This window comes from Cajanus cajan, chromosome 1, assembly GCF_000230855.2.
Source record: "Cajanus cajan strain Asha chromosome 1, NIPB_CcT2T_4, whole genome shotgun sequence".
Taxonomy (NCBI): domain Eukaryota; kingdom Viridiplantae; phylum Streptophyta; class Magnoliopsida; order Fabales; family Fabaceae; genus Cajanus; species Cajanus cajan.
The window spans coordinates 75,220,661-75,364,839 of record NC_138517.1 but is presented as its reverse complement, the minus strand read 5'-3'; the positions used below and the strand labels follow the sequence as shown (position 1 = coordinate 75,364,839).

The following is a 144,179-nucleotide window of genomic DNA, read 5'->3' as shown; positions in this document are numbered from 1 at the left end:
TAGGAATCTAGCTACAGTGGTGGCTTCCTCTTCCCTAATACAAGCCCTCATCATTAAAAGCTCCATTTGTTGCCTGTACTGTTCTACAGACAAATCCCTTTGTTGGATCCTTTGGAGCTTATTCATAAGCTCCCTTCCATAATAGGTGGGAATGTGCCTCCTCCTCATTGCACTTTTAAGATCATTCCAATATTGAAATGGAGGATCATTGTGGAGGCGTCTCTCTCTTTCTAGGGCTGTCCACCAATACATGGCATGCCCTTGGAAGCTAAGGGTAGCCAGAGGGACTTTTCTCTCTTCACTCACCCTATGGCAAGCAAAGAGTTGCTCAACCTTCATTTCCCAATCTAGGTATAACTCCACATCATCTTTGCCAAAAAATTAGGGAAGGTCAACTTTGACTTCCCTTGGCCTTGTGGTCCTCCTAGGAGTATGTTGGTAGTGATCCCCTTGATTCATGCTTTCATTAGGGGATGTGTATTGGGAATGTGAGCTCCTACTCTTTTTCCTATGTTTCTTCATATCTTCTTTCAATTTTTCTTCCTCTTGCCTTAAAATTCTCAATTCTTCCTCTAAATAAGCAAGTTGTCCTTATCTTTCAATTCTTTCCTTCTCTCTTTGAATGGACTCTTGCTTTTTCCATAGTTTAAGTGATTTGAGCTCTTTAGTGATGTAAGAAAGACTTTTTGGAGAGCCATCACTTTCACTATTGGAGGAATTTTGAGACATTTTAATTCAAGAGATTTTTCCACACAAAAATAGTTTTTATGAAAATAAGATTTTTTTGAAGTGCTTAGACTTGGCACTTGGAGGTCTAAGAGTACAAATTGAACTTTGGAGGGAGGTGAGCTACTAAAGAGCCACTTAATAACCAAGCCTCTTCAAGTAAAAATCTCTAAACCCCCTTGTACTTGTGTCTTGCACAAAACAATTTTCACAAAGAACTTTTCTTAAAGAAAAATAACAAACAAGTGCCTATGTGTACAGTTTATAAGATGCTTGAAAACATAAAGAGCAAGAAAAACATAAATTGCTTGAAAACTTAAATGACTGAAAACATAAATTGCTTAAAACATAAATTGCTTGAAAACTTAAATGACTGAAAATATAAACTAGGCGTGGTAAGCAATTTAAACCTAAGTGAGAGCTTGAGAGGTACCAAAGACCTTCAAGGACCCTCTCACAAGTGCTAAACGAAATTTACTATGAGAACTCTTAAGGAGAGATGGAGATACACCAAAGGCACTCCAAGACACTCCTTAATAAAGGCCTTGTACAAAAATTTGGAAATCAAAAATTACAAGAAAATGAAATTCAAATTTTCTTCAAATGAAATGCAAATTCACACTCCAAATGAAATGTAAATTCACAATCAAATGAATTTAGTGGCTGCACTTAATTTCAAAGAAATCAAATTAGCCACTAATTTAGAAACAAATTTAGAGACGGATTTTGTAAGGAAAAACTAGTTTTAGAAACCAAAATTTCCGTCACTAAATTTAGTTCTAAATTTTCACAAAAATTTTCACAAATAGCTTTACTCCTTCTTGCTCCAATTCAGCCACCAACTGCAGCCTCACAAGGTGTTTCACTCCTCTCTTTAGAAGCAACTTTGATGTTAGTCACTTCTAGGTGTTTTCAAGAGCCTAGCCACCAAGAGAGAACAAACTCCCTAAGCAACCACCAAAGCCTTCAAGTGGATGTCCTTTGCCTTGGCCTCCTACACCTTTTAAGAAGCACTCAACCACCTTCAAGACTAGAATATTAGTGCTAAAACTGAAAAAGAACAATTTAGAATAGCTACACCAAATGGTAGAAAAGAATGTGACAAACTAGAAAGAGTTCCACAAAAATGACAAGCAACAATTAAAGGAAATTTTGAAAGCTAGCACACAAAGATTATCCTAGGAAAGGCACTAGAATGGATTACAAAATTAAAAGCTAAGATTAGAAATAAAAATAAGACTCAATTAATGTGGCTGGTCACAAAATTTTAATGCCAAAACAATACCAAAACCGAGAGCAATACAAACAAGTTTTCACTCCTATTTGGCTTTTTCTTTTGCTTTTTCTTTCTTTTCTTTTTAGAAAAATATTTTTCACTTATTTTTCTTTTGATGTTCAGGAGTTTTAATGCCTTTTGAACACTTAGGAGTCTCGTTTTCAAGGTAGAAAAACTGCAGCAAAAATTTTACACAAAATAAGAGGTGTCAACAAGCATGTTTTTACTAGTGCTTCACTATTTTGTAGGATTTTTAGGTCAAATTTTTAAGCACTATTTTTCTTTATTTTTGTCATGCAATTAGGACACATACACCTCTGTTTTGCCTCTGTTTTATAGTTCAAAGAATTTCAATAAGGTTCAGCCACACAACAAAACACAAAGGAACCTAATAGGAAAGTGTTTATGAACTTATCTTGACAAAACTTTTAATATGACATAATAGAAACCTAACTCTAGGAAATTTGCTAGAACTAATAGCAAATTAAGAACTCAAACATGTAAATCAAAAGCACATATGGTAAGGTACAGATTTAATAAGCAAAAGACACAACAAATTCGGACACAATCAACACAAAACAAAAATTAGGTTAAAACAAGCTAGTCTAGGATTCAATGACATTCAAAGGACTACACATGACTCTAGACAAAACATATGATTCAAAAACAAAGACATACACTAAGTATTGTCAATGTCCAATCACGGACTCATGCTTATAGGAATAGAGAGACTCAAGCAAAAATAAAAGCACAAGCACATGAACCTAAAGCACAAACCGAATTGATTCAAGGAATTATGAACAAGCAAAAATCATGAATCAATTACTTCACATGTGACATAAGGATCCATAAAAAATTTTAGAAAACATAGATCCACACAGCAAACTCAATTTCAAGACAAAATAAGGAAGGAAAAAACGGATTCAATGAAGAAAAAATTAGAACAAAACCTCAAGAGCACTAGGCTCTGATACCAAAAATGATGGAACTAGTTGAAGTAGATTGATGTTTCTTCAAGAGTTCCATGCTAAGGACCGAAATGCCTTGAGGTTTACTCCTTAAGATCTCTGAAATCTCCTTTGAAGAAGCTTCAATGGAGGTGAAGTCTATGAAGGAGGTTCGGCCACTCCTTAAGCTTGTGAAGGAAGCTTTAGGAACCAAGCCAAAAGTAGAAACACTATGAGAGAATCCTTAGAGTGAGGGTTCTCTTCGGTTTTTGTGACTCTTGAGTGGGAGAGAAATTCAGATTATATTTCTCAAATTTGTCAAAAGTGAGTACAAGAGTAGGAAAATCAAATATATAGGGGAAGGTAGCTTGTAGGAGAAGCTAACCTTAACCATGGTTCACTAGGAACCATGGTAGGGTTAACTTAAACTCCCACGGTTTAGCTAGCTTGTAGGAGAAGCTAACCTTGACCATGGTTCACTTAAGAACCATGGTAAGGTAGGCTTAACCTCCCTTGGTTTAAAAGCTTGCAAGGCAAGCTTCAAAAACCAAGAGGAGAAGCTTGAGAAATTCGGCCAAGAAGAACACTTGGAGCTAGGCGGCCTTGGTCTCAAATGACTCCATGATTTATTTTGAAAATCCTTGATTTGGTTTAGTTAGGTTCATCATATGATGATGAGACCTAGCTAAATCAAATCTATGAAAAATTAGAGCAAAAAGAGTCAAATATGTAAAATTTTGCCTAGGCCCAACTCAGGCCCAATTTCTAAGCACACCCTCAAGCATTGCTAAATGTCACCCCTTTTTTCCCACTGAAAAAATACAAAATGAAAGTATCAACTAGGGAGGTTAAATGGAGCTAAACTCTTCAAGTATCCTACCTTAAAAACAATATACAATCACTAGGAAAAAGCAAGTAAAGTGCCTCACAAATACAAAGGCAAAAATAACCTATACAAGAGACTATTTACAAAATATATGAAAAAGGTCTTTAATATCATCCCATTCCTCTTGGTTCTTTCAGTATATCACCTCTTGGATTCCTTGGTCTTGGCCATAGTCTATCATTTAAAAAAGTGACTTAAAGAAAATTAAAATATTTTGATATGACCCATTTAGTCCGATGGACTAAATAGACTTAAGCCGAGTTAACCTATAGGCTTTAATTAGGTTGACCTAATAAAAAATTTTAAAAAATAAATTTAATAGTTAGTAATATGTACATAAGTAATAAATGTTAAATGAGATTGTGTGAAATTTGTTATTTGAAGATGAGTTGATAAAAAATATGACAACAAAGATGAATGTCAAATTTGACAAGTATTTGAGTGAATATTATATCAATATTGCATTTGGATTGACCCTGAGACAAAGTTAAATTTCATAAGCTTTTGTTATAAAAAAACTTTGATTACCGAGTGAATAAGCTGGAAGAGGGTTATAATCTATTTGGTGAATGTGTAAAGCAAGTAAATACATCAAGTTCATATTTACATAGTACTTCATCAAGAGACACTCAATTTCACCCAATGCCAAGGAAATCAAGAGATACTAAATAGTTATTAATAGTGCAGGTCAATTTAGTTTTAAACAACTTCTTTGTTTTCAATTTACAATAAATCACTTTTAATTTTTTTTGAATATAATTTTTTTTTTAAAATTTTTTATTTAGGACCAATTTAATGTGATGGCCTAGCATAATGTGATGGCCTAGCATAATCCCAACTTGAAAGAAGACAATTTCTAATGTGTTTGTTTCGGTATGACAATCAAAAAAAATTATATGGATAGACATTTTTCTTTGTTGAATTGTATCTTCAATCACTGATGTTTAGTCTCGGACAATTGTTTGTCGTTATTTCAAGATTAAAAAAATAAAAATAAAAAAAAGCTTAGAATGCTTATTAAAATTGGACGGTGAATTTTATTGGCTCATGATCTCTTTTTCTTATTTAAATTTTTCTTAAAATACTCTTCTAAGTAATTTTCTGTTTTAAATAACTTTAATTTAAAAATATTTTTTTATTCACTCTTCCTTCTTAAATTTTATTTTTCACTTTTAATTTTCTCGTTCTTTAAATCTTAACATTTCACTCTATCTTTGTTGTTTACAAAGAATACAAAATATAAATTAATGTCTTAAATTATACATTCTATTTATAATTTTTTGTAATTTATTTCATATAATTTATACACAATGGGTAATTTGACACTTAAAGAAGAAATAATTTAATGGATTTTTTTGCAAGGTACATAGTGAATCTCAAATTTTTAAGGTATTTTTTTGATTTTTGTTAGATTTCATATTTTTTTATTATACTTTTGGAAAATGTTTTTTGTGAGACCCATAGCTGATATACATTTTTTTCCCCCTAACTCTCACTCAAACCCTCCCTTTCACTCTCTTTTTCCCTCTCCATTCTCATTTGGCTGAATTCACTCTTGTTGCTTGGATTCAAGGTGTAAAGTAGGTGTTTAGGAGCTTGCGGATGCACAGAATTCTTCTTCCTTCTTCATTCACCATCTCTTTCAAGCTTCTTCTTCCTTGTGCCTCCCGGAGCTCAGAAATTTTGAAACTGAGGTAAGGGAAGCTAGTTTTCTTCGCTGTTTTTGGATGCCATTGAGTTCAAGTAACTTAATAGTTGTTGAAGAGGTTGATTCTTGGCTGTGATTGAAGGAAATTTTCATTTTCGGGTTTCCGGGATTTGGGTGCAAATCTTGGGGATTTCACTTGTTTGATGGTTGCATGTTGGAAATGAAGTATTTTTCTTAATGCTTGATGAAAATGCTGGTTTTTGCTTGGTTTGCATGCTGGTTTTCTGATTGTTTTGCAGGGTTGGGTGAAATTTTTGAACTTGCTGGTGTTGCTGCTGAGCTTCGAACTGAGCGCAGTTCTTCGCGCCAGGCGCGTGGCCATTAGGGACTCCATTTAGGCAAGCCCGCCGGGCGCAATGATGGGTGCGCCGGGCGCACTTGCGAATGTGGGTCTCTGGCTGGTCCGCGCTGGGCGTGACTTGGACCGTGCTGGGCGCGATACCAGTTGTAACATATTTTGGGATTCTTGGTTCGGCACTGAGCGTGACCCTTGTCACACTGGGCATGAGACTCATTGAGAGTCTCTGCCTTGTGGGCGCTGATAGAAAAGAATGGCACAATCCAAGAGGGGGGTGAATTGGATTTAATGACCCTTTAAAAATTTATCAGAGTTTTTGGATCTTAATTTCAATCAAAACTTTTCTATGACAGAATTTTCAAATAAAGCCCTCCTAAAGACTTGTTATGATGATATGAATGCAATGTGCTCACTTGATTCAACACAGTAAGGTTCAACAATAATATTCAATTACAGATTCAAACCATCAAGATTCACATGCACTTATTAATCAAGTTTTATCTTCTTTAAAGTTCCACCAATGAATTACACAATATAAGAGATAGGGTAGAAGAAGATTGCACAAGTCTTTTATACTGGTTCAGTCACTCCACATGTGACCTACATCCAGTCCTTAATCACCACCTGATTAAGATTTTTTCACTATCTTTAAGCAAGAAGGTTTACAAGCAAACACACATGCATATACTTCACTACTAAAAGATAACCACTTTCTTGACCCCAAGAAAGCAACCCTTGTAGATCCCACTACAAGAAACTTCACCACTTGAGAACCCCTTCTCATGATTTTCCACAAAGATTCACAAAGAATTAAAATGGAACGAATTTGTGACACCCTCTACCCCATTATTAATATACAACAAATGTAACAATAAAATATTTCTTTTATTCTTTTTGGGTAAATAAAATCTTTCATAGTTGACAAATATTTCAAATATCACAAGGTAGAAGATTCACATTCGTAACTCATAAATCATAACTACAGTGTAAAAGAATTATAAAAGAAAAGAAGTTAAGATTTTCAATACAATTTAGTGAAAAACAAGAAATCATATATATACAAATAATAATAAAGGAAATATAAATTAACTCCAGTAAAGGTGGCAGTGCCTCCTGGTTAGGAATCAATTTATATTTTTCAAATCATGTAATAAAATATAAATAAAGATATTCATTCTGGTCTTTTATCAAGAACGTTCAAATTACAATTCTTAACATACATTTTCCTTGAATTATAAACTTTAACTACGTTATCTCTTCGTTAGAAATTACAAAGAAGAGAAACTAAAGTTATTAAAACAATAACATATTAAACTAAAATAACTATGCCCCGATGTCACATCCTATCAGAGCATGCCCAATTGAAGCTTTTAAGCCTCATCACCAACATCCTCATGATGCTGATCATCTGCAACACAATTTAAAACATATACAAAAACAACAAGGGAGTGAGAAACATCTCACTCAGTTTCAGGTGCAGAAATAACTGCTAGATAGCACACACACACACAACATATATAAGTCACATGTAAACAATACATAAATAGTCAATATCATATATATATACTCATTTATCATGCTTATGATGTCATGGACTCAACTCATAAATGCATGCATGTGGCGCCATACGGAAGATTCACAATTCATCGTTGGTGACCCTAAGGTACACCTGGTTACATCACTGGTGACCCTAAGGTACACCTTGTTAGCATGTTACATCGTGGGTGACCATAAAGTACACCTTGTTAGTCGTGGGTATGCGGCCTCAGCGGCACACCTGGAGTAATATATGCATATGATGCATGTCATACATTCATAATCTCATGGACTCAACATTTAACTTATTACATAATTTCATTTAGTACATCATATCATTATTTGTCATAGTATCATAATCATAGTTTGTCTCAATAGTCCATTCTTAGGTCTCATGTCATTTGTCCATATTTCACATGGTCATGTCATCAATACTCCTCATAAGGTCCGCATAGGTATTCACAGAGAGCATTTTTGTTCATATTAAAACTCATTTATTATTAACATTAATTTCATACTCATTTATTACTTTCAACAAAGAACAAAATATAATAAATAGAAAATCGGACAGAACAACGGCAGCTTTAACAAAAACAGAGTAGAGTAAATAGAAAATCAAACAGAACAACGGCACCTTCAACAAACAACAAAGTAAAGTAAATAGAAAATCAAACAGAACAACGGCATCCTCAACAAGGAACAAAATAGAGTAAATAGAAAATCAGACAGAACAACGGCAAGGGATTGGGGGCCAATCCGACAAACAACTACCCAACAATTATCCCCACACCCCTGAGCGAGGTTCTCACTCCCCCCCTTACCTGGATAGGCGGAGTTGGAACTTGGGCAGGACCTCCTCCTCTGGATCCCCTCTTTCTTTTCCTTTTCTCTCTCTTTCTCTCTCTCTCTCTTCTCTTTCTCTCTGTAGGATTTCACTTCTTCTCTGTATAAAAATTTTCACCCCCCCTGCCCTATTTATAGGCAAACTGGTGTACCCGGAACGACCCGTATTGAATTCGGAACGGCCCGTTCCGGATCCTTCGAATTTGTGCAAATTTCTCAACTGGAACGGCCCGTTCCAAAATCGGAACGGCCCGTTCCCAAAAAGCAGAACGGCCCGTTCTAAAACCAGAACGGCCCGTTCTTAATCTCAGCAGAACGGCTCGTTCTCCATCCGGAACGGCCCGTTCTCCATACCAGAACGGCCCGTTCCAGGCCCGTTCTGGGACTACAAAAACCTCACATTTTCAACATTTGGAACGGCCCGTTCCACTTTTGGAACGGCCCGTTCCGAAACCCAAAATATCCCTATAACTTTATTAAAATTACGAAAATGCCATTAACAAAAATAATAATAATAAAAATTTGGGTGTTACAATTCTCCCCTCCTTTTAGAAATTTCGTCCCCGAAATTTACCTGAAAACAGAAATGGATGAGCTTCTCGCATCTTGCTTTCTAATTCCCATGTAGCACTTTCTTCAATATTTCCTCCCCAAACGACCTTAACCAAAGGGATTTCCTTTCCTCTTAGTTGTTTCACTCTCGTGTCATCAATCCTTAGAGGAACCGTTTCATAAGTAAGATTATCCTTCAACTGAATGTTGTCAGACTCAATGATATGGGAAGGATCATGGACATACTTTCTGAGTTGGGAAACATGAAAGACACTATGGAGATTTGAAAGAGATGGAGGCAAAGCAATTTGATAGGCCACTTCACCGATTCTTTTAAGAATTTGATAAGGACCAATGAAACGTGGAGTAAGCTTACGGGATTTCAGTGCTCTGCCTACTCCTGTCCAAGGAGTGACTTTAAGGAATACATGATCACCTTCTTTAAACTTAAGGCCTTTTCTCCTCTTGTCATTATAACTCTTTTGCCTACTCTGAGTTGCTCTCATCTTCTCTTGGATCATCTTAACCTGTTCAGTAGTTTGTTGAACTATCTCAGGTCCTAACATGACATTCTCTCCAGGTTCTACCCAACATAAAGGTGTTCTACATCTCCTACCATACAGAGCCTCATATGGTGCCATCCCAATACTAGAATGGTAGCTATTATTGTAGGTAAATTCTATCAAAGGTAGGAAACTATCCCAACTACCCCCACGTTCTAAGATGCAAGCCCTCAACAAGTCTTCCAAAGATTGTATGGTTCTCTCAGTTTGGCCATCTGTTTGGGGATGGTAAGCTGAACTCAATCTAAGCTTAGTGCCTAAAGCCTTATGCAAACTCTCCCAAAATCTAGAGGTGAACCTAGGATCTCTATCAGACACAATACTAGTAGGAACTCCATGCAACCTCACGATCTCACTGATGTACAACTTGGTTAACCTCTCCAAAGAGTACCTAATATTAATGGGAATAAAATGGGCAGACTTAGTCAATCTATCCACAATGACCCATATAGCATCCAAGTTCTTCACAGTCTTAGGTAACCCAACTACAAAATCCATAGAGATGCTATCCCACTTCCACACAGGCACATCTAAAGGTTGCATCAAACCTGAAGGTTTTTGGTGTTCTACCTTAGCTTTCTGACATACTAAGCAAGCATACACAAATTCCTCCACTTCCCTCTTCATCTTAGGCCACCAAAACATCTTCTTAAGGTCTTGGTACATCTTAGTGGCTCCTGGATGGATACTAAGGATACTCTTATGACCTTCTTCCAGGATTGCTCTCTTAAGTTCTGGCACACTAGGAATGCACAACCTATCCTTAAATCTTAAAACTCCATCCACTCCAATTCTAAACTCACTTTTCACACCTTGATTCAACTTCTCTACCCGACTCAATAAGAAAGGATCCATCTTCTGACCTTCTCTAATCTCATCTATCAAGCTATTAGTCACTCTTAAAGCTCCCAACTTAATACTCTTAGAGGTCAACTCACACCCTAAGCTCATATCCCTAAACTCCTCAATCATTTGCATTTCCCTAATCATCAAGGAAGACATTCTCAAAGATTTTCTACTCAAAGCATCAGCTACAACATTAGCCTTGCCAGGGTGATAATTTAATTGAAAGTCATAATCCTTAAGAAACTCTAACCATCTCCTCTGCCTCATATTCAATTCCTTTTGGTCAAACAAGTACTTAAGGCTTTTATGATCACTAAAAACCTCAAATCTAGACCCAAACAAGTAATGTCTCCACAACTTGAGCACAAAAACTATTGCAGCTAACTCAAGGTCATGGGTAGGATAGTTTTGCTCATGAATTTTAAGTTGTCTTGAAGCATAGGCTACTACCTTACCCTCTTGCATAAGCACTCCTCCTAAACCCAATTTAGAAGCATCACAAAATACCTCAAAAGTCTTACTAGGATCAGGTAATACTAACACAGGAGCACTAGTTAATCTCCTCTTAAGCTCTTGAAAACTCTCCTGACACCTAGAATCCCACACAAAAGGTTGGTCTTTCTTCGTCAGCTTAGTCAAAGGAAGAGCTAGCCTAGAGAAATTCTCTATGAACCTTCTGTAATAACCAGCTAGTCCTAGGAAACTCCTAATCTCAAATACTGATTTAGGTGTTCTCCACTCTAACACAGCTTCTACCTTAGCAGGATCTACAGCTATTCCACCCTTGGATATCACATGTCCTAGAAAGTTCACACTATCCAACCAAAATTCACATTTTGACAATTTAGCATACAACTGTTTCTCCTTAAGGGTTTGAAGAACGATCCTAAGGTGCTCAACATGCTCTTCCCTAGTCTTGGAATACACTAGGATATCATCTATGAAGACCACTACAAATCTATCCAAGTAAGGGTGAAAGATCCTATTCATGTAGTCCATAAAAACACCAGGTGCATTAGTCACACCAAAAGGCATAACTAAATACTCATAGTGCCCATAGCGGGTTCTAAAGGCAGTCTTAGGAACATCCTCAGCTCTCACTCTAATCTGATGGTATCCTGACCTTAAATCTATCTTACTGAACACACAAGCTCCAACTAGTTGATCCATAAGGTCATCTATCCTAGGCAAAGGATACTTATTCTTAATGGTCACTTTATTCAGTTGCCTATAGTCTACGCACAACCTCATGCTCCCATCTTTCTTCTTAACCAACAAAATAGGCGCTCCCCAAGGCGAAACACTAGGCCTAATGAATTGTTTTCCTTGTAATTCCTCTATTTGTTTCTTAAGCTCAACTAACTCTGTTGGGGACATCCTATAGGGTGCTATAGATATAGGTGGGGTACCTGGTACTAAGTCTATGCTAAACTCAATCTCTCTCTCAGGTGGTAAACTGGACACATCCTTAGGAAATACTTCTGGAAATTCTCTTACTAAGGGAATCTCATCTAGCTTACTATCAGTCTCAAGTGTTAAAGAAGCTAAGATCATGTACACTCTTTCATTGTCTTTTAAACAAGTTTTAATGTCAGCAGCACTAAGAAATTTCGTACTCTTACATTCACCAAAGGAAATAGATTTCTCAAAGCAGTTTAAAAGGACATGGTGAGAAGATAGCCAATCCATACCAAGAATTACATCTAATTGACTAAGAGGCAAACAAATTAAGTCAACTAGAAACTGCTTATCAGAAACTGTCAAAGGACATTTCAAACACACTAGGGATGTAGTCACAGGACCATTAGTAGGGGTTTCAACAACTAGATCAAAATCTAACAAAGACACAGGCAAATTCAATTTTTGGACACAAGAGACAGAAATAAAGGAATGAGTTGCACCAGAATCAAATAGTACAACAAAAGGAGTCTCAGCTATGAAACAAGTACCTTGTATCAAATTTTCTGACCGAGAAGCTTCAGCACCACTAAGAGCAAATACTCTCCCTACAGTCTTTGGACGCTCAATTTGCGAACCCGATCCAATAACACGTGTTCTTCGTGGTTCAGGACATTGGGTGCTGATGTGACCCTTGCCACTGCAATTGAAGCAGGTAATCTCCTTGTCAAGACACTCAGACTGATTATGACCAACACGTCCACACTTCCCACATCTTCCTGAAGGAGTGGACACAGACCCTCCAACACTTCCAGTAGCTCTAACAGTGGATCCTCTAGTAAACAACTTACTTTTATTAGCAGCAGCTTTACTCCCTTGAAATCTATTAGAAGCGAAGTAAGGCTTACTCCTTCCCGAAGTACTAGAACTCACAGCACGGATAGGACCTCCAACTCCTTTATAAAAAGCAGCACGAGCACGGTTGTCATGATCATAAATGCTGCACTTATTGACCAGAGTGGGAAAGTGATATATCTCCTGATAGTTAATTGCAGTTTTCACTTCAGGACGCAGACCATTTACAAATTTTATGCATTTAGCTCTTTCACCACCCTCACCATGGTAGTGTGTGCAATAACGAACCAAAGCATCAAATTTGGCAGCATACACAGCCACTGTGTCGTTCCCTTGATTCAGCTCAAGGAATTCCATTTCTTTCCGACTTCTCACATCATCCGGGAAATACTTCTCAAGAAAGACCTTCTTGAAGTTGTCCCAATTCAAGTGCACCCCTCCATCAATCATCCTCCGAAGTGCTCCTTCCCACCAAAAGTGAGCATCAGCAGTCAACATGAATGTGGCCAACTTCACCTTCTGAGCGATGGGACAATCCATAACATTGAAAATTTTCTCTATTTCTGTTAGCCAATTCATAGCAGCATCTGGGTCATATCCTTCTTTAAAGGTAGGTGGGTGATTTCGTTGAAATTGCTCCAACCAGTTAGGAGTAACTTCAGTCCTATTGTTATTATTCATAGCTTGTGCTAATGCTTGAAGAGCATCGGCAATCGCACGATCATTTCTACCAGCCATAGTCTAAGAAAATAATACAATCAATAAACATAATCAATCATCATACTAGCATACCAACAAGTTTAACAATCAGTTTAGTCCATCATTCATGTACCAAATAAACATAATAAATCAAGTAAGCATAGTAAACTCATAACACACGGTCGATTAGATCGACCTGCTCTGATACCACTAAATGTGACACCCTCTACCCCATTATTAATATACAACAAATGTAACAATAAAATATTTCTTTTATTCTTTTTGGGTAAATAAAATCTTTCATAGTTGACAAATATTTCAAATATCACAAGGTAGAAGATTCACATTCGTAACTCATAAATCATAACTACAGTGTAAAAGAATTATAAAAGAAAAGAAGTTAAGATTTTCAATACAATTTAGTGAAAAACAAGAAATCATATATATACAAATAATAATAAAGGAAATATAAATTAACTCCAGTAAAGGTGGCAGTGCCTCCTGGTTAGGAATCAATTTATATTTTTCAAATCATGTAATAAAATATAAATAAAGATATTCATTCTGGTCTTTTATCAAGAACGTTCAAATTACAATTCTTAACATACATTTTCCTTGAATTATAAACTTTATCTACGTTATCTCTTCGTTAGAAATTACAAAGAAGAGAAACTAAAGTTATTAAAACAATAACATATTAAACTAAAATAACTATGCCCCGATGTCACATCCTATCAGAGCATGCCCAATTGAAGCTTTTAAGCCTCATCACCAACATCCTCATGATGCTGATCATCTGCAACACAATTTAAAACATATACAAAAACAACAAGGGAGTGAGAAACATCTCACTCAGTTTCAGGTGCAGAAATAACTGCTAGATAGCACACACACACACAACATATATAAGTCACATGTAAACAATACATAAATAGTCAATATCATATATATATACTCATTTATCATGCTTATGATGTCATGGACTCAACTCATAAATGCATGCATGTGGCGCCATACGGAAGATTCACAATTCATCGTTGGTGACCCTAAGGTACACCTGGTTACATCACTGGTGACCCTAAGGTACACCTTGTTAGCATGTTACATCGTGGGTGACCATAAAGTACACCTTGTTAGTCGTGGGTATGCGGCCTCAGCGGCACACCTGGAGTAATATATGCATATGATGCATGTCATACATTCATAATCTCATGGACTCAACATTTAACTTATTACATAATTTCATTTAGTACATCATATCATTATTTGTCATAGTATCATAATCATAGTTTGTCTCAATAGTCCATTCTTAGGTCTCATGTCATTTGTCCATATTTCACATGGTCATGTCATCAATACTCCTCATAAGGTCCGCATAGGTATTCACAGAGAGCATTTTTGTTCATATTAAAACTCATTTATTATTAACATTAATTTCATACTCATTTATTACTTTCAACAAAGAACAAAATATAATAAATAGAAAATCGGACAGAACAACGGCAGCTTTAACAAAAACAGAGTAGAGTAAATAGAAAATCAAACAGAACAACGGCACCTTCAACAAACAACAAAGTAAAGTAAATAGAAAATCAAACAGAACAACGGCATCCTCAACAAGGAACAAAATAGAGTAAATAGAAAATCAGACAGAACAACGGCAAGGGATTGGGGGCCAATCCGACAAACAACTACCCAACAATTATCCCCACACCCCTGAGCGAGGTTCTCACTCCCCCCTTACCTGGATAGGCGGAGTTGGAACTTGGGCAGGACCTCCTCCTCTGGATCCCCTCTTTCTTTTCCTTTTCTCTCTCTTTCTCTCTCTCTCTCTTCTCTTTCTCTCTCTAGGATTTCACTTCTTCTCTGTATAAAAATTTTCACCCCCCCTGCCCTATTTATAGGCAAACTGGTGTACCCGGAACGGCCCGTATTGAATTCGGAACGGCCCGTTCCGGATCCTTCGAATTTGAGCAAATTTCTCAACTGGAACGGCCCGTTCCCAAAAAGCAGAACGGCCCGTTCTAAAACCAGAACGGCCCGTTCTAAAACCAGAACGGCCCGTTCTTAATCTCAGCAGAACGGCTCGTTCTCCATCCGGAACGGCCCGTTCTCCATACCAGAACGGCCCGTTCCAGGCCCGTTCTGGGACTACAAAAACCTCACATTTTCAACATTTGGAACGGCCCGTTCCACTTTTGGAACGGCCCGTTCCGAAACCCAAAATATCCCTATAACTTTATTAAAATTACGAAAATGCCATTAACAAAAATAATAATAATAAAAATTTGGGTGTTACAGAATTCACCTGGAATTCTTGAACAAATCTTTGTCTTCCTCTTTCAAGAGTATGATGATGATGATGATTTCCTCACAAGTTTTTCACAAACGTTCTTCTCTTGGATTTCACAAAGAAAACTCTCCAAGATGTCACACAGACTCTCTAAAACGTTTTCACAAGTTGATTATCAGTTCTTACTCAATTGTCTTAAGTTTCAAAAGAGTTCAAGTCTATTTATAAAAGTTCAAACTCAGATAATCGATTATTTTAAAGAATAATCGATTATTTTATTCTTCAGATTTCTGGAAATCAACCAAGAACAATTTAATCGATTATTTAGCTGGATAATCGATTATTCCAGAGAGTTGTTTCTAAAATAATCGATTATTTTGGCAAATAATCGATTATTACAGCAAGGCATGCCACTTAGCCCATTTGCTGAAATAATCGATTATATTTAACAATAATCGATTATTTTGAGTTAGTTCTTAAAATTTCATTTTAAGCCTCAAAATAACTCTCCAATGTTTTTAACTCATCATCATCTACTCCCTACTTAATCCTAGACAAGATTTGCTCAATGCACAAAGCACACACAATTACAAAAATTCATTTCCTAAGTTCTATTACATAGTTCCAGTTCATAGCATTCTCTTTGACTCTTCTTTAACTTTGTTTTTGTGCTTTATTTTTGTGCTCTCCAAGTTGTTGCATGTTGTGATCATCAAAACTCTTTAAGCTTCAAGCTCTCCTAAGCTCAACAGGCGCTGGGCGCAATTTGAATTGCGCTGGGCGCGAGACCTTGGGGAGGTCTCTACGTTCCCCGCGCTGGGCGTGGTTTGGGCAAGCCGGGCGCGTGAGACTCCTGGGAGTCTCTGCCTGGCATGTGTTGGGCACAATTGGTTATTGCGCTAAGCACGTGAGAGCCTTGGGCTCTCTGGTTGAGTCCCGCTGGGCGCGGGCATGCTTGCGCCGGGCGCGCTGGCCCCCTGGTGCTCTCTGGTTGTACTGCGCTGGGCGCAACCACGAGTGCGCCATGCGCATAAATGATAATTCACTATATGCTGTACAATGTTGTTTTGTGCTGAGATAAGTTGAAGTTGATGATTATGATGTGATGACTAGTAGATAATGTTGTTTGATGATGTTGAGTTGTATCAGATGAATATTGTTGTAAGATGTGCTGTAAGATGATATGTTGTGTTGTAAAGTTGTGCTGTGTTGTATGATGATATGAGTTGTTGTAGGCCATAATGGTTAAGTTGTTGTAGGCCATAATGGCTGAGTTGTTGTAGGCCATAATGGTTGAGTTGTTGTAGGAGATCTCCGAGATGATATGCATGACGACGCATTATTTTCCATTTGCTGGTTTGTTGTACAATCGATGAGATGTAGGCTGACGATGTGTTGATAGTTGTAGTTGTTAATATTACTTAAATCTTGCTATACGTTGTTCTTTTTATACTAGCTTACCCTTTGTGTTTCCATGTTTAGGGTTTAGGGTTTAGGGTTTAGGGTTTAGGGTTTAGGGTTTAGGTGGGTGGCTAGTGGTGAGTCTGCAGCTGGCAGGCGGAGCTGATCCTAGTAGATGTTTTGTTGTTTTTAGCTACTTGGTGTAGTAGCTTGGATGTATTTTTGTACATTTTGAATCTAGTCAGACTTGGACCATGTATATATGTATATTCTAGACACTATCTGTATGCACTTGTTCCTTTCTGTCCGATTTTCAGGTGTACTGTGTAGTGTGTAGTAACCAGTCGGGTCGTTACACTTTAGTGGTATCAGAGCAGTTCAAGTCTAGTGGACACTCTTTGGGGGTGTTTCCTTTAGGCTTTTGTTGTGATGAACTCTGTGTGTGCTGTTTTGTTGTGTTGATTGTTGTGGTGTTTTTTTGTGGTATTGATTGTTGTTTGGTTTAGATATTGTATACTAAAGATGTTGTGTAGACAATGTCTAGAGCCAACGAACAGATAGCCTGGGCCATGGAGATGATGGCCATGGCTATGCAACAGCAAAATGCCTATTTTGCTCGGATGGATGCTGAGAGGGCTGCAGCTGGTGCAGCAAGGCCCACTGGGTCACAGGAGAGCCGGGACCTGACTGAATTCCAGAAATGCCATCCTCCGCAATTCAAGGGAGACGCAGATCCAGAGGTGGCTGACCATTGGATTTGTGAGCTTGAGAAGATCTTCATCGTGCTTTGATGTTCTCAAGAGAGGAGGTTAGCATACGCGGTGTACATGCTGGTTGGGGAAGCGGAGCATTGGTGGAGGGGTACCCATCACATGCTGACCGCTAGAGGAGTGGTTGTTGACTGGGAATGCTTCCGGAGGATGTTCTTGGAAAAGTATTTTCCTGAGAGTATGAGGCATGCCAAGGAAGCCGAGTTCATGCAATTACACCAAGGAAGGATGACCGTTTCAGAGTATGCGATGAAATTCGAACATCTAGCTCGTTTTTATTCTCATGGGGTAGCTGAGGCCTGGAAATGCCGGAAGTTTGCCGAGGGTCTAAAATATGAGTTGAAGAGGGTGGTGGTGCCTATGGCCATCACTGAATTTCCAGCCTTAGTGGAGAAGGCGAAGGTTGTTGAACGGTTAAAAGGTGGTAACCGTGGAGTAAAGTTTTCTGAAGGACCAGCTGGGTCCAAGAAAGGAGGGAACCAAAGGAAGCCGCATGATAGGCCCCAAACCCAACAAGGGGGTCCTGTCATCAGGTAACCTTCTGGTGCTGCTGGTGGAGGAGGACAGGGTAGAGGTGCTGCCCTTAGATGTTACAGGTGTGGTGGGCCCCATTTGATTAGGGATTGTCCCCACACAGAGAGCCGGTGGTTTAGGTGCCAGCAGATGGGCCATGTGTCTTTCAACTGCCCCACCAGGAACAGACTGGAAAGGAGTACTCAGAGGGGTGATGCGCAGAGAGGATATGCCCAGAGGGGTGACGGACCCACAACAACTGGTAGGGTTTTTGCTTTGACAGATGTTGAGGCTTCGACTTCTTCTGATCTTGTGAAGGGGAAGGGCAGAGTTGTTGGTAAGGATGTGGTATTTTTGTTTGATTCTAGAGCTTCTCACTCATTTATCTCTTATGCATGTGCTGCTATGCTGGGTGTGCCTGTGTGTGATTTGGGGTTGAGACTGCTAGTGTCGACGCTCGCTTCTACTTCGGTAGTTGCTTAGGAGCTGTGTGCTGGTTGCCCTATTGTTGTGAATGGGAAGAAGTATAAGGTAAACTTGATTTGTTTGCCTTTGGTTGATATTGACATAATCATAGGAATGGATTGGTTATTTGCTAATCGTATCCTTATAGATTGTGCCAATAGGCGGTTGATCTTTCCTCAGGAGGAGGATGAATTGTTTATTTCAGCTGGCCAAGCTGAATCATTGCTGAGGGACGGAGTAGAGTGTTGTCTTCTGCTTGCTGCTATGAGTGTGGAGATTGAGAGGGTTATTACGGAGATCGATGTGGTGCGGGATTTTGCTGAGGTGTTCCTGGATGAAGTGCCTTGGTTGTCTCCTACTAGGGAGATGGAGTTTAGCATTGACTTGGTTCCAGGTGTGGGGCTAGTGTCAGTGGCTCCCTATAGGATGGCTCCTACTGAGTTAGTTGAGCTAAAGGGTCAGTTGGAGGACCTATTGGAGAAGCAGTTGGTGCGGCCGAGTGTTTCGCCGTGGGGTGCTCTTGTGTTGTTGGTGAAGAAGAAGGATGGAGGTAGTCGGCTTTGTGTGGATTACCGGCAGTTGAATAAGTTGACCATTAAGAACAAATATCCACTGCCCCAGATAGATGACTTAATGGATCAGCTTAGGGGAGCATCCGTTTTCTCGAAGATTGACTTGAGGTCAGGCTATCACCAGATTAGGGTGAAGGAGGGTGACATACAGAAGACTGCTTTCAAGGCTAGGTATGGTCACTATGAGTATGTCGTGATGCTATTTGGTGTGACCAACACCCCTGCAGTGTTCATGGATTACATGAACAGGATCTTCCGGCCGTTCTTGGATAAATTCGTGGTGGTATTCATTGATGATATCTTGATTTATTCAAGGACCCGGGAAGAGCATCGAGAGCACTTGAGGTTGGTGTTGGAAATTTTGAAGGCGAAGCAGCTGTATGCTAAACTTTCAAAATGTGAGTTTTGGTTGGGTGAAGTGAAGTTCTTGGGCCATGTGATTTCAGCTAAGGGGATTGCTGTTGATCCGGCTAAGGTGGAGTCGGTGTTACAGTGGGAGCGTCTGAGGACTGTCACTGACATTCAGAGCTTTTTGGGTTTGGCGGGTTACTATCGACGGTTCATTGAGGGATTCTCCAAGATAGTAGCGCCTCTAACCCAGCTGACGAGGAAGGAGCAGCCGTTCATTTGGACAGAAGCCTGTGAACGGAGTTTTGAGGAGTTGAAGAGAAGGTTGACTACTTCTCCTGTGTTGGTGTTGCCGGATTCTGGTGAACCCTTTGATTTGTGTTGTGATTCTTCTCACCAAGGTCTTGGGTGTGTGCTGATGCAAAACAGGAAGGTGGTGGCATATGCTTCAAGGCAACTGAAGAACCATGAGAGGAATTATCCCACTCATGACTTGGAGTTGGCAGCTGTTGTTTTTGCCTTGAAGATATGGCGACATTATTTGTATGGTGCTCAGTTCAACGTCTTCAGTGATCACAAGAGTTTGAAGTATCTGTTTGACCAGAAGGAGCTGAACATGAGGCAGAGACGGTGGATGGAGTTTCTGAAGGATTATGATTTCCAGTTGATGTATCATCCTGGTAAGGCCAATGTTGTGGCTGATGCGCTGAGTAGGAAATCCATCCACATGTTTGGTATGATGGTGAAGGAGTTAGAGTTGGTGGAGGAGTTCAGAGATTTAAATCTCTGTGTGGAGTTAGCTCAGGATCACATCAGTTGTGGGGAAATTACCATAACTAATGAGTTCTTGAGACAGGTTGGACTCAAGAAGTTGCAAGATGTTGAGCTGGTTAAGCTTCTTGGTTTGCTGGGTACCAAGAAGGCCGTGGGTTTTGAGCTGGGCGGAGATGGAATCTTGAGGTTTAAGGGCAGAATTTGCCTACCTCAAGATGCTGAGCTGAAGAGAGTTGTGTTGGAGGAAGGCCACAAGAGTAGACTTAGCATACATCCGGGTATGACTAAGATGTACCAAGACCTCAAGAAGACTTTCTGGTGGTCTGGTATGAAGAGGGAGATAGCTGAATATGTGGCGGCCTGTCTGACCTGTCAGAAGGCGAAGGTGGAGCATCAGAAGCCGAGTGGGTTGATGCAGCAGATTGAGATTCTAGAGTGGAAGTGGGATAGCATTACTATGGATTTCATTGTGGGGTTGCCTAGGTCAGCTAGGAATAGTGATGCTATCTGGGTGGTTGTTGATCGGTTGACCAAGTGTGCGCATTTCTTGCCTGTCAACATTAAGTGGTCCTTGGAGAAGCTGACGCAGTTGTATGTGAGGGAAATAGTACGGTTGCACGGGGTGCCTTCTAGTATTATTTCATATAGAGATCCAAGGTTCACTTCCAGATTTTGGTAGAGTCTACACCAAGCCTTAGGCACGAAGTTGAAGTTGAGTTTTGCCTATCATCCGCAAACAGATGGTCAGTCAGAAAGGACAATCCAGTCCTTGGAAGATTTGTTGAGGGCTTGTGTGTTGGACCACTTGGGTAGTTGGGAGGAGGTCCTACCGCTGGTGGAGTTTACGTACAATAATAGCTTTCATGCCAGTATTGGGATGGTGCCGTTTGAAGCCTTGTATGACAGGAGATGTAGAACTCCTCTGTGCTGGTATCAGGATGGTGAGTCAGTGGTTGTGGGACCAGAGCTAATCCTACATACTACTGAGAAGGTGAAGATGATTCAAGAGAGAATGAAGACTACTCAGAATAGGCAGAAGTCGTATGCTGACAAGAGGTGGAAGCCTTTGGAGTTTCCTAAAGGGGAGCATGTGTTTCTGAAGGTGACTCCGACTTCTGGTGTGGGTAGAGCACTGAGAGCAAGGAAGTTGACATCGAGGTTTGTGGGTCCCCATCAGATCATACAACGTGTGGGTCCAGTTGCTTATCGGTTGGCTTTGCCACCGTCTCTTTCCAACCTACACGATGTGTTTCATGTCTCCTAGCTGAGAAAGTACGTCCATGACCCGAGTCATGTGGTGGAGCTAGATGATGTGTAGGTGAAGGAGAACCTGACTTTTGAGAAGTTGCTGGTAGTTGTAGTTGATCGTAAATTGAAGGAGCTGAGGGGCAAGTCTATTGCTCTGGTAAAAGTATTGTGGGATGTGTAACGCCTAATTCTAATACCCAAATTATACATATAAAATTATAAAATTTTATAATATTTTATAATTATATCATTAACAATATCTATATATTTATTTAATAAAAATAAAAGTAAAGAAAAGAATATCTTGTGAATTTAATACATAACATATCGTTCTAAAATATTTAGAATAACGTATTATTTTACACATTATTCATTTTCCTTACTCTATTAATACAATATATATATTCATAACGGAAAGAAAATTACAATTAAAATAATATGATTGACAAGTAAAGTTATAACAAATCCATCAAATAGCCTCCGTATTCCAATTTCCTTCCATGTAGGACAGTAGTAACAATAACAGCAAAATGATCTGGAATCTCAAGTTGATCCATCTATTTATAATATATTTAATTAAAAAAAACAAAGAAAAGAAAGGAGTAAGAACAATATCCAATAAATACAATAATTCGAACGAATAAACATAATTATTTATGTATAAAATTTTAACATATATATATATATATAAATATATATTTATACAGATTAAATATTAGATTTTCTTGATACAATAAAATTTGAATTATACTTGTAGTGACTAGTCAGGATAAATGAGCATCATTATAACACCAACCAAAAATTATTCCACCTCCATTTCTTACTCATTTAAATCCCCAAGGTTAAACCTCCAGCTACAAATAATTCAAACTTTATCGTCTATGGCCATAGAGTATTAATTATCTTTAAAATGAGTAAAAGACATTTTAACAAATTATATTAATCATAAAAAAAATTACTCAAAATAGATTTAAGAATAATCATAGAATAAGTAATAGTAATTAAAGGTTAAACAAATATATGAGGTTAGAAACACCCCACTAAATAATAACGTAAATAAATAAACATAATAATTAAAAGTTAAATAGTTAGATGAGGTTAGGAACACCTCACTGAATAAATATAACAATAACATAGTAATTAAAAGTTAAGTAGTTAGATGAGGTTAGGAACACCTCACTGAATAAATATAACAATAACATAGTAATTAAAAGTTAAGTAGTTAGATGAGGTTAGGAACACCTCACTGAATAAATATAATAATAACATAAATAAACATTGTAATTAAAAGTTAAGTAGTTAAATGAGGTTAAGAACACCTCACTGAATAAATATAACAATAATGAGGTTAGGGGCACCCCACTAAATAAATATAATCAAGTAAATGACATAAATAAATATACATAATAGTATATAAAATTTTAAAAAGATAAGGTTCTCCTCCCCCTTACCTAAATAAACAAGAACTACAACTTGAGCAGAACCTCCTCTTTTGAATTCCCTCTCTTTCCCTCTTACTTTCTCTCTCTCTATTTTTTTTTTCTTCTAAATTTCTACTTCGGCCGTATGATTCTTCAAAACCTCCTGCTTCCTATTTATAACAATTGAAAAGTACTATTTATATAATATTATATTAGGATTACTATTCATAAAATAATATTATATTAGGATTACTATTCATTAAAAAATAATATAATAATTTGAAACAAACGTAAGTGCTTACGTTCTTGTTTTTGGAAATTACTATTCATTAAAATAATAATATATTTACTATTTATAAATACGTAAATACGTATATGTGAATAGTAAAATACGTATATATAAATAGTAAAATACGTATATAAAAATATGATAAACTAAATATTTAAAATCAAAATAACCTGTTTTATTTAATAAAATTTGGGATATTACAATTCTCCCCTACTAACAGAAATTTCGTCCTCGAAATTTTTATTGCTTAAAATAGATAAGGATAATTTTTTCTAACTTCTTCTTCGAGTTCCCAAGTAGCATCTCCAGTGTCTTTATTCCAAATGACTTTTACCAATGCAATCTGTTTGCCTCTTAACTGCTTGATCCTCCTGTCTACGATCTGTACAGGCATTGTTTCAAATGTAAGGTTATCCTTTAATTGTACTGTATCAGGCATTATTATATGAGAAGGGTCAGAAATATATTTTCTTAACTGAGACACATGGAAAACATTATGGAGATTAGAAAGAAAAGGTGGTAGAGAAATTTGGTAAGCAACAGGACCTATTTTTCTAAGGATTTGATAAGGACCAATAAATCGAGGAGTGAGTTTCTTTGATTTCATTACCCTACCAATACCAGCTGTTGGTGTAACTTTCAAAAATACATGATCACCTTCCTGGAATTCAAGAGGTCGTCTTCTTTTATCAGCATAACTTTTTTGTCTGCTTTGAGTCATTCTCAATTTTTCTTGAATCATTTTGATCTTTTCCGTGGTTTGTTGCACCAATTCAGGACCCAAGATTAAATTCTCTCCTGTCTCAAACCAGCACAAAGGAGTTCTACACCTTCTTCCATATAAAGCTTCATAGGGTGCCATACCTATGCTAGAATGGAAACTGTTGTTATAAGTGAATTCAATCAGAGGCAAGTATTTGTCCCAACTACCAGAATTCTCTAGCACACAAGCTCTCAATAAATCTTCTAGGGATTGTATGGTTCTTTCTGATTGTCCATCTGTTTGAGGATAATATGCAGAGCTAAGACGAAGCTTAGTTCCTAATGCTTGATGTAAACTTCCCCAAAATCTAGAAGTGAATCTAGGATCCCTATCAGATATTATGCTAGATGGTACCCCATGCAACCTTACAATCTCTCTTATATACAGTTCAGTCAATTTTTCTAGAGAATACCTAATGTTGATGGGTAAGAAATGAGCAGATTTTGTTAGTCTATCCACAATAACCCATATGGAATCAAACTTATGAATTGTTCGTGGTAAACCAACTACAAAATCCATTGCTATACTGTCCCATTTCCATTCAGGTATATCTAAGGGTTGTAACATTCCTGCTGGCTTTCGGTGTTCTATCTTAGCTTTTTGACAAATCAAACATGTAGCCACATATTGTGCTATTTCCTTTTTCATTTTGGGCCACCAAAACATTCTTTTGAGATCTTGATACATCTTTGTTGCCCCAGGGTGTATGCTCAACTTGCTCTTATGTGCCTCACCTAAAATTATTTTCTTAATTTCTGAATCATTTGGTACACATATCCTATTATTAAATCTCAAAACTCCTCTTTGATCTAAATCGAACTTTTCACCATCCTTTTGACCTATCAACCTCTTTTTCTTCTGAATGAATTTATCAACTACCTGAGCCTCACCAATTTGTTCATGTAAGTCACTAGTAATTTGAACCGCATGCAATTGTATTTTATCTTGACTTACCGTAGTTGATAAACTCATGTCTCTAAATTTTTCTATCAAATTCATCTCTTGAATCATTAATGAGGAGACATGTAAGGATTTTCTACTCAGTGCATCAGCCACAACATTGGCTTTCCCTGGATGGTAATGTAATTCAAAATCATAATCTTTCAAAAATTCCATCCACCTTCTTTGTCTCATATTCAGTTCCTTTTGATCAAACAAATATTTCAAACTCTTATGATCACTAAAAACATCAAACTTACCACCATACACATAATGTCTCCATATTTTGAGTGCAAAAACAATGGCAGCTAGTTCTAGATCATGGGTTGGGTAATTCCTTTCATGAGCTCTCAATTGTCTAGAAGCATATGCTACTACCCTTCTATCTTGCATAAGAACACACCCTAATCCCATTTTTGAGGCATCACAAAATATGACAAATTGTCCATTAGGATTGGGTAAGGCTAAGACTGGTGCAGTAGTTAATCTTTTCTTAAGCTCCTGAAAACTATTCTCACATTTTTCGGTCCACTCAAAGGGTTGTCCTTTCTTGGTGAGTTGAGTTAAAGGCATAGCTATTTTAGAAAATCCCTCAATGAATCTCCTGTAATATCCTGCCAAACCCAAAAAACTACGGATTTCTGTTACCGTCTTTGGAGGTTCCCATAGTAGAACTGCTTCTACCTTAGATGGATCCACAGACACTCCATCTTTGGAAATCACATGTCCTAAAAACTTAACCTCCTCTAACCAAAATTCACACTTAGAAAGTTTGGCATACAGTTGTTTGTCTTTCAGGATTTGGAGAACAGTTTGAAGGTGTTCTTCATGCTCTTCATGAGTTCGAGAATATATGAGGATATCATCTATAAAGACCACCACAAAATGGTCTAAATACGGACGAAAAATCCTATTCATATAATCCATGAACACTGCAGGTGCATTGGTTACTCCAAAAGGCATTACTTGATATTCATAATGACCATACCTTGTTCTAAATGCAGTTTTCTGTATGTCTTCAGCTTTCACTTTGATTTGATGGTATCCTGATCTTAGATCTATCTTAGAAAATACAGTGGCTCCTTTTAATTGATCCATCAAATCATCTATCCTAGGAAGAGGGTATTTATTCTTTATGGTAAACTTATTTAATTGCCGATAGTCCACACTGATAAGTGCTCAAATTGCATATTTTTATGCTTAATTTGGCACTTATTTTGGATGAGATATAAGTAATTTTGGTTATGTTTGACCCTCCAAATAGATGAACTAAGATTAATCTAAGGAGTTACAAGAGTGTAGTTTCTTTGGCTAAAAATATTTCCTTTTTGTGTAGGTTTTGATGAAATTGGAAATCCAAGGCTATAGCCCCAAAACCAGAGCTGCAGCCATGAAGCATGAACCAAAAAGAAGTGTTCCAGAGAGTTGGAGCTGCAGCCCCCATTCCAGAGCTGCAGCCTTGGAGCTTTGTGCGTATGGAAACCAATTCCAGAGAGTTGGAGCTGCAGCCCCCATTCCAGAGCTGCAGCCTTGAAGCCTTGTGCGTATGGAAACCAATTCCAGAGAGTTGGAGCTGCAACCCCCATTCCAGAGCTGCAGCCTTGAAGCCTTGTGCGTATGGAAACCAATTCCAGAGAGTTGGAGCTGCAGCCCCCATTCCAGAGCTGCAGCCTTGAAGCCTTGTGCGTATGGAAACCAATTCCAGAGAGTTGGAGCTGCAGCCCCCATTCCAGAGCTGCAGCCTTGAAGCCTTGTGCGTATGGAAACCAATTCCAGAGAGTTGGAGCTGCAGCCCCCATTCCAGAGCTGCAGCCTTGAAGCCTTGTGCGTATGGAAACCAATTCCAGAGAGTTGGAGCTGCAGCCCCCATTCCAGAGCTGCAGCCTTGAAGCCTTGTGCGTATGGAAACCAATTCCAGAGAGTTGGAGCTGCAGCCCCCATTCCAGAGCTGCAGCCTTGAAGCCTTGTGCGTATGGAAACACTTCCAGAGCTGCAGCCCCCATTCCAGAGCTGCAGCCTTGGGTTAAAAATCCCAACTTTTCCTTGGACAGAACATATGTGGGGCCCAAAATTAAGGAGAAAAATAGTGGGGGACAAAAATTAAGGAAAGAAACAAGAAGCACATGAGCACTAAATTAAAAAGAAAGACAAGGGGCCTTAAATTAAGGAGAAACAAACAAGGAAAAAGGGAAAAATAATTAGTGGTTTTCCACTAATTGAACCACTAATGGAGGCTACAGCTGGACATCCACTAGGCTACAGCTAGAGACCAATTGGAGGGGGCAAGTGTTCTTTTTAGTAACACACAGATTGGGGGGCTATAGCATACACACGTAGGAGGAGCTCCCAAAAACCTCTGTTTTTCACTTGGAACTTTGTACTCTCTTATGGAATTTGCTGCAGAATTTGTAATGGCCATGAGTGGCTAATTTCATTGAGGATTGGTTGGATGTAACTACTAACTCTTCTCCTTCTTAAATATATGCATTTTAATCTCATTATTTGTGTATGATTCTTTACTTAATGCTTATATCGGCTTGATCACCCGTTGTATGAATTTTTGGTTTTTGAATCCAGTTGGAAAACGTTTTTGAAAACCCGAACTGAATCTTGCACCTAATCAATTCTTGTTCTAGGGATAGACTTGATTTGGTTAGTCACATTGTTCAAGTTCTTGTTCTTAATGCGAAGTGTTGAACTCAAAACATAGAGGAATCATGTTTTGAGCTTAATGACTTTAGGATTCAACCTTGAGGAATCTTGTTGGATTACTTAATGAACGTGGAAATAATGGAATTAGAATAGCATTTATTTTAAGAAGATCTATGAGTTAGCAAGTGCTTCCGAACCAATCCTTGTTTCTTAATCATCATCCTTACTACGTTTGTTTTATTTTGTTGTTTTAATCTATTTTCACTCATCTGCAATTTGAACATCAATTTCGTATAAATCATTAGAGCAAGAATTACTAAACACTCAAATCCCTGAGGACGATCTTTAAATACTACTTCGAAACTTGGTTCACTTGCCAAGTGATAGGTTTGCGAAAATCCTCATCAAGTTTCTGGCATGATAATACTCTTAATCAAAGAAAATTTGCACTCTATCATTTATGCATAATCTTAGAATTCATGAGCATCTCTTTAACTTGACATGAAAGGTCAGTGGTTGGATTTATTGAGCCAAGCCAGTGAGTGAGAACACCCAATACATACACTTATATGTTTGAGAGTCACCATCATAGCATATGTGTATGCATTGTTTGATTCTTGAAATTGTTGCTCTTGTAAGAAATGTTGGAAAAGATCAAGGCATTATGTTGTTCATATTGAAGATCTGTTAAACCTAGAACCAAACAGCTAACCTTCATTTGAGAAAAATATTTGTTTGAAACCCATTTGAGCATTACCCTTTATTCAACCCTTAAGCCTATACCAATCATAAATTCCTCACCCTAACCAAACCTTAGAGAGCATGATGAAAATGATTGTGGGTTAAGTTGGGGGGAGTGAAAATTGTCAAAGGTTGAAGAAAAAGAAAAGAAATACCATGTTGTGAAGTGTTAAAGTGAGAATTACATCTCTAATGTTATCATTGTACTGTACAACTCCATTCAAAATAGCTTCATAAAAAGTTTAAAAAAAAAAAAAAGTTTAAAAAAAAAAAAAAAAAAAAAAAAAAAAAAAGAAGTGCTCAAATTGCATATTTTTATGCTTAATTTGGCACTTATTTTGGATGAGATATAAGTAATTTTGGTTATGTTTGACCCTCCAAATAGATGAACTAAGATTAATCTAAGGAGTTACAAGAGTGTAGTTTCTTTGGCTAAAAATATTTCCTTTTTGTGTAGGTTTTGATGAAATTGGAAATCCAAGGCTATAGCCCCAAAACCAGAGCTGCAGCCATGAAGCATGAACCAAAAAGAAGTGTTCCAGAGAGTTGGAGCTGCAGCCCCCATTCCAGAGCTGCAGCCTTGAATCCTTGTGCGTATGGAAACCAATTCCAGAGAGTTGGAGCTGCAGCCCCCATTCCAGAGCTGCAGCCTTGAAGCCTTGTGCGTATGGAAACCAATTCCAGAGAGTTGGAGCTGCAGCCCCCATTCCAGAGCTGCAGCCTTGAAGCCTTGTGCGTATGGAAACCAATTCCAGAGAGTTGGAGCTGCAGCCCCCATTCCAGAGCTGCAGCCTTGAAGCCTTGTGCGTATGGAAACCAATTCCAGAGAGTTGGAGCTGCAGCCCCCATTCCAGAGCTGCAGCCTTGGGTTAAAAATCCCAACTTTTCCTTGGACAGAACATATGTGGGGCCCAAAATTAAGGAGAAAAATAGTGGGGGACAAAAATTAAGGAAAGAAACAAGAAGCACATGAGCACTAAATTAAAAAGAAAGACAAGGGGCCTTAAATTAAGGAGAAACAAACAAGGAAAAAGGGAAAAATAATTAGTGGTTTTCCACTAATTGAACCACTAATGGAGGCTACAGCTGGACATCCACTAGGCTACAGCTAGAGACCAATTGGAGGGGGCAAGTGTTCTTTTTAGTAACACACAGATTGGGGGGCTATGGATACACACGTAGGAGGAGCTCCCAAAACCTCTGTTTTTCATCTGCAACTTTGTACTCTCTTATGGAATTTGCTGCAGAATTTGTAATGGCCATGAGTGGCTAATTTCATTGAGGATTGGTTGGATGTAACTACTAACTCTTCTCCTTCTTAAATATATGCATTTTAATCTCATTATTTGTGTATGATTCTTTACTTAATGCTTATATCGGCTTGATCACCCGTTGTATGAATTTTTGGTTTTTGAATCCAGTTGGAAAACGTTTTTGAAAACCCGAACTGAATCTTGCACCTAATCAATTCTTGTTCTAGGGATAGACTTGATTTGGTTAGTCACATTGTTCAAGTTCTTGTTCTTAATGCGAAGTGTTGAACTCAAAACATAGAGGAATCATGTTTTGAGCTTAATGACTTTAGGATTCAACCTTGAGGAATCTTGTTGGATTACTTAATGAACGTGGAAATAATGGAATTAGAATAGCATTTATTTTAAGAAGATCTATGAGTTAGCAAGTGCTTCCGAACCAATCCTTGTTTCTTATTCATTGACCTTACTACGTTTGTTTTATTTTGTTGTTTTAATCTATTTTCACTCATCTACAATTTGAACATCAATTTCGTATAAATCATTAGAGCAAGAATTACTAAACACCCAAATCCCTGAGGACGATCTTTAAATACTACTTCGAAACTTGGTTCACTTGCCAAGTGATAGGTTGCGAAAAAAACCCCATCAGAAACTTGATGGGGTTTTTCGCAAACCTATCACTTGGCAAGTGAACCAAGTTTCGAAGTAGTATTTAAAGATCGTCCTCAGGGATTTGGGTGTTTAGTAATTCTTGCTCTAATGATTTATACGAAATTGATGTTCAAATTGTAGATGAGTGAAAATAGATTAAAACAACAAAATAAAACAAACGTAGTAAGGATGATGATTAAGAAACAAGGATTGGTTCGGAAGCACTTGCTAACTCATAGATCTTCTTAAAATAAATGCTATTCTAATTCCATTATTTCCACGTTCATTAAGTAATCCAACAAGATTCCTCAAGGTTGAATCCTAAAGTCATTAAGCTCAAAACATGATTCCTCTATGTTTTGAGTTCAACACTTCGCATTAAGAACAAGAACTTGAACAATGTGACTAACCAAATCAAGTCTATCCCTAGAACAAGAATTGATTAGGTGCAAGATTCAGTTCGGGTTTTCAAAAACGTTTTCCAACTGGATTCAAAAACCAAAAATTCATACAACGGGTGATCAAGCCGATATAAGCATTAAGTAAAGAATCATACACAAATAATGAGATTAAAATGCATATATTTAAGAAGGAGAAGAGTTAGTAGTTACATCCAACCAATCCTCAATGAAATTAGCCACTCATGGCCATTACAAATTCTGCAGCAAATTCCATAAGAGAGTACAAAGTTCCAAGTGAAAAACAGAGGTTTTTGGGAGCTCCTCCTACGTGTGTATGCTGCAGCCCCCCAATCTGTGTGTTACTAAAAAGAACACTTGCCCCCTCCAATTGGTCTCTAGCTGTAGCCTAGTGGATGTCCAGCTGTAGCCTCCATTAGTGGTTCAATTAGTGGAAAACCACTAATTATTTTTCCCTTTTTCCTTGTTTGTTTCTCCTTAATTTAAGGCCCCTTGTCTTTCTTTTTAATTTAGTGCTCATGTGCTTCTTGTTTCTTTCCTTAATTTTTGTCCCCCACTATTTTTCTCCTTAATTTTGGGCCCCACATATGTTCTGTCCAAGGAAAAGTTGGGATTTTTAACCCAAGGCTGCAGCTCTGGAATGGGGGCTGCAGCTCTGGAAGTGTTTCCATACGCACAAGGCTTCAAGGCTGCAGCTCTGGAATGGGGGCTGCAGCTCAAACTCTCTGGAATTGGTCTATATACTTACAAAGCTCCAAGGCTGCAGCTCTGGAATGGGGGGCTGCAGCTCCAACTCTCTGGAATTGGTCCATATACGCACAAAGCTTCAAGGCTGCAGCTCTGGAATGGGGGCTGCAGCTCCAACTCTCTGGAATTGGTCTATATACGCACAAAGCTCCAAGGCTGCAGCTCTGGAATGGGGGCTATAGCCTTGGATTTCCAATTTCATCAAAACCTACAAAAAAAGGAAATATTTTTAGCCAAAGAAACTACACTCTTGTAACTCCTTAGATTAATCTTAGTTCATCTATTTGGAGGGTCAAACATAACCAAAATTACTTATATCTCATCCAAAATAAGTGCCAAATTAAGCATAAAAATATGCAATTTGAGCACTTATCAACTCCCCCCAACTTACTCATTTGTTTGTCCCCAAACAAAGGTTCCACTATGACTACAAATGGACAACACTTTCTAATTCACAAATTGCTTTTATATCAACAAGAGAATAAGTCATCAATTAATTCACCTTCATTAAATTAATTCCTACTCACTTGAGGTGCCCACATTTTCAAGCATACTTAATCAAAGAATTCACAAAACAAATCACAAACTTGAGCACTATGAATCAGTGATTGAATAAATACTCCTCACTGGTGTATCTCTCCTTGGGTGAGTGTTTCTCTCAACTACACTCATCATTTCTATGAACATAAGCATTGATATCATCTCTCCATTACCACTCTTGAAAAGAAGATGAAGGATCTCAAGGTCTTTTGATGGTTGTAATGGGGCTTGGTTAACAAAGAAATATGATTTTTCTGGTTAAACAAGGTTCAAAGTTCAAACTCTAGAGAGCACAATAAACATAAGCAACAAGACTCAAAATTTATTCACTCTTCAATTTTCAACTCCAACCATATCTCTCGGCCCAATTTCTACCTTCACTTTTCCCATATTTACCCTCACAATCTATTGACTCAATTGCAAGAATCCCACCTCTTTTGAGACTTTTTGTACATTAACTTAGTTTTTTTTTTTTTTTTTTTTTTTTTTTTAACTTTTTATGAAGCTATTTTGAATGGAGTTGTACAGTACAATGATAACATTAGAGATGTAATTCTCACTTTAACACTTCACAACATGGTATTTCTTTTCTTTTTCTTCAACCTTTGACAATTTTCACTCCCCCCAACTTAACCCACAATCATTTTCATCATGCTCTCTAAGGTTTGGTTAGGGTGAGGAATTTATGATTGGTATAGGCTTAAGGGTTGAATAAAGGGTAATGCTCAAATGGGTTTCAAACAAAGATTTTTCTCAAATGAAGGTTAGCTGTTTGGTTCTAGGTTTAACAGATCTTCAATATGAACAACATAATGCCTTGATCTTTTCCATCACTTCTTACAAGAGCAACAATTTCAAGAATCAAACAATGCAAACACATATGCTATGATGGTGACTCTCAAACATATAAGTGTTTGTATTGGGTGTTCTCACTCACTGGCTTGGCTCAATAAATCCAACCACTGACCTTTCATGTCAAGTTAAAGAGATGCTCATGAATTCTAAGATTATGCATAAATGATAGAGTGCAACCAAAAGATGAGTATTAACAACACTTTTTTTTTTTCGGTGAATTTAAAGATGAAAGTTTTCTTCTTGCTGATTTGAAACAACTTGACTTGTCTTTCAAAAAGAACTGAGTGTTTCAATAGTCAGTGATTATTCACAAACTAGTGACTTTCCACAAAAACCCCAAACGTTTATTAGTACTTGACCTAAGCACCACAAGCCAAAACAACACATGCATAATTATAACATCCAACACATAAAACCATAACTAACACAAAACAAACAGATAGTTTAAACTGAACAAGCTAGCAATAAACCACCATAATATTTAAATACTAAAATTTAAAATTGCAAAAAAAATTAAAATGAACTTTTCTCCACAGTCTGTCTCAAAAATCCTCTGACTCGGATTCCTCTTCTTCTCCTTCCTCTTCTTCCTCTGCTTCTTCATCTCTCTCAACTTCCTCTTCCTGTCCATGCTCAGCAGCAAGTTGTGCACTATGAACTCCTGACTGTTGCACTCCACCCCCTCCTAAGTATATAGGACTGTCCCCAGGCCATAAAATTTGGTCAACAAGGGTTTCTAAAGTAGGCCATGGATAGAGACTTCTTGTTTCAGTTTATTTCAAGCACAATTAACCATGTGGATGATATGCACGTCAAAAAGCAAAGATTAATGTGCCAAAAATTAACATGAAGTTGAATTTCACATGGTGTTCTTGCAAACATTTCCACAAACACTTTGCATGCACCTTAAATAAGCATTTTTTTTAAGCAAACAAAGTGTTTCATTCACTTCAACAATTCAAGAGTTCTTTTGAGAAATTACAATTTAAAAATCACATTGTGCTTCAAGAGGAAGAAGAAATTTGAAAGAATCGCATGTAACTAGAGGAGAAAAATCTATGAAAAAATTTACGTTTTTAGTGTGATTTGAAGGAGAAGAGAACTATGAAATATTTCATTAATCTCCTACCAACAAGAGAGACTCATGAGAAGAGAGTGGGAGTATAAGAGAGTGTGGAAGGGTTTAGAGGTTGAGAACATGAAAAGAGAGTGAAGAGAAGTGTATTCGTAGCTTGGAAGTGGAAAATGGGTCTTAAAATCACTTAAAAATTTTGGGCATTTGAACCTGGGGCTGCAGCCATGATTCTAGAGCTGCAGCTGCAATGATGGCAGAGATATTGAGCTTGGGCTTGAAAATCGGAGCTGCAGCTGCGTTTTTTTTTTTTTTTTTTTTTTTTTTTTTTTTTTTTTTTTTTTTTTTTTTTTTTTTTTTTTTGCTCTCATGTGGAGCTTGGCAGAGAGTTACCGCTGCAGCCGTGAATGAGGGCTGCAGCTCTGGACCCCTAGACGTGAAACAGAAAATTAAGGCTTGAGCCTTGGATCCGGGGCTTGAGCCCTCATATCAGAAAAATTTTTTTTTCAAGTTTTTCTGCTAAATCCGCTGCAGCCGTGGATGAGGGCTGCAGCCCTGAGACTTAAAACTTCATATTTTTACTTCCTTTTTCACTCTTTCATGACTCTCAAACTATTTAAAACTTATTCCTTCACCATCCAAATCTTTGACAACTATAATTAACTCCTAACTATCAAAACAATCACACAATTAACAAGTACAACTAACATGACACTATATAACATAAAACATGCAATGAAACATGGACATCACATATTCAAACATACATTAATAATATCATACCATTTACTCATAAAACTAAAATACACAACAAGTAATAACTAAAATATGAAATTAACACAACACATACATGCAAAAACTAAATCTATAACTAATTATGCAAACATCACAAAGCTTTTTACTATTACTCTACACTAGACATCAAGTTTAACATGTACTTATCTATCATCAACAACAATATAAACTCAGCCACAATCCACCACAATCATCATGGAACCAAATCTCTCTATGGACAAAGAAGTGTTGCTGTTGTAGTATAGTGGTGAGTATTCTGGCGCCGTTGCCGGGGCTTTGGTGCTAATTAGTAATTTTTAATCTTGTGATTTTGCAATTGTGTAGATAATCCATTTTGTGAATACTTTGAATAGAGATATTTGTCTTGCTGTATTTTTTTTTTGGACTCACCTTGCTGTGCAGACTTCTTGGAATTGTATGCGAGGGAAAACTCCAGCTGAAGAATTACATTTTGATCCTGAAATTGAAAGAACAGCAAGGAGGAATAATAGCAGAACAAGAAGGCTGAGACAGTTAGAGAGAATCCTAGAACAACAGCAAGATTTTCCAAGTTCTTCTACTTCATCAAATCAACCAATGGCTGAAGACGGAACAGGAAATAATAATGGTGGAAATGGACCAACTAGGCCTCCCAGAAGGACCCTAGGTGATTATGCACAACAACAAGGTCCTAGACATTTCTCTAGCATTGCAGCTCCAAACACTTCTAGAGCCATGGAGATGAAACCTGCCTTCCTTACCTTGGTTAGCTCACAACAATTTGCTGGCCTTGATCATGAAGACCCATACTCACACCTATCAAATTTCTATGAGTTATGTGGAACTATGGGAATTCCTAAGGCTGATGAGGAAGCTGTATATTTGAGGTTGTTTCCATTTTCTTTGACAGGAAAAGCTAAAGTTTGGTTACAATCTCACCCAAATCAAAGTTTAACAAGCTGGGGTGATGTGGAAAATAAGTTTGTGAACCGATTCTATCCTTCATCCAAGTATATTAAGGCCAAGTCAGAAATCACTACTTTCAGGCAAGGTGCAGATGAACCATTCTGTGAAGCCTGGGAGAGATTTAAGTCATTGCTCAGAAAATGTCCTAACCATGGGTTTGAAGATATAGCTCAACTTAATTTCTTTGTCAATGGAATCAAACCTGAGGTGAAGATGTTATTGGATGCAGCAGCTGGTGGCACCATGATGACCGTGAGTCCAGAAGAAGCCACTCAAATTATAGAGTCTTTGGCATCTTCTGATCACCAAGCAGAGCATGGAAGACATCAATCTCATAGAAGAGGAGTTCTTGATCTTAACACTAATGATGCAATCCTTGCTCAGAACAAACTGCTATCTCAACAGATCGAAGCATTGACTAAACAGATGGCCAAGATTCCACAACAGCTTCATGTTATTGCTTCTTCTTCAACCCAACAAAATCCTTCCTTAAAATGTGATTTTTGTGGAGGAGATCATCCCAATGGTCACTGTTCAGAAATTCCAAATGAAGAAGAGGTCAACTATGTGGGGAACCAACAACAAGGAGGTAATTTTAATTCCCGTAATTATAACACTAACAATTATATGCAGGGAAATCAAGGTTGGAGAAGCAACAATAACAACCAAGGTTATGGATGGAGGAATGAAGTTGGACCATCCAATAGGCCACCACCACAACAACAACAACAACACCAGCCTGCTTATCCTTCTATGCATGAAAGAACCAGCAAGTTGGAGGATACTCTGAACCAGTTCATGCAGGTATCTATGAACAACCAGAAGAATACAGAGGCATCCATCAAGAACTTGGAGGTGCAGGTGGGTCAGCTAGCTAAACAATTAGCTGACATGTCTAAAGGCCCATTTTCAGCCAACACCAAGACCAACCCCAAGGAGTATTGCCAAGCCATAACAACAAGAAGTGGAAAGGTGGTAGGTGGTGATGTTGGGGTAAGTGAGAAAAATGAAAAGAAAGAAAATGTTGAATTGAGGGGGGTTGAGGAAGAGATTGAGAAGAATGAGGGAGAAAGCAATAAAAATGAGGGTGTAGATAGTGAGAAAATAAAAGAGAAGAATGAAGTTGAGAAGGAGAAAAATAAAAAGAAGGGCAAGGAAGTCATTTCCACTGTTCCTATTAAAGACTTACCTTACCCTCATGCCCCATCTAAGAAAGAGAAGGAAAGACAATTTGCAAGGTTTCTGGACATCATCAAGAAGCTCCAGATAAATATTCCCTTCACTGAAGCCATGGAACAAATGCCTACTTATGCTCGGTTCATGAAGGATCTCTTGACTAAGAAGAGAAGAATTCTTGAAGAAAAAACTGTGGAGCTTGAGGCTGGGTGTAGTGCCATCATACAAAAATCTTTGCCTCAAAAATCCAGAGATCCGGGTAGTTTCACTCTCCCTGTATCAATTGGTAATCTTTCAGTGGGTAAGGCACTATTAGATCTTGGAGCCAGTATCAATTTAATGCCATTATCTATGCTGAAGAAGATTGGAGATGTAGAGGTACGACCCACAAGGATGACCTTGCAATTGGCAGATAGATCCATCAAGCTTCCATATGGTATAGTGGAAGATATGATCGTGAAGGTTGATAAGTTCATGTTCCCAGTTGATTTTGTAGTGATGGACATGGAAGAAGATGTGGAGGTTCCATTGATTCTGGGCAGACCCTTCATGAAGACAGCTAGAGTTATCATAGACATGGATGATGGAAAGCTGAAGGTGAGAGTTCAAGATGAAGAGGTGAATTTCAATGTTTTTGAAGCAATGAAGTTTCCTAAAGGCAATAAGGATTGTTTCAGAATTGATGTGTTAGATAATGTGTACTTGGAAACTCAAAGCAATTTCAAGAATTCATCAACATTGGAAAAAGCTTTGTCTATGTTTGATGATGATTTGGATAAAGTTATAGATAAGGAAGTCCAGGATGTGATTGATGCATTGAACAAAGGTGAAAGCTCATCAACCAATGTTCAATCAAAGGAAGAGTTAAGAAAGGAGGTGAAAGATCAAATAGTGAAGCTGGAATTGAAACAATTGCCACCACAGTTAAAGTATGTTTTCTTAGAAGAGAATGGTGGGAAACCAATCATAATCAGCAGCCAACTTTCAAAAGAGCAAGAGGAGAGTTTGATTCAAGTGATAAAAGCCAATGAAGGTGCTATTGGTTGGACCCTATCTGATTTGAAAGGAATCAGTCCTGCCTATTGTATGCACAAGATTCATATGGAACAGGATTACAAGCCAGTAGCACAACCTCAAAGACGCTTGAATCCAACTATGAAAGAGGTGGTGAGAAAGGAAGTTACCAAGTTACTTGAAGCTGGTATGATATATCCAATTTCTGACAGTGCTTGGGTTAGTCCTGTGCAAGTTGTGCCTAAGAAAGGAGGTATGACTGTGATTTATAATGAGAAGAATGAATTGATTCCCACTCGTACTGTGACTGGGTGGAGGATGTGCATAGACTACAGGAAGTTGAACCAAGCCACAAGAAAAGACCATTACCCATTGCCTTTCATGGATCAAATGCTTGAAAGGTTAGCAGGGCAAGCTTATTATTGTTTTCTGGATGGTTATTCAGGATACAATCAGATTGTTGTGGATCCGGAAGACCAAGAGAAGACAGCTTTTACTTGTCCCTTTGGTGTATTCGCATACAGGAAGATGCCATTTGGGTTATGTAATGCACCAGCTACCTTTCAACGTTCTATGTTTGCAATCTTCTCTGATTTGGTGGAACAATGCATAGAAATTTTCATGGATGATTTTTCTGTGTTTGGCCCATCTTTTGAAGTTTGTCTTAACAATCTCAGCACTGTACTCAAGCGGTGTGTAGAGACTAACTTGGTGCTAAACTGGGAGAAATGTCATTTCATGGTCAGAGAAGGCATTGTTCTTGGCCACAAAGTCTCTCATAAGGGTATAGAGGTAGATCCAGCAAAGGTTGATATCATCTCAAAGTTGCCACCTCCAATCAATGTGAAGGGGATTAGAAGTTTCTTGGGACATGCAGGATTTTACAGAAGATTTATCAAAGATTTCTCCAAGATAGCTAAGCCTCTTAGTAACCTTCTTATTAAAAATAACAAGTTTGATTTTGATCATGATTGTTTACATGCCTTTGAATTGTTAAAAACCAAGCTTGTTTCAGCTCCTATAATCACTGCTCCAGATTGGAAACTTAATTTTGAATTAATGTGTGATGCAAGTGATTATGCTATAGGAGCTGCTTTGGGCCAAAGGAAGGACAAAATTTTTCATGTTATTCACTATGCAAGTAAGGTGCTGAATGAAAATCAAATCAACTATGTAACAACTGAAAAAGAGTTACTTGCCATAGTGTATGCACTAGAAAAATTTCGTTCTTACCTTGTGGGTTCAAAGATCATTGTTTATACTGACCATGCTGCTATCAAGTATTTGTTGACAAAGGCAGATTCAAAGCCAAGATTGATTCGGTGGATTCTTCTACTACAAGAATTTGATTTAGAAATCAAGGACAAAAAGGGGTGTGAGAACCACGTTGCTGATCACCTATCCAGACTTGTCAATGAGGAGGTGACCAATCAAGAAAAAGAAATATTAGAAGAATTTCCAGATGAGAAGTTGTTTGCCGTAAGTGAAAGACCCTGGTTTGCAGATATGGCAAATTACAAAGCAGCAGGGGTTATTCCAGAAGAATACAACTGGCAACAAAAGAAGAAGTTCTTCAGAGATTCTCATCACTATGTCTGGGATGATCCGTATTTGTTCAAGATAGGTGCTGATGGTTTGCTAAGAAGATGTGTATTTGGGGCTGAGATTAGAGATATTCTCTGGCATTGTCATAACTCGCCCTATGGTGGACATTACAATGGGGAAAGAACAGCAGCAAAGATCCTCCAATCTGGATTTTATTGGCCAACTTTGTTCAGAGATGCCTATGAACATTGCAAGAGCTGTGATAAGTGTCAAAGAACAGGGACAGTTTCCAAGAGACATGAGTTACCCCTGCAAAACATCTTAGAAGTGGAAATCTTTGATTGTTGGGGAATTGATTTCATTGGGCCTTTGCCATCATCTTTTGGGAATGAGTATATCCTTGTGGCAGTGGATTACGTTTCAAAATGGGTGGAGGCTAGTGCTGCGCAAAAAGCTGATGCCAGAACTGTCATAAAATTTTTGAAGAAAAATATTTTTTGCAGGTTTGGATCACCAAGGGTACTCATTAGTGATGGTGGATCTCATTTTTGTAATGCTCAATTGCAAAAAGTTCTGGAACACTACAAGGTCAGGCACAAGGTCGCCACACCGTATCATCCTCAAACCAATGGGCAGGCGGAGGTATCCAATAGAGAATTGAAGAGGATTCTGGAGAAGACAGTGGCCAGCTCTAGGAAGGATTGGGCCTTAAAGCTAGATGACACACTATGGGCCTATAGGACTGCATTCAAGTCTCCTATTGGGTTTTCACCATTTCAACTTGTCTATGGTAAAGCTTGTCATCTGCCAGTGGAATTGGAACATAAAGCATTTTGGGCTTTGAAGGCTTTAAATTATGATTTGAAGGCAGCAGGGGAGAAAAGAAAACTTCAATTGCATGAATTGGAAGAAATGAGGTTGCAAGCCTATGAGTCTTCTAAGTCTTACAAGCACAAAGCCAAGATGTATCATGATAAGAAGATTCTAAATAGGAACTTCCAACCTGGCCAGCAGGTATTACTGTTCAATTCCAGGTTGAAACTCTTCCCTGGGAAGCTCAAATCTAAGTGGTCAGGTCCTTTCTCAATTAAGTCTATCAAATCCTATGGAGCCATTGAACTTGAAGATCCTGTTTCTGGAAGGACTTGGTTAGTTAATGGTCAGAGGCTCAAACATTATTTGGGCGGTGAAGTTGAGAGATTCACTGCCAGCACACATTTGAAGGAGCCATAAACAAACAGGATTGTCAAGCTAAAGACATTAAATTAGCATGTTCTTGTTTTAATTTGTGTTTATGTGTTGTGTGTTAAAATGTAGGATGTTAGTCTGTTGTTTTGGAGTGATGATGCATTATTTTGGGTGTTGGGTCTGTGATTATTTTGATAATGTGGAGTGTGGAGTAAAATATCTTTGTCCATAGAGAGATTTGGTTCCATGATGATTGTGGTGGATTGTGGCTGAATTTATATTGTTGTTGATGATAGATAAGTACATGTTAAACTTGATGTCTAGTGTAGAGTAATAGTAAAAAGCTTTGTGATGTTTGCATAATTAGTTATAGATTTAGTTTTTGCATGTATGTGTTGTGTTAATTTCATATTTTAGTTATTACTTGTTGTGTATTTTAGTTTTATGAGTAAATGGTATGATATTATTAATGTATGTTTGAATATGTGATGTCCATGTTTCATTGCATGTTTTATGTTATATAGTGTCATGTTAGTTGTACTTGTTAATTGTGTGATTGTTTTGATAGTTAGGAGTTAATTATAGTTGTCAAAGATTTGGATGGTGAAGGAACAAGTTTTAGAGAGGTTGAGAGCTATGAAAGAGTGAAAAAGGAAGTAAAAATATGAAGTTTTAAGTCTCAGGGCTGCAGCCCTCATCCAAAGCTGCAGCGGATTTAGCAGAAAAACTGAAATTTTTTTTTTCTGATATGAGGGCTCAAGCCCCGGATCCAAGGCTCAAGCCTTAATTTTCTGTTTCACGTCCAGAGCTGCAGCCCTCATTCACGGCTGCAGCGGTAACTCTCTGCCAAGCTCCACATGAGAGCAAAAAAAAAAAAAAAAAAAAAAAAAAAAAAAAAAAAAAAAAAAAAAACGTCCAGGGGTCCAGAGCTGCAGCCCTCATTCACGGCTGCAGCGGTAACTCTCTGCCAAGCTCCACATGAGAGCAAAAAAAAAAAAAAAAAAAAAAAAAAAAAAAAAAAAAAAAAACGTCCAGGGGTCCAGAGCTGCAGCCCTCATTCACGGCTGCAGCGGTAACTCTCTGCCAAGCTCCACGTGAGAGCAAAAAAAAAAAAAAAAAAAAAAAAAAAAAAAAAAAAAAAAAAAAAAACGCAGCTGCAGCTCCGATTTTCAAGCCCAAGCTCAATATCTCTGCCATCATTGCAGCTGCAGCTCTAGAATCATGGCTGCAGCCCCAGGTTCAAATGCCCAAAATTTTTAAGTGATTTTAAGACCCATTTTCCACTTCCAAGCTACGAATACACTTCTCTTCACTCTCTTTTCATGTTCTCAACCTCTAAACCCTTCCACACTCTCTTATACTCCCACTCTCTTCTCATGAGTCTCTCTTGTTGGTAGGAGATTAATGAAATATTTCATAGTTCTCTTCTCCTTCAAATCACACTAAAAAGGTAAATTTTTTCATAGATTTTTCTCCTCTAGTTACATGCGATTCTTTCAAATTTCTTCTTCCTCTTGAAGCACAATGTGATTTTTAAATTGTAATTTCTCAAAAGAACTCTTGAATTGTTGAAGTGAATGAAACACTTTGTTTGCTTAAAAAAAAAATGCTTATTTAAGGTGCATGCAAAGTGTTTGTGGAAATGTTTGCAAGAACACCATGTGAAATTCAACTCCATGTTAATTTTTGGCACATTAATCTTTGCTTTTTGACGTGCATATCATCCACATGGTTAATTGTGCTTGAAATAAACTGAAATAAGAAGTCTCTATCCATGGCCTACTTTAGAAACCCTTGTTGACCAAATTTTATGGCCTAGGGACAGTCCTATATACTTAGGAGGGGGTGGAGTGCAACAGTCAGGAATTCATAGTGCACAACCTGCTGCTGAGCATGGACAGGAAGAGGAAGTTGAGAGAGATGAAGAAGCAGAGGAAGAAGAGGAAGGAGAAGAAGAGGAATCCGAGTCAGAGGATTTTTGAGACAGACTGTGGAGAAAAGTTCATTTTAATTTTTTTGCAATTTTAAATTTTAGTATTTAAATATTATGGTGGTTTATTGCTAGCTTGTTCAGTTTAAACTATCTATTTGTTTTGTGTTAGTTATGGTTTTATGTGTTGGATGTTATAATTATGCATGTGTTGTTTTGGCTTGTGGTGCTTAGGTCAAGTACTAATAAACGTTTGGGGTTTTTGTGGAAAGTCACTAGTTTGTGAATAATCACTGACTATTGAAACACTCAGTTCTTTTTGAAAGACAAGTCAAGTTGTTTCAAATCAGCAAGAAGAAAACTTTCATCTTTAAATTCACCAAAAAAAAAAAAAAAGTGTTGTTAATACTCATCTTTTGGTTGCACTCTATCATTCATGCATAATCTTAGAATTCATGAGCATCTCTTTAACTTGACATGAAAGGTCAGTGGTTGGATTTATTGAGCCAAGCCAGTGAGTGAGAACACCCAATACATACACTTATATGTTTGAGAGTCACCATCATAGCATATGTGTTTGCATTGTTTGATTCTTGAAATTGTTGCTCTTGTGAGAAATGTTGGAAAAGATCAAGGCATTATGTTGTTCATATTGAAGATCTGTTAAACCTAGAACCAAACAGCTAACCTTCATTTGAGAAAAATCTTTGTTTGAAACCCATTTGAGCATTACCCTTTATCCAACCTTTAAGCCTATACCAATCATAAATTCCTCACCCTAACCAAACCTTAGAGAGCATGATGAAAATGATTGTGGGTTAAGTTGGGGGGAGTGAAAATTGTCAAAGGTTGAAGAAAAAGAAAAGAAATACCATGTTGTGAAGTGTTAAAGTGAGAATTACCTCTTTAATGTTATCATTGTAATGTACAATTTCATTCAAAATAGCTCAAAAAAAAAAAAAAAAAAAAAAAAAAAAAAAAGCTAGGTTATTGTACAAAAAGTCTCAAAAGAGGTGGTATTCTTACAATTGAGTCAATAAATTATGAGGGTAAATATGGGAAAAGTGAAGGTAGAAATTGGGCTGAGATATATGGTTGGAGTTGAAAATTCAAGAGTGAACAAATTTTGAGTCTTGTTGCTTATGTTTATTGTGCTCTCTAGAGTTTGAACTTTGAACCTTGTTTACAAAAAAAAAAAAAAAAAAAAAAAAAAATCATGTTTCTTTGTTAACCAAGCCCCATTACAACTATCAAAAGACCTTGTGATCCTTCATCTTCTTTTCAAGAATGGTAATGGAGAGATGATATCAATGCTTATGTTCATAGAAATGATGTGTGTAGTTGAGAGAAACACTCACCCAAGGAGAGATACACACGTAGGAGGAGCTCCCAAAAACCTCTGTTTTTCACTTGGAACTTTGTACTCTCTTATGGAATTTGCTGCAGAATTTGTAATGGCCATGAGTGGCTAATTTCATTGAGGATTGGTTGGATGTAACTACTAACTCTTTTCCTTCTTAAATATATGCATTTTAATCTCATTATTTGTGTATGATTCTTTACTTAATGCTTATATCGGCTTGATCACCCGTTGTATGAATTTTTGGTTTTTGAATCCAGTTGGAAAACGTTTTTGAAAACCCGAACTGAATCTTGCACCTAATCAATTCTTGTTCTAGGGATAGACTTGATTTGGTTAGTCACATTGTTCAAGTTCTTGTTCTTAATGCGAAGTGTTGAACTCAAAACATAGAGGAATCATGTTTTGAGCTTAATGACTTTAGGATTCAACCTTGAGGAATCTTGTTGGATTACTTAATGAACGTGGAAATAATGGAATTAGAATAGCATTTATTTTAAGAAGATCTATGAGTTAGCAAGTGCTTCCGAACCAATCCTTGTTTCTTAATCATTGTCCTTATTACAATTGTTTTATTGTGTTGTTTTAATCTATTTTCACTCATATGCAATTTAAACATCATTTTCTTAGAAATCATTAGAGTAAGAATTACTAATCACTCAAATCCCTGAGGACGATCTTTAAATACTACTTCGAAACTTGGTTCACTTGCCAAGTGATAGGTTGCGATAAAAAACACCATCAAGTTTCTGCAAAACCAGAGCTGCAGCCATGAAGCATGAACCAAAAAGAAGTGTTCCAGAGAGTTGGAGCTGCAGCCCCCATTCCAGAGCTGCAGCCTTGGAGCTTTGTGCGTATATGGACCAATTCCAGAGAGTTGGAGCTGCAGCCCCCATTCCAGAGCTGCAGCCTTGGAGCTTTGTGCGTATATAGACCAATTCCAGAGAGTTGGAGCTGCAGCCCCCATTCCAGAGCTACAGCCTTGAAGCCTTGTGCGTATGGAAACACTTCCAGAGCTGCAGCCCCCATTCCAGAGCTGCAGCCTTGGGTTAAAAATCCCAACTTTTCCTTGGACAGAACATATGTGGGGCCTAAAATTAAGGAGAAAAATAGTGGGGGACAAAAATTAAGGAAAGAAACAAGAAGCACATGAGCACTAAATTAAAAAGAAAGACAAGGGGCCTTAAATTAAGGAGAAACAAACAAGGAAAAAGGGAAAAATAATTAGTGGTTTTCCACTAATTGAACCACTAATGGAGGCTACAGCTGGACATCCACTAGGCTACAGCTAGAGACCAATTGGAGGGGGCAAGTGTTCTTTTTAGTAACACACAGATTGGGGGGCTATAGCATACACACGAAGGAGGGAACCCAAATTCTCTGGTTTTTCACTTCCAACTTTGTAATCTCTTATGGAAATTCTCTGGTTTTTCACTTCTAACTTTGTAATCTCTTATGGAAATTGCTGGAGAAATTGTAATGGCCATGAGTGGCTAATTTCATTGAGGATTGGTTGGATGTAACTACTAACTCTTCTCCTTCTTAAATATATGCATTTTAATCTCATTATTTGTGTATGATTCTTTACTTAATGCTTATATCGGCTTGATCACCCGTTGTATGAATTTTTGGTTTTTGAATCCAGTTGGAAAACGTTTTTGAAAACCCGAACTGAATCTTGCACCTAATCAATTCTTGTTCTAGGGATAGACTTGATTTGGTTAGTCACATTGTTCAAGTTCTTGTTCTTAATGCGAAGTGTTGAACTCAAAACATAGAGGAATCATGTTTTGAGCTTAATGACTTTAGGATTCAACCTTGAGGAATCTTGTTGGATTACTTAATGAACGTGGAAATAATGGAATTAGAATAGCATTTATTTTAAGAAGATCTATGAGTTAGCAAGTGCTTCCGAACCAATCCTTGTTTCTTAATCATCATCCTTACTACGTTTGTTTTATTTTGTTGTTTTAATCTATTTTCACTCATCTACAATTTGAACATCAATTTCGTATAAATCATTAGAGCAAGAATTACTAAACACCCAAATCCCTGAGGACGATCTTTAAATACTACTTCGAAACTTGGTTCACTTGCCAAGTGATAGGTTTGCGAAAAACCCCATCAAGTTTCTGGCGCCGTTGCCGGGGATTTGGTGCTAATTAGTAATTTTTAATCTTGTGATTTTGCAATTGTGTAGATAATCCATTTTGTGAATAGCTACAATATAGAGATATTTGTCTTGTTGTGTTTTGTGGATTCACCTTCCTGTGCAGATTTCTTAAAATTGTATGAGAGGAAAAACTCCAGCTGAAGAATTGCATTTTGACCCTGAAATTGAAAGAACAGCAAGGAGGAATAATAGCAGAACAAGAAGGCTGAGACAGTTAGAGAGAATCCTAGAACAACAGCAGGATTTTCCAAGTTCTTCTACTTCATCAAATCAACCAATGGCTGAAGACGGAACAGGAAATAATAATGGTGGAAATGGACCAACTAGGCCTCCCAGAAGGACCCTGGGTGATTATGCACAACAACAGGGTCCTAGACATTTCTCTAGCATTGCAGCTCCAAACACTTCTAGAGCCATGGAGATGAAACCTGCCTTCCTTACTTTGGTTAGCTCACAACAATTTGCTGGCCTTGATCATGAAGACCCATACTCACACCTATCAAATTTCTATGAGTTATGTGGAACTATGGGAATTCCTAAGGCTGATGAGGAAGCTGTATATTTGAGGTTGTTTCCATTTTCTTTGACAGGAAAAGCTAAAGTTTGGTTACAATCTCACCCAAATCAAAGTTTGACAAGCTGGGGTGATGTGGAAAATAAGTTTGTGAACCGATTCTATCCTTCATCCAAGTATATTAAGGCCAAGTCAGAAATCACTACTTTCAGGCAAGGTGCAGATGAACCATTCTGTGAAGCCTGGGAGAGATTTAAGTCATTGCTCAGAAAATGTCCTAACCATGGGTTTGAAGATATAGCTCAACTTAATTTCTTTGTCAATGGAATCAAACCTGAGGTGAAGATGTTATTGGATGCAGCAGCTGGTGGCACCATGATGACTGTGAGTCCAGAAGAGGCCACTCAAATTATAGAGTCTTTGGCATCTTCTGATCAACAAGCAGAGCATGGAAGACATCAATCTCATAGAAGAGGAGTTCTTGATCTTAACACTAATGATGCAATCCTTGCTCAGAATAAGCTGCTATCTCAACAAATTGAAGCATTGACTAAGCAGATGGCCAAGATTCCACAACAGCTTCATGCTATTGCTTCTTCTTCAACCCAACAAAATCCTTCCTTAAAATGTGATTTTTGTGGAGGAGATCATCCCAATGGTCACTGTTCAGAAATTCCAAATGAAGAAGAGGTCAACTATGTGGGGAACCAACAACAAGGAGGTAATTTTAATTCCCGTAATTATAACACTAACAATTATATGCAGGGAAATCAAGGTTGGAGAAGCAACAATAACAACCAAGGTTATGGATGGAGGAATGAAGCTGGACCATCCAATAGGCCACCACCACAACAACAACAGCAACACCAGCCAGCTTATCCTTCTATGCATGAAAGAACCAGCAAATTGGAGGATACTCTGAACCAGTTCATGCAGGTGTCTATGAATAACCAGAAAAATACTGAAGCTTCCATCAAGAATTTGGAGGTACAGGTGGGTCAGCTAGCTAAACAATTAGCTGACATGTCTGGAGGACCATTTTCAGCCAATACCATGACCAACCCCAAGGAGTATTGCCAAGCTATAACAACAAGAAGTGGGAAGGTAGTTGGTGAAGATGTTGGAGTGAGTGAGAACAATGAGGATGCTGAGAATGAGGGAGAAAATAATGAATTGAAGGAGGTTGAGGAAGAGATTGAGAAGAATGAGGAAGAAAACAATAAGAGTGAGATTATAAATAGTGAAAAACAAAAAGAGAAAAATGGAGTTGAGAAGGAGAAAAAGAAAAAGAAGGGAAAGGAGGTAATTTCCACTGTTCCTATTCAAAACTTACCTTACTCTCATGCTCCTTCCAAGAAAGAAAAAGAAAGACAGTTCTTGAGATTTCTGGATATCATAAAAAAGCTCCAGATTAATATTCCTTTCACTGAAGCCATGGAGCAAATGCCCACATATGCTAGGTTCATGAAGGAATTGTTAACTAAGACAAGGAGAATGCTTGAAGAAGAGACTGTGGAGCTTGAAGCAGGATGCAGTGCCATTATACAGAAGTCTCTACCTCAAAAGTCCAGAGATCCAGGCAGTTTCACTCTCCCTGTATCAATTGGTAATCTGTCAGTGGGTAAGGCACTCTTAGATCTTGGAGCTAGTATTAATTTGATGCCTTTATCCATGTTGAAAAAGATAGGAGAAGTGGAAGTGAGACCTACAAGAATGACCTTGCAGTTGGCAGACAGATCCATCAAGATTCCACATGGTATAGTGGAAGATATGATTGTAAAGGTTGACAAGTTCATGTTCCCAGTTGATTTTGTAGTGATGGACATGGAAGAAGATGTGGAGGTTCCATTGATTCTGGGCAGACCCTTTATGAAGACAGCTCGAGTTCTCATTGACATGGATGAAGGAAAGCTGAAAGTGAGGGTCCAAGATGAGGAAGTGAGTTTCAATGTATTTGAAACAACAAAGTTTCCAAAAGGTCACAAAGATTGCTTCAGAATTGATGCATTAAATGATATGTACTTAGAAACTCAAAATGATTTCAAGAGCTCATTGCCACTAGAGAAGGCTTTGCTTATCTCTAATGAAGAATTGGAAAAAGTCATTGGTAAAGCTTGTCATCTACAATTGGAATTGGAACATAAAGCATTTTGGGCTTTGAAGGCCTTGAATTATGATTTGAAGGCAGCAAGAGAGAAAAGAAAGCTTCAATTGCATGAATGGGAAGAAAGAAGATTGAAAGCTTATGAGTCTTTTAAGTCTTACAAGCACAAAGCCAAGATATACCATGCCAAGAAGATTCTGAACAGGAACTTCCAACCTGGCCAACAAGTATTATTGTTCAATTTCAGGTTGAAACTTTTCCATGGGAAGCTCAACTCTAAGTGGTCAGGTCTTTTCTCAAATAAATCTGTCAAATCATGTAGAGCCATTGAACTTGAAGATCCTGGCTCTAGAAGGACTTGGCTAGTTAATGGTCAGAGGCTCAAGCATTATTTGGGTGGTGAGGTGGAGAGATTCACTACCAGCACACATTTGAAGGAGCCATGAACAAACAGGATTGTCAAGCTAAAGACATTAAATTAGCACGTTCTTATTTTCATTTCTATTTTTAGATTCCCAATTTAGTTTGAATAGTAAGTAATTAAGAGTTTTTGTTCATAGAATTGCTTGATATCAGTATGAATGTTGCTTGATGATTTGCATGTTTGTGTTTTGCTAATTTCATATCTTGGTTACTACTTGTTGTGTTATTTAAGCTTCATGAGTAAATGATATGGTAGTATCAATGCATGTTTGAATGTATGATATTCATGTGTCATTGCATATCTTATATTTTGTGTGTCATGTTAGTTGCACTTGGTTAATTGTGTGATTGTTTGTGTTAATTAGGAGTTCATTATAGCTGTTAAAAATGTGGGAGTGTAGGAACAAGTTTTAGAGAGGTTGAGAGCTATGAAAGAGTGAAAAAGGAAGTAAAAATATGAAGTTTTAAGTCTCAGGGCTGCAGCCCTCATCCAAAGCTGCAGCGGATTTAGCAGAAAAGCTGAAATTTTTTTTTTTCTGATATGAGGGCTCAAGCCCCGGATCCAAGGCTCAAGCCTTAATTTTCTGTTTCACATCCAGGGGTCCAGAGCTGCAGCCCTCATTCACGGCTGCAGCGGTAACTCTCTGCCAAGCTCCACATGAGAGCAAAAAAAAAAAAAAAAAAAAAAAAAAAAAAAAAAAAAAAAAAACGTCCAGGGGTCCAGAGCTGCAGCCCTCATTCACGGCTGCAGCGGTAACTCTCTGCCAAGCTCCACGTGAGAGCAAAAAAAAAAAAAAAAAAAAAAAAAAAAAAAAAAAAAAAAAAAAAAAACGCAGCTGCAGCTCCGATTTTCAAGCCCAAGCTCAATATCTCTGCCATCATTGCAGCTGCAGCTCTAGAATCATGGCTGCAGCCCCAGGTTCAAATGCCCAAAATTTTTAAGTGATTTTAAGACCCATTTTCCACTTCCAAGCTACGAATACACTTCTCTTCACTCTCTTTTCATGTTCTCAACCTCTAAACCCTTCCACACTCTCTTATACTCCCACTCTCTTCTCATGAGTCTCTCTTGTTGGTAGGAGATTAATGAAATATTTCATAGTTCTCTTCTCCTTCAAATCACACTAAAAAGGTAAATTTTTTCATAGATTTTTCTCCTCTAGTTACATGCGATTCTTTCAAATTTCTTCTTCCTCTTGAAGCACAATGTGATTTTTAAATTGTAATTTCTCAAAAGAACTCTTGAATTGTTGAAGTGAATGAAACACTTTGTTTGCTTAAAAAAAAAATGCTTATTTAAGGTGCATGCAAAGTGTTTGTGGAAATGTTTGCAAGAACACCATGTGAAATTCAACTCCATGTTAATTTTTGGCACATTAATCTTTGCTTTTTGACGTGCATATCATCCACATGGTTAATTGTGCTTGAAATAAACTGAAATAAGAAGTCTCTATCCATGGCCTACTTTAGAAACCCTTGTTGACCAAATTTTATGGCCTAGGGACAGTCCTATATACTTAGGAGGGGGTGGAGTGCAACAGTCAGGAGTTCATAGTGCACAACCTGCTGCTGAGCATGGACAGGAAGAGGAAGTTGAGAGAGATGAAGAAGCAGAGGAAGAAGAGGAAGGAGAAGAAGAGGAATCCGAGTCAGAGGATTTTTGAGACAGACTGTGGAGAAAAGTTCATTTTAATTTTTTTGCAATTTTAAATTTTAGTATTTAAATATTATGGTGGTTTATTGCTAGCTTGTTCAGTTTAAACTATCTATTTGTTTTGTGTTAGTTATGGTTTTATGTGTTGGATGTTATAATTATGCATGTGTTGTTTTGGCTTGTGGTGCTTAGGTCAAGTACTAATAAACGTTTGGGGTTTTTGTGGAAAGTCACTAGTTTGTGAATAATCACTGACTATTGAAACACTCAGTTCTTTTTGAAAGACAAGTCAAGTTGTTTCAAATCAGCAAGAAGAAAACTTTCATCTTTAAATTCACCAAAAAAAAAAAAAAAAGTGTTGTTAATACTCATCTTTTGGTTGCACTCTATCATTCATGCATAATCTTAGAATTCATGAGCATCTCTTTAACTTGACATGAAAGGTCAGTGGTTGGATTTATTGAGCCAAGCCAGTGAGTGAGAACACCCAATACATACACTTATATGTTTGAGAGTCACCATCATAGCATATGTGTTTGCATTGTTTGATTCTTGAAATTGTTGCTCTTGTAAGAAATGTTGGAAAAGATCAAGGCATTATGTTGTTCATATTGAAGATCTGTTAAACCTAGAACCAAACAGCTAACCTTCATTTGAGAAAAATCTTTGTTTGAAACCCATTTGAGCATTACCCTTTATCCAACCTTTAAGCCTATACCAATCATAAATTCCTCACCCTAACCAAACCTTAGAGAGCATGATGAAAATGATTGTGGGTTAAGTTGGGGGGAGTGAAAATTGTCAAAGGTTGAAGAAAAAGAAAAGAAATACCATGTTGTGAAGTGTTAAAGTGAGAATTACCTCTTTAATGTTATCATTGTAATGTACAATTTCATTCAAAATAGCTCAAAAAAAAAAAAAAAAAAAAAAAAAAAAAGCTAGGTTATTGTACAAAAAGTCTCAAAAGAGGTGGTATTCTTACAATTGAGTCAATAAATTATGAGGGTAAATATGGGAAAAGTGAAGGTAGAAATTGGGCTGAGATATATGGTTGGAGTTGAAAATTCAAGAGTGAACAAATTTTGAGTCTTGTTGCTTATGTTTATTGTGCTCTCTAGAGTTTGAACTTTGAACCTTGTTTACAAAAAAAAAAAAAAAAAAAAAAAAAAAAAATCATGTTTCTTTGTTAACCAAGCCCCATTACAACTATCAAAAGACCTTGTGATCCTTCATCTTCTTTTCAAGAATGGTAATGGAGAGATGATATCAATGCTTATGTTCATAGAAATGATGTGTGTAGTTGAGAGAAACACTCACCCAAGGAGAGATACACTAGTGAGGAGTATTTATTCAATCACTGATTCATAATGCTCAAGTTTGTGATTTGATTTGTGAATTCTTTGATTAAGTATGTTTGAAAATGTGGCACCTCAAGTGAGTAGGAATTAATTTGATGAAGGTGAATTAATTGATGACTTATTCTCTTGTTGATATAAAAGGTCATAGTGGAACCTTTGTTTGGGGACAAACAAATGAGTAAGTTGGGGGGAGTTGATAAGTGCTCAAATTGCATATTTTTATGCTTAATTTGGCACTCATTTTGGATGAGATATAAGTAATTTTGGTTATGTTTGACCCTCCAAATAGATGAACTAAGATTAATCTAAGGAGTTACAAGAGTGTAGTTTCTTTGGCTAAAAATATTTCTTTTTTGTGTAGGTTTTGATGAAATTGGAAATCCAAGGCTATAGCCCCAAAACCAGTGTTCCAGAGAGTTGGAGCTGCAGCCCCCATTCCAGAGCTGCAGCCTTGAAGCCTTGTGCGTATGGAAACCAATTCCAGAGAGTTGGAGCTGCAGCCCCCATTCCAGAGCTGCAGCCTTGAAGCCTTGTGCGTATGGAAACCAATTCCAGAGAGTTGGAGCTGCAGCCCCCATTCCAGAGCTGCAGCCTTGAAGCCTTGTGCGTATGGAAACACTTCCAGAGCTGCAGCCCCCATTCCAGAGCTGCAGCCTTGGGTTAAAAATCCCAACTTTTCCTTGGACAGAACATATGTGGGGCCCAAAATTAAGGAGAAAAATAGTGGGGGACAAAAATTAAGGAAAGAAACAAGAAGCACATGAGCACTAAATTAAAAAGAAAGACAAGGGGCCTTAAATTAAGGAGAAACAAACAAGGAAAAAGGGGAAAATAATTAGTGGTTTTCCACTAATTGAACCACTAATGGAGGCTACAGCTGGACATCCACTAGCCTACAGCTAGAGACCAATTGGAGGGGGCAAGTGTTCTTTAGAGTAACACACAGATTGGGGGGCTAGAGGATACACACGAAGGAGGGAACCCAAATTCTCTGGTTTTTCACTTCTAACTTTGTAATCTCTTATGGAAATTGCTGGAGAAATTGTAATGGCCATGAGTGGCTAATTTCATTGAGGATTGGTTGGATGTAACTACTAACTCTTCTCCTTCTTAAATATATGCATTTTAATCTCATTATTTGTGTATGATTCTTTACTTAATGCTTATATCGGCTTGATCACCCGTTGTATGAATTTTTGGTTTTTGAATCCAGTTGGAAAACGTTTTTGAAAACCCGAACTGAATCTTGCACCTAATCAATTCTTGTTCTAGGGATAGACTTGATTTGGTTAGTCACATTGTTCAAGTTCTTGTTCTTAATGCGAAGTGTTGAACTCAAAACATAGAGGAATCATGTTTTGAGCTTAATGACTTTAGGACTCAACCTTGAGGAATCTTGTTGGATTACTTAATGAACGTGGAAATAATGGAATTAGAATAGCATTTATTTTAAGAAGATCTATGAGTTAGCAAGTGCTTCCGAACCAATCCTTGTTTCTTAATCATCATCCTTACTACGTTTGTTTTATTTTGTTGTTTTAATCTATTTTCACTCATCTACAATTTGAACATCAATTTCGTATAAATCATTAGAGCAAGAATTACTAAACACCCAAATCCCTGAGGACGATCTTTAAATACTACTTCGAAACTTGGTTCACTTGCCAAGTGATAGGTTTGCGAAAAACCCCATCAAGTTTCTGAAGCACTTGCTAACTCATATATCTTCTTAAAATAAATGCTATTCTAATTCCATTATTTCCACGTTCATTAAGTAATCCAACAAGATTCCTCAAAGTTGAATCCTAAAGTCATTAAGCTCAAAACATGATTCCTCTATGTTTTGAGTTCAACACTTCGCATTAAGAACAAGAACTTGAACAATGTGACTAACCAAATCAAGTCTATCCCTAGAACAAGAATTGATTAGGTGCAAGATTCAGTTCGGGTTTTCAAAAACGTTTTCCAACTGGATTCAAAAACCAAAAATTCATACAACGGGTGATCAAGCCGATATAAGCATTAAGTAAAGAATCATACACAAATAATGAGATTAAAATGCATATATTTAAGAAGGAGAAGAGTTAGTAGTTACATCCAACCAATCCTCAATGAAATTAGCCACTCATGGCCATTACAATTTCTCCAGCAATTTCCATAAGAGATTACAAAGTTAGAAGTGAAAAACCAGAGAATTTGGGTTCCCTCCTTCGTGTGTATCCTCTAGCCCCCCAATCTGTGTGTTACTCTAAAGAACACTTGCCCCCTCCAATTGGTCTCTAGCTGTAGGCTAGTGGATGTCCAGCTGTAGCCTCCATTAGTGGTTCAATTAGTGGAAAACCACTAATTATTTTCCCCTTTTTCCTTGTTTGTTTCTCCTTAATTTAAGGCCCCTTGTCTTTCTTTTTAATTTAGTGCTCATGTGCTTCTTGTTTCTTTCCTTAATTTTTGTCCCCCACTATTTTTCTCCTTAATTTTGGGCCCCACATATGTTCTGTCCAAGGAAAAGTTGGGATTTTTAACCCAAGGCTGCAGCTCTGGAATGGGGGCTGCAGCTCTGGAAGTGTTTCCATACGCACAAGGCTTCAAGGCTGCAGCTCTGGAATGGGGGCTGCAGCTCCAACTCTCTGGAATTGGTTTCCATACGCACAAGGCTTCAAGGCTGCAGCTCTGGAATGGGGGCTGCAGCTCCAACTCTCTGGAATTGGTTTCCATACGCACAAGGCTTCAAGGCTGCAGCTCTGGAATGGGGGCTGCAGCTCCAACTCTCTGGAATTGGTTTCCATACGCACAAGGCTTCAAGGCTGCAGCTCTGGAATGGGGGCTGCAGCTCCAACTCTCTGGAATTGGTCCATATACGCACAAAGCTCCAAGGCTGCAGCTCTGGAATGGGGGCTGCAGCTCCAACTCTCTGGAACACTGGTTTTGGGGCTATAGCCTTGGATTTCCAATTTCATCAAAACCTACACAAAATTTACTAAAGAGCCCCAGGTTCAAATGCCCAAAATTTTTAAGTGATTTTAAGACCCATTTTCCACTTCCAAGCTACGAATACACTTCTCTTCACTCTCTTTTCATGTTCTCAACCTCTAAACCCTTCCACACTCTCTTATACTCCCACTCTCTTCTCATGAGTCTCTCTTGTTGGTAGGAGATTAATGAAATATTTCATAGTTCTCTTCTCCTTCAAATCACACTAAAAACGTAAATTTTTTTCATAGATTTTTCTCCTCTAGTTACATGCGATTCTTTCAAATTTCTTCTTCCTCTTGAAGCACAATGTGATTTTTAAATTGTAATTTCTCAAAAGAACTCTTGAATTGTTGAAGTGAATGAAACACTTTGTTTGCTTAAAAAAAATGCTTATTTAAGGTGCATGCAAAGTGTTTGTGGAAATGTTTGCAAGAACACCATGTGAAATTCAACTCCATGTTAATTTTTGGCACATTAATCTTTGCTTTTTGACGTGCATATCATCCACATGGTTAATTGTGCTTGAAATAAACTGAAACAAGAAGTCTATATCCATGGCCTACTTTAGAAACCCTTGTTGACCAAATTTTATGGCCTAGGGACAGTCCTATATACTTAGGAGGGGGGTGGAGTGCAACAGTCAGGAGTTCATAGTGCAAAACCTGCTGCTGAGCATGGACAGGAAGAGGAAGTTGAGAGAGATGAAGAAGCAGAGGAAGAAGAGGAAGGAGAAGAAGAGGAATCCGAGTCAGAGGATTTTTGAGACAGACTGTGGAGAAAAGTTCATTTTAATTTTTTTGCAATTTTAAATTTTAGTATTTAAATATTATGGTGGTTTATTGCTAGCTTGTTCAGTTTAAACTATCTATTTGTTTTGTGTTAGTTATGGTTTTATGTGTTGGATGTTATAATTATGCATGTGTTGTTTTGGCTTGTGGTGCTTAGGTCAAGTACTAATAAACGTTTGGGGTTTTTGTGGAAAGTCACTAGTTTGTGAATAATCACTGACTATTGAAACACTCAGTTCTTTTTGAAAGACAAGTCAAGTTGTTTCAAATCAGCAAGAAGAAAACTTTCATCTTTAAATTCACCGAAAAAAAAAAGTGTTGTTAATACTCATCTTTTGGTTGCACTCTATCATTCATGCATAATCTTAGAATTCATGAGCATCTCTTTAACTTGACATGAAAGGTCAGTGGTTGGATTTATTGAGCCAAGCCAGTGAGTGAGAACACCCAATACATACACTTATATGTTTGAGAGTCACCATCATAGCATATGTGTTTGCATTGTTTGATTCTTGAAATTGTTGCTCTTGTAAGAAATGTTGGAAAAGATCAAGGCATTATGTTGTTCATATTGAAGATCTGTTAAACCTAGAACCAAACAGCTAACCTTCATTTGAGAAAAATCTTTGTTTGAAACCCATTTGAGCATTACCCTTTATCCAACCTTTAAGCCTATACCAATCATAAATTCCTCACCCTAACCAAACCTTAGAGAGCATGATGAAAATGATTGTGGGTTAAGTTGGGGGGAGTGAAAATTGTCAAAGGTTGAAGAAAAAGAAAAGAAATACCATGTTGTGAAGTGTTAAAGTGAGAATTACCTCTTTAATGTTATCATTGTAATGTACAATTTCATTCAAAATAGCTCAAAAAAAAAAAAAAAAAAAAAAAAAAAAAAAAGAAGCTAGGTTATTGTACAAAAAGTCTCAAAAGAGGTGGTATTCTTACAATTGAGTCAATAAATTATGAGGGTAAATATGGGAAAAGTGAAGGTAGAAATTGGGCTGAGATATATGGTTGGAGTTGAAAATTCAAGAGTGAACAAATTTTGAGTCTTGTTGCTTATGTTTATTGTGCTCTCTAGAGTTTGAACTTTGAACCTTGTTTACAAAAAAAAAAAAAAAAAAAAAAAAAATCATGTTTCTTTGTTAACCAAGCCCCATTACAACTATCAAAAGACCTTGTGATCCTTCATCTTCTTTTCAAGAATGGTAATGGAGAGATGATATCAATGCTTATGTTCATAGAAATGATGTGTGTAGTTGAGAGAAACACTCACCCAAGGAGAGATACACTAGTGAGGAGTATTTATTCAATCACTGATTCATAATGCTCAAGTTTGTGATTTGATTTGTGAATTCTTTGATTAAGTATGTTTGAAAATGTGGCACCTCAAGTGAGTAGGAATTAATTTGATGAAGGTGAATTAATTGATGACTTATTCTCTTGTTGATATAAAAGCAATTTGTGAATTAGAAAGTGTTGTCAATTTGTAGTCATAGTGGAACCTTTGTTTGGGGACAAACAAATGAGTAAGTTGGGGGGAGTTGATAAGTGCTCAAATTGCATATTTTTATGCTTAATTTGGCACTTATTTTGGATGAGATATAAGTAATTTTGGTTATGTTTGACCCTCCAAATAGATGAACTAAGATTAATCTAAGGAGTTACAAGAGTGTAGTTTCTTTGGCTAAAAATATTTCCTTTTTGTGTAGGTTTTGATGAAATTGGAAATCCAAGGCTATAGCCCCAAAACCAGAGCTGCAGCCATGAAGCATGAACCAAAAAGAAGTGTTCCAGAGAGTTGGAGCTGCAGCCCCCATTCCAGAGCTGCAGCCTTGGAGCTTTGTGCGTATATGGACCAATTCCAGAGAGTTGGAGCTGCAGCCCCCATTCCAGAGCTGCAGCCTTGAAGCCTTGTGCGTATGGAAACCAATTCCAGAGAGTTGGAGCTGCAGCCCCCATTCCAGAGCTGCAGCCTTGAAGCCTTGTGCGTATGGAAACCAATTCCAGAGAGTTGGAGCTGCAGCCCCCATTCCAGAGCTGCAGCCTTGAAGCCTTGTGCGTATGGAAACCAATTCCAGAGAGTTGGAGCTGCAGCCCCCATTCCAGAGCTGCAGCCTTGAAGCCTTGTGCGTATGGAAACCAATTCCAGAGAGTTGGAGCTGCAACCCCCATTCCAGAGCTGCAGCCTTGAAGCCTTGTGCGTATGGAAACCAATTCCAGAGAGTTGGAGCTGCAGCCCCCATTCCAGAGCTGCAGCCTTGAAGCCTTGTGCGTATGGAAACACTTCCAGAGCTGCAGCCCCCATTCCAGAGCTGCAGCCTTGGGTTAAAAATCCCAACTTTTCCTTGGACAGAACATATGTGGGGCCCAAAATTAAGGAGAAAAATAGTGGGGGACAAAAATTAAGGAAAGAAACAAGAAGCACATGAGCACTAAATTAAAAAGAAAGACAAGGGGCCTTAAATTAAGGAGAAACAAACAAGGAAAAAGGGGAAAATAATTAGTGGTTTTCCACTAATTGAACCACTAATGGAGGCTACAGCTGGACATCCACTAGCCTACAGCTAGAGACCAATTGGAGGGGGCAAGTGTTCTTTAGAGTAACACACAGATTGGGGGGCTAGAGGATACACACGTAGGAGGAGCTCCCAAAAACCTCTGTTTTTCACTTGGAACTTTGTACTCTCTTATGGAATTTGCTGCAGAATTTGTAATGGCCATGAGTGGCTAATTTCATTGAGGATTGGTTGGATGTAACTACTAACTCTTCTCCTTCTTAAATATATGCATTTTAATCTCATTATTTGTGTATGATTCTTTACTTAATGCTTATATCGGCTTGATCACCCGTTGTATGAATTTTTGGTTTTTGAATCCAGTTGGAAAACGTTTTTGAAAACCCGAACTGAATCTTGCACCTAATCAATTCTTGTTCTAGGGATAGACTTGATTTGGTTAGTCACATTGTTCAAGTTCTTGTTCTTAATGCGAAGTGTTGAACTCAAAACATAGAGGAATCATGTTTTGAGCTTAATGACTTTAGGATTCAACCTTGAGGAATCTTGTTGGATTACTTAATGAACGTGGAAATAATGGAATTAGAATAGCATTTATTTTAAGAAGATCTATGAGTTAGCAAGTGCTTCCGAACCAATCCTTGTTTCTTAATCATTGTCCTTATTACAATTGTTTTATTGTGTTGTTTTAATCTATTTTCACTCATATGCAATTTAAACATCATTTTCTTAGAAATCATTAGAGTAAGAATTACTAATCACTCAAATCCCTGAGGACGATCTTTAAATACTACTTCGAAACTTGGTTCACTTGCCAAGTGATAGGTTGCGATAAAAAACACCATCAAGTTTCTAAGAAACTTGATGGAGTTTTTTCGCAAACCTATCACTTGGCAAGTGAACCAAGTTTCGAAGTAGTATTTAAAGATCGTCCTCAGGGATTTGAGTGATTAGTAATTCTTACTCTAATGATTTAAAAGAAAATGATGTTCAATTTGCGGATGAATGATGATAAATTAAAACAACACAGTAAAACAAACGTAGTAAGGATGATGATTAAGAAACAAGGATTGGTTCGGAAGCACTTGCTAACTCATAGATCTTCTTAAAATAAATGTTATTCTAATTCCATTATTTCCACGTTCATTAAGTAATCCAACAAGATTCCTCAAGCTTGAATCCTAAAGTCATTAAGCTCAAAACATGATTCCTCTATGTTTTGAGTTCAACACTTCGCATTAAGAACAAGAACTTGAACAATGTGACTAACCAAATCAAGTCTATCCCTAGAACAAGAATTGATTAGGTGCAAGATTCAGTTCGGGTTTTCAAAAACGTTTTCCAACTGGATTCAAAAACCAAAAATTCATACAACGGGTGATCAAGCCGATATAAGCATTAAGTAAAGAATCATACACAAATAATGAGATTAAAATGCATATATTTAAGAAGGAGAAGAGTTAGTAGTTACATCCAACCAATCCTCAATGAAATTAGCCACTCATGGCCATTACAAATTCTGCAGCAAATTCCATAAGAGAGTACAAAGTTGCAGATGAAAAACAGAGGTTTTGGGAGCTCCTCCTACGTGTGTATGCTATAGCCCCCCAATCTGTGTGTTACTAAAAAGAACACTTGCCCCCTCCAATTGGTCTCTAGCTGTAGCCTAGTGGATGTCCAGCTGTAGCCTCCATTAGTGGTTCAATTAGTGGAAAACCACTAATTATTTTTCCCTTTTTCCTTGTTTGTTTCTCCTTAATTTAAGGCCCCTTGTCTTTCTTTTTAATTTAGTGCTCATGTGCTTCTTGTTTCTTTCCTTAATTTTTGTCCCCCACTATTTTTCTCCTTAATTTTGGGCCCCACATATGTTCTGTCCAAGGAAAAGTTGGGATTTTTAACCCAAGGCTGCAGCTCTAGAATGGGGGCTGCAGCTCCAACTCTCTGGAATTGGTTTCCATACGCACAAGGCTTCAAGGCTGCAGCTCTGGAATGGGGGCTGCAGCTCCAACTCTCTGGAATTGGTTTCCATACGCACAAGGCTTCAAGGCTGCAGCTCTGGAATGGGGGCTGCAGCTCCAACTCTCTGGAATTGGTTTCCATACGCACAAGGCTTCAAGGCTGCAGCTCTGGAATGGGGGCTGCAGCTCCAACTCTCTGGAATTGGTCCATATACGCACAAAGCTCCAAGGCTGCAGCTCTGGAATGGGGGCTGCAGCTCCAACTCTCTGGAACACTTCTTTTTGGTTCATGCTTCATGGCTGCAGCTCTGGTTTTGGGGCTATAGCCTTGGATTTCCAATTTCATCAAAACCTACACAAAAAGGAAATATTTTTAGCCAAAGAAACTACACTCTTGTAACTCCTTAGATTAATCTTAGTTCATCTATTTGGAGGGTCAAACATAACCAAAATTACTTATATCTCATCCAAAATAAGTGCCAAATTAAGCATAAAAATATGCAATTTGAGCACTTATCAACTCCCCCCAACTTACTCATTTGTTTGTCCCCAAACAAAGGTTCCACTATGACTACAAATTGACAACACTTTCTAATTCACAAATTGCTTTTATATCAACAAGAGAATAAGTCATCAATTAATTCACCTTCATCAAATTAATTCCTACTCACTTGAGGTGCCACATTTTCAAACATACTTAATCAAAGAATTCACAAATCAAATCACAAACTTGAGCATTATGAATCAGTGATTGAATAAATACTCCTCACTAGTGTATCTCTCCTTGGGTGAGTGTTTCTCTCAACTACACACATCATTTCTATGAACATAAGCATTGATATCATCTCTCCATTACCACTCTTGAAAAGAAGATGAAGGATCTCAAGGTCTTTTGATGGTTGTAATGGGGCTTGGTTAACAAAGAAATATGATTTTTCTAGTTAAACAAGGTTCAAAGTTCAAACTCTAGAGAGCACAATAAACATAAGCAACAAGACTCAAAATTTATTCACTCTTCAATTTTCAACTCCAACCATATCTCTCGGCCCAATTTCTACCTTCACTTTTCCCATATTTACCCTCACAATCTATTGACTCAATTGCAAGAATCCCACCTCTTTTGAGACTTTTTGTACATTAACTTAGTTTTTTTTTTTTTTTTTTTTTTTTTTTTTTTTTTTTAAACTTTTTTTTTTTTTTTAAACTTTTTATGAAGCTATTTTGAATGGAGTTGTACAGTACAATGATAACATTAGAGATGTAATTCTCACTTTAACACTTCACAACATGGTATTTCTTTTCTTTTTCTTCAACCTTTGACAATTTTCACTCCCCCCAACTTAACCCACAATCATTTTCATCATGCTCTCTAAGGTTTGGTTAGGGTGAGGAATTTATGATTGGTATAGGCTTAAGGGTTGAATAAAGGGTAATGCTCAAATGGGTTTCAAACAAATATTTTTCTCAAATGAAGGTTAGCTGTTTGGTTCTAGGTTTAACAGATCTTCAATATGAACAACATAATGCCTTGATCTTTTCCAACATTTCTTACAAGAGCAACAATTTCAAGAATCAAACAATGCATACACATATGCTATGATGGTGACTCTCAAACATATAAGTGTATGTATTGGGTGTTCTCACTCACTGGCTTGGCTCAATAAATCCAACCACTGACCTTTCATGTCAAGTTAAAGAGATGCTCATGAATTCTAAGATTATGCATAAATGATAGAGTGCAACCAAAAGATGAGTATTAAGAACACTTTTTTTTTTTTTCGGTGAATTTAAAGATGAAAGTTTTCTTCTTGCTGATTTGAAACAACTTGACTTGTCTTTCAAAAAGAACTGAGTGTTTCAATAGTCAGTGATTATTCACAAACTAGTGACTTTCCACAAAAACCCCAAACGTTTATTAGTACTTGACCTAAGCACCACAAGCCAAAACAACACATGTATAATTATAACATCCAACACATAAAACCATAACTAACACAAAACAAACAGATAGTTTAAACTGAACAAGCTAGCAATAAACCACCATAATATTTAAATACTAAAATTTAAAATTGCAAAAAATTAAAATGAACTTTTCTCCACAGTCTGTCTCAAAAATCCTCTGACTCGGATTCCTCTTCTTCTCCTTCCTCTTCTTCCTCTGCTTCTTCATCTCTCTCAACTTCCTCTTCCTGTCCATGCTCAGCAGCAAGTTGTGCACTATGAACTCCTGACTGTTGCACTCCACCCCCTCCTAAGTATATAGGACTGTCCCCAGGCCATAAAATTTGGTCAACAAGGGTTTCTAAAGTAGGCCATGGATAGAGACTTCTTGTTTCAGTTTATTTCAAGCACAATTAACCATGTGGATGATATGCACGTCAAAAAGCAAAGATTAATGTGCCAAAAATTAACATGAAGTTGAATTTCACATGGTGTTCTTGCAAACATTTCCACAAACACTTTGCATGCACCTTAAATAAGCATTTTTTTTTTTTAAGCAAACACAGTGTTTCATTCACTTCAACAATTCAAGAGTTCTTTTGAGAAATTACAATTTAAAAATCACATTGTGCTTCAAGAGGGAGAAGAAATTTGAAAGAATCGCATGTAACTAGAGGAGAAAAATCTATGAAAAAATTTACCTTTTTAGTGTGATTTGAAGGAGAAGAGAACTATGAAATATTTCATTAATCTCCTACCAACAAGAGAGACTCATGAGAAGAAAGTGGGAGTATAAGAGAGTGTGGAAGGGTTTAGAGGTTGAGAACATGAAAAGAGAGTGAAGAGAAGTGTATTCGTAGCTTGGAAGTGGAAAATGGGTCTTAAAATCACTTAAAAATTTTGGGCATTTGAACCTGCGGCTGCAGCCATGATTCTAGAGCTGCAGCTGCAATGATGGCAGAGATATTGAGCTTGGGCTTGAAAATCGGAGCTGCAGCTGCGTTTTTTTTTTTTTTTTTTTTTTTTTTTTTTTTTTTTTTTTTTTTTTTTTTTTTTTTTTTGCTCTCATGTGGAGCTTGGCAGAGAGTTACCGCTGCAGCCGTGAATGAGGGCTGCAGCTCTGGACCCCTGGACGTGAAACAGAAAATTAAGGCTTGAGCCTTGGATCCGGGGCTTGAGCCCTCATATCAGAAAAAAAATTTCAGTTTTTCTGCTAAATCCGCTGCAGCTTTGGATGAGGGCTGCAGCCCTGAGACTTAAAACTTCATATTTTTACTTCCTTTTTCACTCTTTCATAGCTCTCAACCTCTCTAAAACTTGTTCCTACACTCCCACATTTTTAACAGCTATAATGAACTCCTAATTAACACAAACAATCACACAATTAACCAAGTGCAACTAACATGACACACAAAATATAAGATATGCAATGACACATGAATATCATACATTCAAACATGCATTGATACTACCATATCATTTACTCATGAAGCCTAAATAACACAACAAGTAGTAACCAAGATATGAAATTAGCAAAACACAAACATGCAAATCATCAAGCAACATTCATACTGATATCAAGCAATTCTATGAACAAAAACTCTTAATTACTTACTATTCAAACTAAATTGGGAATCTAAAAATAGAAATCAAAATAAGAACGTGCTAATTTAATGTCTTTAGCTTGACAATCCTGTTTGTTCATGGCTCCTTCAAATATGTGCTGGTAGTGGATCTCTCCACCTCACCACCCAAATAATGCTTGAGCCTCTTACCATTAACTAGCCAATTCCTTCCAGAGGCAGGATCTTCAAGTTCAATGGCTCCATAAGATTTGACAGATTTAATTGAGAAAAGACCTGACCACTTAGATTTGATCTTCTCAGGGAAGAGTTTCAACCTGGAATTGAACAATAATACCTGCTGGCCAGGTTGGAAGTTCCTATTCAGAATCTTCTTGTCATGATATATCTTGGCTTTGTGCTTGTAGGACTTAAAAGACTCATAAGCTTTCAATCTCCTTTCTTCCCATTCATGCAATTGAAGCTTTCTTTTCTCCCCTGCTGCCTTCAAATCATAATTTAAGGCCTTCAAAGCCCAAAATGCTTTATGTTCCAATCCCATTGGAAGATGACAAGCTTTACCAATGACCTTTTCCAATTCTTCATTAGAGATAGGCAAAGCCTTCTCTAGTGGCAATGAGCTCTTGAAATCATTTTGAGTTTCTAAGTACATATCATTTAATGCATCAATTCTGAAGCAATCTTTGTGACCTTTTGGAAACTTTGTTGTTTCAAATACATTGAAACTCACTTCCTCATCTTGGACCCTCACTTTCAGCTTTCCTTCATCCATGTCAATGAGAACTCGAGCTGTCTTCATAAAGGGTCTGCCCAGAATCAATGGAACCTCCACATCTTCTTCCATGTCCATCACTACAAAATCAACTGGGAACATGAACTTGTCAACCTTTACAATCATATCTTCCACTATACCATGTGGAATCTTGATGGATCTGTCTGCCAACTGCAAGGTCATTCTTGTAGGTCTCACTTCCACTTCTCCTATCTTTTTCAACATGGATAAAGGCATCAAATTAATACTAGCTCCAAGATCTAAGAGTGCCTTACCCACTGACAGATTACCAATTGACACAGGGAGAGTGAAACTGCCTGGATCTCTGGACTTCTGAGGTAGAGACTTTTGTATAATAGCACTGCAACCTGCCTCAAGCTCCACAGTCTCCTCTTCAAGAATTCTTTTCTTCTTAGTTAACAATCCCTTCATGAACCTGGCATATGTAGGCATTTGTTCCATGGCTTCAGTGAAAGGAATATTAATTTGTAGCTTCTTGATGATGTCCAGAAACCTTGCAAATTGTCTTTCCTTCTCTTTCTTAGATGGGGCATGAGGGTAAGGTAAGTCTTTAATAGGAACAGTAGAACTAACTTCCTTGCCCTTCTTTTTATTCTTCTCCTTCTCAATCTCATTTTTCTCTCTTATTTTCTCATTATTTACACTCTCACTCTTATTTTTTTCTTCCTCATTCTTCTCAATCTCTTCCTCAACCCCCGTCAATTCAACATTTTCTTTCTTTTCATTTTTCTCACTTACCCCAACATCACTACCTACCACCTTTCCACTTCTTGTTGTTATGGCTTGGCAATACTCCTTGGGGTTGGTCTTGGTGTTGGCTGAAAATGGCCCTCCAGACATGTCAGCTAATTGTTTAGCTAGCTGACCCACCTGTACCTCCAAATTCTTGATGGAAGCCTCAGTATTTTTCTGGTTATTCATAGACACCTGCATGAACTGGTTCAGAGTATCCTCCAATTTGCTGGTTCTTTCATGCATAGAAGGATAAGCAGGCTGATGTTGCTGTTGTTGTTGTGGTGATGGCCTATTGGATGGTCCAGCTTCATTCCTCCATCCATAACCTTGGTTGTTGTTGTTGTTTCTCCAACCTTGATTCCCCTGCATATAATTGTTAGTGTTATAATTACGGGAATTAAAATTACCTCCTTGTTGTTGGTTCCCCACATAGTTGACCTCTTCTTCATTTGGAATTTCTGAACAGTGACCATTGGGATGATCTCCTCCACAAAAATCACATTTTAAGGAAGGATTTTGTTGGGTTGAAGAAGAAGCAATAGCATGAAGCTGTTGCGGAATCTTGGCCATTTGCTTAGTCAATGCTTCGATCTGTTGAGACAGCAGTTTGTTCTGAGCAAGAATTGCATCATTAGTGTTAAGATCGAGAACTCCTCTTTTATGAGATTGATGTCTCCCATGCTCTGCTTGGTGATCAGAAGATGCCAGAGATTCTATGATTTGAGTGGCTTCCTCTGGACTCACAGTCATCATAGTGCCACCAGCTGCTGCATCCAATAACATCTTCACCTCAGGTTTGATTCCATTGACAAAGAAATTAAGTTGAGCTATATCTTCAAACCCATGGTTAGGACATTTTCTGAGCAATGACTTAAATCTCTCCCAGGCTTCACAGAATGGTTCATCTGCACCTTGCCTGAAAGTAGTGATTTCTGACTTGGCCTTAATATACTTGGATGAAGGATAGAATCGGTTCACAAACTTATTTTCCACATCACCCCAGCTTGTCAAACTTTGATTTGGGTGAGATTGTAACCAAACTTTAGCTTTTCCTGTCAAAGAAAATGGAAACAACCTCAAATATACAGCTTCCTCATCAGCCTTAGGAATTCCCATAGTTCCACATAACTCATAGAAATTTGATAAGTGTGAGTATGGGTCTTCATGATCAAGGCCAGCAAATTGTTGTGAGCTAACCAAGGTAAGGAAGGCAGGTTTCATCTCCATGGCTCTAGAAGTGTTTGGAGCTGCAATGCTAGAGAAATGTCTAGGACCTTGTTGTTGTGCATAATCACCTAGGGTCCTTCTGGGAGGCCTAGTTGGTCCATTTCCACCATTATTATTTCCTGTTCCGTCTTCAGCCATTGGTTGATTTGAAGAAGTAGAAGAATTTAGAAAATCTTGCTGTTGTTCTAGGATTCTCTCTAACTGTCTCAGCCTTCTTGTTCTGCTATTATTCCTCCTTGCTGTTCTTTCGATTTCAGGGTCAAAATGCAATTCTCCAGCTGGAGTTTTTCCTCTCATACAATTTTAAGAAATCTGCACAGGAAGGTGAATCCACAAAACACAACAAGACAAATATCTCTATATTGTAGCTATTCACAAAATGGATTATCTACACAATTGCAAAATCACAAGATTAAAAATTACTAATTAGCACCAAATCCCCGGCAACGGCGCCAGAAACTTGATGGAGTTTTTTCGCAAACCTATCACTTGGCAAGTGAACCAAGTTTCGAAGTAGTATTTAAAGATCGTCCTCAGGGATTTGAGTGATTAGTAATTCTTACTCTAATGATTTAAAAGAAAATGATGTTCAATTTGCGGATGAATGATGATAAATTAAAACAACACAGTAAAACAAACGTAGTAAGGATGATGATTAAGAAACAAGGATTGGTTCGGAAGCACTTGCTAACTCATAGATCTTCTTAAAATAAATGTTATTCTAATTCCATTATTTCCACGTTCATTAAGTAATCCAACAAGATTCCTCAAGGTTGAATCCTAAAGTCATTAAGCTCAAAACATGATTCCTCTATGTTTTGAGTTCAACACTTCGCATTAAGAACAAGAACTTGAACAATGTGACTAACCAAATCAAGTCTATCCCTAGAACAAGAATTGATTAGGTGCAAGATTCAGTTCGGGTTTTCAAAAACGTTTTCCAACTGGATTCAAAAACCAAAAATTCATACAACGGGTGATCAAGCCGATATAAGCATTAAGTAAAGAATCATACACAAATAATGAGATTAAAATGCATATATTTAAGAAGGAGAAGAGTTAGTAGTTACATCCAACCAATCCTCAATGAAATTAGCCACTCATGGCCATTACAAATTCTGCAGCAAATTCCATAAGAGAGTACAAAGTTGCAGATGAAAAACAGAGGTTTTGGGAGCTCCTCCTACGTGTGTATGCTATAGCCCCCCAATCTGTGTGTTACTAAAAAGAACACTTGCCCCCTCCAATTGGTCTCTAGCTGTAGCCTAGTGGATGTCCAGCTGTAGCCTCCATTAGTGGTTCAATTAGTGGAAAACCACTAATTATTTTTCCCTTTTTCCTTGTTTGTTTCTCCTTAATTTAAGGCCCCTTGTCTTTCTTTTTAATTTAGTGCTCATGTGCTTCTTGTTTCTTTCCTTAATTTTTGTCCCCCACTATTTTTCTCCTTAATTTTGGGCCCCACATATGTTCTGTCCAAGGAAAAGTTGGGATTTTTAACCCAAGGCTGCAGCTCTGGAATGGGGGCTGCAGCTCCAACTCTCTGGAATTGGTTTCCATACGCACAAGGCTTCAAGGCTGCAGCTCTGGAATGGGGGCTGCAGCTCCAACTCTCTGGAATTGGTTTCCATACGCACAAGGCTTCAAGGCTGCAGCTCTGGAATGGGGGCTGCAGCTCCAACTCTCTGGAATTGGTTTCCATACGCACAAGGCTTCAAGGCTGCAGCTCTGGAATGGGGGCTGCAGCTCCAACTCTCTGGAATTGGTCCATATACGCACAAAGCTCCAAGGCTGCAGCTCTGGAATGGGGGCTGCAGCTCCAACTCTCTGGAACACTTCTTTTTGGTTCATGCTTCATGGCTGCAGCTCTGGTTTTGGGGCTATAGCCTTGGATTTCCAATTTCATCAAAACCTACACAAAAAGGAAATATTTTTAGCCAAAGAAACTACACTCTTGTAACTCCTTAGATTAATCTTAGTTCATCTATTTGGAGGGTCAAACATAACCAAAATTACTTATATCTCATCCAAAATAAGTGCCAAATTAAGCATAAAAATATGCAATTTGAGCACTTATCAACTCCCCCCAACTTACTCATTTGTTTGTCCCCAAACAAAGGTTCCACTATGACTACAAATTGACAACACTTTCTAATTCACAAATTGCTTTTATATCAACAAGAGAATAAGTCATCAATTAATTCACCTTCATCAAATTAATTCCTACTCACTTGAGGTGCCACATTTTCAAACATACTTAATCAAAGAATTCACAAATCAAATCACAAACTTGAGCATTATGAATCAGTGATTGAATAAATACTCCTCACTAGTGTATCTCTCCTTGGGTGAGTGTTTCTCTCAACTACACACATCATTTCTATGAACATAAGCATTGATATCATCTCTCCATTACCACTCTTGAAAAGAAGATGAAGGATCTCAAGGTCTTTTGATGGTTGTAATGGGGCTTGGTTAACAAAGAAATATGATTTTTCTAGTTAAACAAGGTTCAAAGTTCAAACTCTAGAGAGCACAATAAACATAAGCAACAAGACTCAAAATTTATTCACTCTTCAATTTTCAACTCCAACCATATCTCTCGGCCCAATTTCTACCTTCACTTTTCCCATATTTACCCTCACAATCTATTGACTCAATTGCAAGAATCCCAGAATACTAAAAATCACAAGATTTACAAAGTTCCAAGTGAAAAACAGAGGTTTTTGGGAGCTCCTCCTATGTGTGTATGCTGCAGCCCCCCAATCTGTGTGTTACTAAAAAGAACACTTGCCCCCTCCAATTGGTCTCTAGCTGTAGCCTAGTGGATGTCCAGCTGTAGCCTCCATTAGTGGTTCAATTAGTGGAAAACCACTAATTATTTTTCCCTTTTTCCTTGTTTGTTTCTCCTTAATTTAAGGCCCCTTGTCTTTCTTTTTAATTTAGTGCTCATGTGCTTCTTGTTTCTTTCCTTAATTTTTGTCCCCCACTATTTTTCTCCTTAATTTTGGGCCCCACATATGTTCTGTCCAAGGAAAAGTTGGGATTTTTAACCCAAGGCTGCAGCTCTGGAATGGGGGCTGCAGCTCTGGAAGTGTTTCCATACGCACAAGGCTTCAAGGCTGCAGCTCTGGAATGGGGGCTGCAGCTCAAACTCTCTGGAATTGGTCTATATACTTACAAAGCTCCAAGGCTGCAGCTCTGGAATGGGGGCTGCAGCTCCAACTCTCTGGAATTGGTCCATATACGCATAAAGCTTCAAGGCTGCAGCTCTGGAATGGGGGCTGCAGCTCCAACTCTCTGGAATTGGTCTATTTACGCACAAAGCTCCAAGGCTGCAGCTCTAGAATGGGGGCTATAGCCTTGGATTTCCAATTTCATCAAAACCTACAAAAAAAGGAAATATTTTTAGCCAAAGAAACTACACTCTTGTAACTCCTTAGATTAATCTTAGTTCATCTATTTGGAGGGTCAAACATAACCAAAATTACTTATATCTCATCCAAAATAAGTGCCAAATTAAGCATAAAAATATGCAATTTGAGCACTTATCAACTCCCCCCAACTTACTCATTTGTTTGTCCCCAAACAAAGGTTCCACTATGACTACAAATGGACAACACTTTCTAATTCACAAATTGCTTTTATATCAACAAGAGAATAAGTCATCAATTAATTCACCTTCATTAAATTAATTCCTACTCACTTGAGGTGCCCACATTTTCAAGCATACTTAATCAAAGAATTCACAAAACAAATCACAAACTTGAGCACTATGAATCAGTGATTGAATAAATACTCCTCACTGGTGTATCTCTCCTTGGGTGAGTGTTTCTCTCAACTACACTCATCATTTCTATGAACATAAGCATTGATATCATCTCTCCATTACCACTCTTGAAAAGAAGATGAAGGATCTCAAGGTCTTTTGATGGTTGTAATGGGGCTTGGTTAACAAAGAAATATGATTTTTCTGGTTAAACAAGGTTCAAAGTTCAAACTCTAGAGAGCACAATAAACATAAGCAACAAGACTCAAAATTTATTCACTCTTCAATTTTCAACTCCAACCATATCTCTCGGCCCAATTTCTACCTTCACTTTTCCCATATTTACCCTCACAATCTATTGACTCAATTGCAAGAATCCCACCTCTTTTGAGACTTTTTGTACATTAACTTAGTTTTTTTTTTTTTTTTTTTTTTTTTTTTTTAACTTTTTATGAAGCTATTTTGAATGGAGTTGTACAGTACAATGATAACATTAGAGATGTAATTCTCACTTTAACACTTCACAACATGGTATTTCTTTTCTTTTTCTTCAACCTTTGACAATTTTCACTCCCCCCAACTTAACCCACAATCATTTTCATCATGCTCTCTAAGGTTTGGTTAGGGTGAGGAATTTATGATTGGTATAGGCTTAAGGGTTGAATAAAGGGTAATGCTCAAATGGGTTTCAAACAAAGATTTTTCTCAAATGAAGGTTAGCTGTTTGGTTCTAGGTTTAACAGATCTTCAATATGAACAACATAATGCCTTGATCTTTTCCATCACTTCTTACAAGAGCAACAATTTCAAGAATCAAACAATGCAAACACATATGCTATGATGGTGACTCTCAAACATATAAGTGTTTGTATTGGGTGTTCTCACTCACTGGCTTGGCTCAATAAATCCAACCACTGACCTTTCATGTCAAGTTAAAGAGATGCTCATGAATTCTAAGATTATGCATAAATGATAGAGTGCAACCAAAAGATGAGTATTAACAACACTTTTTTTTTTTTCGGTGAATTTAAAGATGAAAGTTTTCTTCTTGCTGATTTGAAACAACTTGACTTGTCTTTCAAAAAGAACTGAGTGTTTCAATAGTCAGTGATTATTCACAAACTAGTGACTTTCCACAAAAACCCCAAACGTTTATTAGTACTTGACCTAAGCACCACAAGCCAAAACAACACATGCATAATTATAACATCCAACACATAAAACCATAACTAACACAAAACAAACAGATAGTTTAAACTGAACAAGCTAGCAATAAACCACCATAATATTTAAATACTAAAATTTAAAATTGCAAAAAAATTAAAATGAACTTTTCTCCACAGTCTGTCTCAAAAATCCTCTGACTCGGATTCCTCTTCTTCTCCTTCCTCTTCTTCCTCTGCTTCTTCATCTCTCTCAACTTCCTCTTCCTATCCATGCTCAGCAGCAGGTTGTGCACTATGAACTCCTGACTGTTGCACTCCACCCCCTCCTAAGTATATAGGACTGTCCCTAGGCCATAAAATTTGGTCAACAAGGGTTTCTAAAGTAGGCCATGGATAGAGACTTCTTATTTCAGTTTATTTCAAGCACAATTAACCATGTGGATGATATGCACGTCAAAAAGCAAAGATTAATGTGCCAAAAATTAACATGGAGTTGAATTTCACATGGTGTTCTTGCAAACATTTCCACAAACACTTTGCATGCACCTTAAATAAGCATTTTTTTTTTAAGCAAACAAAGTGTTTCATTCACTTCAACAATTCAAGAGTTCTTTTGAGAAATTACAATTTAAAAATCACATTGTGCTTCAAGAGGAAGAAGAAATTTGAAAGAATCGCATGTAACTAGAGGAGAAAAATCTATGAAAAAATTTACCTTTTTAGTGTGATTTGAAGGAGAAGAGAACTATGAAATATTTCATTAATCTCCTACCAACAAGAGAGACTCATGAGAAGAGAGTGGGAGTATAAGAGAGTGTGGAAGGGTTTAGAGGTTGAGAACATGAAAAGAGAGTGAAGAGAAGTGTATTCATAGCTTGGAAGTGGAAAATGGGTCTTAAAATCACTTAAAAATTTTGGGCATTTGAACCTGGGGCTGCAGCCATGATTCTAGAGCTGCAGCTGCAATGATGGCAGAGATATTGAGCTTGGGCTTGAAAATCGGAGCTGCAGCTGCGTTTTTTTTTTTTTTTTTTTTTTTTTTTTTTTTTTTTTTTTTTTTTTTTTTTTTTTTTTTTTTTTTTTTTTTTTTGCTCTCATGTGGAGCTTGGCAGAGAGTTACCGCTGCAGCCGTGAATGAGGGCTGCAGCTATGGACCCCTGGACGTGAAACAGAAAATTAAGGCTTGAGCCTTGGATCCGGGGCTTGAGCCCTCATATCAGAAAAAAAAATTTCAGTTTTTCTGCTAAATCCGCTGCAGCTTTGGATGAGGGCTGCAGCCCTGAGACTTAAAACTTCATATTTTTACTTCCTTTTTCACTCTTTCATAGCTCTCAACCTCTCTAAAACTTGTTCCTACACTCCCACATTTTTAACAGCTATAATGAATTCCTAATTAACACAAACAATCACACAATTAACCAAGTGCAACTAACATGACACACAAAATATAAGATATGCAATGACACATGAATATCATACATTCAAACATGCATTGATACTACCATATCATTTACTCATGAAGCCTAAATAACACAACAAGTAGTAACCAAGATATAAAATTAGCAAAACACAATCATGCAAATCATCAAGCAACATTCATACTGATATCAAGCAATTCTATGAACAAAAACTCTTAATTACTTACTATTCAAACTAAATTGGGAATCTAAAAATAGAAATCAAAATAAGAACGTGCTAATTTAATGTCTTTAGCTTGACAATCCTGTTTGTTCATGGCTCCTTCAAATGTGTGCTGGTAGTGAATCTCTCCACCTCACCACCCAAATAATGCTTGAGCCTCTGACCATTAACTAGCCAAGTCCTTCTAGAGCCAGGATCTTCAAGTTCAATGGCTCTGGAATTGAACAATAATACTTGTTGGCCAGGTTGGAAGTTCCTGTTCAGAATCTTCTTGGCATGGTATATCTTGGCTTTGTGCTTGTAAGACTTAAAAGACTCATAAGCTTTCAATCTTCTTTCTTCCCATTCATGCAATTGAAGCTTTCTTTTCTCTCTTGCTGCCTTCAAATCATAATTCAAGGCCTTCAAAGCCCAAAATGCTTTATGTTCCAATTCCAATTGTAGATGACAAGCTTTACCAATGACTTTTTCCAATTCTTCATTAGAGATAAGCAAAGCCTTCTCTAGTGGCGATGAGCTCTTGAAATCATTTTGAGTTTCTAAGTACATATCATTTAATGCATCAATTCTGAAGCAATCTTTGTGACCTTTTGGAAACTTTGTTGTTTCAAATACATTGAAACTCACTTCCTCATCTTGGACCCTCACTTTCAGCTTTCCTTCATCCATGTCAATGAGAACTCGAGCTGTCTTCATAAAGGGTCTGCCCAGAATCAATGGAACCTCCACATCTTCTTCCATATCCATCACTACAAAATCAACTGGGAACATGAACTTGTCAACCTTTACAATCATATCTTCCACTATACCATGTGGAATCTTGATGGATCTGTCTGCCAACTGCAAGGTCATTCTTGTAGGTCTCACTTCCACTTCTCCTATCTTTTTCAACATGGATAAAGGCATCAAATTAATACTAGCTCCAAGATCTAAGAGTGCCTTACCCACTGACAGATTACCAATTGATACAGGGAGAGTGAAACTGCCTGGATCTCTAGATTTTTGAGGTAGAGACTTTTGTATAATAGCACTACAACCTGCCTCAAGCTCCACAGTCTCTTCTTCAAGAATTCTTTTCTTCTTAGTTAACAATCCCTTCATGAACCTGGCATATGTAGGCATTTGTTCCATGGCTTCAGTGAAAGGAATATTAATTTGTAGCTTCTTGATGATGTCCAGAAACCTTGCAAATTGTCTTTCCTTCTCTTTCTTAGATGGGGCATGAGGGTAAGGTAAGTCTTTAATAGGAACAGTAGAACTAACTTCCTTTCCCTTCTTTTTATTCTTCTCCTTCTCAATCTCATTTTTCTCTCTTATTTTCTCATTATTTACACTCTCACTCTTATTTTTTTCTTCCTCATTCTTCTCAATCTCTTCCTCAACCCCCGTCAATTCAACATTTTCTTTCTTTTCATTTTTCTCACTTACCCCAACATCACTACCTACCACCTTTCCACTTCTTGTTGTTATGGCTTGGCAATACTCCTTGGGGTTGGTCTTGGTGTTGGCTGAAAATGGGCCTTTAGACATGTCAGCCAATTGTTTAGCTAGCTGACCCACCTGCACCTCCAAGTTCTTGATGGATGCCTCTGTATTCTTCTGGTTGTTCATAGATACCTGCATAAACTGGTTCAGAGTATCCTCCAATTTGCTGGTTCTTTCATGCATAGAAGGATAAGCAGGCTGGTGTTGTTGTTGTTGTTGTGGTGGTGGCCTATTGGATGGTCCAACTTCATTCCTCCATCCATAACCTTGGTTGTTATTGTTGCTTCTCCAACCTTGATTTCCCTGCATATAATTGTTAGTGTTATAATTACGGGAATTAAAATTACCTCCTTGTTGTTGGTTCCCCACATAGTTGACCTCTTCTTCATTTGGAATTTCTGAACAGTGACCATTGGGATGATCTCCACCACAAAAATCACACTTTAAAGAAGGATTTTGTTGGGTTGAAAAAGAAGCAATAGCATGAAGCTGTTGTGGAATCTTGGCCATCTGCTTAGTCAATGCTTCAATTTGTTGAGATAGCAGCTTATTCTGAGCAAGGATTGCATCATTAGTGTTAAGATCAAGAACTCCTCTTCTATGAGATTGATGTCTTCCATGCTCTGTTTGGTGATCAGAAGATGCCAAAGACTCTATAATTTGAGTGGCTTCTTCTGGACTCACGGTCATCATGGTGCCACCAGCTGCTGCATCCAATAACATCTTCACCTCAGGTTTGATTCCATTGACAAAGAAATTAAGTTGAGCTATATCTTCAAACCCATGGTTAGGACATTTTCTGAGCAATGACTTAAATCTCTCCCAGGCTTCACAGAATGGTTCATCTGCACCTTGCCTGAAAGTAGTGATTTCTGACTTGGCCTTAATATACTTGGATGAAGGATAGAATCGGTTCACAAACTTATTTTCCACATCACCCCAGCTTGTCAAACTTTGATTTGGGTGAGATTGTAACCAAATTTTAGCTTTTCCTGTTAGAGAAAATGGAAACAATCTCAAATACACAGCTTCCTCATCACCTCCAGGTATTCCCATTGTTCCACATAACTCATAAAAATTTGAAAGGTGTGAGTATGGGTCTTCATGGTCAAGGCCAGCAAATTGTTGTGAGCTAACCAAGGTAAGGAAGGCAGGTTTCATCTCCATGGCTCTAGAAGTGTTTGGAGCTGCAATGCTAGAGAAATGTCTAGGACCTTGTTGTTGTGCATAATCACCTAGGGTCCTTCTGGGAGGCCTAGTTGGTCCATTTCCACCATTATTATTTCCTGTTCCGTCTTCAGCCATTGGTTGATTTGATGAAGTAGAAGAACTTGGAAAATCCTGCTGTTGTTCTAGGATTCTCTCTAACTGTCTCAGCCTTCGTGTTCTGTTATTATTCCTCCTTGCTGTTCTTTCAATTTCAGGATCAAAATGTAATTCTTCAGCTGGAGTTTTCCCTCGCATACAATTCCAAGAAGTCTGCACAGCAAGGTGAGTCCAAAAAAAAAAAAAATAATAAATTAACCCACATATTTCACTCTCCCTGTATCAATTGGTAATCTTTCAGTGGGTAAGGCACTATTAGATCTTGGAGCCAGTATCAATTTAATGCCATTATCTATGCTGAAGAAGATTGGAGATGTAGAGGTACGACCCACAAGGATGACCTTGCAATTGGCAGATAGATCCATCAAGCTTCCATATGGTATAGTGGAAGATATGATCGTGAAGGTTGATAAGTTCATGTTCCCAGTTGATTTTGTAGTGATGGACATGGAAGAAGATGTGGAGGTTCCATTGATTCTGGGCAGACCCTTTATGAAGACAGCTCGAGTTCTCATTGACATGGATGAAGGAAAGCTGAAAGTGAGGGTCCAAGATGAGGAAGTGAGTTTCAATGTATTTGAAACAACAAAGTTTCCAAAAGGTCACAAAGATTGCTTCAGAATTGATGCATTAAATGATATGTACTTAGAAACTCAAAATGATTTCAAGAGCTCATCGCCACTAGAGAAGGCTTTGCTTATCTCTAATGAAGAATTGGAAAAAGTCATTGGTAAAGCTTGTCATCTACAATTGGAATTGGAACATAAAGCATTTTGGGCTTTGAAGGCCTTGAATTATGATTTGAAGGCAGCAAGAGAGAAAAGAAAGCTTCAATTGCATGAATGGGAAGAAAGAAGATTGAAAGCTTATGAGTCTTTTAAGTCTTACAAGCACAAAGCCAAGATATACCATGCCAAGAAGATTCTGAACAGGAACTTCCAACCTGGCCAACAAGTATTATTGTTCAATTCCAGAGCCATTGAACTTGAAGATCCTGGCTCTAGAAGGACTTGGCTAGTTAATGGTCAGAGGCTCAAGCATTATTTGGGTGGTGAGGTGGAGAGATTCACTACCAGCACACATTTGAAGGAGCCATGAACAAACAGGATTGTCAAGCTAAAGACATTAAATTAGCACGTTCTTTTTTTGATTTCTATTTTTAGATTCCCAATTTAGTTTGAATAGTAAGTAATTAAGAGTTTTTGTTCATAGAATTGCTTGATATCAGTATGAATGTTGCTTGATGATTTGCATGTTTGTGTTTTGCTAATTTCATATCTTGGTTACTACTTGTTGTGTTATTTAGGCTTCATGAGTAAATGATATGGTAGTATCAATGCATGTTTGAATGTATGATATTCATGTGTCATTGCATATCTTATATTTTGTGTGTCATGTTAGTTGCACTTGGTTAATTGTGTGATTGTTTGTGTTAATTAGGAGTTCATTATAGCTGTTAAAAATGTGGGAGTGTAGGAACAAGTTTTAGAGAGGTTGAGAGCTATGAAAGAGTGAAAAAGGAAGTAAAAATATGAAGTTTTAAATCTCAGGGCTGCAGCCCTCATCCAAAGCTGCAGCGGATTTAGCAGAAAAGCTGAAATTTTTTTTTCTGATATGAGGGCTCAAGCCCCGGATCCAAGGCTCAAGCCTTAATTTTCTGTTTCACATCCAGGGATCCAGAGCTGCAGCCCTCATTCACGGCTGCAGCGGTAACTCTCTGCCAAGCTCCACATGAGAGCAAAAAAAAAAAAAAAAAAAAAAAAAAAAAAAAAAAAAAACGTCCAGGGGTCCAGAGCTGCAGCCCTCATTCACGGCTGCAGCGGTAACTCTCTGCCAAGCTCCACATGAGAGCAAAAAAAAAAAAAAAAAAAAAAAAAAAAAAAAAAAAAAAAAAACGCAGCTGCAGCTCCGATTTTCAAGCCCAAGCTCAATATCTCTGCCATCATTGCAGCTGCAGCTCTAGAATCATGGCTGCAGCCCCAGGTTCAAATGCCCAAAATTTTTAAGTGATTTTAAGACCCATTTTCCACTTCCAAGCTACGAATACACTTCTCTTCACTCTCTTTTCATGTTCTCAACCTCTAAACCCTTCCACACTCTCTTATACTCCCACTCTCTTCTCATGAGTCTCTCTTGTTGGTAGGAGATTAATGAAATATTTCATAGTTCTCTTCTCCTTCAAATCACACTAAAAACGTAAATTTTTTTCATAGATTTTTCTCCTCTAGTTACATGCGATTCTTTCAAATTTCTTCTTCCTCTTGAAGCACAATGTGATTTTTAAATTGTAATTTCTCAAAAGAACTCTTGAATTGTTGAAGTGAATGAAACACTTTGTTTGCTTAAAAAAAATGCTTATTTAAGGTGCATGCAAAGTGTTTGTGGAAATGTTTGCAAGAACACCATGTGAAATTCAACTCCATGTTAATTTTTGGCACATTAATCTTTGCTTTTTGACGTGCATATCATCCACATGGTTAATTGTGCTTGAAATAAACTGAAACAAGAAGTCTATATCCATGGCCTACTTTAGAAACCCTTGTTGACCAAATTTTATGGCCTAGGGACAGTCCTATATACTTAGGAGGGGGGTGGAGTGCAACAGTCAGGAGTTCATAGTGCAAAACCTGCTGCTGAGCATGGACAGGAAGAGGAAGTTGAGAGAGATGAAGAAGCAGAGGAAGAAGAGGAAGGAGAAGAAGAGGAATCCGAGTCAGAGGATTTTTGAGACAGACTGTGGAGAAAAGTTCATTTTAATTTTTTTGCAATTTTAAATTTTAGTATTTAAATATTATGGTGGTTTATTGCTAGCTTGTTCAGTTTAAACTATCTATTTGTTTTGTGTTAGTTATGGTTTTATGTGTTGGATGTTATAATTATGCATGTGTTGTTTTGGCTTGTGGTGCTTAGGTCAAGTACTAATAAACGTTTGGGGTTTTTGTGGAAAGTCACTAGTTTGTGAATAATCACTGACTATTGAAACACTCAGTTCTTTTTGAAAGACAAGTCAAGTTGTTTCAAATCAGCAAGAAGAAAACTTTCATCTTTAAATTCACCGAAAAAAAAAAGTGTTGTTAATACTCATCTTTTGGTTGCACTCTATCATTCATGCATAATCTTAGAATTCATGAGCATCTCTTTAACTTGACATGAAAGGTCAGTGGTTGGATTTATTGAGCCAAGCCAGTGAGTGAGAACACCCAATACATACACTTATATGTTTGAGAGTCACCATCATAGCATATGTGTTTGCATTGTTTGATTCTTGAAATTGTTGTTCTTGTAAGAAATGTTGGAAAAGATCAAGGCATTATGTTGTTCATATTGAAGATCTGTTAAACCTAGAACCAAACAGCTAACCTTCATTTGAGAAAAATCTTTGTTTGAAACCCATTTGAGCATTACCCTTTATCCAACCTTTAAGCCTATACCAATCATAAATTCCTCACCCTAACCAAACCTTAGAGAGCATGATGAAAATGATTGTGGGTTAAGTTGGGGGGAGTGAAAATTGTCAAAGGTTGAAGAAAAAGAAAAGAAATACCATGTTGTGAAGTGTTAAAGTGAGAATTACCTCTTTAATGTTATCATTGTAATGTACAATTTCATTCAAAATAGCTCAAAAAAAAAAAAAAAAAAAAAAAAAAAAAAAAGAAGCTAGGTTATTGTACAAAAAGTCTCAAAAGAGGTGGTATTCTTACAATTGAGTCAATAAATTATGAGGGTAAATATGGGAAAAGTGAAGGTAGAAATTGGGCTGAGATATATGGTTGGAGTTGAAAATTCAAGAGTGAACAAATTTTGAGTCTTGTTGCTTATGTTTATTGTGCTCTCTAGAGTTTGAACTTTGAACCTTGTTTACAAAAAAAAAAAAAAAAAAAAAAAAAATCATGTTTCTTTGTTAACCAAGCCCCATTACAACTATCAAAAGACCTTGTGATCCTTCATCTTCTTTTCAAGAATGGTAATGGAGAGATGATATCAATGCTTATGTTCATAGAAATGATGTGTGTAGTTGAGAGAAACACTCACCCAAGGAGAGATACACTAGTGAGGAGTATTTATTCAATCACTGATTCATAATGCTCAAGTTTGTGATTTGATTTGTGAATTCTTTGATTAAGTATGTTTGAAAATGTGGCACCTCAAGTGAGTAGGAATTAATTTGATGAAGGTGAATTAATTGATGACTTAGTGCTCAAATTGCATATTTTTATGCTTAATTTGGCACTTATTTTGGATGAGATATAAGTAATTTTGGTTATGTTTGACCCTCCAAATAGATGAACTAAGATTAATCTAAGGAGTTACAAGAGTGTAGTTTCTTTGGCTAAAAATATTTCCTTTTTGTGTAGGTTTTGATGAAATTGGAAATCCAAGGCTATAGCCCCAAAACCAGAGCTGCAGCCATGAAGCATGAACCAAAAAGAAGTGTTCCAGAGAGTTGGAGCTGCAGCCCCCATTCCAGAGCTGCAGCCTTGAATCCTTGTGCGTATGGAAACCAATTCCAGAGAGTTGGAGCTGCAGCCCCCATTCCAGAGCTGCAGCCTTGAAGCCTTGTGCGTATGGAAACCAATTCCAGAGAGTTGGAGCTGCAGCCCCCATTCCAGAGCTGCAGCCTTGAAGCCTTGTGCGTATGGAAACCAATTCCAGAGAGTTGGAGCTGCAGCCCCCATTCCAGAGCTGCAGCCTTGAAGCCTTGTGCGTATGGAAACACTTCCAGAGCTGCAGCCCCCATTCCAGAGCTGCAGCCTTGGGTTAAAAATCCCAACTTTTCCTTGGACAGAACATATGTGGGGCCCAAAATTAAGGAGAAAAATAGTGGGGGACAAAAATTAAGGAAAGAAACAAGAAGCACATGAGCACTAAATTAAAAAGAAAGACAAGGGGCCTTAAATTAAGGAGAAACAAACAAGGAAAAAGGAAAAAAATAATTAGTGGTTTTCCACTAATTGAACCACTAATGGAGGCTACAGCTGGACATCCACTAGGCTACAGCTAGAGACCAATTGGAGGGGGCAAGTGTTCTTTTTAGTAACACACAGATTGGGGGGCTAGAGGATACACACGAGGGAGGGAACCCAAATTCTCTGGTTTTTCATCTGCAACTTTGTACTCTCTTATGGAATTTGCTGCAGAATTTGTAATGGCTATGAGTGGCTAATTTCATTGAGGATTGGTTGGATGTAACTACTAACTCTTCTCCTTCTTAAATATATGCATTTTAATCTCATTATTTGTGTATGATTCTTTACTTAATGCTTATATCGGCTTGATCACCCGTTGTATGAATTTTTGGTTTTTGAATCCAGTTGGAAAACGTTTTTGAAAACCCGAACTGAATCTTGCACCTAATCAATTCTTGTTCTAGGGATAGACTTGATTTGGTTAGTCACATTGTTCAAGTTCTTGTTCTTAATGCGAAGTGTTGAACTCAAAACATAGAGGAATCATGTTTTGAGCTTAATGACTTTAGGATTCAACCTTGAGGAATCTTGTTGGATTACTTAATGAACGTGGAAATAATGGAATTAGAATAGCATTTATTTTAAGAAGATCTATGAGTTAGCAAGTGCTTCCGAACCAATCCTTGTTTCTTATTCATTGACCTTACTACGTTTGTTTTATTTTGTTGTTTTAATCTATTTTCACTCATCTACAATTTGAACATCAATTTCGTATAAATCATTAGAGCAAGAATTACTAAACACCCAAATCCCTGAGGACGATCTTTAAATACTACTTCGAAACTTGGTTCACTTGCCAAGTGATAGGTTGCGATAAAAACCCCATCAAGTTTCTGGCGCCGTTGCCGGGGATTTTGGTGCTAATTAGTAATTTTTAATCTTGTGATTTAGTAATTTTGTAAATTATTTTGTGAATACTTTGAATAGAGATATTTGTCTTGCTGTATTTTTTTTGGACTCACCTTGCTGTGCAGACTTCTTGGAATTGTATGCGAGGGAAAACTCCAGCTGAAGAATTACATTTTGATCCTGAAATTGAAAGAACAGCAAGGAGGAATAATAGCAGAACACGAAGGCTGAGACAGTTAGAGAGAATCCTAGAACAACAGCAGGATTTTCCAAGTTCTTCTACTTCATCAAATCAACCAATGGCTGAAGACGGAACAGGAAATAATAATGGTGGAAATGGACCAACCAGGCCTCCCAGAAGGACCCTAGGTGATTATGCACAACAACAGGGTCCTAGACATTTCTCTAGCATTGCAGCTCCAAACACTTCTAGAGCCATGGAGATGAAACCTGCCTTCCTTACCTTGGTTAGCTCACAACAATTTGCTGGCCTTGATCATGAAGACCCATACTCACACCTATCAAATTTCTATGAGTTATGTGGAACTATGGGAATTCCTAAGGCTGATGAGGAAGCTGTATATTTGAGGTTGTTTCCATTTTCTTTGACAGGAAAAGCTAAAGTTTGGTTACAATCTCACCCAAATCAAAGTTTGACAAGCTGGGGTGATGTGGAAAATAAGTTTGTAAACCGATTCTATCCTTCATCCAAGTATATTAAGGCCAAGTCAGAAATCACTACTTTCAGGCAAGGTGTAGATGAGCCATTTTGTGAAGCCTGGGAGAGATTTAAGTCATTGCTCAGAAAATGTCCTAACCATGGGTTTGAAGATATAGCTCAACTTAATTTCTTTGTCAATGGAATCAAACCTGAGGTGAAGATGTTATTGGATGCAGCAGCTGGTGGCACCATGATGACTGTGAGTCCAGAAGAGGCCACTCAAATTATAGAGTCTTTGGCATCTTCTGATCAACAAGCAGAGCATGGAAGACATCAATCTCATAGAAGAGGAGTTCTTGATCTTAACACTAATGATGCAATCCTTGATCAGAACAAACTGCTATCTCAACAGATCGAAGCATTGACTAAACAGATGGCCAAGATTCCACAACAGCTTCATGTTATTGCTTCTTCTTCAACCCAACAAAATCCTTCCTTAAAATGTGATTTTTGTGGAGGAGATCATCCCAATGGTCACTGTTCAGAAATTCCAAATGAAGAAGAGGTTAACTATGTGGGGAACCAACAACAAGGAGGTAATTTTAATTCCCGTAATTATAACACTAACAATTATATGCAGGGAAATCAAGGTTGGAGAAGCAACAATAACAACCAAGGTTATGGATGGAGGAATGAAGCTGGACCATCCAATAGGCCACCACCACAACAACAACAGCAACACCAGCCAGCTTATCCTTCTATGCATGAAAGAACCAGCAAATTGGAGGATACTCTGAACCAGTTCATGCAGGTGTCTATGAATAACCAGAAAAATACTGAGGCTTCCATCAAGAATTTGGAGGTACAGGTGGGTCAGCTAGCTAAACAATTAGCTGACATGTCTGGAGGACCATTTTCAGCCAATACCATGACCAACCCCAAGGAGTATTGCCAAGCTATAACAACAAGAAGTGGGAAGGTAGTTGGTGAAGATGTTGGAGTGAGTGAGAACAATGAGGATGCTGAGAATGAGGGAGAAAATAATGAATTGAAGGAGGTTGAGGAAGAGATTGAGAAGAATGAGGAAGAAAACAATAAGAGTGAGATTATAAATAGTGAAAAACAAAAAGAGAAAAATGGAGTTGAGAAGGAGAAAAAGAAAAAGAAGGGAAAGGAGGTAATTTCCACTGTTCCTATTCAAAACTTACCTTACTCTCATGCTCCTTCCAAGAAAGAAAAAGAAAGACAGTTCTTGAGATTTCTGGATATCATAAAAAAGCTCCAGATTAATATTCCTTTCACTGAAGCCATGGAGCAAATGCCCACATATGCTAGGTTCATGAAGGAATTGTTAACTAAGAAAAGGAGAATGCTTGAAGAAGAGACTGTGGAGCTTGAAGCAGGATGCAGTGCCATTATACAGAAGTCTCTACCTCAGAAGTCCAGAGATCCAGGCAGTTTCACTCTCCCTGTATCAATTGGTAATCTGTTAGTGGGTAAGGCACTCTTAGATCTTGGAGCTAGTATTAATTTGATGCCTTTATCCATGTTGAAAAAGATAGGAGAAGTGGAAGTGAGACCTACAAGAATGACCTTGCAGTTGGCAGACAGATCTATCAAGATTCCACATGGTATAGTGGAAGATATGATTGTAAAGGTTGACAAGTTCATGTTCCCAGTTGATTTTGTAGTGATGGACATGGAAGAAGATGTGGAGGTTCCATTGATTCTGGGCAGACCCTTTATGAAGACAGCTCGAGTTCTCATTGACATGGATGAAGGAAAGCTGAAAGTGAGGGTCCAAGATGAGGAAGTGAGTTTCAATGTATTTGAAACAACAAAGTTTCCAAAAGGTCACAAAGATTGCTTCAGAATTGATGCATTAAATGATATGTACTTAGAAACTCAAAATGATTTCAAGAGCTCATTGCCACTAGAGAAGGCTTTGCCTATCTCTAATGAAGAATTGGAAAAGGTCATTGGTAAAGCTTGTCATCTTCCAATGGGATTGGAACATAAAGCATTTTGGGCTTTGAAGGCCTTAAATTATGATTTGAAGGCAGCAGGGGAGAAAAGAAAGCTTCAATTGCATGAATGGGAAGAAAGGAGATTGAAAGCTTATGAGTCTTTTAAGTCCTACAAGCACAAAGCCAAGATATATCATGACAAGAAGATTCTGAATAGGAACTTCCAACCTGGCCAGCAGGTATTATTGTTCAATTCCAGGTTGAAACTCTTCCCTGAGAAGATCAAATCTAAGTGGTCAGGTCTTTTCTCAATTAAATCTGTCAAATCTTATGGAGCCATTGAACTTGAAGATCCTGCCTCTGGAAGGAATTGGCTAGTTAATGGTAAGAGGCTCAAGCATTATTTGGGTGGTGAGGTGGAGAGATCCACTACCAGCACATATTTGAAGGAGCCATGAACAAACAGGATTGTCAAGCTAAAGACATTAAATTAGCACGTTCTTATTTTGATTTCTATTTTTAGATTCCCAATTTAGTTTGAATAGTAAGTAATTAAGAGTTTTTGTTCATAGAATTGCTTGATATCAGTATGAATGTTGCTTGATGATTTCCATGATTGTGTTTTGCTAATTTCATATCTTGGTTACTACTTGTTGTGTTATTTAGGCTTCATGAGTAAATGATATGGTAGTATCAATGCATGTTTGAATGTATGATATTCATGTGTCATTGCATATCTTATATTTTGTGTGTCATGTTAGTTGCACTTGGTTAATTGTGTGATTGTTTGTGTTAATTATGAGTTCATTATAGCTGTTAAAAATGTGGGAGTGTAGGAACAAGTTTTAGAGAGGTTGAGAGCTATAAAAGAGTGAAAAGGAAGTAAAAATTTCAAGTTTCAAGTCTCAGGGCTGCAGCCCTCATCCAAAGCTGCAGCGGATTTAGCAGAAAAACTGAAATTTTTTTTTTCTGATATGAGGGCTCAAGCCCCGGATCCAAGGCTCAAGCCTTAATTTTCTGTTTCACGTCCAGGGGTCCAGAGCTGCAGCCCTCATTCACGGCTGCAGCGGTAACTCTCTGCCAAGCTCCACATGAGAGCAAAAAAAAAAAAAAAAAAAAAAAAAAAAAAAAAAAAAAAAAAAAAAAAAAAAAAAAAAAAAAAAAAACGCAGCTGCAGCTCCGATTTTCAAGCCCAAGCTCAATATCTCTGCCATCATTGCAGCTGCAGCTCTAGAATCATGGCTGCAGCCCCAGGTTCAAATGCCCAAAATTTTTAAGTGATTTTAAGACCCATTTTCCACTTCCAAGCTACGAATACACTTCACTTCACTCTCTTTTCATGTTCTCAACCTCTAAACCCTTCCACACTCTCTTATACTCCCACTCTCTTCTCATGAGTCTCTCTTGTTGGTAGGAGATTAATGAAATATTTCATAGTTCTCTTCTCCTTCAAATCACACTAAAAACGTAAATTTTTTCATAGATTTTTCTCCTCTAGTTACATGCGATTCTTTCAAATTTCTTCTTCCTCTTGAAGCACAATGTGATTTTTAAATTGTAATTTCTCAAAAGAACTCTTGAATTGTTGAAGTGAATGAAACACTTTGTTTGCTTAAAAAAAAAAATGCTTATTTAAGGTGCATGCAAAGTGTTTGTGGAAATGTTTGCAAGAACACCATGTGAAATTCAACTCCATGTTAATTTTTGGCACATTAATCTTTGCTTTTTGACGTGCATATCATCCACATGGTTAATTGTGCTTGAAATAAACTGAAACAAGAAGTCTCTATCCATGGCCTACTTTAGAAACCCTTGTTGACCAAATTTTATGGCCTAGGGACAGTCCTATATACTTAGGAGGGGGTGGAGTGCAACAGTCAGGAGTTCATAGTGCAAAACCTGCTGCTGAGCATGGACAGGAAGAGGAAGTTGAGAGAGATGAAGAAGCAGAGGAAGAAGAGGAAGGAGAAGAAGAGGAATCCGAGTCAGAGGATTTTTGAGACAGACTGTGGAGAAAAGTTCATTTTAATTTTTTTGCAATTTTAAATTTTAGTATTTAAATATTATGGTGGTTTATTGCTAGCTTGTTCAGTTTAAACTATCTATTTGTTTTGTGTTAGTTATGGTTTTATGTGTTGGATGTTATAATTATGCATGTGTTGTTTTGGCTTGTGGTGCTTAGGTCAAGTACTAATAAACGTTTGGGGTTTTTGTGGAAAGTCACTAGTTTGTGAATAATCACTGACTATTGAAACACTCAGTTCTTTTTGAAAGACAAGTCAAGTTGTTTCAAATCAGCAAGAAGAAAACTTTCATCTTTAAATTCACCGAAAAAAAAAATGTTGTTAATACTCATCTTTTGGTTGCACTCTATCATTCATGCATAATCTTAGAATTCATGAGCATCTCTTTAACTTGACATGAAAGGTCAGTGGTTGGATTTATTGAGCCAAGCCAGTGAGTGAGAACACCCAATACATACACTTATATGTTTGAGAGTCACCATCATAGCATATGTGTATGCATTGTTTGATTCTTGAAATTGTTGCTCTTGTAAGAAATGTTGGAAAAGATCAAGGCATTATGTTGTTCATATTGAAGATCTGTTAAACCTAGAACCAAACAGCTAACCTTCATTTGAGAAAAATCTTTGTTTGAAACCCATTTGAGCATTACCCTTTATTCAACCCTTAAGCCTATACCAATCATAAATTCCTCTCCCTAACCAAACCTTAGAGAGCATGATGAAAATGATTGTGGGTTAAGTTGGGGGGAGTGAAAATTGTCAAAGGTTGAAGAAAAAGAAAAGAAATACCATGTTGTGAAGTGTTAAAGTGAGAATTACATCTCTAATGTTATCATTGTACTGTACAACTCCATTCAAAATAGCTTCATAAAAAGTTTAAAAAAAAAAAAAAAAGTTTAAAAAAAAAAAAAAAAAAAAAAAACTAAGTTAATGTACAAAAAGTCTCAAAAGAGGTGGGATTCTTGCAATTGAGTCAATAGATTGTGAGGGTAAATATGGGAAAAGTGAAGGTAGAAATTGGGCCGAGAGATATGGTTGGAGTTGAAAATTGAAGAGTGAATAAATTTTGAGTCTTGTTGCTTATGTTTATTGTGCTCTCTAGAGTTTGAACTTTGAACCTTGTTTAACTAGAAAAATCATATTTCTTTGTTAACCAAGCCCCATTACAACCATCAAAAGACCTTGAGATCCTTCATCTTCTTTTCAAGAGTGGTAATGGAGAGATGATATCAATGCTTATGTTCATAGAAATGATGTGTGTAGTTGAGAGAAACACTCACCCAAGGAGAGATACACTAGTGAGGAGTATTTATTCAATCACTGATTCATAATGCTCAAGTTTGTGATTTGATTTGTGAATTCTTTGATTAAGTATGTTTGAAAATGTGGCACCTCAAGTGAGTAGGAATTAATTTGATGAAGGTGAATTAATTGATGACTTATTCTCTTGTTGATATAAAAGCAATTTGTGAATTAGAAAGTGTTGTCAATTTGTAGTCATAGTGGAACCTTTGTTTGGGGACAAACAAATGAGTAAGTTGGGGGGAGTTGATAAGTGCTCAAATTGCATATTTTTATGCTTAATTTGGCACTTATTTTGGATGAGATATAAGTAATTTTGGTTATGTTTGACCCTCCAAATAGATGAACTAAGATTAATCTAAGGAGTTACAAGAGTGTAGTTTCTTTGGCTAAAAATATTTCCTTTTTGTGTAGGTTTTGATGAAATTGGAAATCCAAGGCTATAGCCCCAAAACCAGAGCTGCAGCCATGAAGCATGAACCAAAAAGAAGTGTTCCAGAGAGTTGGAGCTGCAGCCCCCATTCCAGAGCTGCAGCCTTGAATCCTTGTGCGTATGGAAACCAATTCCAGAGAGTTGGAGCTGCAGCCCCCATTCCAGAGCTGCAGCCTTGAAGCCTTGTGCGTATGGAAACCAATTCCAGAGAGTTGGAGCTGCAGCCCCCATTCCAGAGCTGCAGCCTTGAAGCCTTGTGCGTATGGAAACCAATTCCAGAGAGTTGGAGCTGCAGCCCCCATTCCAGAGCTGCAGCCTTGAAGCCTTGTGCGTATGGAAACACTTCCAGAGCTGCAGCCCCCATTCCAGAGCTGCAGCCTTGGGTTAAAAATCCCAACTTTTCCTTGGACAGAACATATGTGGGGCCCAAAATTAAGGAGAAAAATAGTGGGGGACAAAAATTAAGGAAAGAAACAAGAAGCACATGAGCACTAAATTAAAAAGAAAGACAAGGGGCCTTAATTTAAGGAGAAACAAACAAGGAAAAAGGAAAAAAATAATTAGTGGTTTTCCACTAATTGAACCACTAATGGAGGCTACAGCTGGACATCCACTAGGCTACAGCTAGAGACCAATTGGAGGGGGCAAGTGTTCTTTTTAGTAACACACAGATTGGGGGGCTAGAGGATACACACGAGGGAGGGAACCCAAATTCTCTGGTTTTTCATCTGCAACTTTGTACTCTCTTATGGAATTTGCTGCAGAATTTGTAATGGCTATGAGTGGCTAATTTCATTGAGGATTGGTTGGATGTAACTACTAACTCTTCTCCTTCTTAAATATATGCATTTTAATCTCATTATTTGTGTATGATTCTTTACTTAATGCTTATATCGGCTTGATCACCCGTTGTATGAATTTTTGGTTTTTGAATCCAGTTGGAAAACGTTTTTGAAAACCCGAACTGAATCTTGCACCTAATCAATTCTTGTTCTAGGGATAGACTTGATTTGGTTAGTCACATTGTTCAAGTTCTTGTTCTTAATGCGAAGTGTTGAACTCAAAACATAGAGGAATCATGTTTTGAGCTTAATGACTTTAGGATTCAACCTTGAGGAATCTTGTTGGATTACTTAATGAACGTGGAAATAATGGAATTAGAATAGCATTTATTTTAAGAAGATCTATGAGTTAGCAAGTGCTTCCGAACCAATCCTTGTTTCTTATTCATTGACCTTACTACGTTTGTTTTATTTTGTTGTTTTAATCTATTTTCACTCATCTACAATTTGAACATCAATTTCGTATAAATCATTAGAGCAAGAATTACTAAACACCCAAATCCCTGAGGACGATCTTTAAATACTACTTCGAAACTTGGTTCACTTGCCAAGTGATAGGTTGCGATAAAAACCCCATCAAGTTTCAGAAACTTGATGGAGTTTTTTCGCAAACCTATCACTTGGCAAGTGAACCAAGTTTCGAAGTAGTATTTAAAGATCGTCCTCAGGGATTTGAGTGATTAGTAATTCTTACTCTAATGATTTAAAAGAAAATGATGTTCAATTTGCGGATGAATGATGATAAATTAAAACAACACAGTAAAACAAACGTAGTAAGGATGATGATTAAGAAACAAGGATTGGTTCGGAAGCACTTGCTAACTCATAGATCTTCTTAAAATAAATGTTATTCTAATTCCATTATTTCCACGTTCATTAAGTAATCCAACAAGATTCCTCAAGGTTGAATCCTAAAGTCATTAAGCTCAAAACATGATTCCTCTATGTTTTGAGTTCAACACTTCGCATTAAGAACAAGAACTTGAACAATGTGACTAACCAAATCAAGTCTATCCCTAGAACAAGAATTGATTAGGTGCAAGATTCAGTTCGGGTTTTCAAAAACGTTTTCCAACTGGATTCAAAAACCAAAAATTCATACAACGGGTGATCAAGCCGATATAAGCATTAAGTAAAGAATCATACACAAATAATGAGATTAAAATGCATATATTTAAGAAGGAGAAGAGTTAGTAGTTACATCCAACCAATCCTCAATGAAATTAGCCACTCATGGCCATTACAAATTCTGCAGCAAATTCCATAAGAGAGTACAAAGTTCCAAGTGAAAAACAGAGGTTTTTGGGAGCTCCTCCTACGTGTGTATGCTCCTTCCTCCCAATCTGTGTGTTACTAAAAAGAACACTTGCTCCCTCCAATTGGTCTCTAGCTGTAGCCTAGTGGATGTCCAGCTGTAGCCTCCATTAGTGGTTCAATTAGTGGAAAACCACTAATTATTTTTCCCTTTTTCCTTGTTTGTTTCTCCTTAATTTAAGGTCCCTTGCTTTCTTTTTAATTTTGTGCTCATGTGCTTCTTGTTTCTTTCCTTAATTTTTGTCCCCCACTATTTTTCTCCTTAATTTTTGGCCCCACATATGTTCTGTCCAAGGAAAAGTTGGGATTTTTAACCCAAGGCTGCAGCTCTGGAATGGGGGCTGCAGCTCTGGAAGTGTTTCCATACGCACAAGGCTTCAAGGCTGCAGCTCTGGAATGGGGGCTGCAGCTCCAACTCTCTGGAATTGGTTTCCATACGCACAAGGCTTCAAGGCTGCAGCTCTGGAATGGGGGCTGCAGCTCCAACTCTCTGGAATTGGTTTCCATACGCACAAGGCTTCAAGGCTGCAGCTCTGGAATGGGGGCTGCAGCTCCAACTCTCTGGAATTGATTTCCATACGCACAAAGCTCCAAGGCTGCAGCTCTGGAATGGGGGCTATAGCCTTGGATTTCCAATTTCATCAAAACCTACACAAAAAAGAAATATTTTTAGCCAAAGAAACTACACTCTTGTAACTCCTTAGATTAATCTTAGTTCATCTATTTGGAGGGTCAAACGTAACCAAAATTACTTATATCTCATCCAAAATAAGTGCCAAATTAAGCATAAAAATATGCAATTTGAGCACTTATCAACTCCCCCCAACTTACTCATTTGTTTGTCCCCAAACAAAGGTTCCACTATGACTACAAATTGACAACACTTTCTAATTCACAAATTGCTTTTATATCAACAAGAGAATAAGTCATCAATTAATTCACCTTCATCAAATTAATTCCTACTCACTTGAGGTGCCACATTTTCAAACATACTTAATCAAAGAATTCACAAATCAAATCACAAACTTGAGCATTATGAATCAGTGATTGAATAAATACTCCTCACTAGTGTATCTCTCCTTGGGTGAGTGTTTCTCTCAACTACACACATCATTTCTATGAACATAAGCATTGATATCATCTCTCCATTACCATTCTTGAAAAGAAGATGAAGGATCACAAGGTCTTTTGATAGTTGTAATGGGGCTTGGTTAACAAAGAAACATGATTTTTTTTTTTTTTTGTAAACAAGGTTCAAAGTTCAAACTCTAGAGAGCACAATAAACATAAGCAACAAGACTCAAAATTTGTTCACTCTTGAATTTTCAACTCCAACCATATATCTCAGCCCAATTTCTACCTTCACTTTTCCCATATTTACCCTCATAATTTATTGACTCAATTGTAAGAATACCACCTCTTTTGAGACTTTTTGTACAATAACCTAGCTTCTTTTTTTTTTTTTTTTTTTTTTTTTTTTTTTTTGACTTTTTATGAAGCTATTTTGAATGGAGTTGTACAGTACAATGATAACATTAGAGATGTAATTCTCACTTTAACACTTCACAACATGGTATTTCTTTTCTTTTTCTTCAACCTTTGACAATTTTCACTCCCCCCAACTTAACCCACAATCATTTTCATCATGCTCTCTAAGGTTTGGTTAGGGTGAGGAATTTATGATTGGTATAGGCTTAAGGGTTGAATAAAGGGTAATGCTCAAATGGGTTTCAAACAAAGATTTTTCTCAAATGAAGGTTAGCTGTTTGGTTATAGGCTCAACAGATCTTCAATATGAACAACATAATGCCTTGATCTTTTCCATCACTTCTTACAAGAGCAACAATTTCAAGAATCAAACAATGCAAACACATATGCTATGATGGTGACTCTCAAACATATAAGTGTTTGTATTGGGTGTTCTCACTCACTGGCTTGGCTCAATAAATCCAACCACTGACCTTTCATGTCAAGTTAAAGAGATGCTCATGAATTCTAAGATTATGCATAAATGATAGAGTGCAACCAAAAGATGAGTATTAACAACACTTTTTTTTTTTTTTTTTTTCGGTGAATTTAAAGATGACAGTTTTCTTCTTGCTGATTTGAAACAACTTGACTTGTCTTTCAAAAAGAACTGAGTGTTTCAACTGTCAGTGATTATTCAAAACAACACATTTATGCAATAAAAGTCAAAACACAACATGCACAAGTATAACATCCAACACATAAAACCATAACTAACACAAAACAACAGATTTTTTAAACGCAACAAGTTAACAATAAACCATAGTATTTAAATACTAAAATTTAAAATTGCAGAAAATTAAAATGAACTCTTCTCCATAGTCTATCTCAGAAATCCTCTGACTCGGATTCCTCTTCTTCTCCTTCCTCTTCTTCCTCTGCTTCTTCATCTCTCTCAACTTCCTCTTCCTGTCCATGCTCAGCAGCAGGTTGTGCACTATGAACTCCTGGCTGCTGCACTCCACCCCCTCTTAAGGAAATAGGACTGTCCCCAGGCCATAAAATTTGGTCAGCAAAAGTTTCTAAAGTAGGCCAAGGATAAAGACTACCTCCTGTTTCAGATTGATGTAGGGTATAATTATAGCAATAGGAATGATGTGCCAGGTGAGCTCTATGATTGGCAGCCTGTTGGAGATGCAAATGACGAAGATAAGCGAGGTGTAATTTGCTTTGCTCCAGTTGTGCTTGGTGTCGTGCTTCTGCCTTTTGATCTTGCTCAAGTATAAGAGCCCTTAGGGTTGACAGATCAAACGGGGCCTCTGGTATTAGTTGAGGAACTTGTGTGTCTTGTTGTGGTAAGATATGAGGTTGAGTTGGTAAGTGCTCAAATTCTTTGGCATTGTTTATCCGGTTTTGATAATAGGCTTTATTGATGGGTCTATTGATGAATGTGAATGGTTTAGGAATAACCACACCAAAAGCCTTGCATAATCCTGTGATAAGTCCCGGAAATGCCAATGGTCTTGCCATGCCATTTGTAGAAGGTTGAGATAGGGTAATGGCATGAATCTCCTTAGAGATTAAGCTAGCCAAGTTGACATTCTTTTGTTGAATAATGCAATACACAAGCTTGGCTCGAGGGAGACTGATGTCGGAAGAGTGGGTGGTGGGAAGAATGTTATATTGCAAGAGAGCTTGCCACATGCGAGTTAATGATTTCAAATGAGCTCTTTTAATATGTTTGGGTTGTTGCTTGGTACCCAAATGAAATTCACTTCCCGGAAGGCAAAGAGTATTGAGCAAAGCTGTAGAAGTGGCTTCATCTAAAGGAGTGCGGAGCATCAAGTGATAATCATCTTCCTCACATATTTGAGACTGAGTGCCTAGATAAGAATTTATAGTCTCAGGATCATATGGCACTCTCTTGTTGTGCACCCAAGAAATTCGATCTTTGATATCCAGCTTTGTTGGAAAAGCATTGGCATAAAATTCTCGAATAAGAATCTCATTGTATTTTTGCTCTGGTGTGCCAATCTTTTCCCATTTTCTCCTCCTTAGTTCATCATCAAAATCTATGCATGGTGTGGTATCAACCATCAGTCTCTCTGCAAGGATTGGTCTTTCTTGGAGCTCGAGGAATCGTTGTTGCTTAGCTTTAGTCTTAAACTTGAGAGGGTGGTGATTGTGTTTGATGGGAGCTGCCTCCTCGTCTTCAGATGAGGATGAGAAGGGTTGTGACTGAGAAGTTGTAGCTACCCCTTTTCGCTTTTTAGTTGCAGCGATCTCATGAGTTGGTCTAGACCCACCGACAGAAGCACCTCCTCTAGAGCGGACCATCTACGATAATTTAACAACAAAATAACTCCCAGAATGGTCAATGTTAAAATGATAAGTATATGCACAATTTGTTCATGACTAAATAAAACAACAATGAGACCAAGATATAGTTAATTATTTTTAACACAAACCACTCCTACCTTCAAGAACATTTAACCATTTGAGTAATGTTCATTTCAAAAAGCAATGATTAATGTGGTAAAAAAAATCTAACAAGAAATGCAATTTCACAACATGGTTGTTATTCAAGCATTTCTACAAACACCTTGCGAACAATTTCAATATGCAATTTTTTTTTTTTTTTTTTTTTTTTTTTTTTTTTTTTTTTTTTTACAAACTAAGTGTTTCATTCCCTTCAATGATTCAAACTGACCATGTACAAGTATATGAATCACACAAGTATTCATTGACATTCAAATTGATATGAAATTTCACACAGACATTTGATCGAACACCTTGGATGCAACTCTCAATTTGAACATTTTCAAAAACACTTGGAATCAAGCCTCATCCGAATTCGTTCACCAACACAACAAGCATGAACCACAGAATTAATCAGCATTCAACAATCAAGAGATAGAAGAAAAGCAAGAGTGAAGAAGAAGAAGAGAAGAATTTATGGCAAAGTTAATGTTTTTATGATGAAAGAGATGAAAAGAGAAGAAAAGTTTACCTTTAGAAATGTCTAAGGATCTTCTATTAGCAAAGAAACTATTGAGAATGAGAATTAGAGTAGAAGAAAATGGGAAGGGTTTAGAGGTTGAGAGCAGAGAGAGAGAGTGAAGAGAAGTGTACGTGTTGCTTAGAAGTGGAAAATGGGTCTTAAAATCACTTAAAAATTTTGGGCATTTGAACCTGGGGCTGAAGCCATGATTTTAGAGCTGCAGCTGCAATGATGGCAGAGATATTGAGCTTGGGCTTGAAAATCGGAGCTGCAGCTGCGTTTTTTTTTTTTTTTTTTTTTTTTTTTTTTTTTCATGTGGAGCTTGGCAGAGAGTTACCGCTGCAGCCGTGAATGAGGGCTGCAGCTCTGGACCCCTGGACGTTTTTTTTTTTTTTTTTTTTTTTTTTTTTTTTTTTTTTTTTTTTTTTTTTTTTTTTTTTTTTGCTCTCATGTGGAGCTTGGCAGAGAGTTACCGCTGCAGCCGTGAATGAGGGCTGCAGCTCTCATTCACGGCTGCAGCGGTAACTCTCTGCCAAGCTCCACATGAAAAAAAAAAAAAAAAAAAAAAAAAAAAAAAAAAAAACGCAGCTGCAGCTCCGATTTTCAAGCCCAAGCTCAATATCTCTGCCATCATTGCAGCTGCAGCTCTAAAATCATGGCTTCAGCCCCAGGTTCAAATGCCCAAAATTTTTAAGTGATTTTAAGACCCATTTTCCACTTCTAAGCAACACGTACACTTCTCTTCACTCTCTCTCTCTGCTCTCAACCTCTAAACCCTTCCCATTTTCTTCTACTCTAATTCTCATTCTCAATAGTTTCTTTGCTAATAGAAGATCCTTAGACATTTCTAAAGGTAAACAACAAAAGGTAAATTTTTTCATAGATTTTTCTCCTCTAGTTACATGCGATTCTTTCAAATTTCTTCTCCCTCTTGAAGCACAATGTGATTTTTAAATTGTAATTTCTCAAAAGAACTCTTGAATTGTTGAAGTGAATGAAACACTGTGTTTGCTTAAAAAAAAAAAATGCTTATTTAAGGTGCATGCAAAGTGTTTGTGGAAATGTTTGCAAGAACACCATGTGAAATTCAACTTCATGTTAATTTTTGGCACATTAATCTTTGCTTTTTGACGTGCATATCATCCACATGGTTAATTGTGCTTGAAATAAACTGAAACAAGAAGTCTCTATCCATGGCCTACTTTAGAAACCCTTGTTGACCAAATTTTATGGCCTGGGGACAGTCCTATATACTTAGGAGGGGGTGGAGTGCAACAGTCAGGAGTTCATAGTGCACAACTTGCTGCTGAGCATGGACAGGAAGAGGAAGTTGAGAGAGATGAAGAAGCAGAGGAAGAAGAGGAAGGAGAAGAAGAGGAATCCGAGTCAGAGGATTTTTGAGACAGACTGTGGAGAAAAGTTCATTTTAATTTTTTGCAATTTTAAATTTTAGTATTTAAATATTATGGTGGTTTATTGCTAGCTTGTTCAGTTTAAACTATCTGTTTGTTTTGTGTTAGTTATGGTTTTATGTGTTGGATGTTATAATTATACATGTGTTGTTTTGGCTTGTGGTGCTTAGGTCAAGTACTAATAAACGTTTGGGGTTTTTGTGGAAAGTCACTAGTTTGTGAATAATCACTGACTATTGAAACACTCAGTTCTTTTTGAAAGACAAGTCAAGTTGTTTCAAATCAGCAAGAGAATAAGTCATCAATTAATTCACCTTCATCAAATTAATTCCTATTCACTTGAGGTGCCACATTTTCAAACATACTTAATCAAAGAATTCACAAATCAAATCACAAACTTGAGCATTATGAATCAGTGATTGAATAAATACTCCTCACTAGTGTATCTCTCCTTGGGTGAGTGTTTCTCTCAACTACACACATCATTTCTATGAACATAAGCATTGATATCATCTCTCCATTACCACTCTTGAAAAGAAGATGAAGGATCTCAAGGTCTTTTGATGGTTGTAATGGGGCTTGGTTAACAAAGAAATATGATTTTTCTAGTTAAACAAGGTTCAAAGTTCAAACTCTAGAGAGCACAATAAACATAAGCAACAAGACTCAAAATTTATTCACTCTTCAATTTTCAACTCCAACCATATCTCTCGGCCCAATTTCTACCTTCACTTTTCCCATATTTACCCTCACAATCTATTGACTCAATTGCAAGAATCCCACCTCTTTTGAGACTTTTTGTACATTAACTTAGTTTTTTTTTTTTTTTTTTTTTTTTTTTTTTAAACTTTTTTTTTTTTTTTAACTTTTTATGAAGCTATTTTGAATGGAGTTGTACAGTACAATGATAACATTAGAGATGTAATTCTCACTTTAACACTTCACAACATGGTATTTCTTTTCTTTTTCTTCAACCTTTGACAATTTTCACTCCCCCCAACTTAACCCACAATCATTTTCATCATGCTCTCTAAGGTTTGGTTAGGGTGAGGAATTTATGATTGGTATAGGCTTAAGGGTTGAATAAAGGGTAATGCTCAAATGGGTTTCAAACAAATATTTTTCTCAAATGAAGGTTAGCTGTTTGGTTCTAGGTTTAACAGATCTTCAATATGAACAACATAATGCCTTGATCTTTTCCAACATTTCTTACAAGAGCAACAATTTCAAGAATCAAACAATGCATACACATATGCTATGATGGTGACTCTCAAACATATAAGTGTATGTATTGGGTGTTCTCACTCACTGGCTTGGCTCAATAAATCCAACCACTGACCTTTCATGTCAAGTTAAAGAGATGCTCATGAATTCTAAGATTATGCATAAATGATAGAGTGCAACCAAAAGATGAGTATACAAAAATGCTTATTTAAGGTGCAAACCTATCACTTGGCAAGTTAGCAAGTTTCGAAGTAGTATTTAAAGATCGTCCTCAGGGATTTGGGTGTTTAGTAATTCTTGCTCTAATGATTTATACGAAATTGATGTTCAAATTGTAGATGAGTGAAAATAGATTAAAACAACAAAATAAAACAAACGTAGTAAGGATGATGATTAAGAAACAAGGATTGGTTCGGAAGCACTTGCTAACTCATAGATTTTCTTAAAATAAATGCTATTCTAATTCCATTATTTCCACGTTCATTAAGTAATCCAACAAGATTCCTCAAGGTTGAATCCTAAAGTCATTAAGCTCAAAACATGATTCCTCTATGTTTTGAGTTCAACACTTCGCATTAAGAACAAGAACTTGAACAATGTGACTAACCAAATCAAGTCTATCCCTAGAACAAGAATTGATTAGGTGCAAGATTCAGTTCGGGTTTTCAAAAACGTTTTCCAACTGGATTCAAAAACCAAAAATTCATACAACGGGTGATCAAGCCGATATAAGCATTAAGTAAAGAATCATACACAAATAATGAGATTAAAATGCATATATTTAAGAAGGAGAAGAGTTAGTAGTTACATCCAACCAATCCTCAATGAAATTAGCCACTCATGGCCATTACAAATTCTGCAGCAAATTCCATAAGAGAGTACAAAGTTCCAAGTGAAAAACAGAGGTTTTTGGGAGCTCCTCCTACGTGTGTATGCTGCAGCCCCCCAATCTGTGTGTTACTAAAAAGAACACTTGCCCCCTCCAATTGGTCTCTAGCTGTAGCCTAGTGGATGTCCAGCTGTAGCCTCCATTAGTGGTTCAATTAGTGGAAAACCACTAATTATTTTTCCCTTTTTCCTTGTTTGTTTCTCCTTAATTTAAGGCCCCTTGTCTTTCTTTTTAATTTAGTGCTCATGTGCTTCTTGTTTCTTTCCTTAATTTTTGTCCCCCACTATTTTTCTCCTTAATTTTGGGCCCCACATATGTTCTGTCCAAGGAAAAGTTGGGATTTTTAACCCAAGGCTGCAGCTCTGGAATGGGGGCTGCAGCTCTGGAAGTGTTTCCATACGCACAAGGCTTCAAGGCTGCAGCTCTGGAATGGGGGCTGCAGCTCAAACTCTCTGGAATTGGTCTATATACTTACAAAGCTCCAAGGCTGCAGCTCTGGAATGGGGGCTGCAGCTCCAACTCTCTGGAATTGGTCCATATACGCACAAAGCTTCAAGGCTGCAGCTCTGGAATGGGGGCTGCAGCTCCAACTCTCTGGAATTGGTCTATATACGCACAAAGCTCCAAGGCTGCAGCTCTGGAATGGGGGCTATAGCCTTGGATTTCCAATTTCATCAAAACCTACAAAAAAAGGAAATATTTTTAGCCAAAGAAACTACACTCTTGTAACTCCTTAGATTAATCTTAGTTCATCTATTTGGAGGGTCAAACATAACCAAAATTACTTATATCTCATCCAAAATAAGTGCCAAATTAAGCATAAAAATATGCAATTTGAGCACTTATCAACTCCCCCCAACTTACTCATTTGTTTGTCCCCAAACAAAGGTTCCACTATGACTACAAATGGACAACACTTTCTAATTCACAAATTGCTTTTATATCAACAAGAGAATAAGTCATCAATTAATTCACCTTCATTAAATTAATTCCTACTCACTTGAGGTGCCCACATTTTCAAGCATACTTAATCAAAGAATTCACAAAACAAATCACAAACTTGAGCACTATGAATCAGTGATTGAATAAATACTCCTCACTGGTGTATCTCTCCTTGGGTGAGTGTTTCTCTCAACTACACTCATCATTTCTATGAACATAAGCATTGATATCATCTCTCCATTACCACTCTTGAAAAGAAGATGAAGGATCTCAAGGTCTTTTGATGGTTGTAATGGGGCTTGGTTAACAAAGAAATATGATTTTTCTGGTTAAACAAGGTTCAAAGTTCAAACTCTAGAGAGCACAATAAACATAAGCAACAAGACTCAAAATTTATTCACTCTTCAATTTTCAACTCCAACCATATCTCTCGGCCCAATTTCTACCTTCACTTTTCCCATATTTACCCTCACAATCTATTGACTCAATTGCAAGAATCCCACCTCTTTTGAGACTTTTTGTACATTAACTTAGTTTTTTTTTTTTTTTTTTTTTTTTTTTTTTAACTTTTTATGAAGCTATTTTGAATGGAGTTGTACAGTACAATGATAACATTAGAGATGTAATTCTCACTTTAACACTTCACAACATGGTATTTCTTTTCTTTTTCTTCAACCTTTGACAATTTTCACTCCCCCCAACTTAACCCACAATCATTTTCATCATGCTCTCTAAGGTTTGGTTAGGGTGAGGAATTTATGATTGGTATAGGCTTAAGGGTTGAATAAAGGGTAATGCTCAAATGGGTTTCAAACAAAGATTTTTCTCAAATGAAGGTTAGCTGTTTGGTTCTAGGTTTAACAGATCTTCAATATGAACAACATAATGCCTTGATCTTTTCCATCACTTCTTACAAGAGCAACAATTTCAAGAATCAAACAATGCAAACACATATGCTATGATGGTGACTCTCAAACATATAAGTGTTTGTATTGGGTGTTCTCACTCACTGGCTTGGCTCAATAAATCCAACCACTGACCTTTCATGTCAAGTTAAAGAGATGCTCATGAATTCTAAGATTATGCATAAATGATAGAGTGCAACCAAAAGATGAGTATTAACAACACTTTTTTTTTTTTCGGTGAATTTAAAGATGAAAGTTTTCTTCTTGCTGATTTGAAACAACTTGACTTGTCTTTCAAAAAGAACTGAGTGTTTCAATAGTCAGTGATTATTCACAAACTAGTGACTTTCCACAAAAACCCCAAACGTTTATTAGTACTTGACCTAAGCACCACAAGCCAAAACAACACATGCATAATTATAACATCCAACACATAAAACCATAACTAACACAAAACAAACAGATAGTTTAAACTGAACAAGCTAGCAATAAACCACCATAATATTTAAATACTAAAATTTAAAATTGCAAAAAAATTAAAATGAACTTTTCTCCACAGTCTGTCTCAAAAATCCTCTGACTCGGATTCCTCTTCTTCTCCTTCCTCTTCTTCCTCTGCTTCTTCATCTCTCTCAACTTCCTCTTCCTGTCCATGCTCAGCAGCAGGTTGTGCACTATGAACTCCTGACTGTTGCACTCCACCCCCTCCTAAGTATATAGGACTGTCCCTAGGCCATAAAATTTGGTCAACAAGGGTTTCTAAAGTAGGCCATGGATAGAGACTTCTTATTTCAGTTTATTTCAAGCACAATTAACCATGTGGATGATATGCACGTCAAAAAGCAAAGATTAATGTGCCAAAAATTAACATGGAGTTGAATTTCACATGGTGTTCTTGCAAACATTTCCACAAACACTTTGCATGCACCTTAAATAAGCATTTTTTTTTAAGCAAACAAAGTGTTTCATTCACTTCAACAATTCAAGAGTTCTTTTGAGAAATTACAATTTAAAAATCACATTGTGCTTCAAGAGGAAGAAGAAATTTGAAAGAATCGCATGTAACTAGAGGAGAAAAATCTATGAAAAAATTTACCTTTTTAGTGTGATTTGAAGGAGAAGAGAACTATGAAATATTTCATTAATCTCCTACCAACAAGAGAGACTCATGAGAAGAGAGTGGGAGTATAAGAGAGTGTGGAAGGGTTTAGAGGTTGAGAACATGAAAAGAGAGTGAAGAGAAGTGTATTCGTAGCTTGGAAGTGGAAAATGGGTCTTAAAATCACTTAAAAATTTTGGGCATTTGAACCTGGGGCTGCAGCCATGATTCTAGAGCTGCAGCTGCAATGATGGCAGAGATATTGAGCTTGGGCTTGAAAATCGGAGCTGCAGCTGCGTTTTTTTTTTTTTTTTTTTTTTTTTTTTTTTTTTTTTTTTTTTTTTTTTTTTTTGCTCTCATGTGGAGCTTGGCAGAGAGTTACCGCTGCAGCCGTGAATGAGGGCTGCAGCTCTGGACCCCTGGACGTGAAACAGAAAATTAAGGCTTGAGCCTTGGATCCGGGGCTTGAGCCCTCATATCAGAAAAAAAAATTTCAGTTTTTCTGCTAAATCCGCTGCAGCTTTGGATGAGGGCTGCAGCCCTGAGACTTAAAACTTCATATTTTTACTTCCTTTTTCACTCTTTCATAGCTCTCAACCTCTCTAAAACTTGTTCCTACACTCCCACATTTTTAACAGCTATAATGAATTCCTAATTAACACAAACAATCACACAATTAACCAAGTGCAACTAACATGACACACAAAATATAAGATATGCAATGACACATGAATATCATACATTCAAACATGCATTGATACTACCATATCATTTACTCATGAAGCCTAAATAACACAACAAGTAGTAACCAAGATATAAAATTAGCAAAACACAATCATGCAAATCATCAAGCAACATTCATACTGATATCAAGCAATTCTATGAACAAAAACTCTTAATTACTTACTATTCAAACTAAATTGGGAATCTAAAAATAGAAATCAAAATAAGAACGTGCTAATTTAATGTCTTTAGCTTGACAATCCTGTTTGTTCATGGCTCCTTCAAATGTGTGCTGGTAGTGAATCTCTCCACCTCACCACCCAAATAATGCTTGAGCCTCTGACCATTAACTAGCCAAGTCCTTCTAGAGCCAGGATCTTCAAGTTCAATGGCTCTGGAATTGAACAATAATACTTGTTGGCCAGGTTGGAAGTTCCTGTTCAGAATCTTCTTGGCATGGTATATCTTGGCTTTGTGCTTGTAAGACTTAAAAGACTCATAAGCTTTCAATCTTCTTTCTTCCCATTCATGCAATTGAAGCTTTCTTTTCTCTCTTGCTGCCTTCAAATCATAATTCAAGGCCTTCAAAGCCCAAAATGCTTTATGTTCCAATTCCAATTGTAGATGACAAGCTTTACCAATGACTTTTTCCAATTCTTCATTAGAGATAAGCAAAGCCTTCTCTAGTGGCGATGAGCTCTTGAAATCATTTTGAGTTTCTAAGTACATATCATTTAATGCATCAATTCTGAAGCAATCTTTGTGACCTTTTGGAAACTTTGTTGTTTCAAATACATTGAAACTCACTTCCTCATCTTGGACCCTCACTTTCAGCTTTCCTTCATCCATGTCAATGAGAACTCGAGCTGTCTTCATAAAGGGTCTGCCCAGAATCAATGGAACCTCCACATCTTCTTCCATATCCATCACTACAAAATCAACTGGGAACATGAACTTGTCAACCTTTACAATCATATCTTCCACTATACCATGTGGAATCTTGATGGATCTGTCTGCCAACTGCAAGGTCATTCTTGTAGGTCTCACTTCCACTTCTCCTATCTTTTTCAACATGGATAAAGGCATCAAATTAATACTAGCTCCAAGATCTAAGAGTGCCTTACCCACTGACAGATTACCAATTGATACAGGGAGAGTGAAACTGCCTGGATCTCTAGATTTTTGAGGTAGAGACTTTTGTATAATAGCACTACAACCTGCCTCAAGCTCCACAGTCTCTTCTTCAAGAATTCTTTTCTTCTTAGTTAACAATCCCTTCATGAACCTGGCATATGTAGGCATTTGTTCCATGGCTTCAGTGAAAGGAATATTAATTTGTAGCTTCTTGATGATGTCCAGAAACCTTGCAAATTGTCTTTCCTTCTCTTTCTTAGATGGGGCATGAGGGTAAGGTAAGTCTTTAATAGGAACAGTAGAACTAACTTCCTTTCCCTTCTTTTTATTCTTCTCCTTCTCAATCTCATTTTTCTCTCTTATTTTCTCATTATTTACACTCTCACTCTTATTTTTTTCTTCCTCATTCTTCTCAATCTCTTCCTCAACCCCCGTCAATTCAACATTTTCTTTCTTTTCATTTTTCTCACTTACCCCAACATCACTACCTACCACCTTTCCACTTCTTGTTGTTATGGCTTGGCAATACTCCTTGGGGTTGGTCTTGGTGTTGGCTGAAAATGGGCCTTTAGACATGTCAGCCAATTGTTTAGCTAGCTGACCCACCTGCACCTCCAAGTTCTTGATGGATGCCTCTGTATTCTTCTGGTTGTTCATAGATACCTGCATAAACTGGTTCAGAGTATCCTCCAATTTGCTGGTTCTTTCATGCATAGAAGGATAAGCAGGCTGGTGTTGTTGTTGTTGTTGTGGTGGTGGCCTATTGGATGGTCCAACTTCATTCCTCCATCCATAACCTTGGTTGTTATTGTTGCTTCTCCAACCTTGATTTCCCTGCATATAATTGTTAGTGTTATAATTACGGGAATTAAAATTACCTCCTTGTTGTTGGTTCCCCACATAGTTGACCTCTTCTTCATTTGGAATTTCTGAACAGTGACCATTGGGATGATCTCCACCACAAAAATCACACTTTAAAGAAGGATTTTGTTGGGTTGAAAAAGAAGCAATAGCATGAAGCTGTTGTGGAATCTTGGCCATCTGCTTAGTCAATGCTTCAATTTGTTGAGATAGCAGCTTATTCTGAGCAAGGATTGCATCATTAGTGTTAAGATCAAGAACTCCTCTTCTATGAGATTGATGTCTTCCATGCTCTGTTTGGTGATCAGAAGATGCCAAAGACTCTATAATTTGAGTGGCTTCTTCTGGACTCACGGTCATCATGGTGCCACCAGCTGCTGCATCCAATAACATCTTCACCTCAGGTTTGATTCCATTGACAAAGAAATTAAGTTGAGCTATATCTTCAAACCCATGGTTAGGACATTTTCTGAGCAATGACTTAAATCTCTCCCAGGCTTCACAGAATGGTTCATCTGCACCTTGCCTGAAAGTAGTGATTTCTGACTTGGCCTTAATATACTTGGATGAAGGATAGAATCGGTTCACAAACTTATTTTCCACATCACCCCAGCTTGTCAAACTTTGATTTGGGTGAGATTGTAACCAAATTTTAGCTTTTCCTGTTAGAGAAAATGGAAACAATCTCAAATACACAGCTTCCTCATCACCTCCAGGTATTCCCATTGTTCCACATAACTCATAAAAATTTGAAAGGTGTGAGTATGGGTCTTCATGGTCAAGGCCAGCAAATTGTTGTGAGCTAACCAAGGTAAGGAAGGCAGGTTTCATCTCCATGGCTCTAGAAGTGTTTGGAGCTGCAATGCTAGAGAAATGTCTAGGACCTTGTTGTTGTGCATAATCACCTAGGGTCCTTCTGGGAGGCCTAGTTGGTCCATTTCCACCATTATTATTTCCTGTTCCGTCTTCAGCCATTGGTTGATTTGATGAAGTAGAAGAACTTGGAAAATCCTGCTGTTGTTCTAGGATTCTCTCTAACTGTCTCAGCCTTCGTGTTCTGTTATTATTCCTCCTTGCTGTTCTTTCAATTTCAGGATCAAAATGTAATTCTTCAGCTGGAGTTTTCCCTCGCATACAATTCCAAGAAGTCTGCACAGCAAGGTGAGTCCAAAAAAAAAAAAAAATACAGCAAGACAAATATCTCTATTCAAAGTATTCACAAAATAATTTACAAAATTACTAAATCACAAGATTAAAAATTACTAATTAGCACCAAAATCCCCGGCAACGGCGCCAGAAACTTGATGGGGTTTTTCGCAAACCTATCACTTGGCAAGTGAACCAAGTTTCGAAGTAGTATTTAAAGATCGTCCTCAGGGATTTGGGTGTTTAGTAATTCTTGCTCTAATGATTTATACGAAATTGATGTTCAAATTGTAGATGAGTGAAAATAGATTAAAACAACAAAATAAAACAAACGTAGTAAGGATGATGATTAAGAAACAAGGATTGGTTCGGAAGCACTTGCTAACTCATAGATCTTCTTAAAATAAATGCTATTCTAATTCCATTATTTCCACGTTCATTAAGTAATCCAACAAGATTCCTCAAGGTTGAATCCTAAAGTCATTAAGCTCAAAACATGATTCCTCTATGTTTTGAGTTCAACACTTCGCATTAAGAACAAGAACTTGAACAATGTGACTAACCAAATCAAGTCTATCCCTAGAACAAGAATTGATTAGGTGCAAGATTCAGTTCGGGTTTTCAAAAACGTTTTCCAACTGGATTCAAAAACCAAAAATTCATACAACGGGTGATCAAGCCGATATAAGCATTAAGTAAAGAATCATACACAAATAATGAGATTAAAATGCATATATTTAAGAAGGAGAAGAGTTAGTAGTTACATCCAACCAATCCTCAATGAAATTAGCCACTCATGGCCATTACAAATTCTGCAGCAAATTCCATAAGAGAGTACAAAGTTCCAAGTGAAAAACAGAGGTTTTTGGGAGCTCCTCCTACGTGTGTATGCTGCAGCCCCCCAATCTGTGTGTTACTAAAAAGAACACTTGCCCCCTCCAATTGGTCTCTAGCTGTAGCCTAGTGGATGTCCAGCTGTAGCCTCCATTAGTGGTTCAATTAGTGGAAAACCACTAATTATTTTTCCCTTTTTCCTTGTTTGTTTCTCCTTAATTTAAGGCCCCTTGTCTTTCTTTTTAATTTAGTGCTCATGTGCTTCTTGTTTCTTTCCTTAATTTTTGTCCCCCACTATTTTTCTCCTTAATTTTGGGCCCCACATATGTTCTGTCCAAGGAAAAGTTGGGATTTTTAACCCAAGGCTGCAGCTCTGGAATGGGGGCTGCAGCTCTGGAAGTGTTTCCATACGCACAAGGCTTCAAGGCTGCAGCTCTGGAATGGGGGCTGCAGCTCAAACTCTCTGGAATTGGTCTATATACTTACAAAGCTCCAAGGCTGCAGCTCTGGAATGGGGGCTGCAGCTCCAACTCTCTGGAATTGGTCCATATACGCACAAAGCTTCAAGGCTGCAGCTCTGGAATGGGGGCTGCAGCTCCAACTCTCTGGAATTGGTCTATATACGCACAAAGCTCCAAGGCTGCAGCTCTGGAATGGGGGCTATAGCCTTGGATTTCCAATTTCATCAAAACCTACAAAAAAAGGAAATATTTTTAGCCAAAGAAACTACACTCTTGTAACTCCTTAGATTAATCTTAGTTCATCTATTTGGAGGGTCAAACATAACCAAAATTACTTATATCTCATCCAAAATAAGTGCCAAATTAAGCATAAAAATATGCAATTTGAGCACTTATCCAGAAACTTGATGAGGATTTTTTCGCAAACCTATCACTTGGCAAGTGAACCAAGTTTCGAAGTAGTATTTAAAGATCGTCCTCAGGGATTTGAGTGATTAGTAATTCTTACTCTAATGATTTATAAGAAAATGATGTTCAAATTGCAGATGAGTGAAAATAGATTAAAACAACACAATAAAACAAATGTAATAAGGACAATGATTAAGAAACAAGGATTGGTTCGGAAGCACTTGCTAACTCATATATCTTCTTAAAATAAATGCTATTCTAATTCCATTATTTCCACGTTCATTAAGTAATCCAACAAGATTCCTCAAAGTTGAATCCTAAAGTCATTAAGCTCAAAACATGATTCCTCTATGTTTTGAGTTCAACACTTCGCATTAAGAACAAGAACTTGAACAATGTGACTAACCAAATCAAGTCTATCCCTAGAACAAGAATTGATTAGGTGCAAGATTCAGTTCGGGTTTTCAAAAACGTTTTCCAACTGGATTCAAAAACCAAAAATTCATACAACGGGTGATCAAGCCGATATAAGCATTAAGTAAAGAATCATACACAAATAATGAGATTAAAATGCATATATTTAAGAAGGAGAAGAGTTAGTAGTTACATCCAACCAATCCTCAATGAAATTAGCCACTCATGGCCATTACAATTTCTCCAGCAATTTCCATAAGAGATTACAAAGTTAGAAGTGAAAAACCAGAGAATTTGGGTTCCCTCCTTCGTGTGTATCCTCTAGCCCCCCAATCTGTGTGTTACTCTCAAGAACACTTGCCCCCTCCAATTGGTCTCTAGCTGTAGGCTAGTGGATGTCCAGCTGTAGCCTCCATTAGTGGTTCAATTAGTGGAAAACCACTAATTATTTTCCCCTTTTTCCTTGTTTGTTTCTCCTTAATTTAAGGCCCCTTGTCTTTCTTTTTAATTTAGTGCTCATGTGCTTCTTGTTTCTTTCCTTAATTTTTGTCCCCCACTATTTTTCTCCTTAATTTTGGGCCCCACATATGTTCTGTCCAAGGAAAAGTTGGGATTTTTAACCCAAGACTGCAGCTCTGGAATGGGGGCTGCAGCTCTGGAAGTGTTTCCATACGCACAAGGCTTCAAGGCTGCAGCTCTGGAATGGGGGCTGCAGCTCCAACTCTCTGGAATTGGTTTCCATACGCACAAGGCTTCAAGGCTGCAGCTCTGGAATGGGGGCTGCAGCTCCAACTCTCTGGAATTGGTTTCCATACGCACAAGGCTTCAAGGCTGCAGCTCTGGAATGGGGGCTGCAGCTCCAACTCTCTGGAATTGGTTTCCATACGCACAAGGCTTCAAGGCTGCAGCTCTGGAATGGGGGCTGCAGCTCCAACTCTCTGGAATTGGTTTCCATACGCACAAGGCTTCAAGGCTGCAGCTCTGGAATGGGGGCTGCAGCTCCAACTCTCTGGAATTGGTCCATATACGCACAAAGCTCCAAGGCTGCAGCTCTGGAATGGGGGCTGCAGCTCCAACTCTCTGGAACACTGGTTTTGGGGCTATAGCCTTGGATTTCCAATTTCATCAAAACCTACACAAAAAAGAAATATTTTTAGCCAAAGAAACTACACTCTTGTAACTCCTTAGATTAATCTTAGTTCATCTATTTGGAGGGTCAAACATAACCAAAATTACTTATATCTCATCCAAAATGAGTGCCAAATTAAGCATAAAAATATGCAATTTGAGCACTTATCAACTCCCCCCAACTTACTCATTTGTTTGTCCCCAAACAAAGGTTCCACTATGACCTTTTATATCAACAAGAGAATAAGTCATCAATTAATTCACCTTCATCAAATTAATTCCTACTCACTTGAGGTGCCACATTTTCAAACATACTTAATCAAAGAATTCACAAATCAAATCACAAACTTGAGCATTATGAATCAGTGATTGAATAAATACTCCTCACTAGTGTATCTCTCCTTGGGTGAGTGTTTCTCTCAACTACACACATCATTTCTATGAACATAAGCATTGATATCATCTCTCCATTACCATTCTTGAAAAGAAGATGAAGGATCACAAGGTCTTTTGATAGTTGTAATGGGGCTTGGTTAACAAAGAAACATGATTTTTTTTTTTTTTTTTTTTTTTTTTTTTTTGTAAACAAGGTTCAAAGTTCAAACTCTAGAGAGCACAATAAACATAAGCAACAAGACTCAAAATTTGTTCACTCTTGAATTTTCAACTCCAACCATATATCTCAGCCCAATTTCTACCTTCACTTTTCCCATATTTACCCTCATAATTTATTGACTCAATTGTAAGAATACCACCTCTTTTGAGACTTTTTGTACAATAACCTAGCTTTTTTTTTTTTTTTTTTTTTTTTTTTTTTTTGAGCTATTTTGAATGAAATTGTACATTACAATGATAACATTAAAGAGGTAATTCTCACTTTAACACTTCACAACATGATATTTCTTTTCTTTTTCTTCAACCTTTGACAATTTTCACTCCCCCCAACTTAACCCACAATCATTTTCATCATGCTCTCTAAGGTTTGGTTAGGGTGAGGAATTTATGATTGGTATAGGCTTAAAGGTTGGATAAAGGGTAATGCTCAAATGGGTTTCAAACAAAGATTTTTCTCAAATGAAGGTTAGCTGTTTGGTTCTAGGTTTAACAGATCTTCAATATGAACAACATAATGCCTTGATCTTTTCCAACATTTCTTACAAGAGCAACAATTTCAAGAATCAAACAATGCAAACACATATGCTATGATGGTGACTCTCAAACATATAAGTGTATGTATTGGGTGTTCTCACTCACTGGCTTGGCTCAATAAATCCAACCACTGACCTTTCATGTCAAGTTAAAGAGATGCTCATGAATTCTAAGATTATGCATGAATGATAGAGTGCAACCAAAAGATGAGTATTAACAACACTTTTTTTTTTTTTTTTGGTGAATTTAAAGATGAAAGTTTTCTTCTTGCTGATTTGAAACAACTTGACTTGTCTTTCAAAAAGAACTGAGTGTTTCAATAGTCAGTGATTATTCACAAACTAGTGACTTTCCACAAAAACCCCAAACGTTTATTAGTACTTGACCTAAGCACCACAAGCCAAAACAACACATGCATAATTATAACATCCAACACATAAAACCATAACTAACACAAAACAAATAGATAGTTTAAACTGAACAAGCTAGCAATAAACCACCATAATATTTAAATACTAAAATTTAAAATTGCAAAAAAATTAAAATGAACTTTTCTCCACAGTCTGTCTCAAAAATCCTCTGACTCGGATTCCTCTTCTTCTCCTTCCTCTTCTTCCTCTGCTTCTTCATCTCTCTCAACTTCCTCTTCCTGTCCATGCTCAGCAGCAGGTTGTGCACTATGAACTCCTGACTGTTGCACTCCACCCCCTCCTAAGTATATAGGACTGTCCCTAGGCCATAAAATTTGGTCAACAAGGGTTTCTAAAGTAGGACATGGATAGAGACTTCTTGTTTCAGTTTATTTCAAGCACAATTAACCATGTGGATGATATGCACGTCAAAAAGCAAAGATTAATGTGCCAAAAATTAACATGGAGTTGAATTTCACATGGTGTTCTTGCAAACATTTCCACAAACACTTTGCATGCACCTTAAATAAGCATTTTTTTTAAGCAAACAAAGTGTTTCATTCACTTCAACAATTCAAGAGTTCTTTTGAGAAATTACAATTTAAAAATCACATTGTGCTTCAAGAGGAAGAAGAAATTTGAAAGAATCGCATGTAACTAGAGGAGAAAAATCTATGAAAAAATTTACGTTTTTAGTGTGATTTGAAGGAGAAGAGAACTATGAAATATTTCATTAATCTCCTACCAACAAGAGAGACTCATGAGAAGAGAGTGGGAGTATAAGAGAGTGTGGAAGGGTTTAGAGGTTGAGAACATGAAAAGAGAGTGAAGAGAAGTGTATTCGTAGCTTGGAAGTGGAAAATGGGTCTTAAAATCACTTAAAAATTTTGGGCATTTGAACCTGGGGCTGCAGCCATGATTCTAGAGCTGCAGCTGCAATGATGGCAGAGATATTGAGCTTGGGCTTGAAAATCGGAGCTGCAGCTGCGTTTTTTTTTTTTTTTTTTTTTTTTTTTTTTTTTTTTTTTTTTTTTGCTCTCACGTGGAGCTTGGCAGAGAGTTACCGCTGCAGCCGTGAATGAGGGCTGCAGCTCTGGACCCCTGGACGTTTTTTTTTTTTTTTTTTTTTTTTTTTTTTTTTTTTTTTTTTTTTTTTTTTTTTTTTGCTCTCATGTGGAGCTTGGCAGAGAGTTACCGCTGCAGCCGTGAATGAGGGCTGCAGCTCTGGACCCCTGGATGTGAAACAGAAAATTAAGGCTTGAGCCTTGGATCCGGGGCTTGAGCCCTCATATCAGAAAAAAAAAAAATTTCAGCTTTTCTGCTAAATCCGCTGCAGCTTTGGATGAGGGCTGCAGCCCTGAGACTTAAAACTTCATATTTTTACTTCCTTTTTCACTCTTTCATAGCTCTCAACCTCTCTAAAACTTGTTCCTACACTCCCACATTTTTAACAGCTATAATGAACTCCTAATTAACACAAACAATCACACAATTAACCAAGTGCAACTAACATGACACACAAAATATAAGATATGCAATGACACATGAATATCATACATTCAAACATGCATTGATACTACCATATCATTTACTCATGAAGCTTAAATAACACAACAAGTAGTAACCAAGATATGAAATTAGCAAAACACAAACATGCAAATCATCAAGCAACATTCATACTGATATCAAGCAATTCTATGAACAAAAACTCTTAATTACTTACTATTCAAACTAAATTGGGAATCTAAAAATAGAAATGAAAATAAGAACGTGCTAATTTAATGTCTTTAGCTTGACAATCCTGTTTGTTCATGGCTCCTTCAAATGTGTGCTGGTAGTGAATCTCTCCACCTCACCACCCAAATAATGCTTGAGCCTCTGACCATTAACTAGCCAAGTCCTTCTAGAGCCAGGATCTTCAAGTTCAATGGCTCTACATGATTTGACAGATTTATTTGAGAAAAGACCTGACCACTTAGAGTTGAGCTTCCCATGGAAAAGTTTCAACCTGAAATTGAACAATAATACTTGTTGGCCAGGTTGGAAGTTCCTGTTCAGAATCTTCTTGGCATGGTATATCTTGGCTTTGTGCTTGTAAGACTTAAAAGACTCATAAGCTTTCAATCTTCTTTCTTCCCATTCATGCAATTGAAGCTTTCTTTTCTCTCTTGCTGCCTTCAAATCATAATTCAAGGCCTTCAAAGCCCAAAATGCTTTATGTTCCAATTCCAATTGTAGATGACAAGCTTTACCAATGACTTTTTCCAATTCTTCATTAGAGATAAGCAAAGCCTTCTCTAGTGGCAATGAGCTCTTGAAATCATTTTGAGTTTCTAAGTACATATCATTTAATGCATCAATTCTGAAGCAATCTTTGTGACCTTTTGGAAACTTTGTTGTTTCAAATACATTGAAACTCACTTCCTCATCTTGGACCCTCACTTTCAGCTTTCCTTCATCCATGTCAATGAGAACTCGAGCTGTCTTCATAAAGGGTCTGCCCAGAATCAATGGAACCTCCACATCTTCTTCCATGTCCATCACTACAAAATCAACTGGGAACATGAACTTGTCAACCTTTACAATCATATCTTCCACTATACCATGTGGAATCTTGATGGATCTGTCTGCCAACTGCAAGGTCATTCTTGTAGGTCTCACTTCCACTTCTCCTATCTTTTTCAACATGGATAAAGGCATCAAATTAATACTAGCTCCAAGATCTAAGAGTGCCTTACCCACTGACAGATTACCAATTGATACAGGGAGAGTGAAACTGCCTGGATCTCTGGACTTTTGAGGTAGAGACTTCTGTATAATGGCACTGCATCCTGCTTCAAGCTCCACAGTCTCTTCTTCAAGCATTCTCCTTTTCTTAGTTAACAATTCCTTCATGAACCTAGCATATGTGGGCATTTGTTCCATGGCTTCAGTGAAAGGAATATTAATTTGTAGCTTTTTTATGATGTCCAGAAACCTTGCAAATTGTCTTTCCTTCTCTTTCTTAGATGGGGCATGAGGGTAAGGTAAGTCTTTAATAGGAACAGTGGAAATTACCTCCTTGCCCTTCTTTTTATTCTTCTCCTTCTCAATCTCATTTTTCTCTCTTATTTTCTCATTATTTACACTCTCACTCTTATTTTTTTCTTCCTCATTCTTCTCAATCTCTTCCTCAACCCCCGTCAATTCAACATTTTCTTTCTCATTCTCAGCATCCTCATTGTTCTCACTCACTCCAACATCTTCACCAACTACCTTCCCACTTCTTGTTGTTATAGCTTGGCAATACTCCTTGGGGTTGGTCATGGTATTGGCTGAAAATGGGCCTTTAGACATGTCAGCCAATTGTTTAGCTAGCTGACCCACCTGCACCTCCAAGTTCTTGATGGATGCCTCTGTATTCTTCTGGTTGTTCATAGATACCTGCATAAACTGGTTCAGAGTATCCTCCAATTTGCTGGTTCTTTCATGCATAGAAGGATAAGCAGGCTGGTGTTGTTGTTGTTGTTGTGGTGGTGGCCTATTGGATGGTCCAACTTCATTCCTCCATCCATAACCTTGGTTGTTATTGTTGCTTCTCCAACCTTGATTTCCCTGCATATAATTGTTAGTGTTATAATTACGGGAATTAAAATTACCTCCTTGTTGTTGGTTCCCCACATAGTTGACCTCTTCTTCATTTGGAATTTCTGAACAGTGACCATTGGGATGATCTCCTCCACAAAAATCACATTTTAAGAAAGGATTTTGTTGGGTTGAAGAAGAAGCAATGGCATGAAGCTGTTGTGGAATCTTGGCCATCTGTTTAGTCAATGCTTCGATCTGTTGAGACAGCAGTTTGTTCTGAGCAAGGATTGCATCATTAGTGTTAAGATCAAGAACTCCTCTTCTATGAGATTGATGTCTTCCATGCTCTGCTTGGTGATCAGAAGATGCCAGAGATTCTATGATTTGAGTGGCTTCCTCTGGACTCACAGTCATCATAGTGCCACCAGCTGCTGCATCCAATAACATCTTCACCTCAGGTTTGATTCCATTGACAAAGAAATTAAGTTGAGCTATATCTTCAAACCCATGGTTAGGACATTTTCTGAGCAATGACTTAAATCTCTCCCAGGCTTCACAGAATGGTTCATCTGCACCTTGCCTGAAAGTAGTGATTTCTGACTTGGCCTTAATATACTTGGATGAAGGATAGAATCGGTTCACAAACTTATTTTCCACATCACCCCAGCTTGTTAAACTTTGATTTGGGTGAGATTGTAACCAAACTTTAGCTTTTCCTGTCAAAGAAAATGGAAACAACCTCAAATATACAGCTTCCTCATCAGCCTTAGGAATTCCCATAGTTCCACATAACTCATAGAAATTTGATAGGTGTGAGTATGGGTCTTCATGATCAAGGCCAGCAAATTGTTGTGAGCTAACCAAGGTAAGGAAGGCAGGTTTCATCTCCATGGCTCTAGAAGTGTTTGGAGCTGCAATGCTAGAGAAATGTCTAGGACCTTGTTGTTGTGCATAATCACCTAGGGTCCTTCTGGGAGGCCTAGTTGGTCCATTTCCACCATTATTATTTCCTGTTCCGTCTTCAGCCATTGGTTGATTTGAAGAAGTAGAAGAATTTAGAAAATCTTGCTGTTGTTCTAGGATTCTCTCTAACTGTCTCAGCCTTCTTGTTCTGCTATTATTCCTCCTTGCTGTTCTTTCGATTTCAGAGTCAAAATGCAATTCTTCAGCTGGAGTTTTTCCTCTCATACAATTTTTAAGAAATCTGCACAGGAAGGTGAATCCACAAAACACAACAAGACAGATATCTCTATATTGTAGCTATTCACAAAATGGATTATCTACACAATTGCAAAATCACAAGATTAAAAATTACTAATTAGCACCAAATCCCCGGCAACGGCGCCAGAAACTTGATGGGGTTTTTTTCGCAACCTATCACTTGGCAAGTGAACCAAGTTTCGAAGTAGTATTTAAAGATCGTCCTCAGGGATTTGGGTGTTTAGTAATTCTTGCTCTAATGATTTATACGAAATTGATGTTCAAATTGTAGATGAGTGAAAATAGATTAAAACAACAAAATAAAACAAACGTAGTAAGGTCAATGAATAAGAAACAAGGATTGGTTCGGAAGCACTTGCTAACTCATAGATCTTCTTAAAATAAATGCTATTCTAATTCCATTATTTCCACGTTCATTAAGTAATCCAACAAGATTCCTCAAGGTTGAATCCTAAAACCATAACTAACACAAAACAAACAGATAGTTTAAACTTAATGAACGTGGAAATAATGTTTTGAGCTTAATGACTTTAGGATTCAACTTTGAGGAATCTTGTTGGATTACTTAATGAACGTGGAAATAATGGAATTAGAATAGCATTTATTTTAAGAAGATATATGAGTTAGCAAGTGCTTCCGAACCAATCCTTGTTTCTTAATCATTGTCCTTATTACATTTGTTTTATTGTGTTGTTTTAATCTATTTTCACTCATCTGCAATTTGAACATCATTTTCTTATAAATCATTAGAGTAAGAATTACTAATCACTCAAATCCCTGAGGACGATCTTTAAATACTACTTCGAAACTTGGTTCACTTGCCAAGTGATAGGTTTGCGAAAATCCTCATCACACACACAGTCTAAAGCTTCCATCTTTCTTTTTGACTAACAAAACAGGAGCCCCCCAAGGTGATACACTAGGGCGTATGAATTGTTTTTCAAGTAACTCCTCTAATTGTTTCTTCAACTCAGCTAATTCAGAAGGTGACATCCTATAGGGTGCCATTGAAATTGGTCCAGTTCCAGGTATTAAATCAATCGAAAATTCAATCTCTCTGTCAGGTGGCAAACCAGGAATATCATTAGGAAAGACTTCAGGAAAATTTTGAACGACAGCTATATCTTTCAAGTTGACTTCCTCTTTAGCTTCCATAGAGGATAAGATTAAATATCCTTGAACTTTACCCCAAGGAAACTTGTTTATTGGTTTAGATAATGAAATCGATAGGTCCTTAGGATCAGAAAATATTATAGACTTTTCTGCACAATTAAGAAGAACGTGGTTGGAAGATAACCAGTTCATACCTAAAATCACATCTAATTGTGATAAAGGTAAGCAGATCAAATTTACAAGAAATTTTTTATCGCCAATAAAAATAGGACAGTCTAAACAAACCTTATTGGCAATTACAGATTTGTTTGTAGGGGTTGAAACAATCAAATTATTCTCTAAAGAAGAAATTGGTAATTGGAGGTATTGAACACAATTATTGGAGATAAAAGAATGAGTTGCGCCTGAATCATACAGTACATTTAAAGTTTTGCCTTTAATGAAACATTTACCTTGTATTAGATCATTGTTTTGAGCAGCTTCAGTTCCGGTCATGGTGTAAACTCTTCCAGTTGTAGAAGGTCTTGGTTTGGATCCGGAAATATTCACGTGCGTCTTTGGTTGTCCACACTCAGAAAATACATGACCAGGCTTTCCACACTTGAAACAAACAGGTCCTTTGAGATGACAATCTTTAGTATAATGACCCTGTCCACACTTAAAACACTTGGCTTGATTATTAATGGAACTACTGGAATTTCCTGCAAATTGAGAGGATTGGGGTTTCCATTGTGGTCGAACATAAGGTTTTCTTTCATTATCCCTTTTCTTACTAAATTGAGGGCCAAAAGATTTTGGTCTATTATCCTTATTATGATCAAAACCTTCCAAAAATCGACACTTGTGTATTAATGTGGGAAAATCAGAGATTTCCAATATCCCTACTGCCTTTCTTAATTCTGATCTAAGTCCATCCTCGAATTTAATACACTTCATCCTCTCATCAGGGTGATAAAAGAAAGTAGAGTATTTTCCCAATTCCTCAAACTTAGAAGCATATTCTCCCACTGTCATATTCCCTTGTTTTAACTGCATAAATTCTATTTCTTTAGCCCTCCTAACATCATTAGGAAAATATTTTTCAAAAAATTTGGTTCTAAATACTTCCCATGTAATGATTATTCCCCCTCCTTCTAATAATCTCCTGGTACTATCCCACCAATATTCTGCTTCTCCTACTAACATAAATACTGCATAATTTACTTTTTGGTTGTCAGGACAGTTCATAGCTCGAAATATTTTTTCTATTTCTTTAATCCATAATTCAGCTTTTTCAGGATTGTATCCTCCATCAAATTGGGAAGGGTTATTGCTTCTGAATTCTACAAGTCCTTGTGACTCTCCTGTTCTTCCTGGTGGTTGATTCCTTAACAAGGCGGCAGCCATGTCCCTAATAGCTTGTACAGCCTCTGTTAGTTCGGTATTCCTTCTTCCTGCCATCTGTAATTTTATAGATCAGTTTATAATAGAAACATGGTTAGCACATTTCCCCAAGTTACACATGGAACGTTGCTCTGATACCATTAAATGTAACGCCTAATTCTAATACCCAAATTATACATATAAAATTATAAAATTTTATAATATTTTATAATTATATCATTAACAATATCTATATATTTATTTAATAAAAATAAAAGTAAAGAAAAGAATATCTTGTGAATTTAATACATAACATATCGTTCTAAAATATTTAGAATAACGTATTATTTTACACATTATTCATTTTCCTTACTCTATTAATACAATATATATATTCATAACGGAAAGAAAATTACAATTAAAATAATATGATTGACAAGTAAAGTTATAACAAATCCATCAAATAGCCTCCGTATTCCAATTTCCTTCCATGTAGGACAGTAGTAACAATAACAGCAAAATGATCTGGAATCTCAAGTTGATCCATCTATTTATAATATATTTAATTAAAAAAAAACAAAGAAAAGAAAGGAGTAAGAACAATATCCAATAAATACAATAATTCGAACGAATAAACATAATTATTTATGTATAAAATTTTAACATATATATATATATATATATAAATATATATTTATACAGATTAAATATTAGATTTTCTTGATACAATAAAATTTGAATTATACTTGTAGTGACTAGTCAGGATAAATGAGCATCATTATAACACCAACCAAAAATTATTCCACCTCCATTTCTTACTCATTTAAATCCCCAAGGTTAAACCTCCAGCTACAAATAATTCAAACTTTATCGTCTATGGCCATAGAGTATTAATTATCTTTAAAATGAGTAAAAGACATTTTAACAAATTATATTAATCATAAAAAAAATTACTCAAAATAGATTTAAGAATAATCATAGAATAAGTAATAGTAATTAAAGGTTAAACAAATATATGAGGTTAGAAACACCCCACTAAATAATAACGTAAATAAATAAACATAATAATTAAAAGTTAAATAGTTAGATGAGGTTAGGAACACCTCACTGAATAAATATAACAATAACATAGTAATTAAAAGTTAAGTAGTTAGATGAGGTTAGGAACACCTCACTGAATAAATATAACAATAACATAGTAATTAAAAGTTAAGTAGTTAGATGAGGTTAGGAACACCTCACTGAATAAATATAATAATAACATAAATAAACATTGTAATTAAAAGTTAAGTAGTTAAATGAGGTTAAGAACACCTCACTGAATAAATATAACAATAATGAGGTTAGGGGCACCCCACTAAATAAATATAATCAAGTAAATGACATAAATAAATATACATAATAGTATATAAAATTTTAAAAAGATAAGGTTCTCCTCCCCCTTACCTAAATAAACAAGAACTACAACTTGAGCAGAACCTCCTCTTTTGAATTCCCTCTCTTTCCCTCTTACTTTCTCTCTCTCTATTTTTTTTTTCTTCTAAATTTCTACTTCGGCCGTATGATTCTTCAAAACCTCCTGCTTCCTATTTATAACAATTGAAAAGTACTATTTATATAATATTATATTAGGATTACTATTCATAAAATAATATTATATTAGGATTACTATTCATTAAAAAATAATATAATAATTTGAAACAAACGTAAGTGCTTACGTTCTTGTTTTTGGAAATTACTATTCATTAAAATAATAATATATTTACTATTTATAAATACGTAAATACGTATATGTGAATAGTAAAATACGTATATATAAATAGTAAAATACGTATATAAAAATATGATAAAATAAATATTTAAAATCAAAATAACCTGTTTTATTTAATAAAATTTGGGATATTACAGGATGCAGCTACTAGTGAGGCTACTTGGGAGGTGGAGCAGCAGTTCAGGGAGCGCTACCGGTTTCTATTCCCAAGTAAGTCTGTTTTCGGGGAAGAAAACTCTTGTTGTTGGGGAGGTTGTGAGACCCGTAGCTGATATACATTTTTTCCCCCTAACTCTCACTCAAAAATAGAGGGGGGGTTTTGATTGAAAAAGAAACAAATAAATGGTAACCAAACGGTAACAAACAATAAACTAAACAGTTGGATTCCTTAACTAGATAGCTTGACCTCTTATCCTCAATTAATCTAAACATGCAAGTTACTGAGTTAAATCACATTCGAGCTCCTAATTAACCAACTAAGCGAAGATTAATTAAGAATTAAACAAAGTAAGTTGCAGTTAAGCACTTACACAACCCACTTCAATTCTCTATTTGTAAATCTCATCACAATTCACATAATCTCGTTAACTAAGCGAAAACCCAATTATATGACTTGTGAAATTAATAATGATTCGTCAATTAACTAAGCAAAAATCTAAGAACCATTCATTAAGAACTCAAATAGAGATTATGGAATGTAATTCAACTCAAAAACAACATTAAAACACCATTAACCTCAAAGAGACATTGCTATCCACATTAAGAAATCCAACCAAAGCTACTTAGCTACTCATAGCATTAGCTAGTAAATTAAATCCTAAGCTAATCAACATTAAAGCCATAAATTTGAAATTAAATTCGTGTGCAGCAGCAAAGTAAAAGTAGCAACAACCTAACACAATAAAATGCAGATAACACAATAAGTAAAATAGATTGGCTCCTTGTTCGGATTGTAACTCTCTTATCCTTGGTTCACAATAAGATTGCTCTATTAACTACTTAATCCTTGTTCCATCCGAGTTAACCAACTAAGCGAAGATTAACTCAAGATTTCCCTACACGAATTAAGCAAACGTATACAACATCAACCTCTTCACAGATTAAGCAACTGTGTCATTAAGCATAGCCCATTAAGCATGGACATACTAATATAGAGGTTGAATGAAGGAGAACAAAGTAGAACAGAGACACACAAACATACCCAACCTCAAACAGAGATTACAATCCATAACAAGAAGTCAACCCAAAGGTTTTAGCCTTCCATTAAAATAGAAATGGAAATGAAAATGCAAGGAAAATGAAAATGAATTAAATCAAGTTAAAGAGTACTACAATCTAGCCTTTCATGGAGGAGGCAAAGAACAGAACTAAAATGCATACAAAAGGAAAGGATAGTAAAACATAAACTGCAACTACAAGAAAGAAAATAAACTTAAAGAAAACAAAGAGAAGGGAGGTAGAAGAACACCCAAGAGTAACTTATTTGAAGGTGTATTCAGGGATGTCTTACAATGGGAGAGTGAAGGCCTATTTATAGCCTTCATATAACACACAAGAAATATAAAATAATGGAAAAAGTTTAGACAAAACGAAATGGGAGAGTTGGTGGGATGAGTTGGTGGGATGAGTTGGATTCCATTATTCTTTTCCGCACCGAGTTGTTTTCCACCGAATTAGACCTTCTAGATGATCGAATTGGCCGACGGCGCCTTCTGAAAATATTTAGGTCTTTGTCTTAGCTTTCCAGGGCCACCGAGTTTGCACCATTTGGATCACTACAGCCCAAGTTATGCCCTGAAAACCGAGACATGTTCATCAGCCCAAAAACAGCGAGAATTTAGAATAATAATTCCCAACTTTCCAATTTGGCCCAACAACACACATATCTATCTAAATCCTATAATTAACCATAGATGGAATGTAAAATAGCTAAATTGAAGGAAAAGATACATATCAAATTATGATTTATCAAATACCCCCACACTTAGCTTTTTGCACTCCCGGGCAAAATCAAATCACGAAACAACCCAACAAGAGAAACATAAGGAAGAGAAGATTTTGTTAACCAGCACGAATCCAAGGAAAATGTAAGGAACAAATAACTTGTACACTTTCAGTCAAAGCAACCAAATATCCATGAACATCATTGAAATACCTCAAAACATGATAAGCACATCAATCAGTTCAAGAGGTGAATCAAAAGCAACCAAACCTCACAGGATCACTCAAGTGTATCTCTCAAGTGTATAGTGTATAAGGTAAATGAAATTCCGCTCAATGCACTCAAGAAAGCAAGCAACACACAAGACTTGGCAAGCCTCTACAATCAAACACTCGAAAACATATACATATTCAGATCAAAAGGACTTTTCAGGGTTGTAATGGGGCCAAGGATAAGGGAGGATAAAATATGGATGAGAAGCTGAAAGCTAAAGAGAATAGAGGAGCAATGGGGAACAAGTGAAAATACAATAAAAACACACCCAAAACCCCTAATTCTAATCCTCTTCTTGACTCCACCAAACACTTTTATTTACTATTTTTTTTTTCTTTTCTTATCTTGTCTCTTTTTTTTTTTCATTTTTTTTTTCGAATTTGATAATGATTTTTTTTTTATTTTTCTATTTTATTTTTTTTTTGCAAGAGACAAGATATTAAACATATTTACACAATAAAAAGTACAAGGAGCCAATAAAATCAACTAGCCAATTCACATGAATCCAATGAGCACACACGCCCCCACACTTGTTCCCAAAACAATTCCAAAGCTCCAAAATTCCCTAAGGTTAAGGTAATCATGGTTTTTCACTTAAGGCTAATGATGAGCTTCAAAACAAAGAAAAGGGATAAACATAGGCTCAAAGGGGCTATCAAGGGGTTAAATCAAGGTAAGCTTATTTGGCTAGAGGATCAAGAACAAAATTGCCTTTATCACTTCCATACATGCATATCAATCAAGAATCATCAAAAAGAGTCAAGCCAAGGCACATGTGCAAGCAGTCAAGAGGCATAAAATTTCCAAGAAAGAATCATGAAGGCTCCAATCCTCACACAGGGTATATAAGTCACTTTCAAAACAACCTCTCAAACCTCAAGATAAACTCAACATGCCAAGAAATACAAGAATTCAGTCCATGAAATATTCGGAAACTCAAAACCAAGAGTGAAACAAGTATTTATTACCTATACAGATCCAGGAATTCACAAGGAAAACCAAAAACGTAAAAAATAACAAAAGACCAAAAGACGTAAAAAATAACAAAAGACCAAAACATGATTACTGTTAAGTGCTACTCATCGCCATAACATGATTCAAACTAACACATAACACAACACTAAAATTATTCAAATTTTTTTTCTTCATTTTTTTACATCACTCCAAACTGAAATAAAACACAACTGAACACATAAACATACTGAGAATTTATTCCACCCAACACACACACACAAACTAGAATCCTAAGACAAAAAACCATTATTCCCCGGCAACGGCGCCAAATTTAATCAAAGCCGTATCCGGTCAAATAAATACAAGTAAATGTAGTACTAGGAAGTGACTCCTAGGTCGTTCTCTCAAGGAATAATGCATTTAAGCCATAGGATTCAAGCAACGGAAATTAAAATAGAGGGGGGGTTTTGATTGAAAAAGAAACAAATAAATGGTAACCAAACGGTAACAAACAATAAACTAAACAGTTGGATTCCTTAACTAGATAGCTTGACCTCTTATCCTCAATTAATCTAAACATGCAAGTTACTGAGTTAAATCACATTCGAGCTCCTAATTAACCAACTAAGCGAAGATTAATTAAGAATTAAACAAAGTAAGTTGCAGTTAAGCACTTACACAACCCACTTCAATTCTCTATTTGTAAATCTCATCACAGTTCACATAATCTCGTTAACTAAGCGAAAACCCAATTATATGACTTGTGAAATTAATAATGATTCGTCAATTAACTAAGCGAAAATCTAAGAACCATTCATTAAGAACTCAAATAGAGATTATGGAATGTAATTCAACTCAAAAACAACATTAAAACACCATTAACCTCAAAGAGACATTGCTATCCACATTAAGAAATCCAACCAAAGCTACTTAGCTACTCATAGCATTAGCTAGTAAATTAAATCCTAAGCTAATCAACATTAAAGCCATAAATTTGAAATTAAATTCGTGTGCAGCAGCAAAGTAAAAGTAGCAACAACCTAACACAATAAAATGCAGATAACACAATAAGTAAAATAGATTGGCTCCTTGTTCGGATTGTAACTCTCTTATCCTTGGTTCACAATAAGATTGCTCTATTAACTACTTAATCCTTGTTCCATCCGAGTTAACCAACTAAGCGAAGATTAACTCAAGATTTCCCTACACGAATTAAGCAAACGTATACAACATCAGCCTCTTCACAGATTAAGCAACTGTGTCATTAAGCATAGCCCATTAAGCATGGACATACTAATATAGAGGTTGAATGAAGGAGAACAAAGTAGAATAGAGACACACAAACATACCCAACCTCAAACAGAGATTACAATCCATAACAAGAAGCCAACCCAAAGGTTTTAGCCTTCCATTAAAATAGAAATGGAAATGAAAATGCAAGGAAAATGAAAATGCATTAAATCAAGTTAAAGAGTACTACAATCTAGCCTTCCATGGAGGAGGCAAAGAACAGAACTAAAATGCATACAAAAGGAAAGGATAGTAAAACATAAACTGCAACTACAAGAAAGAAAATAAACTTAAAGAAAACAAAGAGAAGGGAGGTAGAAGAACACCCAAGAGTAACTTATTTGAAGGTGTATTCAGGGATGTCTTACAATGGGAGAGTGAAGGCCTATTTATAGCCTTCATATAACACACAAGAAATATAAAATAATGGAAAAAGTTTAGACAAAACGAAATGGGAGAGTTGGTGGGATGAGTTGGTGGGATGAGTTGGATTCCATTATTCTTTTCCGCACCGAGTTGTTTTCCACCGAATTAGACCTTCTAGATGATCGAATTGGCCGACGGCGCCTTCTGCAAATATTTAGGTCTTTGTCTTAGCTTTCCAGGGCCACCGAGTTTGCACCATTTGGATCACTACAGCCCAAGTTATGCCCTGAAAACCGAGACATGTTCATCAGCCCAAAAACAGCGAGAATTTAGAATAATAATTCCCAACTTTCCAATTTGGCCCAACAACACACATATCTATCTAAATCCTATAATTAACCATAGATGGAATGTAAAATAGCTAAATTGAAGGAAAAGATACATATCAAATTATGATTTATCAGTGCTCTTGTGTTGTTGGTGAAGAAGAAGGATGGAGGTAGTCGGCTTTGTGTGGATTACCGGCAGTTGAATAAGTTGACCATTAAGAACAAATATCCACTGCCCCAGATAGATGACTTAATGGATCAGCTTAGGGGAGCATTCGTTTTCTCGAAGATTGACTTGAGGTCAGGCTATCACCAGATTAGGGTGAAGGAGGGTGACATACAGAAGACTGCTTTCAAGGCTAGGTATGGTCACTATGAGTATGTCGTGATGCTGTTTGGTGTGACCAACACCCCTGCAGTGTTCATGGATTACATGAACAGGATCTTCCGGCCGTTCTTGGATAAATTCGTGGTGGTATTCATTGATGATATCTTGATTTATTCAAGGACCCGGGAAGAGCATCGAGAGCACTTGAGGTTGGTGTTGGAAATTTTGAAGGCGAAGCAGCTGTATGCTAAACTTTCAAAATGTGAGTTTTGGTTGGGTGAAGTGAAGTTCTTGGGCCATGTGATTTCAGCTAAGGGGATTGCTGTTGATCCGGCTAAGGTGGAGTCGGTGTTACAGTGGGAGCGTCTGAGGACTGTCACTGACATTCAGAGCTTTTTGGGTTTGGCGGGTTACTATCGACGGTTCATTGAGGGATTCTCCAAGATAGTAGCGCCTCTAACCCAGCTGACGAGGAAGGAGCAGCCGTTCATTTGGACAGAAGCCTGTGAACGGAGTTTTGAGGAGTTGAAGAGAAGGTTGACTACTTCTCCTGTGTTGGTGTTGCCGGATTCTGGTGAACCCTTTGATTTGTGTTGTGATTCTTCTCACCAAGGTCTTGGGTGTGTGCTGATGCAAAACAGGAAGGTGGTGGCATATGCTTCAAGGCAACTGAAGAACCATGAGAGGAATTATCCCACTCATGACTTGGAGTTGGCAGCTGTTGTTTTTGCCTTGAAGATATGGCAACATTATTTGTATGGTGCTCAATTCAACGTCTTCAGTGATCACAAGAGTTTGAAGTATCTGTTTGACCAGAAGGAGCTGAACATGAGGCAGAGACGGTGGATGGAGTTTCTGAAGGATTATGATTTCCAGTTGATGTATCATCCTGGTAAGGCCAATGTTGTGGCTGATGCGCTGAGTAGGAAATCCATCCACATGTCTGGTATGATGGTGAAGGAGTTAGAGTTGGTGGAGGAGTTCAGAGATTTAAATCTCTGTGTGGAGTTAGCTCAGGATCACATCAGTTGTGGGGAAATTACCATAACTAATGAGTTCTTGAGACAGGTTGGACTCAAGAAGTTGCAAGATGTTGAGCTGGTTAAGCTTCTTGGTTTGCTGGGTACCAAGAAGGCCGTGGGTTTTGAGCTGGGCGGAGATGGAATCTTGAGGTTTAAGGGCAGAATTTGCCTACCTCAAGATGCTGAGCTGAAGAGAGTTGTGTTGGAGGAAGGCCACAAGAGTAGACTTAGCATACATCCGGGTATGACTAAGATGTACCAAGACCTCAAGAAGACTTTCTGGTGGTCTGGTATAAAGAGGGAGATAGCTGAATATGTGGCGGCCTGTCTGACCTGTCAGAAGGCGAAGGTGGAGCATCAGAAGCCGAGTGGGTTGATGCAGCAGATTGAGATTCTAGAGTGGAAGTGGGATAGCATTACTATGGATTTCATTGTGGGGTTGCCTAGGTCAGCTAGGAATAGTGATGCTATCTGGGTGGTTGTTGATCGGTTGACCAAGTGTGCGCATTTCTTGCCTGTCAACATCAAGTGGTCCTTGGAGAAGCTGACGCAGTTGTATGTGAGGGAAATAGTACGGTTGCACGGGGTGCCTTCTAGTATTATTTCATATAGAGATCCAAGGTTCACTTCCAGATTTTGGTAGAGTCTACACCAAGCCTTAGGCACGAAGTTGAAGTTGAGTTTTGCCTATCATCCGCAAACAGATGGTCAGTCAGAAAGGACAATCCAGTCCTTGGAAGATTTGTTGAGGGCTTGTGTGTTGGACCACTTGGGTAGTTGGGAGGAGGTCCTACCGCTGGTGGAGTTTACGTACAATAATAGCTTTCATGCCAGTATTGGGATGGTGCCGTTTGAAGCCTTGTATGACAGGAGATGTAGGACTCCTCTGTGCTGGTATCAGGATGGTGAGTCAGTGGTTGTGGGACCAGAGCTGATCCTACATACTACTGAGAAGGTGAAGATGATTCAAGAGAGAATGAAGACTACTCAGAATAGGCAGAAGTCGTATGCTGACAAGAGGTGGAAGCCTTTGGAGTTTCCTGAAGGGGAGCATGTGTTTCTGAAGGTGACTCCGACTTCTGGTGTGGGTAGAGCACTGAGAGCAAGGAAGTTGACATCGAGGTTTGTGGGTCCCCATCAGATCATACAACGTGTGGGTCCGGTTGCTTATCGGTTGGCTTTGCCACCATCTCTTTCCAACCTACACGATGTGTTTCATGTCTCCTAGCTGAGAAAGTACGTCCATGACCCGAGTCATGTGGTGGAGCTAGATGATGTGTAGGTGAAGGAGAACCTGACTTTTGAGAAGTTTCTGGTAGTTGTAGTTGATCGTAAATTGAAGGAGCTGAGGGGCAAGTCTATTGCTCTGGTAAAAGTATTGTGGGATGCAGCTACTAGTGAGGCTACTTGGGAGGTGGAGCAGCAGTTCAGGGAGCGCTACCGGTTTCTATTCCCAAGTAAGCCTGTTTTCGGGGAAGAAAACTCTTGTTGTTGGGGAGGTTGTGAGACCCGTAGCTGATATACATTTTTTCCCCCTAACTCTCACTCAAACCCTCCCTTTCACACTCTTTTTCCCTCTCCATTCTCATTTGGCTGAATTCACTCTTGTTGCTTGGATTCAAGGTGCTGAGTAGGTGTTTAGGAGCTTGCGGACGCACAGAATTCTTCTTCCTTCTTCATTCACCATCTCTTTCAAGCTTCTTCTTCCTTGTGCCTCCCGGAGCTCAGAAATTTTGAAACCGAGGTAAGGGAAGCTAATTTTCTTCGCTGTTTTTGGATGCCATTGAGTTCAAGTAACTCAATAGTTGTTGAAGAGGTTGATTCTTGGCTGTGATTGAAGGAAATTTTCGTTTTCGAGTTTCTGGGGTTTGGGTGCAAATCTTGGGGATTTCACTTGTTTGATGGTTGCGTGTTGGAAATGAAGTGTTTTTCTTAATGCTTGATGAAAATGATGGTTTTTGCTTGGTTTGCATGCTGATTTTCTAGTTGTTTTGCAAGGTTGGGTGAAATTTTTGAACTTGCTGGTGTTACTGCTGAGCTTCGCACTGAGCGCAGTTCTTCGCGCCAGGCGCGTGGCCATTAGGGACTCCATTTAGGCAAGCCCGCCGGGCGCAATGATGGGTGCGCCGGGCGCGCTTGCGAATGTGGGTCTCTGGCTGGTCCGCGCTGGGCGCGATACCAGTTGTAACATATTTTGGGATTCTTGGTTCGGCACTAAGCGTGACCCTTGTCATGCTGGGCATGAGACTCATTGAGAGTCTCTACCTTGTGGGCGCTGGGCGCAATTTGAATTGCGCTGGGCGCAATTTGAATTGCGCTGGGCGCAATTTGAATTGCGCTGGGCGTGGTTTGGGCAAGCCGGGCGCGTGAGACTCCTAGGAGTCTCTGCCTGGCATGTGTTGGGCACAATTGGTTATTGCGCTAGGCACGTGAGAGCCTTGGGCTCTCTGGTTGAGTCCTGCCGGGAGTGGGCATGCTTGCGCCGGGCGCGCTGGCCCCCTAGTGCTCTCTGGTTGTACTGCGCTGGGCGCAACCACGAGTGCGCCATGCGCATAGATGATAATTCACTATATGATGTACAATGTTGTTTTGTGCTGAGATAAGTTGAAGTTGATGATTATGATGTGATGACTAGTAGATAATGTTGTTTGATGATGTTGAGTTGTATCAGATGAATATTGTTGTAAGATGTGCTGTAAGATGATATGTTGTGTTGTAAAGTTATGCTGTGTTGTATGATGATATGAGTTGTTGTAGGCCATAATGGTTGAGTTGTTGTAGGCCATAATGGCTGAGTTGTTGTAGGCCATAATGGTTGAGTTGTTGTAGGAGATCTCTGAGATGATATGCATGACGACGCATTATTTGCCATTTGCTGGTTTGTTGTACAATCGATGAGATGTAGGCTGACAATGTGTTGATAGTTGTAGTTGTTAATATTACTTAAATCTTGCTATACGTTGTTCTTTTTATACTAGCTTACCCTTTGTGTTTCCATGTGGTTGGACTGCTATGATCGTACTATGTACGGGAGCAGAGCATGGATAGGTGGGTGGCTAGTGGTGAGTCTGCAGCTGGCAGGCGGAGCTGATCCTAGTAGATGTTTTGTTGTTTTCAGCTACTTGGTGTAGTAGCTTGGATGTATTTTTGTACATTTTGAATCTAGTCAGACTTGGACCATGTATATATGTATATTCTAGACACTATATGTATGCACTTGTTCCTTTCTATCCGGTTTTCAGGTGTACTGTGTAGTGTGTAGTGACCAGCCAAGTCGTTACATTTTCTAAAAGAATTTTTTTTTAGTATTTTAGAAAGCACTTTCTAAAATAATAAAATTATTATTTCAAAAAGTATTTTTTTAAAGTGTGTAAAATACACATTTCTAAAAATTATTTTTTTGAAACACTATTACTATTTCGAAAAATACTTTATAAAATTATATAAAAATTCACTTCCAAAAAATACTTAAACACTAATTTTATTATTTAAAAAAATACTGTTCTTATAATTATAAAAGAAATTATACTATAAAATTATTTACGAAACATTAAAATTAATGTTGTGATAAGAGTGAAAAAATGATATATGTAAAAAGAGGGTTGAATTCGTGAAAAAAAAATAATTAAACGTTAGAGAGAATGGGAGGTTAATAAAGTTAAGAAATTTGAAAATAAAAAAAATTAAGGGTATTTTGGAAGAAAAAAAAAATAATAGAGGTGTATTTAAAAAAAACTTTTTTTTTGTTACATATAAGATTTTTGGACCCTAAAATATATAATAATCATGTACATAAACAGCCCATGATCCAACGGTGAATATTTTAGGGTGCATACAATTGTTAAGAACACGTAGACGGTGAATATATGGGGTTCCTGATCCTTTTGAAGAACATGATCAAGGGTATTGGAAGTAATTTTTGGGCCCCAAAAGTGGGCCCATGTGTATGCACGCCTTCAGGCCCTACGAGTGGAAACGGGTCGGGTCTGTGTCCGACGGAGATCCAGACGAATCTACCTTAGCCGCCACTAAAAACAAACCCTCTTTTTAGGGAAAGTGTCTAATATAAGTTTACTTAACGAGTTAACAAATTTAATCTCAATTATCAAATAAATACATAACTTATTTAACAGCATTACAAAATAGTAAAGACTACAAATAATAATTCTATATTTTAAAGATAGGAAAAAATATAAAAAAAGTTGATCAAAATTAAAATTTATTCACTTTGTAAAAAAATAAAAATATATTTAAGTTTAAATTATTTTATAATTAAAATTTATAGGAAATAAATAATTATAAATAAATTTTATATTTTGAATTTAAAATAAATAAATAAATAATATTGTGATTTAAAAATATTTTAATTATTAATAATATTTTAAAATTTAAAAAATAGATTGAATGAGATATTTTTGCTTTATTTTTTCATTTTAAAAAAATCATAAAATTATTCCCTTGAAAAAATACTTCTAAAAGTGATTTATCTAAGATAATCATTCTATTTTATATATCTCTAGTATTAGTGATATGATAATAAATCATCAAAATTTATAATAAATAAATATTTTTAATATGTAAATTATATTAAAATTAAAACTCACATTAAAAGTATATTTTTAATACATAAGGTACATTTAAAATTTTCAAAGAAAAATTTAAATTGTGGTATATAATTATTTATAATTATTAACATTCTTTAAGAGAAAATTATTTAATTTCATTTCTCTCTTTATATAAATAAAAATAAATATTTTTGAACGAAAAAAATATTTAGAGATAATTTTTCTCTTGTCCTTTTGATTTTTATATTTTATTTTTAAATTAAATTTTAATATTTTTAAATTATCGCTAACTAATAAAAACATTGTAGCAAAATATTCGTAATTTTTCATAATTCTTATAAATTACATAATGAAAGATAATTTATTAAAAATTTAATTATAATTATAATATAATTTATATATTTAAAATTATTGATTTATTATAAATTTTAGTTATATAATAGTAATTTAACTTGTATGTTGTGTAAGTTAAAATATTGGTTCATTAATAAATATAAAAGATGGAATGTTGAAACATCAAAGAAAGGGATAATAAAGAATATAAGTATTTTAATAAATTAAATATGAAACAAGAATAGTTTAAGATAATTGTGAAGAACCATTTTGACTAGCTGCAAAATACAGTGTGCGGCATATACATCTAAAGGGAAAAAAGAAAAAGAAAAAGAATAATAGAAAATATTAAATTGAAAGCGTGAAAAATATTTTTGAAATTATATATTTTAATCTATAATTTAAGAATAAATTATTTTTTGAGAATGACAAATACATTTAATTAATGATGGTTATTTGTGTTGGCATTTGAATGTTGACTTTGGAGAGAGAGCGTGCTCCATGACTTTGATTTTGGAGCCAACATGACGATTGTGATAAACGGTTTCCTCGGCGGCTCGACCAACATTGCTACATCAACATTCATTCAAATTCAAAAACTATTAAATAAACTACACCCATCTAATTAATTATAATAATCTTTTCACGACTTCACCCACCTAGTTCCAATAAAAAATAATTTTATATACGAATTTCACTGAAAATACTTGCCTTACTTTTCTCGTATTAATTATTATTTTTTTCCTTTTCTCACTTTTAAGTTCTTCCACAACACAAAATACAAAAACTTGTCACTAGGTCACTAAAACAATTAGCAACAAACCATTACAGTTAATTAAGTGGTGAGAATTAGTAATATATATATGATCTTATATTTGAATTCATGTGTTGTCATTATCAATTTGATGGATAAAAAGAAAAACTAACAACAACCAGTAATGTATAACCTAATTTAGTATAAAATATTAAAAGTCTAACTTTAATTATAAAATATTAAAATTGATTTTATTTATATTAACGTACAAAATAGGTTTTATACCTTCCTGAATTATATGTGAAAAATAATAAATATTAAAAATTATATAATAGTGAATAATTATTAAAAATATATATTATAGTTTTAAACAACATATTGTTACTTCTCCCTTTTTTTTTATCTCCTTTTATTTTTCTTTAGATCATCAGTTAGTATTTTAGTATGTGTATTGGTTAAATGATTTTTATATATAATTAAAATTTAAATAAATTATGTATATAAATATTTATTATATTTGAATATATAAATTATATTTAAAATTTGAATAAATAAATATTTTTAAAGATATAAATTATATTTTAATTTTATGATAAATAATTTATATTATATCATAATATTATTCTTATTTATTGATAATTTATTTTAAAATGTTAAAGTTTGATATATAAATGATTATAATAAATAAAAATTGAATTAAATATGAAGTTAAAAGAATTTTTAAGTAAAAATTCTCTCATCAAAAGTTTTATTTTTTGAAAATATTCTCATGCAAGATATAAATTTATATGTTATTGCAAAAACATACAGCAGAATACCGTGTTCACTCATATAATACACCTCTTTTCAAGAACAGTTTGTATCATCTGACCTCAACGCATACGCATGGGCGTGGAACCTTAAAAAACAAAATTCATTTAATTATGCAAGTACAAAACAAACGATGTAGACTAGAATATAGGTGTGTCTTCTTTCCGATTTCAATAGCTCAATCTACTTGAATCGGGATAAATTAAAATGCAAAATAATAATTATCTTTCAATATATAAGATATATATTATTTTAATTTAGAATCAACAAGTTAAATTGTAATATAAAGTTATTTTTAATTATTTGCGTTTTCGGAAAAAATCATTGAATTTAAATTTTAAAATTAAAATAAAAATGATAAATTGAAAGTAATATATATATATTTAAGAAAATCAATTATATTGTTAAAGGTAAAAGAATAATAGTTTGAGATTGTTGCATGGGAATTTTTTTTGGCTACATTAAATAATAGTGTGGGATATGTATCAAAGGAAATAAAAAAGACAAAATTAGGAATATCAAGTTGAGTGAGTGAAAAATATTTAGAAATTGTCGATTCTAATATCAGTAGATTGAGCTATCTCTTAATTAGGATGTGTTTACATTGCTGGAAGTGGACTACTACAATAAAATGTAATTTTAGTAATATTTAATATAATTTTTAGTGATAATAAAAGTTATTATTGTAAAAAATTTTATCAGTATTTCCACATTAGTCATTATATGCAGTGTCGCTAAAATATTTACAGACAATTATTCTCTACGTTGGTAAAGACCCTTATAATGGTTAAGAAAAATATATAAATTTGGTAAAGACCCTTATAATGGTCAAGAAAAATATATAAGTTTTGTGTCATTTATTTTTACTAATATTTAATATTTTTTTGCTTTTGTCTCTAAAAATTTAAGAAATGATTCATAATACTCTTTAATTACCTTATCTTTAATCGATCTGGGAATTGTAAGATGAAGATTGTCATCTACTTATATATTATTTAATTCCCTTATTTTTTTAATTATCTTATTTCCTAATTAATTATTTTATCTATAGTTGATATAAGACTTGAGTTTTTTACTTATTTTTTAATTGTCTTATTATTACCTAAGAAATGTGAGACTTATAAGGTAAGAATTGTTCTCTACTTACGTATTATTTAATTATTTTATCTATAATTGATGTAGGACTTGAGTTTTTCCTTATTTCTAATTGTTTTATCTTCTAAAAAATGTGAGAGTTGCTCTTTACTTATATATTATTTAATTATTTTATTTATAGTCGATATGAGACTTAAGTTTTTTTAATAAATAATTATCACTAATAATAAATTTTTGTGTGATATAAATATATTTTTAATATCTATTATATATCAATCATTAATATTTTTATTAGATAATAAAATAAAAAATTAATTTATTATCGTTAAATAATTTTTTATAAATTTTATTGCAGTGAATATTAGAGCGAGATGGATGAAATGAATTCAAGGTCTATTGTTTGTATTAAAAACTAAAAACATAATATAATGGCAGGGAATGGAACCCATTCCATCAGATTCCACTGTCTCGAGTCTTTCTTCTTATCCCTCAAATTGAACTGTATGCCATGAAACGTGACATTCTTCCTTTATTTTATAGTAAATTTATTATTTTATGATTTACTTCTCCCAAACGCAACAAAAGCGACGAGAGTCAGAGAGATAATATAGAATAGTATAAACTATCCAAATATAATAGTATAATATTTTTATTTCAATCCATTCCAGTTTATAGTGTTGTGATTTACCTTCCTTCATACTTTACTTAATTAGCATACATTTCAATCTCTTACAATAATTTGTAACACTAAAAATCTTAGAGTGTCATTTTTATTTAATTAATTATATATTATTTAGTTGAGCTATTGTGTTGTGTTAAAAAATTCTAGAATTTGATGATTTCTTATGAGTTTTAATAGTTTAGAAGACTTTTTTTGAAAAAAAAGTTCAATTTGATCTTATGAGGAGTTAATCACTAGTGGAAAATTAGTATATTACGTCACTTCTTTAACGTCGGACACATTAAAATCCGACGTAAAAAAGACACGATGACATTTTTATAATTTTTGCGAACTTTTTTACGTCGGACCTGGTAGGGTCCGGCGTAAAATGTCAAATCTAAAAAGACGTAGATTTGACATTTTACGTCGGACCCTACCAGGTCCGACGTAAAAAAGTTCGCGAAATTGAATAAGAGAGTGCGAGGCACACCGCGCACATTCACTCTTCATCACTTTTCATTTTTTTCTCTGTAAACCCTCTCCCTCTCCTTTGTTACTGAATCATTTTTTTGTCTTTTGCAAAGTGGGGTGAACTCTTTGTTACTCATTCGCACACTGTTGCAGCTCATCAGGTATGAATCAAGGTTTCGTTAACACCTTTTTACTTCGCATTGCTATTGTGGCTATCTGTTCTATTCGGTTTTTTGGTTGTTCTATTTGTATAGGTCATTGGCCTTTTCTTTTGGGTTGTTCTACGAAGCAGAACGGCCCGTTCTCCTTGCAGAACGGGCCGTTTTGAATGGAGAATGGGTCATTCTACTTGGAGAACGGGCCGTTCTGCTTTCACTTCTTATGTTTTTTTAAAAAAATTTTACTACTTTTTTAAGTTGGACCTTGGTAATGTCCGACGTAAATTTACGTCGGTTTTACAGGACCGACGTAGATTTATGTCTCCCGCTCTAACGTCGGTATTTTTTCTGACGTAAAAAGCTCAAAACCTCTTTTGTACTAGTGAATATGTAAAGTTTTTGTTTAAAATTGAGTTTCATAAGTTTAAGTCCTCAGAAACCTAGAGACATAAGCTTTGGAACTGTAAGTTCTCTTCATCTTCAACTCTCCTCTTATGAGAACAATCCTTCCCCACAAAGTTTCCTTTGTTTGTATTGTTGTTGATTTAGGTTAGTAGGAACTTGAATCATGTTTGTTGTGGATATGTGCGAGTGTTTTGGAGTTGTTCAGAGTTCTTTATATCTTTCCCGTTCCATTTCGATTACGAGGTAAGGGAAGTTAAGTCGAATGTCAGACTTTACCACACTAGGAGTGAGGTCCCAATGGCCTCTACCTTATCTAGGCTAGGTGCGAGTTGTGTAGTGTTGGACGCGAGTGAGGTAAAGAGTTCCTTTTATTGATGGCACTGAGCATAGGGTGTGTAGCGACGGGCACTACACTACAAGAAAATTCGAGATTACAGACGGCCGGAATCTGTGGGTAATCCCAAAAATTCATGGGTAATAGTTCATTTCTGACGGATTACCGACGGACAACAATCCATCGGTAAATTGCTCGTCTGAAATATTTACCAACGGATTATAATCCGACTCCGTGGGTAATTACCCACGAATTTATTCGTGAAAAATTACCCACGGATTCATCCGTGGGAAATTACCCACGGATAAATCCGTGGGAAATTCTGTGGGTATTATTAATTATATTTTTTAAAAAAAATTCAAAATTGTATTAAATAATTATCCTATTTAAAGATATTAAATCAATTATAATTATGTAAATCAAAACAAGTTCATTCATACAAAATAAAATGTCATACATAACAAATAAAGTTTAGGAGTTCAAATTTAAAAACAACATATAGTACAATAAGTAGAATTATAACATAATGTCTAATAATCTGAATATCCAGGTGAATGTTGGTCATTAGCTTGTTCATCCTCTGTTGGTTGCCGATTGTCTTGTTGTTGGTCTTGTTGGTGTCTGTTTGGTTGTTGATGTTGATGTTGATGTTGTTGTTGCTGTTGAAAAGTAATTTTCATAGTAGGTGGTAGGAATGAGAGTATAGCATTGAGAAATGTGTTGAACTGAGTCTGATATTGAGAGGTCAAGGATTGAATCTCATTCTAATACTATGAGCGCATCTGACGCATCTCTTCCTCATTAGCTAAAACTCGTTGTGTCAACTGAGAAATCTCCTGTGTATTCTGAGACTGACTTAAAGATGTCCCCACAAAGTTGCTATCCTCATTCTCATAAAGATCTCCTGTACCATAACGACGTCCCTTGTATTTTTCACCGATAACTGCATTCCAACATTGACTCCTACGTCTATCCTCCTCAATAGGGTCTAAAGGGGTGCATTCTGAGGTGCTAATAGTGGATCCAACCTCAGATATAGCTTGAGAAAATCTAGCTTCAAACTCTTCCTATTATCATCATAAACAATATGTTAAAATAGTGTAAGCATTAATTATATTAAAGACAAATAAAATAAGTAACATAATAGACTCACATGTGTCCGCCTAGATGTATCATCAACAAACTGACTAGTATCTTTTCGTAGATGAGTTTGCTGAAAGAGTTCATCATGGTGTACAGGTCGACCAAGCTCCTTTTCCTACAAATAAAAACATTATATAAATAAAAAATTAACATATAAAATTAAGCATTAAAAAAATGAAGACTAAAACATAATCCATATTTTGTAGATTCAAAAAATTTACCTAGTTAATTATCACATATTATATAATTGTCAACTAATTTAGTTACGTGGACTACATTATATAACTTGAAAAGCAGTACAATAGTTATATGTAAAGCACAATATAGTCATATTACAAAATAGTAAAATTTAATCATAAACACCAGCACAAAATATAAACAAATTTCAGTGCTTTCCAAATATTAGTCATTGCCTTACTATCACGGATGTATACTAATAGTTTTTTCTCTATCTATAAACACAAAAAACAAAATTAACAAGCATACCTTGAAAGTACGGTGAAACAATTTGTTTCCTCTAAGTTAGAGTACAACATCCACTAGAACAATTTAATAGCAAAAATCTCGATTTGTTAATAAAAAAAATGAAATATAATTTATATAAAAGATAAGGAGTATATTTTATATAAAAAATGTCGATCTGTTCTTCATCTGGAACGGGCTGTTCTTCATCTGGAACATGCCGTTCCAGATGAAGAACGGTCCGTTCCGGATAAAGAATTAACACACAGGATAAGCAGAACGGCCTGTTCTGCTTGCAAAACGGGCCATTCTAGAAACCAAAAAAATATGTTAAAGAAAAAATATGTTATTCTTAAATTTGGATGTCATGTGTTGGTATTTTTCAAGATAAGTAAAAAAAACACATTTATGCTAGTTAGTTTATAATTTATAATAACCTAAAGATATAATTATATATAGGTAAGTCATACCTCACTCACTCTAATTTATATTTATCTTATTCATTACAAAAATATATTTATATTTTGAAAACACCCATATAATAATGAAAATATTATATAGTGCATTGTTGTGTGTATTGACGGGATCAGGATTGCTTGCATTTGAAAAGCAATTGGCTTATATTTTATTTAATAATTTCAGGCAGATTTTTATCCATCGGAAAATCCGTCAGAAATTTCAGACAAATTTAAAATCGTCAGAAAATTCGTCAAAAATTTCAGACGGATTTAAATCCGTCAGAAATTCCATCAAAAATTTCTAACAGATATAAATCCGTATGAAATTTTTGACGGATTTATGTCCGTCGAAAATTATCCGTCAAAAATTTACATTTTTCTTGTAGTGCTAATTGCTTGATGAAAACTAGTTATTTAATTTTACAATTTGGAAACATGCATGAGTAGTGTAGATTAATCTATAGCATTTCTTAAGTTTCTATGTGTTTTTTATTCTATATACATTGATATGGGATGATATCTAGTAATGATTGATGGTTGAAAGTTGGAGGTGGAGTTGAGTGTATGTTGTGTAGTTGTGTTGAATATGCTTTATGCATGTTGTTGTTGTGTTGTTGAGATGATGAATATTGAGAATCCTTTAGGCATTTAGGCATGATGTTGAAAGTTGTGTTGATCAACCTAGGCTTAGAGGAGAGGTTGTTTTAAAAAGTTGCATATTACATTGTGAAGATATTGTGTTGTTGTACTTTAAAAGCCCAATTTGTTGAAAAATCCTTTTTGGAAAGTTGATATCTTTGAAGAGAATAGTTGAGTCTCCTATAGAACCTTAGTTGGTGCATGTTGTATGTGGACAAGGTCAAAGTATACATGTATAAAGAAACTACAATATAAGAGATAGATCGAACTATATTAATTACAAATGACTAATTTGAGTAAACTATGAAATTGAAAACTTACTTCCCAATGAATATCAAAGCGGTGTAGTATTTGAAGGGTAATTAGTAAACTTATCTCATAGGAGACTTAGTTAAGCTAGCTAATGTTGTGGTAGGCCTATACCTATACTGGTTTATCTTGACAAGAATACTTGACTTTCTAATTTAAGTGGTGACATCTGAGAAATCAAGTAGTATTGTGGATTTATATCTAAATTTGTTGTTGATCTAATAAGCCCAACAAGATCACCTTGTGTTGTTGGTTTGGTAGGGTTAAGCCACTTAAACTGTTTACTTGTGTTGTAGGAGATCTCCTACTTGAAATGTGTGATGACACATATAGTTGTTGTGTTGTTTGTATGATGTGTTGATTAAATTCAGTTGTTCATATGTGGTGTTGACATGTGATGAAATGTATAGATTGTGTTGAAATTTGAGCTGTTGATGTTGTGAAGTTGACATTGTATTGTAATAGGTTGAGTTGTTTATGATGATAGTGTTGAATGTATTATGGTGTTGATGTTGTTTAAATATGAGATGTGCTGATGTATCTTGTTGCTCATATTTCTTTTGTTATATGTTGATTTATTTGAATTTTAGCTTACCCTTGTGTGTTTTCACGTGGTTGAATTGCGATAATCATATTTGGTATAAGAGTAGAGTAGGGATAGGTATGAGATGTTGTGCAGTGGAGGCTATTTGATAAATCGTGAAGTGTTGTCTTTTCATGTTATTAATACGTAGTTTTTGTATAGTTGTACTTGACCGACAACTAGGACTGTATTTTCAGTTATATGGATTATTGTATAGTTCTATACACATGTATATGATTTGTTTCAGTTTAATTGTATATATGTTTGTGTATATTAATTGTTGAGTACCTATTAATTACTTGATATTATCTTTAGGTGATTGTTTATTTTATTTCTCTATTAGTAGTCGTGCCATTAAGTGTAAAGACCATGGGTGAATCATTACATATTTCACCTAATTTTTCTTTCTATCTTTCTCTACATTTCCTATTATATTGCATCTATCATTTTTTCCTTTATTTTCTCAATCTCTTTCCTTCTTTCACCACCCGAAAATGAGGTAGGGTTTATAATTTTTCTACATCTTTTATCTTTGGAATAATTTACCTTTTAGTTATCTTTTAGAACATTTTAACATGACATCACTAATGCAAGGAGGTCTTTTTACATTGGTGATAGTGAGCATTTTACATTGTTTATGTAATTTATGCTAAGAATAAAGTATTTGTATGGTAATTATTGTACTATCGATGAGGGAATTTATTTTTTTTATCAATTACAATCATATATATGTAAATAATAAAATCAATTTTATATTTTTATTTATAGAGGTGGTGTAACTGCCATGGTCCCAACATTTAAAGGTTCACAACTAGCAGCAGAAAATATCAACTAAATTTAGAATTATTATTCTAAACATATATAGGAAAAAATACTATAATATATACTCATGAGAATTTTCAACAAAATAGACTTCTATATAAGTATATAATTATATATAGTAATCTAAATAATAAATAATAATCCTAGTAACTAGTCCAACCTATTAAATACAACCAAAATCGCTACATAGAGGTAACTCCAAAATCAACAGCTTTGCCAGTAGACATGGTCTTTAGAGGTCTCCAATCATAACCTATTAATACTTTACTCTCATATCAAGTATGATCATCGTAATTCAACCACATGAAAACATGCAAGGGTAAGTTAGAGTTCAAAGAATCAACATAAACAACTCAACTTCCTTTTAGATAATATATGAATAAACATAAACACCAACACCTTTTCATGTTTAACTGATTATTCAACTTAAACAATACTATAGCATGACAACATATGCATCACACAACACAACATCAATATTTCAATTAACAACACAATAATACATTTCATCACAAGTCAACATTGCATATGAACACAACTCAATCAGTACATCATATGTACAACACAGTAACTACATGTTTTGTTACACATTTCAACTAGGAGATCTCTTACAATATGAATGAGCATTCTAAGTAGCTTGACCCTATCGAACTAAAAACCTGATCTTTTCAATCTAACTAGATCAACAACCAAATGGGATAATGATCCCTAACAACACAGTTTTTCAGATGTCATCACTTTAACTAGGAAGTCTACTATTACTGTTAAGGTAGAACAACTAAGGTGTGAGCCCATCACAACATTAGCTAGCATAACTAAGCCATTTATAGGATTATTCCACTAATAACTTCTAAATATTACACCCTTCCAATGCCACTACAAGAAAAATGCTAATTTCTAACGGAAAAGGGTAAATATTTGACAGATTTTCTTCTTTTTTTTTTCGACAGATTTCTAATGGATTTAAATCCGTCGAATAAAGTGGCATCGGAAAAAAAATCCGTTGAAAATAATTTAATCCGTCGGAAATTTCTAATGAAAAATTCCGTTGGAAAATTCTGTAAAAAATTTATGTCAGAAATTATAATTTTTTTTTAATTTTAATAAATTTATTAATGTAACAACCCTCACATTTGGCCTCTCAAGAGTTCTATTTGACGACATTTCAATTTTTAGCGTGTTTTATTCTTACTTGCGCAATTTCTGAGAAACTTCCCAGAAGGTCACACATCCCTATACTACTCCAGGTGAAGCAAGCTTAACTGTAAAGTTCTGATGAGTAAGCTACCGAAATGTATATGTATGTTGTCAGTATAACTTGTACAAATTAATTCATTTAAGTCATCCTCAAATATACAATCTCATACTTGTACTATAATAATAATATATAATAATTTTATATTACGAATAATAATAATAATAATAATAATAATAATAATAATAATAATAATAATAAATTCAATTATTCTTTATTTATATGTACTTACTTTTATAAATAACATCTATTTATTTTTATTTAAAATTATAATTTAAATTATTTAATTTTGTAATTTATAATGATAATATAATTTATAAAATTATAAATATTTATTTATTACATACATATAAATTAAATTTTAACATTTTAAATAAATTATTAATTAATTTAATATATTTATTTACCTTAAATCAAACATATAAAATTTAAAAAATGTATTTATCCTTGTTTTATTTTTTAATTATCAATCATTAATAAAATACTAACTTAAAATCTTATCTAATTATATCATAATATTCTCATATCAAATTTAAAACCAGATATTAGTTATACAAAAATATTAAGATCATATAGTAAATTGTCAATAAGATTTTAGTTAAATAATTTAAAATAATTAATGTTTCAATTATATTGTATTAATTAGAAAATAATTTATTCCGAAGCTAATTAATTTTTTATATATTAATTAGTAGTAAAATTTAATAACTTTTAATTTAATAATTAATTAGATCGATGAAATTCAACACACACTATGAGTTATTGAGCGGAATAACTTTACTAAGAGTTATTTTGTAAGTTATCTTAAATCAAACATATAAAATTCAAAAATGTATTTATCCTTGTTTTATTTTCTAATTATCAAACATTAATAAAATACTAACTTAAAAATCTTATCTAATTATATCATAATATTTTCATATCAAATTTAAAACTAATTCTTACATTTTTGACAAATATAAATTTGTCAAGAATATTCTATCAATAATATAGTTTTTCCTATAAAAAAATTTTTCATCAAAAATTAAATTTTTCGACAGATTTTGTGACACCCTTACTAACCCAACACATACATCGTAATAATGTAATTAAATTAAGAAAATAAATTTTTCAACAATGGTAAAAGGGTTCACATAAAACCTTCATAAATGTTCTTTCTTCAATATCCAAAATAACTAGAAATAAAACTTGGAAAGTAAAATTTTAGAGTTTACAAATTTTTTTTAAAGTAATAAGTACAACTCCAAATCTATATAAAAATCCATATCCTAGAAATCCTCTGCCCCGATATCACAATATCAGAGCATACCCACAATTCAACTGTTGGCATTCTAGATGCCACTCATAGCCAGATCTTCCTCACCTAAAACATCCACAATTGCACGGTGAGAAAAGAAAACATTTATATGTAAAACACACAAGGAAAAACACAACATAATCTCATCAATTATTGAAGTTTTTACAAACATATCCATACATTCTAATTCTATCAATCATGCATCATATTCACATCACAATTTCACAATCACACCAATCTATCACAAGTCTTGCAATTAATACTATGCCAATGGTCACGCTACCTCAAGGTCGTGCCACTCTAGACATAAGTGATACGTATTAATTGCCTCACTCATCCCACACCATGTCAGGGGCATGCTCGTCCTTGTAGCATCACTTACTCAAGGTTCGTCTCATCCCTGGTCATATATGTGAGGAACCACAATAACATCACAATCACAATCATCACAAATCTTACTATGTCAAGGTCACGCTACCCTTTAGCCTAGGATCGTGCTCACCCCTGACATCACACCATGTCAAGGTCACGCTACCCTTTTAGTAGCCTAGGGCCGTGCTCACCCCTGACATAACACTGTGCCAAGGTCATGCTACCCTTTTAACAGTTTAGGGCCGTGCTCACCCCTGGTCATCAGTATGAGGATCCACAACCACATTTCATTCACATTCCACACATCTCATTTCATAACTCAAATTCATATCACATACACAATTCCATATCACATACACAACATATAAGTCCAACAAAATAAGGGTTTACAAACCCCTCAAGCAATTCACATCTAGATAATCAATTCTTAACAAATAATATAATAATAACATTCATAAATTAATATAATAATCAATGGAATTACCAATTTAATATAATCTTAGCATAAATAGTAAAACCCCCAATTGTTCCAAAACCTAACTCACAGGCACTTTTCTACAATTTCGTTCTCTCTCCCAAATCATCATTCTTACAAATTAAATATATATTTCTAATCCTCAACACCTACAGAATCTAATGGGATCATTAATTCCTCAAACAGAAATAATCCAATTTTTCCAAAACTTAACTTACAGGAACTTTTCTACAATTTCGTTCTCTCTCCCAAATCATCATTCTTACAAATTAAATATATATTTCTAATCCTCAACACATATAGAATCTAATGGGATCAATAATTCCTCAAACAGAAATAATCCAATTTTTCCAAAACCTAACTTACAGGCACTTTTCTATAATTTCGTTCTCTCTCCCAGATCATCATCCTTACAAATTAAATATATATTCATAATCCTAAATTCGTACAGAATCACATAAGACCAATAATTCTCCAAACAGAAATAATTATAAAATTACTCATAATCTTAAAGGACTCTTCCTCTACTCAATTCCCTCATGTAACTCTACATATAAATAATTCCATTTTCCCCCGTACCTGGATAAACAATAGTTGAAACTAAAATAGAGATCTCTTGGTCTCCTCCTCTAAGTGCCCCTCGATCTTCAGAGAGTGTAGAAGGGAAAGAAGAGAATGTAGAAGAAAGAAGTCAGAACTGAAAAATATGATTTTGGGAGTGCCAAAGCACTCAATTTATAGGCATCAGGATTCGCGGAACAGCCCGTTTCAAATCCGGAATGGCCCGTTCTGAAATCTCACGTCATGTATAAAATTCACATCCAGAACGGTCCGTTCTCAAACCAGAATGGCCCATTCTGGGGTTTGCATTAAAAACTCTCAACGGTCATATTTTGGAACGGCCCGTTCTGAAACCAGAATGGTCCGTTCTGAAACCAGAACGACCCGTTCTCAATAAGGTTCAAAGGCCATTTCTGAAATCCGGAATGACCCGTTTCCAACTAAGAATCATAGGCAAAGTTAATGGTTTGAAACGGCCCCGTTCCAAATCCGGAACGGCCCGTTCCGGGCTACCAAAAGTAGGTCTATTTAGTAATTTGGAACGGCCCGTTCCGGGCTACTAAACCACCTTAATTGGGCTCTTGGCCCAGTGAAAATTGGGCTGTTACAGATTTAATTTTGTCTTATAAGAAATCATCTTGGATTAATATAACATTTTGTATATATGATTTAAGAGTAAAGAATTTTCAATTTAACGGTTGGATTTACAAAATTCACATTTAATATAAAGTTATTGAGCGGTGTAATACTTAGTAAAATTTACACC

General features: G+C 36.4%; 4 protein-coding genes and 7 non-coding genes across 12 annotated transcripts; 6 read left to right on the top strand and 5 right to left on the bottom strand.

Moving 5' to 3' along the window:
• The first annotated feature begins 17,654 nt into the window (after positions 1-17,654).
• On the top strand, positions 17,655-18,593 carry LOC145955645 (uncharacterized). The gene is made up of 2 exons (XM_083070622.1): positions 17,655-18,130; positions 18,218-18,593. The coding sequence occupies exons 1-2, from the start codon at positions 17,655-17,657 to the stop codon at positions 18,591-18,593; spliced, it is 852 nt and encodes a 283-aa protein (XP_082926748.1).
• A 2,553-nt stretch (positions 18,594-21,146) lies between these two features.
• On the top strand, positions 21,147-21,698 carry LOC145955637 (uncharacterized). The gene is made up of 2 exons (XM_083070612.1): positions 21,147-21,371; positions 21,588-21,698. The coding sequence occupies exons 1-2, from the start codon at positions 21,147-21,149 to the stop codon at positions 21,696-21,698; spliced, it is 336 nt and encodes a 111-aa protein (XP_082926738.1).
• A 13,956-nt stretch (positions 21,699-35,654) lies between these two features.
• LOC145954015 (small nucleolar RNA R71) lies at positions 35,655-35,760 on the bottom strand. The gene has a single exon (XR_014431226.1). It is a non-coding gene; the product is annotated as a small nucleolar RNA R71 (small nucleolar RNA).
• Positions 35,761-46,686: 10,926 nt separating this feature from the next.
• Positions 46,687-46,792, bottom strand: LOC145954014 (small nucleolar RNA R71). Its single transcript, XR_014431225.1, has one exon. It is a non-coding gene; the product is annotated as a small nucleolar RNA R71 (small nucleolar RNA).
• Positions 46,793-66,172: 19,380 nt separating this feature from the next.
• On the top strand, positions 66,173-66,278 carry LOC145954013 (small nucleolar RNA R71). Its single transcript, XR_014431224.1, has one exon. It is a non-coding gene; the product is annotated as a small nucleolar RNA R71 (small nucleolar RNA).
• Positions 66,279-71,808: 5,530 nt separating this feature from the next.
• Positions 71,809-115,061, bottom strand: LOC145950855 (uncharacterized). 2 transcript variants are annotated; one of them, XM_083062685.1, is made up of 3 exons: positions 111,021-115,061; positions 95,155-95,218; positions 71,809-72,584 (listed from the first exon to the last, which is right to left on the bottom strand). In XM_083062685.1, exon 1 carries the CDS (start codon positions 114,666-114,668, stop codon positions 111,723-111,725), a length of 2,946 nt encoding a protein of 981 aa, XP_082918811.1. In that variant the 5' UTR covers positions 114,669-115,061; the 3' UTR covers positions 71,809-72,584; positions 95,155-95,218; positions 111,021-111,722. The 2 variants fall into 2 exon arrangements, with proteins under 2 accessions (XP_082918811.1, XP_082918813.1); XM_083062687.1 differs by lacking the exon at positions 95,155-95,218.
• LOC145954012 (small nucleolar RNA R71) lies at positions 75,398-75,503 on the top strand. The gene has a single exon (XR_014431223.1). It is a non-coding gene; the product is annotated as a small nucleolar RNA R71 (small nucleolar RNA).
• Positions 82,482-82,587, bottom strand: LOC145954023 (small nucleolar RNA R71). The gene has a single exon (XR_014431234.1). It is a non-coding gene; the product is annotated as a small nucleolar RNA R71 (small nucleolar RNA).
• On the bottom strand, positions 92,362-95,102 carry LOC145950859 (uncharacterized). Its single transcript, XM_083062689.1, has 2 exons — positions 94,784-95,102; positions 92,362-94,110 (listed from the first exon to the last, which is right to left on the bottom strand). Exon 2 carries the CDS (start codon positions 94,108-94,110, stop codon positions 92,662-92,664), a length of 1,449 nt encoding a protein of 482 aa, XP_082918815.1. The 5' UTR covers positions 94,784-95,102; the 3' UTR covers positions 92,362-92,661.
• Positions 104,412-104,517, top strand: LOC145954011 (small nucleolar RNA R71). Its single transcript, XR_014431222.1, has one exon. It is a non-coding gene; the product is annotated as a small nucleolar RNA R71 (small nucleolar RNA).
• Positions 113,983-114,088, top strand: LOC145954010 (small nucleolar RNA R71). Its single transcript, XR_014431221.1, has one exon. It is a non-coding gene; the product is annotated as a small nucleolar RNA R71 (small nucleolar RNA).
• Positions 115,062-144,179: the final 29,118 nt, after the last annotated feature.

Bases quoted from the DNA above. Each gene is read 5' to 3' on its own strand.
- LOC145955645 (XM_083070622.1), top strand. From the start codon at position 17,655: ATGCTGGTTGGGGAAGCGGAGCATTGGTGGAGGGGTACCCATCACATG. The intron at 18,131-18,217 runs GTAACCTTCTGG...CCATTTGATTAG, and splicing joins CAAGGGGGTCCTGTCATCAG to GGATTGTCCCCACACAGAGA.
- LOC145955637 (XM_083070612.1), top strand. From the start codon at position 21,147: ATGGTGCCGTTTGAAGCCTTGTATGACAGGAGATGTAGAACTCCTCTG. The intron at 21,372-21,587 runs GTGACTCCGACT...GATGATGTGTAG, and splicing joins GGGAGCATGTGTTTCTGAAG to GTGAAGGAGAACCTGACTTT.
- LOC145950859 (XM_083062689.1), bottom strand. From the start codon at position 94,110: ATGGTCCGCTCTAGAGGAGGTGCTTCTGTCGGTGGGTCTAGACCAACT.
- LOC145950855 (XM_083062685.1), bottom strand. From the start codon at position 114,668: ATGAGAGGAAAAACTCCAGCTGAAGAATTGCATTTTGACTCTGAAATC.